Raw genomic sequence first — 104208 nt, 5'->3', positions numbered from 1 at the left:
TTTACTGTATCAGAAACTCTGGGATTTGCGTTCTCACAAACCCTCCAGGTGATGCTGATGCAGACATCATACTTGAGGCCCCCAGATGAGAGGGACACACTGAGAAAGCTATGTATGCCTGGATGTGACCCTTCTTCAAGTCCCCCGAATTGGCAATCAAGCCTACTACATTTGTGAATTTGCTTCTTGTGAATGGATGTTTTATGCAAGCTAGCAAAGTTGCTGGATTTTACATCCAAATTGATGCGGGGCATACAGACTGCAGAAGAATAGAGGGATCAGAGCATGAACCAACTCCCAGGAATTAGCAAAATTTGCAAGGGGGGCTTGGACTTTCACAGTCCATGGAATTGGCAGGGAACTGAGCTGTTTATACATTGCTGTCAAAGAGGCAAGAAGGCAGCAGATGGTATTTGGGTCACAACACATTTACATTTAAGTGACTTAAGAGGAGAAGGGAAATGAATATTGTTGAAACCAACTGCGTGAGGCACAGTGATGTGCACTTTATGCAAATGCTCTCTTTTAGCTTGCACACCAGCCCTTTGACGTAGGTAGCTTTACATCCTGTTATGCATGAGGAAACTGTGACTCCAAATAGCAGAATAATTTTTTTTTTTTTTTTTTTTTTGAGACAGAGTCTCACTCTGTCACCCAGGTTGGAGTTCAGTGGCATGATCTCAGCTCACTCCAACCTCTGCCTTCCGGTTTCCAGCGATTCTCCTGCCTCAGCCTCCCAAGTAGCTGGGATTACAGGTGTTCACCACCATACCTGGCTAATTTTGTATTTTTAGTAGAGACGGGGTTTCACTATGTTGGCCAGGCTGATCTCAAACTCCTGACCTCAGGTGATCCACCCGTCTCAGCCTCCCAAAGTGCTGGGATTACAGGCATGAGCCACTGCACCCCACCCAAATAGCAGAATAATTTGCCCAAGGTAAATGACAAAACCAGAACTAGCTGCCAGTTCAGTCTGACTAAAAAACCTCCACTTTCACTACTGTGCTTGGGGTATGAATGGGCCTCCCTGTGAAGAACCAGCCCTGGTGCCTGTGTCTCAAAGGCATCATGCCAGAGCAGCCTCTGCCAACTCTCCAACATGCCTCCGCAACCATTCGCCCCCTCCTCTGCTCTGGGTAGCAGGACGTGCAGGTTCCTGAATGCCCCAAGAGAGCCCAGGAGAAGGTTGTAGGTGCCAGGCAGCTCGTGGTCACGTGATGAGGGGGCAGCAAAGTCACAGGCGCTCAGCTTTCTCCAAATGTGTCCTAAGTACCAAGTAAGAGCCAGGTCTCTGCAGACAGGTCAGGCACTAGCTGTGCGACCTCAGGCAACTGACTGAACCTCTCTTTGCCTGAGTTTCCTCATCTACAAAATAAGGGTTGTCATTGTAGCTACTTTGTAGGTTGTTGTAAGGATCAGATCAATTGAAATGTGAAAAGTGTCTGAGGCATAGTAAGTACTACATAATAATGTATTAAATTTAAATAAATGAATGAATCACTTTACACTTTCCCCTCTGCTGTCTACCCAAATGTTCTTCCAGACTCAAAACCCTCCTTCGAAAATCCTCCCCATCCTTCAAAGCAGGCTCAAATTCATTTCTCATAATCCCCTTGGCCCATAGGGCTGTCTCTCTTGAGAGCGTTTCTCAATCTTCTTGCTCCTCCAGCAGGGACTTGTCTGATATTGCAAGAATTTTCTCCTGTATCTGGCCAGGCTGCAAACCTGTGGAGGGCAGGGCCAGTACTTCATGCCTCTTGTACCTTTGTGGCCCCCAGTCCTGTGCCTCACACATGGTGTGTGGGGGTCCATAAATACATGTTGACTGATCTTTGGGACCCAGCGGTCCCTGCAGGGTAACCAGATCCCATTTGTATTCAAGCTGTCTGCATTACTGTATTTATTACCCAGCTAGTGGTTTAGTCCGTGGAGTACTGGCTTTGGGGCGCGGAGGGGGCAGGGAATATTTCCCATCCTAAAAGCAAGTTTACCAGGTTCCAGGTGGCTGGATGTAAGGGCCAGTGATGAGTGTTGAGAGCTGGGGTTCACACTACAGCCCCATTAATTAACTTTCCCCAAGTCCCCTAAGTGCTCTTGTCTCCCGTTAAAGCCCAGCAACCCACCCTCATTCATCAGAAAGGACAGTCCATCCTTCACTTCCCTCCCTCCCGCTCCTTCCAGCTCCAGCCTGGCTGTTAGGACACAGCATGACCCTCAACTCACCCGACAACCCATGTGGCAGAAGAGGATAAGGCTGGATGTCCAAGGGCCTGGGTTTGTCCCAAGAGAGAATGACCCCAGGACAGGACTCAGCCAACGTCCTTTCCACAAGGCCCACAGCACCAGTCCCCGTGGACGTGGATGCAGTTACCTCCCTGGGGTCATTTTACTCCAAGATATGGAGCCTGACTCCCAAGCTTAGAGCTTATTCCAGGCCATAGGCATTCGGGGTTCCTTCATTCTCAACGCTGACAACACCCCTCCTCAGGGAAGGATGGTCTGGTGAAGACCAACATCACTGCAGTCAGCCCTGAGGCCCAGAGGAACTGACGTCTTCCATCCTTCTCCCTATCAAGTCCCAGCAACAATCTCCATGAAAAGCAAAAAACACACAGAAAATCTTTCCTTCCAAATCACTGCATCAACCTCTTTCCCAAGTTTTCTGCAGGGCGTGCCCTGGCGTGGCTGGCGTGGGTGAGGCTGCCAGTTGACTGCGGGGGACGTGCACAGGGCCCACCCAGGGCCCCAGGAGAGCCCCCAGTCCCCTCTCAGTTATGTGCCTGTGGTTCAGACCCATGGAATGTCAGGGCTGGAGTGAGCCCAGGTCCACTCCCCTTGTCTTACAGATTCCACACATCAAGCGCTAAATCCAAAACTGGCTCCCACAGCGCACAGCAAATGTACCACCCCACCTTCCACATGAGCTAATGCGTCCTCAGAGAAAGCAGACTCACATTTCAAATGACAGCCACCAGACCGCATCCGAAAGAGCTGAGGGCTTTTCTGGGAGGAAAAAATACACAAACTTAGAAATAGACTCATTCCAAAGCCAAAGAGCAATCATTTGGGATTTTCAGCTGCCCCAGACCCTCCACAGCCCCCTATCCTCCTATGAAAGCAGGCAGCTGGGGCTGTGGCCAGTTGGGGAAAGTTTAAGGCAAGCACAGGCAGGAAGGTAAATCTCAGGCAGCTCATCCCATGCTAAGCTGAGGAATATGTAGGTGTGACTTTGGTTCCCAGAAGCAGGCAGACTCCAGACCAGGGCCTCTATGCCCCCTTTCCTCCCCCTCCCTAACCCCGACGTGCACCTCCTTCCATTTCCCATTCTCCAGCCCCTCCTCAGAGCCCTCAGACCACTCTCGCAGGTCCATCAGTGGCTTTTCAGTGAGCCCCCAGCTTTCATCCTATTAGTGAGCCCGGGAGTAATTACGACTTCATTAGCCAAATAGGTTCTTGGTTCAGAGACTCCCTCCTACAAAACAAAACACACACCCGCTCCCCTCCATCTGAAGTCTGTCCCCAGAGGCCTGCAGCTAACAATGCAGCGGCTTCAGGGAAAGCCAGCAGGAAAGGGGGTAGGAGAGAGGGGAGGCCGGCCATGGGGAGGAGGCCCCCCCGCTCTCCTCCAGGGCGCATCTGTCAGCTGGCCCAGGAGAGACCTGTGACAGGGAGAGGGATGACACTCCAGCAAATGAGGCCATGAACCCTCCGAGCTGTCTGCTGTCCCCTGCCCTCTGGCCTTGCTCACCCTTCCAGTTATGGGCTTAACCCATAGCCAGTGCACTTTGCAGATGGGCAGGCGGCCTCCTCAGCTGAAGGCTCTCTGGGCTAATGCCCAGGGCCTCCAGAGGGCAGGGTAGTCCCGGCTTCCCCGCCCCATCTCCCACCCCATACTTCAGCTGCTGCAGCTCCAGGAGCAAGGAAGCTCTGGGTCTGCCAGAAAGGACAAAGCTGTGCCCCCAACGCCCCTGGCCAGGGGAATTTTAGGCAGCCCGTGGCCACCAGACCTGGCAGGCAGATCCTGGGAAAGATGCCACAACCCCCGGCCTCCTATCTGTCATCCCACATCTCAGCATTAGAAAGAGTTTTCTTTGAGTCTATATGAGTTCTGCATTGCAATTAAAACCATCCACAAGGGCAATCGCATATCCTCCTTCTCTTTTCCTATTCTTTTAATGGATTTTAGGAGCATGGAGTCTAATCCTCCTGCCTCTAAGTGGGACCCAGCTAGCCTAGTCTATGCCAAGTCTTCCTAAGTTTCTCTAGCCACACAATGCTAATCACAATGTCCCGCCTCTCCTCCAGGTCATTCAGGATGAGGCCACACCACTTTCATCAATTTTTTTTTTTTTTTTTTTTTTTTTGAGATGGAGTCTCGCTCTGTTGCCCAGGCTGGAGTGCAATGGCATGATCTCAGCTCTCTGCAAGCTCCACCTCCTGGATTCACGACATTCTCCTGCCTCAGCGTCCCGGGTAGCTGGGACTACAGGCGGCTGCCACCACGCCCGGCTAATTTTTTGTATTTTTTAGTAGAGACGGGGTTTCACCGTGTTAGCCAGGATGGTCTCGATCTCCTGACCTCGTGATCCACCCGCCTCAGCCTCCCAAAGTGCTTGGATTACAGGCGTGAGCCACTGTGCCCGGCCCCCATCACTCTCACTGCCCACTCTCCACTAGGAGAAGGGGCAGGCTCCCTGCAGAAGCCTCCCGCACGTGCCTCTTTGTCCATGCAGCTTCCAAAGAGAACTGTCTGCTTCTTCTGGGGGCTTTGCATGTAACAGCTGACGAATTCTCATTCCTGCTGAGGGCCCCTCTGCTTGGGTCCTCCACCGGCAAGATGCCATCTGCTGAGGCTGGACCCAGAGGCAGAGGGATAGATGAGATTACCTCCAGACAGCCTTGCCATTTACGAGACTCCAAGCTATGTGCAGCCTTGGGCCTGGCTCTGGCTCTAACTTGACCCCATTCTGTCCCCAGGCCCGATGACTCGGACTCCATCCTCCCTCCCCACCACCCCAATCTAAACCAGCCCAAAGGCCAGGCAAGAGGACCCCTGCTCCTTGCCCTTCAAGGAAAAGGAGTCCTCAGAGGCCAGCCCAGCTGTACACACTGCACCCCTGCTTGTGTTCCCTGAAAGCAACTGTCCTTTTGTTAATTCTGCCATTTCCCAAAGTACCAGGAGCATCTCATCTGACAGTCACAGCATCTGTTCTTCTTACTCTCCAGAAGGTTGGGTGGGAGCCGTGCCAGCTTTTCCTCAAGGCTCTCCCAGCCTCACGCTCCTTCCACCTGAGTTGGACACCCTGCTCACCTGGTCCCCTAGGGGCACCTCCAGTTCCCTCTCTGCATCCCTGGCTCCTGGCACCCCTTCCTATGACCACGGTTGGCAGCCTCGATAACCATCTCCCCTCCCGGGGTCAAGCTCACCTGGCCAAGCAGATGGACACCTATCCTGTACCTTAGGAGACTGCAGGGAAAGTGGCTGTTTTCCATTTGAGGCCTGCCCAGGGCCCCTAGCAGGTATAGGAACCACAAGGTGCCAAGGAAGGGAGAAGACTCATGCTTGGTCCTTCCCAGGGCCCCCTCCCTCAGTGCACACACAGTCTTTGGAGCGCTCAATTAATTCCAAAGCAGTGAAGTTCTGGCTGGTCCCCCAGCCCATAAGACCCACTGGGAGTCCGGCCTGGCCCTACCCTAAGTTTTAGCATGGGGATCCTTCGGGCTGGGTAATTCTTAGGTGGTGGGGGTTTTCTTGGGCGCTGCAGGATGCTTAGGAGCGTCCTCACCTCTACCCACTAGACATCAACAACACACCTTCTACCCCACACACACTCCTATTGTGACAACTACAAATGCCTCCAGACCTTGCCAAATGGCTCCCTGGTCGACAACCACTGAGCTAAGGCAAAAAAGAAACCCAACACCTAAGTGTCAGTGACTGGCATCCCCCTGGTTTCTGATTCCTAGGCTGCAGGTGACAGAGGGATGGCTTAAACCAGGGATCAGCAAACATTTTCTGTAGAGAGCCAGATAGTAAATATCTTCAGCTTTGCTGAATGAATATCTTCATACAGCCTCTGTTGCAACTACTCAACTGCAGGTGTGGCATAAAAGCAGCCACAGACAACACATAAATGAATGAGCGTGGCTGTGTTCCAATTAATCTTTATTTATGAACACTGAAATTTGAATTTCATATGATTTTCATGTGTCACGACATCTTCTGATTTTTTCAACCATTTAAAAATGTAAAATGCATTCTTAGCACACTGTATGCCGCTGGCTTACAGGATCTCAGAGGGATCGAAACACCTGGGGCCCTGTTGACCGGCTCCTAGGAGATTAAGAAAGCCAAGGGCAGGGTTTGAAGTTGCGAATGGAGGACTGGTCCTCTAGGACAGGGAGGAGGATCATTCTTTGGCCCAGTAACTCCAGGTACTATTTTCAGTGGGGCAACCCCACTGACCTCAGCAGGACCAGCAACATAACCTGCAGTGTCCAGTGCAAAGTGAGAATACTAGGCCTCTTGTTCAAAAGTTATTGTAAATTCCAAGACAGCGGCAGAAGAGCATTAAACCAAGCATGGGACCCTTCTGAGCACAGACCACACACACCCTGGGGATCCAGAAAGGTGGACCTGGACCTCAGTCTACCTCCCAGGGAGGTCTGCACCCACCTCATAGCCTCTGCCAGCTCGGGCTCATCCTCTGACCCTGGTGGACAGCTTCTCCAATGGGCCCTGCATGATGACACCTGGCTGAGGCGGTGAATAAAGAGTGAAACCTGGCTCATGCTCCCCTCTCCATGCTGTGTGCCCTGGTGCAATTCTGCATCTGCTTGGGATAATTGGTTCTACTTAGGTTGGTACTGCTCCTGCTTCCAGGGCACCCAGGGTGGAGACAGAAGTAGCCAATTGTGCCCCAACATGGACCTGTCTACCTCCATTGTGAACCCCCAGAGAGGAACAGAATGACCCACTCATCCATTCATTTAACAAATATGTATTAGTGGGTGGGGTATAGTGGCTCATACCTATAATCCCAGCACTTTGGGAGGCTGAGATGGGTGGATCGCTTGAGCGCAGGAGTTTGAGACCAGCCTGGGAAACATGGTGAAACCCTGTCTTCACAAAAAACAAATTTCTTTACAAAAAACAAATAATCAGCCAGGTATGGTGGTGCATGCCTGTAGTCCCAGCTACCTGAGAGGTAGGAGGATGGTTTGAACCCAGGAGGCAGAGGTTGTAGTGAGCTGAGATCGAGCCACTGCACTCCAGCCTGGGCAACACAGCCAGACCCTGTCTCAAAAAACCAACAGAAAAAAACCCCAAATATATATCGGGCCTTTGACACTTTGCTCAGGGTACAAAGATATAAGATGCAGTGGTGGAGACACTCCATCTGCATAGAGATTAGTAAGCAGGATGCCTAGGAAAGGATAAGGGCACTACAGAGGGTCACTTACCATCTACAGGAAGAGCCGAGAGTGTGTCTGGAGACAGACTGCTGGCCTACATCTTGAGAGCCAGGGGAATTTAATCAGGTATACATAAGACAGAAGAGTGCTATTACAAGCAAGGAACAGCACAAAGAGCGTGAAATGAGAGAGTCCAGCCCCTTCCAGAAATGGCAAGTGGGTCAATCAGGCTGGAGTAAGTCAGGAGAAGACAAGAGAAGAAGGTAGACTGAGGAAGGATCAAACTACACTATCCCAATGAGCCCTGTGTGGCATGGGAAGGAGCCTGGAATCTTACCTGGAGGCAAGAGATGCTGGAGAATTTTTAGCAGGAGAGTAACTCAATCTGATTTGCATTTTTGGTAGCTCATTCTGACTGCAGATCTGGAAAGTGAATGGGAGGGGTGAGACTGAAAGGCCTCGTGAGGACATAAGAATGCAGGTGAAAACTAGGGAGAGCCAGAGCTAAGACTGGGAGGAAGGCTGGGAAGGCAGAGGATGCATAGGAGAGGCCTTTCAGGAGCAACAGAGTCAGCAGGCCTGAGTGGTTGGCAGGACTTGGGGGTGGGGTTGAGGAGAGATCGGAGCCACAGAAGATGGAAAAGTCTGGAGGGTGCCACTCATGGAGGCAGGTGTCCCCCCCAAAATAATATGTTAAAACCTAAACCCCTAATGTGATACCATTAGGAGGCAGGGCCTTTAGCAGGTAATTAGGTTGTGAGGGTGGAGCTCCTGTGAATGGGATCAGTGCCCTTATAAGAAGACACAAGAGAGCTTGCTCTGTTGCTCTCTGCCATGTGATGATCCAATGAGAAGACGGCCATCTGCACACCAGGAAGGGAGCCCTCACCAGACACTGTCTGCTGATGCCTTGATCCTGGACTTTTCGGCCTCCAGAACTGTGAGCAATACAATTCCATTGTTTCAGCCACCCAGTCTATGGTATTCTGTTAGCAGCCCAAGTTACTAAGACAGCAAGGAACCCAGGAGGAGCAGATAGAGAGGGTGAAAGTGTGTATCAATCAGGGTTTATGATTGGGCTTATGAAGTTTATTTCAAGAATTTGACTTACAATTTGGGGTCTGGCAAGTCAGTTTTCTGTAGGGCAAGCCAGCAGCCTGGAAACTCTCAGGCATGAACTGATGCTGCTGGCTTGGGGCAGAACTGCTTATGTCTCAGGGAAACCTCTGTGCTCCTTAGGCCTTTCAACTGATTGGATGAAGACTACCCCCATTATTGAGAATAATCTTACTTAAAGCCAACTGACTGAAGATGTTAACCATGTCTACTAAATGCCTTCACAGCGACACCTAGATTCATGTTTGATTAAATGACCATGTACTATATATAGACTTGCCACGTTGACCCATAAAACTGACCATCACAGGTGGGAGTTCGAATATCCTGTGGTGACATGAGAGGCCCATGGGCATCCAAGTGAAGACCTGTGGCTGGCCAGCACAGGTCTGAGCTCCATGTCGAAGGACCCCTCCAGGTCTCTGTCACCTCATCTACCACCTGCTGCAATGCCTGACTCGTCAGGCTTCCCACTTCCAGGTAGGTGTCTGCTCTGTGCACTCCACCTCCCTGCCACCCCACAGTAGACTCTTCAAAGCACAAGTCTCAGCCTTGCAGGTGTTGCTTACATCCTCAGATCCTTCCAACAGTTCCCCATTGAGCTTAATAAAGGCCCCAAGGGCTTATAATGCTCATCATGGACTGGCCCCAGCCTACCACTCCAGCCTCAGCCCTTCCTTGCACCCTCAACACCAGGCATGCTGACCAACTCCCTTTCAAATCTGCCACGCTGTCGTCACCTTTGCACAAGCTGTTGCTTCTTCCTGGCACCATCTCTTCCCTGTCTCCTCCAGCTCGTACCACAAACACCTGGTCTACCTGATAAACTCAGAGTCTTCCTTCAAGACACAGTTAAAATGTTTTCTCACTCCCAAGCCTCCCTAGGCCAAGGCTGATGCCCCTCCATGATACTTCGTGCCAACTTGGGTTAGAGTATTCACAGGATTGGATTCTGATTATTTGTACACATCAGTCCCACCATTAAACTGTGAGCTCCTCACGAGTACTCACTGTGCCTTATTCTCCTCTGTATCCCCAGCACTTGGTGCAATATCTGATACAAGGTATCAGGATGGATGAATACAATATTTTCTAACAATTTCTGGTTATCATTTATTGAGCACATCTTTTGTGTCAAACACTGTGCTAGAAGCTTTCGGTCCTGAATCAGTCTAGGTTCTCAGTTGCAGGCAGCATAAATAGACTTTGGCCATTGTAAACAGAAATGGAATTCACCAGAAATCTATCAAGTCAATCATAGAATCAATGGAAAGACTAAAGAAGTCGACTGAGAAATTGGCAGGAGCCAACACAGACCAACCAGCAGAGACAGGCTGAGGTCACAACTGGGCAACGTCCAGCCAGGACGCCACTGCTGGCATCACCCACACTGGACACTCCCTCCACTGATGCCAGAACCTTGAAATGCCCGCTCCCTCCTCCACTACTGTCCAACATGTATGTGTACCCCGCCATGGCTGATCCACACAGCCTTTTGAAGCAGAGCCTCTCCTCTACTTTACAGACGATGAAATTGAGTCTTAGAAGCCTATGGTCACACAGCCAATCAATAAGGTGGATGGAATTGGAATCAAGATCTGTCTGACTCCAAGGCCTTCCAACCGCTCTGCACTGTCTCCTTCCTGGGGGCACCATTGACATTGCTCTTCATGGAGGAGCCCCTTGTGTAACGCTATACAGCAGCCCCGAGATTCCACACTGACGTGGGCTGATTGAAACTACTTCCAAGAGGTTGTACATCAGACACCCAGAGATCCTGGAAAATAGGGGTCTGGACTAAGGCTCAGGGAGGCCTGCAGAATCTAGTAAAGGACTCCAGTGTCCCCGCCTACCCTTTCCACCTCCCATGTTCCATGGCTCCCTATTAGCCACCCTGGGCAGGCTTAGTAAAGGACAGACAGAGCCAAAGGTTATCTGCTCTTCAGCCCAGCCCACTTCCAGGGTCACAGGTGCCCCCAAGACTGTTCTCTCATATCCTCTGGATGGCATGGCTCTTACCAGGTCCAAAAGATGCCCCCACCAGGAACATCCTCCTTAAACCCAGATGACCTGGGGGAGTCAAGGACAGAGCTCCAGGCAAGGAACCCACAGACCCAGTCCTAGCCCAGCTCCACTCCCACTGCTCTGTGCCCTTGGCCCAATCATTTCACCCTTCTGGCTTTGGTTTCTTTGTGACTCAGTCCCTCTCTACTGCCCTGCCCTCCTGCCCTCCCACCTTCCACACTAGCCAAATTGTTTCATAAAAAAAAGAACTCAAGGTTCTTTGAGCTCTTTGGAGAGACCACATAAATGCAGGGCATTATTAGCATCATTACTATTAAATATTAATAATGACATTAGCATCATCTATTATAAGCCTGAAAAAGGAACTGCAAGAGCTCCGGGTTGAAATGGCAAAGAGAATAATTAGGCCCCTCCGGGCCACAGACCCCTCCGGGCCCGCATGTGAAATTAGGAAGGCAAATGCAGACAGGGCATTGAGATCTTCCTTCCAGCACTGCTGCTAGGTCAACTGGGCTCCTCCAGGCATTACACAAATCATGCTCTTCCCAGGCCCCACTTCTTGGCTCCTGCCACACCACATGCCCCTATGCCAGAAACGTATTCCCCACCTCCTCTCTGTCCATCCAGGCTCAATTCAAGATGCACCCACCCACCCCCACTGAAACCTTCACCCACATCCTACCTCCCTCTCTCCTCATCCTCTGAATGTTTACTATAGCTATTCTCTTTCATTCATTCACCCAGTCAACAAATATCTATTGAGTCTCCATTATGCACCAGGCACAGTGCTAAGCAGGAGGGTGGGGGACTGGGAGAATACGGAGTGATGAGATAATCCCGACTTTCTGAATTGCATAGCTGAGGGAATGACCATCAGTATTTGATATGGCACCTTGTAATTCAAAGTGCTTTTAAAAACCATTATGTTTAATTCACATATCCTCACTACGATCCTAGATAGGAGTAGGGTCATTCCTATTTTACTGATGAAGAAATGGATTCTCTGGGCAATTAAGTGTCATTCTGTTACCTGCCCAGTGTCATCCAGGTAGGAGTGACAGAGCTGGGACACAGTCCAGTTCTCTTGACTACAAATTCAGAGCCACCCCAACTACTTGCAGCCCTTCCTGTTCTGCCTCATATCCTTGTTTTACAGGAGGGGGAGGCTAAATCCCACAAGGGAGATCCTGGCATTTTCCGAGCACCTGCTGTGCTAGATACTTCACGTGTAATTCAGCACTCACATCAGCTCAGTGAGGTGTGTGTCTTCATCCCCACATTCTGGGTGAAGAGGTATGCGGCTCGCCCATGGCCTCACAGCTCCTCGGTAGCAGGACTGGTGTCAAACGGGTCTGTCTGCAGAGCTTTGCCTCACGGCCATATCAGTCTTCCCCAGAGCTGTGGATGGACGGTCCTCTTACCACTGTCACACTGCTTCCAAAAAGGTCACCGGCACTTTGAAGACTGCATCCCCTGGCCCTTGGATCCCTACATTCCAGGCAGAGGAGCTGCTCCATAAATACATGGCCTCCCGGGAAAAGGGTCTGGGCAAAGATGCTGGTGGCTGGTCAGGAGAGGAGAGGTGAGGCGGGGACTGGTGAGGAAAGAGACAGCAAAGCTGCAGCATCCTGGGGCCATGGCAGGGTCTCATCTCCTTCCCACTTGTCCCCAGGAACAGGGCCTAAAAGTCCTTTCTTGATCGGTTAGAGAGACCCACTGGACTCCATTACTATCAATCTTGTGCGGCTACAGTAGGAAGAAGCAGATGGTCGGGGCAGGGTTGGGTGGCCCTCAAAATGCCTTCTGACCCCCACCCACCACCACCAAGGGAACACCACATGTTTGCAGACAAATTTATAAGCCATTTGATTAATCACCTGATTATCTTCAGCAGGCCCTTTCTTGCCCTCCTTAAAAGTCTGTGGGGACTCAACTTTGAGATATGGGGTCCCAGTACGACGTAGAGTCATACTGATTGGCCACAGAAAGGAGAGGCGGCCCTTATGGTCAGCTGCACTGAAGATTCTAGGCTTTGGCTGTCATCAAAGAAGAAGAAACTGTTCTGCCCCCTATTTTGCCCACCTCAAAAGAACAGACAGTAGGTAGCTGGAGTCCACAGCATGGTGGCTAAGCCAGGATGCTGGAGGCCGATCCCAGCCTTCACTTTGTCATCTAGGCTGGAGTGCAGTGGCACGATCACAGTTCACTGCAGGCTCACCCTCCCAGGCTCAGGTGATCTTCCTATCTCAGCCTCCTAGGTAGCTGGGACTATAGGTGTGTGCCACCACACTGGCTACTTTTTGTGTGTTTTTTGTTGAGATGGGGTTTCGCCACATTGCCCAGGCTTCCACTTGTTTACTGTTTCCTTTGAGTAAGTTCCTTACTCTTACTGAGCAGCATCTGAAAAATGAGTATAATAAGAACATGGACCTCTTGGGCGAGTAATTCAGATAACGCATTTAGCACAGCTCCTGGCATATGGGAGGCATTCAAAACAGATATTATTTCTGTTATTATCAAGCTAATGGGCCCCACGAGCAAACCTCAGCCTGCACCCCCAAATGCCCACCCCACTCTCTCCTCAGGAACAGGAGCACCTCAAGGCCTGGTGGTGCAGATCCCCCTAATCCCCCCAGACTCATTCATACCAGACTTCACCGAGAGCTTCAGACAAGTGAGAAGATGAGACTTTGGGAACTGTCTCCCCATCCAAGTCTAGGCTTGGCAAATGTTCTTGTTTTCACTTATTGTGTCTGCCAGCGTCCACATGGAGCATGCTGGTTGCATTGAGATCTGAGTCTTTGAGACCCAAGTCACCTGTGCTAATGACCCTCCCCAGAGAGCCAGCTCCTACCACAGGGTAGCAGCTGTCCTAAAATAGAGTCACAAAGACAGCTGTCTCCGTCTAGAGCAATCCTTGCAAGCATTTTCAGACAGTTGGTTCCTGGGCCAGCCAATTTCCTGGCCCGTCAGTCCCCTGCAGCAGACATAGCATCCTTTTCTTGGCAAGGACCTGTTCCTGCCGGTTTCTGCTGGGAGAGAACTTGCAGAGCCTCTCTTTGGAGCCCAGGCGAACTTGAGTGGTGTCAAAGAGCAAGGTTCACCTCAGGAGCTCAGAGCCAATGTACCAGCCCTCAGACATACAGACAGGCGAGGACAGTGTGGGCAGGGGCAGGAAGGGACAGATGTCCTGGCAAGGGGTTGATGTGTCTATCTACATAACATTCAACGTTATTTAAGAAACATCATTAGCAAAATTCAAGTCCTCCCCATCAGGAACAAAGAAGACTGTCTCTCAAGTTGGGCAAGACCTTTGGAGGGGCTCAGAAGGAAGGGAGGGGAGCGTATGTGGGGACTGGGCAGGCATTCCAGCCTTGGGGGCTGAACAGCAGAACCTCCCCGACTCCTTCTCCTTTTCCAGATCCTCTCATTCTGGCCCAGATCCCCAGGACCTTCTCCACTCAGGGAGACATGGAGCCATGATCCAGGCTTGACAGGTATAGCCATTTAAAACTGGGAGGCTGGCCTGGCCCTGCCAGCTGTTGCAGCAGCTGGACTGCTCACCGATCTTGCCTGTGCAAGCTGGACAGCAGGCAGATCAGAAGGGGGTGAGACAACAGTGACAGCCTGACAGGGCCGACTGGTGCTGCAGATGGCTGGTCCCTCCGCCTCCGGGCCACAGCCTTCCTGGGCACTCCCTCACGTGACAGGAGCAGGGCAGGAGAAATGCATCGCTGACAAGGGTGAGCACTTAGAATCTCAGAGCTGGCGGGACTGTTTCCATTTTTAATCCCTTCAGGTACCAGTGAGGCTCAGAGAGGGCAGGGCACTCAGCCAAGCACACACAGCCAGTTGGTTGCGGAGCCCAGAGAATACTTCAGACACCCAGACCCCTAATCCAGGGAATTTTTCATGACATTGCACTGCTGGTTGCTTAAAAATGGGATTGGATCCAAACCTACTGATGCACAAAAGTGTCCAAGATCAGTTACACAGTGAAAAGTGTTTTGCCAGTCCTACTGTTTTATGTCATCACTTTTGTGTGAAATAACCCTAATAACCCATGTAATTGTATACATGAAAATCATAAACCTGGGGGCATGTGCTTAAATGTATTAAGAGCAGTGGTTGAGGGACTTTCACTATGTATTTTTAAATGTCCTCTAACATTTAGATATTTTGACAAAAAGCTCAAACTACTTTTGAAGAAGGGAAACAATAAAGAGGAACATGGGGTGGACCGGGAAACAGAGACAGCCCCTCCCTCCCACTTGCCCCACAGAGCAAGCTGGGGTTTCTGGTTTGGATCTCTTCTTCTGATAGAGGATTTCTGGGGAAACAAGGAGGTTTGGCTCCATGGGTCTCCAGGATTTGAGGGGTAAGAGCCACTTTCTTTTCCCTCCTCACCCCGCCCCTCTCCTGCCCCTTCGGCCCTGGGCACTAGAAGTGTGGCTGGGCAGGATCGGGAGGACAGGCGGGCCAGACAGCGCCCCGCGGCCTGTCCAAGAGCCGCCCATGCATTATGGAAGACGCGCGCTGGGCTCGCTCCCTGGTCCTTAAATGACAGCAAATGAGGTAAAGCCAGGAGGGTGGGGACGGAAGGGGGGTGGGAGGGGGGCAGAAGGAAGCCATCTCCAGGGCCCCCGAGCGTTGGCTGAGGACCGGAGCCAGCCAGTGAGCGGAGCTTGGGAGAGGGAGGAGCACATCTTGATGCAGAGATGCTGCAGTGGCTCCGGGCGCGCTCACACACACGCGCCCTCACCCGCCACCGCCGCCGCGGCCGCCGCCGCACCCGGACAGCGAGTGGCTGAGGCCGCCAGGGCCCAGAGGAGGGCGGCCCAGGGGCTGGCGGCCCGGCCGGCCCTGGCTCACCGACTCGGGCAGCGTCCACCTGCCCCAGCCAACACCCTTCTCTCGCCCCAGGTAGGTGCCAAACGCTTTTGTCTTCTCCAACCCAGGGGCTTCCCCGCGCGTTGTCATGGGCCAGGGCTTCCGGCTCAGTTCCTGTAAATATCCCCCTTGTAACTTGGGAGGGAACAGGGACAGGAACGCTAGCAGGTTGGGGCCATTCTGACTTCTCCCCTCAGCCCCTGTCTACCTCAGGGTGGGTGCTGGGGCTCCCCTCCGCCCTGTCTATGTGGGCGGCATCCCGCAGGGCTCTATCAGGCCGAGCTTGGCGGAAAAGCTGGACCCCAGGAGGATGTCCAGGAATTCGAGTTGGCCAGCGGGCAGTGGCAGCTGCCTGTGGAGAGGGCAGTTTCTCCTGGGCCGGCCCTGGGCACCCGGTCCAGGACAGGACCAGTCCATTCAGCCAGGCCCTGGGCCCTGGCCTGTCCCAGAAGTCCCTGCATGGAATTGAGCCGGAGTCCTCAGATTTGAGGTTACCCAGCGTCTACCTCTGCAGGGTGACCTCTTTGCAAAGTCTTGCTTCAGTTGGACGGAGGGGGAGGCTGTGGAAGAGAGAGGGGAGAGTGGAGCACAAGTTTGGGCAAAGGCCTGTCCAGGAACTGGGACTCGGGGAGGAGAGTCCTGAGGCCAGTCACATCCCAAAAGGCGAGAGGCTGGGGCCACCAGGCTGAAATTCCTTTCCTTCCCTTCCCCCTCCCAACCTTAGCTTCTCCTCAAATCCCTCCCCTCTGTCCTCACTGGTGGGAGGGAAGCATTTGCGCAAAGTTTGGCTTTCCAGTAAGGAAAGGGGCTGGGGCCAGAGTGGTGTGGGGAGGGGAGGGGGCAGAGCTGGGGGGTTCTGGAAAGAGAGGGAAGTCCTTCTGCCCAGCACTATGGGGCTTACGTAATGGGCTAGAGGTGGGGGGCAGCCCCAGCCGGTACGTGTCCGGAGCTGAATCCTGTCACCTTCTCCAAGAGGGTCTCTCAGGTCTGGGAAGCAGCGGGACATGGAGGAGGCAGTGCCTACGGAAGGGGAGAGTCCTGCTGCTACTTGGAGACGGAGTCGGGCACCCTCTAGCCCCAGACCACTGGGGGCTGAGCCTGTGTCCTAGGGGTGGGGGGATCCAGTGAGATCAGGAGGGAGTGGGGTTGTGCATGCCATGGCCCCAGCCCTGGAGAAAGGTGGGTTTCAGCATCTTTTCCCTCTGCTCAGAAAGAGGTGGGAGGAGGAACAGCCCAAGAAACCCAGTGCACAGGTGATGTTCTGGTCTCGTCTGGGCAACAGTTTCAGCCTCCTCTTCCAACTCTCTGGCCAAAGACCCCTCAGCTCACTTAGGCTCCAAGTCTCTCTACCTCCTGGTCCCGCTCAGAGGGGCCGAATGAGCCACTGGAGATCGAGTGCAGCAAAAGGTGGGCCACCTGTGGGAGAGGCTGCTGTGACAGCACCTCCCGGGGGTGGGGCAGGGAGATGGCCTGGAGGTCACAACAGGTGCCCTCACTCCTGGCCTTGGGAGAAGGGAGCTCTCCCCTTAAAGACAGCAGCATCCAAGCCCCTCCCCAGGGTGCCCACCAGTTAACCCCTTTCTAGCCAAGCTGCAGAACCACAGACAGGGCTTTTGCCACAAGGTCGAAGTCCTTCCTAATCGCCTGTGGGAGTCCTCAGCCAGTAAGAGGGAGGCAGGAGGTGAGACAGACAGGAAAGGGCCCCTGAGCCAATGATGTCAAAGTCACCCAAGGTCCACCTGCCTCACGGGTGCAGAGACCGCGGTGCTGACACCATGAGCAGTGAGGGAAGCAGAGGCACACTGCTCATGGAGATGAGTGCCCCAGACTCCGGGAGCCTGCTCTCATTCCCGGCTCTCTCTCTCTTACTCTCCTTCCTTCCTCTACTCCTTCTTTCCTCGCACTCCCTTCTCTGGTCGCATGTACTCCACCGGCTTCGGCCCTAGGCCTCCCCCCCGCCCACCATTTCCCCTGCCAGATTTCACTCCTTATGCAACTCCATTCCAGCACCTTCTCTGCCAGCAGTTGTTCAAATAGAGGCACATGTGGGATGGACCTCCAAGGAATTGTGCTCAACGGGGTGGTTGCACATCTCGTCTCTGGCTGACCAAACTTACGCCTTAGGAGCATGTACATAGACAGAGGACCCCAAGGCAGCCTTTCTGCCTCTAAAGCCACCAGGGAAGCAATGCGTTTGGGGTGGTTTGGAGGATGCGTAGTCCCCTCTTCAGAAACCTCCTCGAGCCAAACGTTGGTGAGAAAGCGTATTTCAAAGACAATCTCTAAGCCTGGGTGTGGGTGGTATTTGTATTTTTGGAGGGATTCCTAGGGCAGAACCAGGGGGTTGGAGAAGAGGTGGTTGATACGCAGGGGAGGAAGAACCACAGCAAAGAAAATGCCAGGGAAGCCAGAGGGACTTAAGTTAGACTGCAGGAGATACTTCGTGGCTAGAAGGGTGAGCCATGAAGAGGTGGGGCAGTCTCCTTTCAGATGACTCTAAGGATGGTGTGGAGAACTGGGGTCTGGTCCAAGGTTAGAGAGTCCTGCCTAGAGGCAAAGGTTGGGCTGGTTGACCCTGTAAGTTTCTTCCAACTTCCAGTAATCCTGTTTCAAATGGTAAAAGGTGGATGTGACTCAGGAATCCATAAGAAGGCAGACATCCTTTCATTCCCTCATGCATGCTGGCCACCCCTTCATCCCTCAGGACCACAACGCCAATCTAGACCAACCCCCCAGAGGCTGTTGCTAACCTGGAACGTTTATGGGAGTTTCTGTGGGCTCTGTGTCCTGATGGTAATCATCCTGGAGTAAGTGCTTTCTTCAGTTTGATGATTCCTTGCTACAAGATTAGCCCATGTTTCTTTGTTTACCAAAGAGGATGCAAACAAAAGCAAGGTGTGTAATGTTCTCACCCGAAACCCGAACACCTTCCATCCCAGGACACATTCAGGCCCAAACACATCTCATTCCCGGCTCTCTCTCTCTTACTCTCCTTCCTTCCTCTACTCCTTCTTTCCTTGCACTCCCTTCTCTGGTCGCATGTACTCCACCATTGGGTCCTTCTTACCCAATGAGCCATTAAGTTCCCTACTTAGATGGGGAAGTCAACGCCAGCCTCTCACACACACCCATTTAGTCAAACCTGCTGGGTTTCCTCCAGCCCAAACCCACATCTTCTCAGTGCCTGCCACCCTCAAGGACCAAGGGGTTCTCCCACCCTGTGCCTGGCTGGAGGGCAGCCTTCCTGCAGTGCTGCCCAAGAGGTGAAGCTAATCTGGACCCCAAATCCAAAGGAAACTAGCTTGAGAGGAGGAGCAGTTTGGACCCCACCTCCACCAGGCTTAAGTGCTGAACCACTTTGGAGGAAGCTGTCTAGGAACTGGGGGGAGCCTCCTTGCAGCAGAGTTGCGGGGACATGCAGAAATTGCTCTGCTAATGCAGGAGGAAATTTTCTTCCTGATTTGCTTCTTCAGAAACAAGTTGAAACCATTGTTCTTATGCCTGGCATCTCAAAAAGGGATCCTTCTGAAGTGCTCATTCACTGCTTTACACCACACACAGAGCAGGGCAGGCAAGTAGGAACACCTATGGTCTGGGGATGGCTGGCTCCTGATCCTGAGCTTCCCAGGAGGACGGAAGCCTCTCCTCTTCTGTCCACTCCCTACTTTATAGGGTCTCTTTGTTAGAGTAGGTCTCTCTTGCAGGGGCAAAGACTCTAGGCTCAGATCAAGGGCCAGACTCCCCCCTGCCCAATGCTAGAAGCTCAAACAAACCCATGAGCCTGGGAGCCACAGCTGTCCCCAGAGGGCACATCAGCACGAGGGCTGGGCCTCAGGGAAGCAGCTGCAGTCACAAAGAGCCTGCAGACAGAGCTGAGCAGCACACAGAGGGGGCTAAGGAAGGACAGGGCTGCATATCTCCCCTAAGGATGTCTGCAGCTCAGGGTACCACAGAGACCCCTGAATCACAATCCTTCACCCCGCACCTTCCAGCTGCTGCCTGGCCCGGCACGCTGAGATCCTAGCAGCCCCCACCCATGCCACCACAGGGCCCTGTACTGACCAGAGGCACATGGGGATGGTTCAGACCTTCCTGGAGGATGATGGTGCTTGCCTCCTGGGCAATTCTTGTCTTAGGCAAAGGAAAGGGTACTGATCTTAGATCCCACCAGGCAGGAGGTGAGGGCGGTTGAGAAGGAGTACCTGTCTTGGCCGCGTGAGCCCCTGAGCACATTGTACCAGGTATAACTCTGTCATGGGGGCTGTGTCCTTGTGCCCTAGTCTGGGGTGGTGTGCTAGTGCTTACCTATGACCGTTGCACCTGTGGGGTGTAAGAGGAGGGAGGCACCTGCCCAGGAGATTGTGGGTTTGTCAGTCTCCTAAATACATATGAGTGCCACCTGGATGTTGTGACTGTATAGAAGTAAGCCAGACAGTTACAGTGGCTGTGGACACAGGGCTGTGAGATTTCTCAGTTTTAAGATCTGATCTTTCCTGAGCACTCACTATGAGCCTGTGACGGTGCTGACCTCACAGCAGTCCCATGAAGCAGGTCCTACCCTTCTCATCCCACTCTTGCAGATGGGAGAGTAAGGCTGGGACTGGTTAAGAAATGACTGTGATAACCAGGATTATACTAGTTGGTTGTATTAGGGGTATGCTAGCTAGACAGCACCAGGCAGGTTGACCCAATAGCCTGCCCTGTTAACCAGTGTGCTGTTTTATAGGATAGAGGTCAAGCGGGGACCTGAAGGGCTCCTCGAGTACCTTGTAGGCTGATAATAAATCACTTAGTCTCTGCCCACAGCTGGGCTCCAAACTCTCCTTTCCTACCACCATCCATCGGAAGTTGCCAAATCTCTCATTGCTCTCCAATCTCCATTACTGGGGAGAAGAGGAGAGAAATTCAGGACCAGGAGCTGGGCGTCCCAATAGGCAGCACTCTGGGGTGGAGGGTGTACCTTTTATTTTCTGACTGGCTCCGTGCAGGGGGCCTTACCACAGAAAACCCTGTCGTGTGTTGGAGCCCCACTCACAGCCTCCTGTCCCCCAGCTGTCCCCCAGGCCCTTTGTTTCCTGGGCCCGACAATTCAGCCAGCTCCCCCTGGTGCCCTGAACCCCCCAGCAGTCCACTCCCCCATGTGCTGGTGCCTCGCAGGACCAGCCCCTGCTGATGACAGCCTGTGCTCGCCTGTGCCAGTCTGCGCCTGCACCCCTGCACCAGGGCAGCTGGCCTGGGCGAGACTTGGCTGGCTTAGGGCTCACAGGGCCAGCTCTGGGCCTGGCATAGCTCCACTCCAGCCTTGCTCCTGACGAAAAGGCCTCCTCCATCCTGGGCATTCTAGAACGCATAATAGGGCAGATGGTATGGGGAGATGACTGATCGGTGAACTCATGAGCACATCCTAGGCTGCACTCAGGTGGTCAGGGAGCTCTGTAGAGGCAGTAACTTTATTACTGTCTCCCTGTGCTTAGCACAATGCCTGGCACATAGTCAGTAAATACTGTGATGGAAATGAATGCAGGGCAGGACTGGATGCCAGCTGCCTCACCTTTAGGGAGGCAACGAGCTCCAACCTTTAGTCCAGACTCTGCGTGTGTGTGTGTGTTTTCACCCAAGGCTGTGGCACACAATGGAGCTCAATATATATCTGATCAGGCTGATGGGTCTCCGGCGCTCCCCGAGGGCAAGCCCTGGTGCTCCTGGATCCCGGCCCCTCCCCCGCAGTCTCCTCTAAGGCTGTACATCTTGATCCCTGGAGGGTACCCAGGATCCTTGGGCTGGATTATTCGTGATTACCCACGGTAATTACTTATGGTAATAGAGATAACAGACAATCGTGACTACTGGAGGTGGAGGCGAAGGATCTATGATGCAAACCTCCTGGTGGGTTGCAGGGAAACAAGGCAAGGGGCTGAGTCCTCACACCCGAGACACACACACACACACACACACACACACACACACACACACACAAAGACCAGACATCATCATACACAGACACATGCATACATGCAGACACAAAACTCAGATCACACATATACACAGAGACATATAGACACAACAGACAGACATCCACAAGCATTATATCCATGCACACTGGGACATAAACACGCACACACACCCAGCTCTCCCCAGCACTGCTGTGGGAGCTAGGGACTCCAGGTAGGAATCTGCCCAGAGGCTATCCCGGAGTCTCTAGCCCCTGGTTGTCTGTCTCTGCCTTGCTCTGGCACATTCAGTACAAGTGCCTGGAGCCCAGGCTCCTCCCCAGGCCGGCACCCTGCCCCCAGTGAGCTCCCGGGCCTGGCAGGCTGGCACAGAGCAGGGAGCAAACGATGATTGAGCACCTTCTCCGTGCCAGGCATCAGGACTCAGCACACCAGTGCCAACGGGGTGATTTTCCAACTTTTTGGAGCCATGAAGTCCTTTGTTTAAAGGGAACTTCATAGGAAAGTCCTGTATATAAAGCAGATACAAGTGGAGCTGCTCTGGCTGGAGCGGGGAAGGAGTCTGGAGCCCCATGCTCTCTCCCTAGTCTCCCATGGTGGCCCTGAGACAGGTGCAAACAGCTCCAAGACTTCAGAGCAGTTTGAAAACCACTGCAAGGCACTCTAGCACCTCATGGAACCCTCCAAAGAACTCTGTAAAGTGCATGTGATGATCTCCACTTTGCAGATGAGAAAATTGAGTCTTCACAAGGGGCATTAACCTGTCCAAGCTCACGAAGCTGTTCAGAGATGAAGTCAATATTAACAACTCCTGTTCATCAGATTCAAATCCTGGAAGGTCCCAACACCTCTCTATTCTGAGGATGACTCCCTGCATTTGTATAGCATCCAGGGACATATGTCTGTGATTTCCCCTGACCAGATACCGCGCTGACCCTAGAGCTCTGAGTGTGTGTGTGTATGAGAGAGAGACAGAGAGAGAGAGAGAGAGAGAGAGAGAGAGAAAGAGAAAGGGAGAGTTTGCCTTGGGGTTGCCCCCAGAAAGCACAGAAGACCTGTCAGCCCTGTCAAGTATATATAGACTATCCCTGACTTATAGTGACTTGACTTACAATTTTTCAAATTTACGATGGTGCAAAAGCAATACACATTCAATGGAAACCATACTTCGAGTATCCAACAACTATTCTGTTTTCCACTTTTAGTACAGTATTCAATACATTACATGAGATACTTAACATGCTATTGTAAAATAGGCCTTGTATTTGGTGACTTTGTCCAACTGCAGGGGAATGTAAGTGTTCTGAGTACATTTTTTTTTTTTTTTTTTTTTGAGATGGAGTTTTGCTCTTGTGGCCCAGGCTGCAGTGCAATGGCTCACTGCAACCTCCGCCTCCCGAATTCGAGCGAGTCTCATGCCTCAGCCTCCCGAGTAGCTGGGATTACAGGGATCTGCCACCATGCCCAGCTAATTTTTGTATTTTTAGTAGAGATGGGGTTTCACCATGTTGGCCAGGCTGATCTCGAACTTCTGACCTCAGGTGATCCAGCCGTCTCAGCCTCGCAAACTGCTGGGATTACAGGCGTGAGCCATGGTGCCCGGCCTTCTGAGTACATTTAAGGTGGGTTAGGCTAAGCTATGATGTTCAGTAGATTAGGTGTATTAAATGAATTTTCGACTTACGATATTTTCAACTTTTGGTGAGTTTATCGGGATGTAACCCCATCGTAAGTCAAGGAGCATCTGCATGAGCCCCATCACGTGTGCTCACGCATGTGTTCACTGGCTCCTGGAGGCATATAATCACAGTTGTTCTTGACCAGTTAAATGCAACATACAAGTAACAACTATGATGTGCCAGGTACTTTGCTAGGCATAGGTAATACCAAAATGAACACAACACAATCACTCCCCTGGGCAGCTCAGAACCTTCTAATGGAGACGGACACAGGTCCACAGGCAGGGTACCAAAGGTGTAGTCAAGAACAGAGTGAACTGAATTCTTTGTGCAGACAGGGGCATCTTAGGCACTTCCTGGCAGGGATGAGACATGGACAGGGCCTTGCAGGAGAGACTGCCTTGCCCAGGAAGGGCGTTACGGGAGAATGGAGATAGATGGGCTGGGGGAATGTCAGAGGGGTTGCAAGTGCAGAATGTCTTCAGTTCAAGTCTGGAACTGAGAGTGGCAAGGACAGGGAGGAACAGGTATTCAGGGAGAATTGGCACCTGGGCACCCTGCCTGTCAATGGGAAGTGGATATGAGGCTGCAGTCGGGGTGGAGGAGAGAGTGCCATCTGCTCCAACGCCCTGCCCTCTGCAAAACACCCAGCTTCTTGGCTTCCTTACCCATATCCTTCCTGACAGGCCCTGGGGCCACCTCTCCCTTCTCTTCCCCCAGGCTCCTTTGGGTGCCAGCTGTGGCTGTGAAAGAGGCAGGAAATGGTTGTGGGGTGATCAGCTGTGGAGGGTTAAAGGGGTTCGGGAGCTCTCTTCCTGAGGGACTAGAGTGTGATGTGAGACAGGGCAGACCCTGAGCTTGCACTGGCCTTCAGCCCCTGCACAGGCCCAAGGAGCAATCTTAGGTCCTCTGCAGCCTTCCTTCTCCACCCGGGTCCCCATCCAGGGGACAGCATTCCCAGGCCCTTGGCCACTCTGCATTCTAGGGGCATCACCAGAGGCGGAACGCTGAGATCCAGAGATGGGAGGGGTCTTGTTGGCAGTTTGCAAAAGGGCCCCCAGCCAGGCTCCCTCCCCAAGCCCTGACCCCCTCCTGCTGCTCTTAGTTTTCTGCAAAGAGGGCAGGCAGAGCAGAGCAGCAGAATCTGCAGCCGGGCTCACTGATCCCTGTGGAGGCTCTGAGCCCAGTGACCCAGGTTCACTCTGATAACCAGTAACTGGAAAGCAGGCCCCTGACATTCCACACTCCCCTCTGAACTAGGAAAGTCCTCCCAGGGACTGGGAGTGAACGGGGAGGCTGGCTCTGCCCCTGCCCTCACCTCCCAAGAGGAGGCCCCATCTCTCAGACTGATGGGACAGGTGTCTGACTTGCTCTCAGCATCTACAGGGAACAGGTTCTTCTCCAGAGCTCAAGGATTGAACCAAGCCTCAGCTCATCTCTGTGAAAGAGGGAGGCTCCTCTGGGAGCTGCGTTAACTCTTTTGACCCAGAAAGCCTGCTGGGCCCCTTCACCCATCTGGTTGGGGGCATTGCTAATGGGGCCAAGGTCATGACTCCGCTGGTAAGAGGGTGTGGACAAATCAGTGAGACCCCTCCTCACTGCTAGGAAAACAAGACCGGGAGACTTAAGGCAGCTCCCAGAGGGGTTTATTAGCCCCCACCCAGACAGCTGAGGGGAATAGGCAGGGGGAAAGTCGGCCCCAAGCCTGCCTGCCAGAGGAAGACTTTACTGACTTCCAACCCAGGCAAGGGTCCTGTTCTCTTCCAACCTCGCCTCAAGAGCTGACGGGCGGGCGAGAGGGCAGGTGGGTTCTTACCTCCCAATTAATCTCTGCTTTCACTTCTTAAGCGGCACCCCGCTGGCTGGAGTGGGGGCAGGTGGGGGTATAGGGCTGAGCCAGACTCCCAGGGGACCAGTAGGAGGCACTCAGCCCCAGGAAGAGCTTCTTGGTAATAGCCAAGCCCCTTCCTCTGGGACCCTGGGGAGAATTAGTGCTTGGGCAATTCCGGCAGCTCCCCAGGCGGAGGGAAAAGCTTTAGAGACCCAGATGTGCCTGGAGCTGGGAGGGGCGCTCCTCAGCTCAGAGCCCTCCTGTCTGTCTGCCTCCTCAGGTCCTTCTCAGCCTCCAGCTGGGCTGTCCCCAAGCTGAGCTGAGGCCCTTCTCCTCCGATCCCCACCTCTGCCCGGACATCCACCATGGGGACAGCCACCAGGAGGAAGCCACACCTGCTGCTGGTAGCTGCTGTGGCCCTTGTCTCCTCTTCAGGTAAGAGGGTTCATCTGGGCTTTGAAGCCTAGCAGGCATGATTATAGCATTATATCCTTGCTATGATTTGGGTGACAATTACAGAAATCATTGACTGCATTGTAGGAGCAGCTAGATTTCTGAGGCCATTTCCTTGCTAAAATTTCCCATTTGTAGATCTTACCTTTCCTTTGAGTTTAGGAGGAAAGGGAATATGTCTTTGCCGTGTTATAGATGAAGGAAGAATGACCCAGAGAGGGTGAGTGGCTTGCCCTGGGTCACACAGCAAGACGATGGCATGCCCAGATCTCCATAATATCACCCGGAGTTGCAGCCTCAAAGGCTGCACTGTCCAATATGGAAGGTAATAGCCACATGGGACTACTACAACTCAGATTCAATTCCACTTTAAAAATAATTTCCTCAGGTGCACTAGCCACATTCGAATGTTCAGTAGCCGTATTGGATAGCACAGAGCACAGAACATTTCCATCATTGCAGGACGTTCTCCCAGACAGGGCTCTGTAGTCCCCTGATATGAGCAGACGGCGGTCAATCCCAGTAAACGCTGGAAGGGTTTATTAAGGCAATGCTGCATCCCAGCAAATTGATCAAGTATAGAACAGGATCTGGAAAGAGATGTGGCAGAAGAGGGAGCTCAGGTTCTCCTCCCAGGGGTGCTCCCAGCTTGGAGGAGAGGCAGAGGGACACTGGCAGGAGGGGAAGGAGAGGGTGAAGAGGGCAGGCTGAGAGTCACAGGCCAGCTGGACTCTGGCGAGCATGTCAGGCCTGAGGAGCCAGGCAGCTGGTCTGTCCTAGGGCAAGAGGGAGGTCCCCAGCCACCTCCTGCTCTAAGGGGTCTGCTGGACCCACTGCTTGGCCTCTACCCTAACCGTCAGCCCAGATCAATAGATGCTTCTTTTCTCCTTAAACATCCCCATGGGAGTCTCCATGGTCCTGGAGTTCTAAGCACCTCAGACTCCACCTCCCCCACCCCACACCCCCTGGAAGGCTACAGCCTGTGCATTTCAGTTCCTTTGTCTCACCAGGGAAGGACTCCACTGGCATACTTTCAGATGTTCTCATTCTGTCCTCACTGCTTCCCAGTCCTGCGGCTCAGTCAGTGAGGCTGCTGGGAAACAGGGCTGACTCAGAGTGTGGGGGGAGCCACCTAGCCCCCCAGGCCTCGCTACCTGTCCCAGGGTCCACCAGACTGGGAAGAGCTACAGGGATGGGGAGCCTCAACTGCACAGAGCAGGAGAGGCCAACCCCAGAAGGAGCAGAGGGGAGGCACCTGGGCTTCTAGCATCCCCTCCCTCAGGGACGCCTCAGTGCTGGATCCACACCATCTAAGGAAAGGGGTACGGACAGCCTCCAAGGTCCTCAGACCCAGAGACACACGAAGCCAATGGCCAAGGGGCTGGGATCTGTTTTGCCACCTCCCAGGGCTCCAGAGAGAGACAGGAGTGGCAAATCCCATCGCTGGCCGCCACCCCTCCTGGGAAGGTGCCTCAGCTCTGGGCTTTTCTTGCTGCCCTGTCCTCGGGATATAGCTGTGGATTCCTGGCACTCCAGTGCAAGGGGGAGTATCAAGGATCCCCCTCCACCTTCTCATCTCTCTAACTCCCTTCCTCTGCAAGGTTTCTGATGCCTGTGTTTGGGGGAACAGTTACCATGACAGGGCATCAGAAAAGAATCAGAGAGGATGCGGAACAAGAATAAGGAAGGGCTGGCCTTGCCTGGGAGAGTGTGTGTTGTTGTTGTTGTTGTTGTTGTTTGGGTTTTGTTTTTGAGATGGAGTCTCACTCTGTCACCCAGGCTGGAGTGCAGTGGTGTGATCTCGGCTCACTGCAACCTCTGACTCCTGGGTTCAAGTGATTCTCCTGCCTCAGCCTCCCGAGTAGCTGGGATTACAGACACCCGCCACCACACCTGGCTAATTTTTGTATTTTTAGTAGAGATGGGGTTTCACCATGTTGGCCAGGCTGGTCTTGAACTCTCGACCTCAGGTGATCCTGCCACCTCCACCTCTCAAAGTGCTGGGATTACAGGCAGAGAGTGTGTTTTTGTGTGTGCATGTGTAAGCACACACACAGGAAGGCTCATGTGTGGGTGGGTGTGTATGTAGCTGAAGAGGTAAGTGTGGGTGTGTGAGGGTGTCTGTAGATATGGATGGCTGAGAGGCTGGAGGTATGAGTGAGGTGTCTGCATGGAGGTGGTGCTATGCTGGGGATAATGAATGTGTCCAGAAAGTCTCACAGCACAGTGTGACCAGCTCTCATACCCCAGCCTCCCTGCAGAATGCCCAGGGGCATTTTCTAAGACTTGGACTCCCAAGCCTCACTCCAAGAGATTCTGACTCCTTATCTGTGAGATGGAGCAGGGCCTCTGGTGGTTCTGATGGGAAACAGAGGTCAAGAGTCAGGGACACTGGGGTTAAGAATGCTGGTGGTGGGGTCAGCCTGGCCAAGGTCCAAACCCCCAGATCTGCTCCTTCAAGCTGTGGGATCTGGAGCAAGTTATTAAAGCTTTCTAACTCACAGCTTCCACATCAGGAAAATAAGAAAATGGCAATACCTATCTTGTAAAGAGGTTATGAGAAGGAAATATGGAGCATGGTATGGGATAAATAGTAAGCACTCCATCGATAGCACCTATTTTTATTATTATTTTTATTATTATGAATGCATGGATTATATATAAAAGTCTCCATGGCCATCTATAGCTGTGTGTCAGGGGGAAATGGATGTGTGTGTAAATGTGTGTATCTGGCCATTTGAGCAGCTTAGGGAGGTGCATATATACGAATTTATGTATGATATGAGTGTGCATATAAGAAAATGTGTGGAGGTGAGAGATGTAGAGGGGCGTGTATGTGAATATTTGGGCGAGTGGACGGCTGAGAGCAGAGGAGAAAGGTTTCTCAGGAAGAAAGAGTCTGAATGTATCAACGTGACCCAAGCCCACTCAGCCACGCCATCACCCAGAGTTCCTGGAAGCTGCTATTGTACGAGGTGGTTCCCAGCAGCCCGGCTGCCTCCCAGCCCCTCCTTTGCCCCCCCTCCCAGCAGTGCCAGCTGGGGCAGGGTTCCTACCCTACACCACCATCATTAACTTGGGATTAAGCTGGGTTCTCCAGCCGAGATGATGCCGTCACCGCCCGCCGCCTCCGCCTCTGAGGCCTGGGGCGGCAGTGAGGGAGAATGGCACAAGGGATGCCTGCACCGGGCCATTTCTGGGAGCCCTGCCTCCTACCTCATTCTGAGAGCTGCTTAGCAGCTGCCCTCACTCCCAGGGGGCCAGGACTGGGCCTCAGCTGCAGCATGGGGCCACCCCCTACCCCACCCCTGGAAGAGGACTGATGGCTGGATGCGCCGGGAAAGGAGCTAATTGGTTAATGGGGATCCCTTTCCCCATGACCCACCAAGGAAGGCCTGAAATCAGCTGTGTTAAGAGGTAGAAGCCAATTAGGGATAGGCTCCCGCCTGACACGGCAGAGGCAAAACGGACTGGCCTCACCGGTCAGCAGAGAGCCCACCCCAGCCCTGTCGAAAGGCAGGTGCGATGTCCGGCCAATCTGTGGCTCTTCATCCCCTGCCCTGCCCTGCAGCAGGACAATGATGCATGAAGAGAGGGGTCTGCCCCATTTGCCTGTGTGGTACTCATTGGTCCACCAAGCTCAGGAGGAATTGATCTGTCTGTGCCACAGACCTGCTGGGTGACCATGGGCAAGTCACTCCCTTTCTGAACATTTCTTGAATTGTGATACTGGAATTGTATAAAACTGCCTCCAAAGCAAACTGCCCACCCTCCACCCACCAAAGCAAACTGCCCACCCTCCACCCATCAAAGCAAACTGCCCACCCTCCACCCATCTTCTCTTCCAAGTCCCCACCCAACACGTGGCTCCAGCAGACATCTGCTTGCCCGCCACCTTCCAAGGGTTTGTCTGGCTGAATCCTCAAGCAGACCCTGGGAGGTGAATTCATATTCTTTTCATATCACAGGTGAAGACATTGAGGCTCAGAAGGGTTCCATAACTTTCCCAAGGTCCCACGGCTAGTAGAGGGCCAGTCTAGTCCCCAGGCCCAGGCTTCGGGTCCACACTGCCCTGGTAAGGGTATTAGGCTCCAGGGACACACATCCTCTCTGCATGTTTGTGGCTGGCAATGTCTCATGCACCTCATACCCCACAGATCAGTTCTTCTGGAAGGCTCCCTTGAAAGCCCCCTGAGAGGTAGAACTGCTTCCATTCTGAGGCCCCAGCACCTTGAACTTTATGGCATTTGCCACCTTGCACTGCCAATTTCCTGTTTCCCTCCTTGGACCACAAGCCCCTTGAAGAAGAGGGACTGTGTCTTAATCATTTTTACAAGCCAGTCTCTAGCCCAGTGCTGGGTATAGAGCGGGTGCTCAATACCTGAGTGTAGGATGGGTGATTGACTGAACTGATATGGCCAGATGGGGCCTGCCCAGCCTATTTAAATTGAAATTTAAATGAATTAAATAAAATGTAAAATGTCATCCCTCAGTAGCAATAGCCACATGTCACGTGCTCAATAGCCCCACGTGGCTAGTGGTTACCACATTGAACAGTGCAGAAAATGGAACATTCCCATCATCAGAGAAAGTTTTACTGGACAGCGCAGCCCAAGAGGCCAGGCTTTGGCCAGGCCCAGGCTCTGAGGCCTCTGGTGGTGTCATCACCTGCAGCTTGGAGTTCAGCCCTGGGATCCCCAACCACCTTTGGGCCTGTCTTTGAAGACCAACCCCTCAGTGTGCTATTCCCAGAGGAGTCCACGGAGGAGCAGGTGTTGCTGGCATGCCGTGCCCGGGCCAGCCCTCCAGCCACCTACCGGTAAGGCCTCTGCAGTGGGTGCTGGGAGGCCCTGGGCAGCCATTGAACCTTCCCTCTCATCAGCCCTGCCACCAGGCAGGACTCAGAGGTCCCCTTCCTCCATCCCCTGCTGCAGGTGGAAGATGAATGGCACCGAGATGAAGCTGGAGCCAGGTTCCCGTCACCAGCTAGTGGGGGGCAACCTGGTCATCATGAACCCCACCAAGGCACAGGATGCCGGGGTCTACCAGTGCCTGGCCTCCAACCCAGTGGGCACCGTTGTCAGCAGGGAGGCCATCCTCCGCTTCGGCTGTGAGACCCGCATGGGACCAAGACACTTTGCGGGAGGGGGAGAGGGGGCTAGGAGAAAGTGCCCAGAAAGGACAAGTGACACCCTCAAGCCAGGCCTTCCTGACCTCACATGACATGCCTTAGTGAACTGCTGCTTCTCCGTGAAGGATGAGTCAGGGAGGGGCTCACAGGCCAGGAGGACAGTGCCTGAGCCCCTGGTCTCTGCCTCCAGTTCTGCAGGAATTCTCCAAGGAGGAGCGAGACCCAGTGAAAACTCATGAAGGCTGGGGGGTGATGTTGCCCTGTAACCCACCTGCCCACTACCCAGGTGAGTCCAGACCTTGGGCCACGGTGAGAGAGGGCACAAGAAGGGCTACCAGAAATTTGGCAGAAGGAGGATGGAATAAAAGGTGACCCCTGGAAATGACCCTTAGAAGCACCCATCCCTGGGACCCTAATTTTAAATGATCTGTGTTTTCTTTACGGGTCTGTCATTTTCCATCTCTGTGCCCTGCTTCCACCTTCAAACTGGGTGGTCCCTGAGGGCTGTGATCCCTGACAGACTTAGTGCTCTCTAAGGGCAGGAATAGTCACTTCTTCCCTCTAGGTCTCCCCTTAGCCCCAGTTCAGAGCATGGTGGCTGTCAGGACAGGGCTTGCAGAACCCCACCAGCATGCTGGGGTCCCACCCAGAGTGGTCCTGTTAGCCCGGTACCCCCCTGGTTTCCTCAAACTCCTCACATCCTAGGCTTGTCCTACCGCTGGCTCCTCAACGAGTTCCCCAACTTCATCCCGACGGACGGGCGTCACTTCGTGTCCCAGACCACAGGGAATCTGTACATTGCCCGAACCAATGCCTCAGACCTGGGCAACTACTCCTGTTTGGCCACCAGCCACATGGACTTCTCCACCAAGAGCGTCTTCAGCAAATTTGCTCAGCTCAACCTGGCTGCTGAAGGTCAGGCTCGGCCAGGCATGGCGGGAGGGAGGGAACTGGAAGGGTCAGCGGGCATTGGGAAAAGGGTTTTTCCTTTGGAGATTGGAAGATTGGCTTGCAGGGCACTGATTCCAGGCCCTGGACCCCCAGATCCTCCTGCTTCAAATCCTCAGGCCCTTGCCCTAGGCCTCAGGGAGATTCCACACAGCTGCCAAGACATAGTTGGCTCTGAAAGGTGCTGAGATCCCAAGCACGGTAGCACCTGACCTGGAGTCATCTGCATCTGATTTGTAAAATTCTCTCTCCCCAGATACCCGGCTCTTTGCACCCAGCATCAAGGCCCGGTTCCCAGCAGAGACCTATGCACTGGTGGGGCAGCAGGTCACCCTGGAGTGCTTTGCCTTTGGGAAGTGAGTGTGAAAAGGGAGGGGTACCAGGGCAGTCTCTTGGGGGCACAGGTGACCCCAGGGTGAGGGCAGGCAGAGTCAGGGCTGTCATCTTGGTGTCCCTCACAGGGTCTAGCAAAGTACTGGGCACACAGTGGGCATTGACCACCACTCACTGGACACTAACTCTCTGGGTGAGGCATTGCATGTGCCAGGGGCCTTCCACGGCCAGAATCACTTGGTCCTCCAGCAGCGCATGGCAGGCTCAGACAGCTTGAGTAACACCCAAGGCTGGAGGCAGGCAGCACAGTGTACAGACTCCAACCCCGTCTGCCTCGTTCAGATCCCAGCTCTGCCACCCGCAGACCTTGGGTAAACTGCCTAACCTCTCTGTGCCTCAGTTTCTTTATGGTGGTGTTAATAGTACCCACCTCATAGGGTTGTCATGAGGATTAAATCAGTTCATACATGTGAGGTGCTGAGAACAGTGCCTGGAATTTAGGAAAGTGTTCCGTGAACGTTAACAGTGATCTATTTGAGAGTCACAACAGAAAGCGTTCTCTTTCTTGCACTCCTAGAAGAAGGATTCACTGGAACAGGGCTAAGCAAACAGCAGGTGCTCAATAAATGTTTGTAGAATGAAAGAAAGAATGTGATTTGTACTTTGGCCCCCTCCTCCCTCAACTATCTCCTGTGGTTACCTGGGATAATCTTTGCCTTGTGGGAAGTTTTGGGCTTCCAGAAAATCCACATGAAAAGTATGTGGAACGGGGGCCAGGTACAGTGGTTCACATCTGTAATCCCAGCACTTTGGGCAGATCACGAGGTCAGGAGATTGAGACCATCCTGGCTAACACAGTGAAATCCCATCTTTACTGAAAATACAAAAAAATTAGCCGGGCGTGATGGTGGACACCTGTAGTTCCAGCTACTCTGGAGGCTGAGACAGGAGAATGGCGTGAACCCGGGAGGCGGAGCTTGCAGTGAGCTGAGATTGCGCCACAGCACTCCAGCCTGGGCGAGAGAGCGAGACTCCATCTGAAAAAAAAAAAAAAAAAGAAAAGAAAAAAAAGAAAAGCATGTGGAAGAGGAATATATTAACCCATTAAAACTGATACCTCAGTCCGTTTTAGTGCACAGATAACTAATAGCTAAAGTCCCTTTGAAAAGTAGGGGCAAGGCCTGCCCTGTAGAGGCAACGGAAAAGAGAACCCATAAAGACCCAGGTCACAGGCCACTGTGGCGGAGGGCAGACCCAGCTTCAGAGTGCAGACCCCGCAGAAGCCCAGCTTCACTGGCTCGAGGGTGTTGCAGGAGGGATGGGTAGAGGAGCCCTGCCTCTTGCCCCTTCCCTGCGTGTGCTCCGAGCCTACCTGGGAGAAGAGAGTGAGAATCAGCCAGAAGGCACCCTCTCTCCCTCTGTTCCTCCCAGGCCCAGCATCTCAGGAGGGCCTGAGAGTCTGGGTATGAGGAGCTGTGGGCACTGGAGGGGTAGGCCCAGCTTAGCCCACACCCTCTGGCTTTGTCTCTCCTGCCAGCCCTGTACCCCGGATCAAGTGGCGCAAAGTGGACGGCTCCTTGTCCCCACAGTGGACCACAGCTGAGCCCACCCTGCAGATCCCCAGCGTCAGCTTTGAGGATGAGGGCACCTACGAGTGTGAGGCGGAGAACTCCAAGGGCCGAGACACCGTGCAGGGCCGCATCATCGTGCAGGGTACAGAGCCAGGGACACCTTCTCCGCCCCTCCCGACCCCCCTTCCTGCCTTCACCCTTGTCCCCAAGGAAACAGACCCAAAAGTCAGGGAGGAGACTGGGAGGCCCCCTGCATGAGCCTGCTTGCCCTAGGACGGCACTGAGTCTGGGACCAGAAGAAGCTAGTGCTGTGGTCAGCTCAGAGCTTCAGTCAGGGGTGCAGAAAGCACACAGGAGGCTCCAGAACGATTTAAGTTGTGAAAGCAGCCACTGGCACAACCACAGAGTGCCAGCTTTCTTGTGCCTCCTTCTTCCTGCCCCCTCCTCCTTGTCCTCTCCGTCCCAGAATGCTGATGGCACCCTCTGCTGTCTGGCACAGGTACTGCTGCCCTGATTTTCTGTTCCTTTTAATGAGCTGGAAGCTCCTCCTAGCTCATGCCAGGTTTTCTTTTCCGGGCTCCCACAGCTCAGCCTGAGTGGCTGAAAGTGATCTCGGACACAGAGGCTGACATTGGCTCCAACCTGCGTTGGGGCTGTGCAGCCGCCGGCAAGCCCCGGCCTACAGTGCGCTGGCTACGGAACGGGGAGCCTCTGGCCTCCCAGGTAGGAGACGTGGGATTCCTCCCACACATAACTGTCCTCTGCTCACTTGGTTCCCTCACCCCCCAGAACTTCCCCTGCACCACTAGTAGCCCTCTGGGCTAATTAGGGTGCCAAAGGGTGGTCCTAGGACCACCTGAGGACTTCTTCCCATCCCAGTCCCATGGCCACAGGCTGGGCCTGGATCCAGGCACAATTCAGCCACAAAAGAAGTGATGTGGTCCTGACTGGATCACCTCACCCTTCCAGCTTTGGGGAGGCCTGGGTAATCTGCATCCTGAGGTTCCAGGTGGCCCTGAGGTAGGACTGGACATACGAGCCATATCCTCTAGGGATTATCAGCCTAGAGTCTCCACTGCCCCCACCCCTGCCAACCCCTCCTCCCTGTGGCTCCAGTGGTCCTGATCCCCCTGGGCTCTGGGCTCTTCTGCACAGAACCGGGTGGAGGTGTTGGCCGGGGACCTGCGGTTCTCCAAGCTGAGCCTGGAGGACTCGGGCATGTACCAGTGTGTGGCAGAGAATAAGCACGGTACCATCTACGCCAGTGCCGAGCTAGCCGTGCAAGGTAAGGGGCCCAGGGAGGCAGGGGACATCCCAAGGACGTGCATATGGTGGCTTTCAGAGCTCTGAGTTTAGGTGTTTCCAAACACACACGCACATACCCTGTAGCAATTTTCCTTGGTTTTCCAAGTGTCTAAGTAGGAGAACTCAGAGATTTAAGAAAGGAGATGAGACACAGGGTTGAGAGCTGCCAGAGGGCAGGGTCTCTGACTTGTCCCATGTCTGGCACACAGTAAATATTTGCTGCACTGAAAAAAAACGGAAACCAAATCAATCAGATCTGTGTAACCCAACCCTTTCAGCTATGTGAGCTTTGGCAAGTTACTTAGTGTTTCTGTGATTCAGTTTCTTGATTATAAAATGTAGGCAATAATAGTCCTGCCCTCCTGGGCTGCTGTAGGGAACAAGTGAGATGAAAGAGGTACAGCATAAAAGGCCTGCCCATTTCATGCTGGTGCCTGGGAAATGCCAGCCAGTGCTAATATTTAGTTGTGTGACTTGAGCTCACTGAGCCTCAGTTTCCTCATCCATAAAATGGACACAGTGATACCCACCACATCAAGTTTTAGTGAAGCTTTGCTAAGAAGCATTCATTCGTTCCTTCATCCATTCAACCAATACTTACTCAACACCTTACAGAGGATGAATACGAAAGATACAGTCTCTGCCTTTAAGTAGCTTACAATCCAGTAGAGGGAAAGGGACAAATAAACCCCAAATCAAACAATTAAACAATTTCAGCTAGCCATCAAATATAGTATAAAGAAAATCCAGGCAGGGTGCAGCGGCTCATGCCTGTAATCCCAGCACTTTGGGAGGCAGGGGTGGGTGGATCGCCTCGAGCTCAGAAGTTCGAGACCAGCCTTGGCAACATGGTGAAACCCCATGTCTATGAAAAATACAAAAATTAGCCAGGCATGGTAGCACACACGTGTAGTCCCAGCTACACAGGAGGCTGAGGCAGGAGAATCAATTGAGCCCTGGAGGCAGAGGCTGCAGTGAGCTGAGATTGTGCCATTGCACTCCAGCCTGGGCAACAGAGCAAGACTTGTCTTAAAAGAAAATAAAAGAAAAAGAAAAGAAAATCCAGTAGAGTGATGGGCGTGAGATGGGCCTGTTAGATGGGGTGGTCAGAGAAGTCTTCTATGAAGAAGTCCCATTTAGGCTGTGACCTGAATGTTAAGGAGCCAGCCGCGTGAAGATCTGGGGAATTTCCAGGCAAGATATACAGCAAGTGCAAAGGTCTGGAGGCAGGAAAAGACTTCACAACTTCAAAAGAGAGAGGGGAAAAAAAAAAAGGCTAGGTGATTGGAACATAATGAGTGGGAGAGAGAGTGGAGCAAGATGTGATTGGAAAGATGGAGACTTATTTGTGAAGAGCCGGGCTCCACTGAGTGTGAGTTGAAAAAGCTGTTCATTCCTCGCTGGGTGGAGAAAAGATTGTAGGAGGAACGCGCAGAAGCAGGAAGACTGAAGTGGGGTGGCGGCGGCGGGGGGTTGAGGGGCGGGGGGCTGGGGAGGGCGGTGTTGTCAATAGTCCAGGCAGGAGATTTGATAGCTTAGGCCAGAGAAAAAAGGGCTTGGTTCTGAAAGAATTCTGGAAGAGGTGCTGGTAGGAGTCACTCATGAGGTGGCCTCAAAGGGCAGGCCAAGTAACGTCTTTATCAAGGGTGACAGTACTTTTCTCTGTGGCTCTCCCCTTTCCTTCCAGCACTCGCCCCTGACTTCAGGCTGAATCCTGTGAGGCGTCTGATCCCTGCAGCCCGTGGGGGAGAGATCGTTATCCCCTGCCAGCCCCGGGCAGCTCCAAAGGCCGTGGTGCTTTGGAGCAAAGGCACGGAGATTTTGGTCAACAGCAGCAGGTACCACCCACACCCCACCCTGCACAGTTCCTGCTCCTCCTCGTTAGAAGGCTAATTCCCCTCCTGTGACAACCGTCCCTGAGTTGGGCACATCTGCTTTGTCCTTGCCACAGAGTGACTGTAACTCCAGATGGCACCTTGATCATAAGAAACATCAGTCGGTCAGATGAAGGCAAATACACCTGCTTTGCTGAGAACTTCATGGGCAAAGCCAACAGCACTGGAATCCTGTCTGTGCGAGGTGAGGGCTGCCATGTGGGTAGGCCGGGGGCTCAGCCTCCTCAGGGTACTGTCCTCCCCGTCATCCTGCTCCTGTGTCCCACATTGCTCCTAGTTTGGTGTCAAGGCCACCCTCGGATTCAGTTTCACTTGGGACCACCCCCTGGCCACCATCGAGACTCCGGTCATGCCTCCCTGCCTGCCACACACTCATGCAGCCCTGGGCAGTTGGGACATGTGGGTCACACCGCCTCTTCTTTTTGCTGGGCCTTAGGACAGAGCCTCTCAGCCTGCCCTGCGGACCCTGCCTGTGCCCATTTCCTCCCCCATCCACCCAGGGACCTTGTTTTACTTGGCAGATGCAACCAAGATCACCCTAGCCCCCTCGAGTGCCGACATCAACTTGGGTGACAACCTGACCCTACAGTGCCATGCCTCCCACGACCCCACCATGGACCTCACCTTCACCTGGACCCTGGACGACTTCCCCATCGACTTTGATAAGCCCGGAGGGCACTACCGGAGAACCAATGTGGTGAGGCCTACGGCCAGAGCCCCATGGCTTCTCCCTCTTTCCAGAGAGACAGGGGCCCCAGGATGTCCTTAGCCATCCCCACCTTTAAGTCCCCCATAGCCTAAGCGTCCCCCATTCCCTCAGGCCCACGCATGGCAAACTCATCCTTGGATGAATAGCTGTCCTTCCTGGATTCCACCCAGGGACCATGCATATAGGAGAGGGTTAGGGACAAACCTGGAATTGTGGGCAGCCACCAAGACACTCCCACTACTGTTCTTGTTAGCCTGCCCCCTAGGGCAAATGACATTATTAATGTGGACAGTCATTGACTGTCTCCTGAAACAAACTTTGCTGTTTGGTCCCCAGTGGTTCTAAGTGATGAGTCGTGATTCCTCCCATTGAACAGAGAGGAAAACTGAGATCCAGCGGGGTCCACGGATGTCACGGAGTAGGGGACTCCCAAGCTCTGCCTCATGTCTCATAGCCTGCTGCACTGGTCAGAGCCGGTGCTCTGACCTGCCGCCCCTAACTGTCCCCATGTGCAGAAGGAGACCATTGGGGATCTGACCATCCTGAATGCCCAGCTGCGCCATGGGGGGAAGTACACGTGCATGGCCCAGACGGTGGTGGACAGCGCATCCAAGGAGGCCACAGTCCTGGTCCGAGGTGAGGGGTTTCCCACCTCTACCCCTACCCCAACTCCCTTAAAGCCCAGCTGGGCTGTTCTGACCTGCTCGCCCCATCTCCCCTCCCCTCCCTCAAAGCTGTGGGGAAGGGCTTCTGGCGGAACTCCTGTGAGCTGGATATATCCTGCGGTTCTTCACAGGACCTAAATGATCAGGACATTTTTCTTCCAAGGCCAAAGTTTAAAAAATCCACTCCTAAACACATCCCAAGATAGGAGTGCTTTACTGAGCCCTGAAGTTTTCAAAGCCTAGTGCTGGGAAATCTATGCACCTCTCCACGTGACAGCCTCTGTGAGCCCCCCAGCCTTGAGACACATCCCTCCACCCTCCAACTGGCACCCGCCCCAACTGCCCACATCCCTTGCCGGCGCTCCCTCCTGGGTGTGTGTTCACTGCGCCCTCTGCTGACCTGTCTCGGTACTGTACCAGCTCAAGCCTGGCTGGGAGGAGGTTGGCTCAAATTGGAAGCTGCCCAATTCTGACCCACTGTGCTCTGACCTCTTGGTGCAGGTCCGCCGGGTCCCCCAGGAGGCGTGGTGGTGAGGGACATTGGCGACACCACCATCCAGCTCAGCTGGAGCCGTGGCTTCGACAACCACAGTCCCATCGCTAAGTACACCCTGCAAGCTCGCACTCCACCTGCAGGGAAGTGGAAGCAGGTTCGGACCAGTAAGTGTGACCCCACCCGGGTCAGTGCTGATAAGGCTTGGCTGGGTGTAGGAGGTAGAAAGGGTCAAGGGTTGGGGATCAGGGGTCTGAGGGCCAGGGCTGAGCCTGGAGCTTCCAAGAGGGACAAGCTTTGCCCTCTGCCAGCAGAGAGCATGCAGGCAGGCAGCAAGACAGTCACATAGGGAGTAGGACAGTCGGGAAAGAGTTAGAAGAGGAGGCGCTTGGTCTATGCCCTTGAAGAATTGGTAGGATTGTTACTGGAGCAATGAAAACATTCGTAGGGGCGTGGGGGTGCACACAGCAGTAGCAGAGGTACCAAGATAGGGAAATTGAGTAGTTTTTCCATAATTTCTGAAAAAGGTACTGAGTGCTTAGTATATGGCAAGTACCGAAGTGAGGGCTGGGTAGATAAGTGGTGATTCAGGCCAGTGCCTGCCCTCTGCATCCAGATGAATAAGCAAATGCTGGAACATGGACTCCCTGGTGCCTTGCAGATCCTGCAAACATCGAGGGCAATGCCGAGACTGCACAGGTGCTGGGCCTCACCCCCTGGATGGACTATGAGTTCCGGGTCATAGCCAGCAACATTCTGGGCACTGGGGAGCCTAGTGGGCCCTCCAGCAAAATCCGGACCAAGGAAGCAGGTGAGAGTCCTGTGTGTCCCAGAGAACTATCATCAGGACAGAGACCCTGGCACCACTTATAGGAAGTGCCACGCCAGCCGCAGTTATGCTGAGTTCCAGCCCTGCTCACCGGCTTCAGACTCTCACAAAACAGACAAGGACAGAACACCAAGTTGGGACCAGGCCCACTGTATGGACAAATCATCTAGTCTAAACTCCTCATTTAAAAACTGATCAACCTTACAACTGCATGCGCATCTATAATTTTTTTAAGTTTAATTTTTTAAAGTGGAAAAACCAAAGTTCGGAGAAGGAAAGAGTCACATTGACATAGCTTGGACTTGAACCCAGGACCACGGGGTGGTAGACAGATGTCCTCCTGGAAACATCTGTCAGATGTCAGGCACTACAGAAATCAGTTAATGCTGGCCGGGCAAGGTAGTTCACGCTTGTAATCCCAGCACTTTGGGAGGCGGAGGAGGGCAGATCACCTGAGGTCAGGAGTTCGAGACCAGCCTGGCCAACATGGTGAAACTCCATCTCTACTAAAAATACAAAAATTAGCCAGGCGTGGTGACACACACCTGTAAATCCCAGCTACTCGAGAGGCTGAAGCAGGAGAATGGCTTGAACCCGGGAGGTGGAGGTTGCAGTGAGCCAAGATCGTGCCACTGCACTCCAGCCTGGGCGACAGAGCGATACTCCATCTCAAAAAAAAAAAAGAAAGAAAGAAAAAAGAAATCAGATGATGTGAAAGATGTGTGTGTGTGTGTGTGTGTGTGTGTGTGTGTGTTCTGTGCAGGGGGCTAGGGAAGCAGCCAGTGTCTCCAAGCCCTTTAGATGATTTCTTAGGGAGCAGATGGAATGAATAACCTGCCCACAACCCTCAGCAAAAAGCATGTGGGTGTCTTGAGTGGGGAAGGAGGGGGAGAAGAGAATCCAGGAGAGAGTAGGGGAGGCACAGGCTCCAGTCAGCATCTGCTGAGAGGCTCCCGCCCATCTCCAAGCCATTCGCAGGGGATGGCCTGGAATTAGAGCCCTGGGATCCTGGGACCAGGGGCATAGATTCAGGACCCTGCCTTCCCTCCTCTCACCTGCCCAGACCTGTTGCACTGGATGTGTAGTGAGGGTCCATCTTCTTGTCTCCCTGAAACATGTTCTCCTACATGCCCCAAACTAACTCTCCAGGCCCTTTTTCCAGAAACACTCAACATTTTTAGCTGGTACCTCTCCTGAGTAAGAAATTCCAAAGGGAACACTTTCTTTGATTGATCCTGAACTTCTTGGAGGGTCACATGTGGAGAAGTGATTACTTCTCAAATTGTGAATCACTTCTAAAGTGATTACATTATCAAATGTGGATACTATTAATAGTATCCCAGGAGCCGAGGAGCGCAAAGACAGCTGTGAGGCAAAGGAAACATGACAGGCTTTAAAATCAGAAGGACTGAGATCAGATTCCACCTGTGTCATATATTAGCAGTGTGACCTTAGGCAAGTTGATTAACTACTCTGGGCCTCAGTCTTTCCACCCTGAAAAGGGCAATAATAACACCCACCTCACAGGATCAAACGGCCAATGTGTTTAAGCGCCTCTTGCAAATTACAGGCCCTAAACTATTGTCATCAGAAGCAAGTGGAAAATCTCCAGCTGCTGGTTTCTCTGCGAAAATATTTTGACCCCCAGCCAAGTTACTCTCTGCTAAGCTACAGGAGCTGATGAAATAAATTCTTGTTTTAATATCAGCCTTGTTTAATACTCGAGACAATTAGGAGATTAAATCTGCAATAAAAAGAAAAATAGTAATATATCACCCTGGAGCCCTAAAGTAGCTTGTTTTGTTTGTTTGTTTGCATTAACTGCAGTTTTGGGTTATTTATTCCCCTTATTTTAAAGCAAACGAGAGTTGGTCTCTGTGATTTAGTTTAAGTTGATGGAGTAAGGAGGACAATGATCGTGTGTGCATCATCCGCTCTATGCTAACCATCGTCCTGTTTAATTTCATTCTCATTACGGCCTCTGAGAGAAACATGATTATCTCCATGGAGAAGAGAATCAGAGGCGCAGAAAGGTTAAGTAACTTGCCCAGGGAAACACAGCTAGTCATGGCAGAGGTGGGATTTGACTGCCTGACTCCAGAGCCTATGTTCAGAGGGACCATTGGAGGACAAACCCAGGGTCCAGTTGAAGGGGTTCCCCATCTTACGATGCTCTACAGGCACAGGCTCAGGGCTTTCCTTTTTTCCTTGCTCATTAACAAGCCGTATCCGTGTCTCTTGGCGCTTGACAGCCCCCTCGGTGGCACCCTCAGGACTCAGCGGAGGAGGTGGAGCCCCCGGAGAGCTCATCGTCAGCTGGACGGTAAGCTGGAAGAGTCAGATGTCCTCCTCCTCCCCGACTCCTCTCCTGCTTGAGCAGTTGCAGAAAGGACCACTGCACAGCTCTGACTCAAACGCGGACAACTTCCTGTCCCCCTCCCACGCACCCGCTGCCCCTCACGCAAATCCACGCTGCAGGCGCAGGCGTCCAGGGCCGCCACTCTTGGCAAAGGTTGGGTGGGGCCAGGGAACGGGCAGGGACACGTGCCGCGGATCCTCGCCCATGCCACGCTCTTGCCCCTCAGCCCATGTCACGGGAGTACCAGAACGGAGACGGCTTCGGCTACCTGCTGTCCTTCCGCAGGCAGGGCAGCACTCACTGGCAGACAGCCCGGGTGCCTGGCGCCGATGCCCAGTACTTCGTCTACAGCAACGAGAGCGTCCGGCCCTACACACCCTTTGAGGTCAAGATCCGCAGCTACAACCGCCGCGGGGAGGGGCCGGAGAGCCTCACTGCACTCGTGTACTCCGCCGAGGAAGGTGGGCTGCCCCGGGCCCACTGCTCGTCCCTACCCCAGCCACTTGTCCACAGGAGTGTGGGGTGGGAGGACGCTACTCATCCCTCGGCTCAGTTCCATAGGAGAAGGTTGAGAGGACACTTGGGTTCCACACCCCTGGCCTCACTTCCAGCTCTTGCTACCTTGTCTCCCTTCGGGGTTAGGAAAAGGGAGGCTCTCTGGGAAGAGAAGTGGGCCCTGGAGCATTGCTTGGGGGGCTCCCACTTGGCCTTCATCCTGAGCCCTGGGCTTTCCTCCAAAATCTTAAGCAAAGGCAATCCTGGTTGGGGGGTGCCCCAGGGGGGGTCCTGGGAATCCAAACCCATTCTGTATCGGTCCCCAGAGCCCAGGGTGGCCCCTACCAAGGTCTGGGCCAAAGGGGTCTCATCCTCAGAGATGAACGTGACCTGGGAACCCGTGCAGCAGGACATGAATGGTATCCTCCTGGGGTATGAGGTGAGCACCAACCTGGGGCATGGGAGAGGAAGGGGTGCTGGGGCTTCAAAGCCAGGTGGGAACAACTCACAGCTTACTAATCATTCCTCCTGGCATCCCTGGTTCACTGACATGGCAAACTGAGCATTCAGTCTATGCAGCACTGTGGATGCAAATTTCACTAAGACCCCGTGGCAGGCCAGGCGCCGTGGCTCGTGCCTGTAATCCCAGCACTTTGGGAGGCTGAGGCAGTGGATCTCCTGATGTCAGGAGTTTGAGAACAGTCTGGCCAACATGGTGAAACCCTGCCTCTACTAAAAATACAAAAAAATTAGCTGGGTGTGGTGGCCCATGCCTGTAATCCCAGCTACTCAGGAGGCTGAGGCAGGAGAATCGCTTGAGTTCAGGAGGCAGAGGTTGCAGTGAGCTGAGATTGCGCCACTGCACTCCAGCCTGGGTGACAGAGTGAGACTCCATCTAAAAAATAAATAAATAAATAAATAAAATTTTAAAAACCATGGCTTATGCCCATTGGGGAAGACAGACCCTGGAGGCAGCCTTAAAGTAAATGCTTGGCTAGAGCCAGCTCTGGAAGCTGGGAGGGTAGAGGGAATGGGTTCTGGGAAGGGGCATGGCCTGCCCCTTTCATGCCAGAGCCCATTCAGACTGCCCTATCCAGGGCTGCACAGAGAACAGCCTGAGCCACACTATGGACCATTGAACATCCTATCCCAGGGGAACTTGGGGCCCAGCAGTCTGGCCTGAGTACTGGGTCCACTGAGAACTCCACATAGGGGTACCTGTGGAGCAGATGGAAAGTGAGAGGAAGAAAGAGGGAGAGAAAGAAGGAAAAGCAAGAAAGAATCATCAGGCTGGGCCCACTAGTGATAGCACAAGTTCATTCCAGTAGAGTACTCTAGATTTCAGCACAATAGCTTAGGCAAGCTACAGTGTGGAGATAAGTCCAAATTCTGCCCTTGATTTGAAAGTATGTTTAGCAGGTCTTCATGCTGTGATTACCATGAAAATGGGTTTGCATGTATTAGGCAGCCTTCAGAAGCTTGCTTGGGGCCGGGGGACTACTTTGTAGTACAAATAAGCATTTTTCTATCCCTTAGTAGAATGCCCTCAGTGGCCTCCCCAAGTTGTTGAAATGAGATGGGTTCCAGCAGGCCATTGCTGGGTTGAGCCTGTGCCACTGGCTCCCTCCCTGGCTGACGTCTTGAGCACCTTCCTTGAACTAGGCACCAACAGACAGCAGGGACTCACACCCACATGGCCCTGCTCTCTGGGTGCTCATGATCTAGTGTCCAGGTTCTGAGGCCTGAGTCTGGGTCACAAGGACCAGGATGAGCAAGAGAGGAACAGAATATGGGGGGCCGGGGCAGCCCTGAGATCCTGGGCTTGACTATTACCCCTTGGGTACCCCCGCCTCCTTCAGATCCGCTACTGGAAAGCTGGGGACAAAGAAGCAGCTGCGGACCGAGTGAGGACAGCAGGGCTGGACACCAGTGCCCGAGTCAGCGGCCTGCACCCCAACACCAAGTACCATGTGACTGTGAGGGCCTACAACCGGGCTGGCACTGGGCCTGCCAGCCCTTCTGCCAATGCCACAACCATGAAACCCCGTGAGTCTCTCTGCCTGGGGTGGGGGTAGGGGAATATGTTGGAGGGTGGGTGCCTCTGGGATCACTCTTTCCCCAATAGTAAGACAAATGCTCTAGCCCACCAGCTCTGGGCTGGACAGAAATTAGACAGCGAGCCTAATGGAAATAAGAGAATGGAATTCATGACCTCTGAAGCATCTCACACTTCTCCAACCTTTGGATTTTCATGGGCTTTGTTTCGTGGGCATGGGTGACAGAATGTGCTGGGTGTAACTGCTAGAGGCAAACATCCAGAGAAGGGCTGGCTAAAGGTGAGAGGGTGCGGGGTGCCAGGGAAATGTTTGGACATCTCTCCAATTCTTCCTCTGTGGCAGCTCCGCGGCGACCTCCTGACAACATCTCCTGGACTTTCTCAAGCTCCAGTCTTAGCATTAAGTGGGACCCTGTGGTTCCTTTCCGAAATGAGTCTGCAGTCACCGGCTATAAGGTGAGGAAGGGATCAGCTAGGCCCAGAATGGGAAGGAACAGCTCCTCTGTGTTTCCAGTGAACATAAGAAGCAACAATTTATAACAAGAGGCATCTGAGTGAGACATAAGCAAAGGGTTTGTGACTGTGAGAATGAAATTCATGAACGATTCTCTCGGTAACTTGCAGTAGGAACTATAAAAACAGGGGCAGATGGTGTCACTGCAGAAAGGCAGAGTTCACAGGGGCAGTGATGGACTATGGGGATGGAGTATGGGGGTTCTCCTAGCTTCAGGAGTCTACAGAAACAGTTCAGTGGCCTGCAAGCTTTCCTCCCACCAATGAGGAGCTTTGTCAATGGGGAGGAGGGGTGAGGAGGCTGGACCGCAAGGGCCCAGAACCACCGGGGCTCCTCTTAGTACCTAAAGCTGGGGAGGACTAAACGATCAGCCCTGGTGTCAGGAAACTCCACCTGGAAACCTCCTTCCCACAGATGCTGTACCAGAATGACTTACACCTGACTCCCACACTCCACCTCACCAGCAAGAACTGGATAGAAATCCCAGTGCCTGAAGACATTGGCCATGCCCTGGTACAAATTCGGACCACAGGGCCTGGAGGGGATGGGATCCCTGCAGAAGTCCACATCGTGAGGAATGGAGGTGCTGCCCCTGCCCTGCCCTTATCCCCTCGAGAGGATCAGGGTCCACCCAGATGCCTGAGGGGATCATTCCCACCCAGGCCAACTCCAATCTCGACCCGCAAGGGAAAGTGGAAGGCAGGGAGGAACCAAGTGCAAAGTAGTCATAGAATTGCTCGCCACCACCTTTCTACCCACCCTGCAAACCATCCCCGAGGGCCAGGGAAGGGAGCAGGGTGCAGGGGGAGGCTGAAAACCAATCAGCAAAAGCAAAGGGTCTACAAAACACTGTAGGAGTTGGGCTGAGAAGAACACCCAGCCGTCCGCTCCCAGGCCTGCAGCTGGCCCTGTGAGTCTCCTTAGGAAAGGTCTCAATCTTGCCACAAGGGTGGGGCTAGGGTAGTCCCTGGCCCAGCTGACTCAGCTTGTGCTGGTTTCAGGCACAAGCATGATGGTGGAGAACCTGGCAGTCCGCCCAGCACCACACCCTGGCGCCATCGTTTCCCACTCCGTGGCGATGCTCATCCTCATAGGCTCCCTGGAGCTCTGATCCTGGCACCCCTCCCTCTGCACCGCAGCTGGACGCCACCTCCGATGGACACAGCCAGCCGGCCCCTTCCTGCTGCCAAGGTGGCCTGACACTGTGCCAGAGAGTGGCTGGTTTTGAATACCTACTTTAAAACAGTGCCCTTTTTGTAGGAGGTAGGATATTTTATATTCTGCCGCAGGACAGAGCCCACGCAAGGATTTTCTTTAAATCGAGAGGCACCAGGCAGTAACTTCCATGATGACACTGATGCCTATACCTGAGCTCTAGGCTGCCCGGAGGGAAGGAACAGGCCCATGGGAAGAAGGGGGTTTAAAAACGTGTCTTCAACTCAGCAGAGATGGCACTCTGGGACCCTATATGGACTCCGCCACTTGAGAGCAGTCCTAGGCCCAGCGGGAACACCAGACATGAACAGGCTGAAGAACTGGGGCGAAGTGCACACCTCACCGTCCTTCAGTCTAAGGAGAAGGGCAAGCCCTGGGACCAAGAACTCTCCTACCTTCTCCCTTGAGCAGCAGCAAGGACCCTGACGCTGTCCCTGATGATTCCCTAGGGGCTCCCACCTGCCCAAGCGGCTGAGAACCAGCGCCCCGATGCCTGAGGCTGGGAGCCTGAGCCCCTTCAGCTTTGAGGGGGTGATACTGCTTGGGGTGGGAGCTAAAAAGAGTTGAGAGGCCCTTGGTGGAAAGGGGCACCAGCCTTGGTCTGAGATAGTCACAACCCAGGTGACATTGCCTTCTCAGCCAACACTGCCAACCTGACCCTGTCATCCCCAGATTGACAGCGCCACTTCAGGTGGCTGGGTGACTAAAGGGCTTGTCTTGGTGGGGTCTCCCACCCCTCCAAGACCCATCCTGCACAGTCCCTCCAGGGTTGGGGCAGGAGACGGCCAATCATGCGCCCACCTCTCCCTCTAGCGCTGCCTGCAGTCAGCTCGGCTTCCCGACCTGCAGCCCCAGACTCTGCTCTCCCAGAACTGACTCACTCCTGCCTGGGAGGGGAATGCAGCATTCATGCTATGTGTCCTGGAATTGGGAGGTTTCTGGGAAGGGCAGAGGATAAATGTGGCCCTGCCTGCTCCCAGGTATACCTAGGACCACCTGGCCAGATCCGCTCCCAGACGGCCTTGGACTGCTTGCATTTCCCCAGAGGAAAAGGGGTTAATAAATGGGCCATCCTTTCCTGAGCTCTGGGTATACTACCAGTCATGGAACATCGGAGCTGGAAGAGGCCTTAGAGCTCAGCTTCTTCAAGTCCCTCACTTTACAGATGAGGAAATGGAGGTGGTTCAGAGAGGGTCTGGGATTCCCAAGGTCACACAGCCCGGAAGAGATGGGGCTGGGTTAAGAACTCGAGTCTCCCACCTTTCTGTTCAAGACTGTTTGTCTACCCAGAGGAAGGAGGCACTCCTGAATGGCTATGGCCTGGCTAAGAAGGTGGTTAGAGTCAGTAGGGTATGAAAATTCTTCAAGGGGTTCGGATTGGTGATCATGGGGACTGGCATGGCTGGGTTCCAGTCCAAGGTGTGGGCAGAGCTTCTACTGAACATGCCGTGCTGACTTGAAGCTCCCTGTCCACCTCGCTCTTGCCCCAAGAAAAGAGGCCAAAGCAAAAGCAGATTCCCTAGGCAAGAGCAGCAGCACAACCAGGAAACCCCAAAGCCCGTTCTCCAACAGGTGGCCCTTCACAGGGGGCAGCAGGACAGGCATCTTGAAGGGCATATGTCCTCGGAAGCTCCGAGCCTGTTTTCTGTAGTTTACAGTTAGAGCTCTATTTTGTTATGGTTTTTTAAACTTTTAAGTCCTGCTCTATTTTCCTGGGCAGGTTTATGTTGATGTTTACCCACTACAATTTTTTAAAAATACAAGGTCACATGCCTTTTCCCTGCCAGACCAAACCCCCACTGCACCCTACCCACCCACCCCCCCGCCCAGGGCAGCTTTCCTGGAGCTGGCTAATCAAAGCCTCCTCACCTCTTCCCAACCCTTACAAGCAAGGGTGCTAGGAGCTCAGCTGTATGACCATTCTCCCTGACAGGGAGTCCAAACTTGGCCTAGCATCCCTCCTGGCCCCCCTCTGGCCATGACTTGGCCTGTGCCTGGTTCTCTATCAGAAAGCGGATGCTGAACAAAACCTCCTTCTAAGTTTTATCCAATTCCTTCCTCATTGCCTCGGGCTGCGTCAGGGGAAGCAGGGGATAGGTGTCCAGTTGCTGGGCCGAGGGAGGAGCTGGTTTGGCACAGGACCTAACCAGTGAAGCTGGAGGCTACAGCCCCTAAACTTGCTTGAGGCCAATGATACTTACTCACAACTAAGTACCTTAATGCTAATGAGGTCCAGACCTCCTGGGAGACCCACGAAGGGTTTTTAACCAGGGAAAACTGAGCCCCAGGAAAACCTAACCACTGTGCAGGCAGAATTTGTTTGGGGGATAGAACCGACAATAAAATAGATGTTCCTGCAGCCTGAGATTTCAGGTAGAGGACTAAGGTTTAATAAGACAATAGGTGACCTGAGGACATGCAAGCTTGTAAAATGCAACAGCCTCCTGCTAGAGTGACTTGTACATGAGCTTGCTTGCAGAAGACTAGATTAGATGCTTCTCAGAGTCCCCTCCTGCCCAGGGGTTCTCTGATTTTCATGTTCTCTGCCCAGATGGGCTGGGGGAGTTGACAATGTGCTTATTTTCACTGTGATCATGAGACCACGGTTCTGGGTTATCTCCTTTCACACATCAAGCCCCAGAGGCGGCGGCAAGAGGAACAGCCACAAACAAGTACTTTACCCCACAGCTTAGTGGCCAGTAAACACCTTGGGGACTAGGGACAGGAACAACCTATAGGCACCTCTTCAGGGCCCAGGGAGACAAGTGCCCTCTATTCTGCATACATTTGGGCTCCCCTTACAGAGCCCTTTGCCCTGGCTCCGTGGTCCTTGTTGCTCTAACAGTCCAGATGAACACCCAGCCTCAGGGGGAAGGCAGCTCTCTCCAGACGGAGTCTCAGGGGCCAGCAAGGTCAGGTTATCTGCTTTCATTCAGGGCAGCAAATGATACAGATGGTGCCAGGGAGTGGCAAGGCCATGGGGGTAGGTGGGGGGTGTCTTCTTCTTTTCATAAAGTAACAACAGATGAGACTGAGGTTAGACATCAGAAAAAAAACCTCTGGAATGACCTTCCTCATTCCAGGAGGCCCTGCAATAAGGAAGACGCTTCTTTTTGAGGGACCTTTGAGGAATTCTGGCAGCTGTTGACATGGGGTCTAGGATAAGGTGAAGCTGTGACTGGAGGGGTAGGAGATGCTCCAAGTGTCCATCCAGAGATGAGACTCTTAGAATCAAAGTGTTCGGCCCAGGAAGTCTTGGAGATCCCACCTGCTGTGGCCCCGCACCTTAGGGGAAGCCATTAAGGGGGCTCATCCAGGTATTCTGGTTATAGCCCAGTGCTTACCCAGCCTCTTTAGGGCAGCCCCCAGGGCCAGCCAGCCTGTACTCTGGGCAAGAGCCCAAAATAGCTAAGAATGTTTGACTCCCTTAATCTCTTCCCCAGCTACACAGGAATCTTTTCTCTGCCGGTCTCAGAATGGGACTGCCAACCGGCTCGTCGGAGACGCAGTATCCTCAAACCTGTGGCCACTGGCAGGACAGTGGTGCTCTATCTCCCTGGGTGAGACCTACCCTAGGCTTCCTCCTGGATGCAATGGGGGCTGCCAGAGAGGCTCTTAGCATAAAAGGGATTAGAAGGGCATTTTTCTATGTGCCTCCAAAAAGCTCCATGGAAACAGGCACCTGGTAGCTGTGGGACACCGTGGACTTGTGTATATGGTCACAGGCTTTGGGAAGATAGGACATAAAGGAAAATGAGAGAAACAAAATGGGTCAGATAGCTTTGGCCAGAGCCCCAGGCAGCCTTTGGGGCCTATGACACTTAGTGCCCTTAGATGGGATACATCTTGCCTCAGCCCCAAGATTCCTCCAACTTACCCATCCCATCCAGGGCCTGCACAGCTTAGAGAGGCTCAGCTTGGCAAATGCTAAGGCTTCATCTGAAGGACCACTGACTTGACTCAGTGTTTGTTAAAATTGAACCACTCCCACTGGCCTACTATTTCTCTCTTGTATTTCTTGTAATAGTAGTTATTTATTGATTCTGGTAGCAGGCAGTTCTTAAATAAAGATGGTTTCTCAACCTGTTGGGGCAGCTGGCACGAGCTGTGGGTGTTTTTATCATCAGGCTAAAGCATACCTCCTTGTCCTGTTCTGTCACTCCAGAGGCTTTTATCCGAGAATTTCTTTCACCCCTCACACAGTGAAATATAACGAAGTTACAACATACAGTCTATATTGCTTCATTCAGTCCCAGGAGGGGGGAAAAATTAGGCCAAGATCTCAAGGCAGGTCCAAGCAGAGCACAAGCAGGCATTTGGCTAGAATCAGTCGGCTTTACCTAATACAGTGGCAGTGAACAATGCTTATGAGATGGTACTGCTTCAAGGTTCCCTCACTTTTAAGACATCTCTGAGGTGTTGACTCAATGGGCCCAAAGGAAAGTCTCCCTGCAGAGACGTTAATGATACATCTGGTGAGAACGAGGTTGCTGCCTCTACTCTTGGCTCACAGGAGCCACAAGGGTTTGAATTACTAGTCACTTTCCAGCCACACTTTCTCACACATTCAATAACCATTTATCAAACTTTTTTTTTTTTTTTTTTTTTTTAGACGGAGTTTCACTCTCGTTACCCAGGCTGGAGTGCAATGGCATAATCTCAGCTTACTACCACCTCTACCTCCTGGGTTCAAGTGATTCTCCTGCTTCAGCCTCCTGAGTAGCTGGGATTATAGACACATGCCAGCAAGCCTAGCTAATTTTTTTTAGTAGAGACAGGGTTTCACCATGTTGGCCAAGCTGGTCTTGAACTCCTGACCTCAGGTGATCCACCCACTTCAGCCTCCCAAAGTGCTGGGATTACAGGTGCCTGGCCTATCAAACTTTTATTACAGATGAAGATGTGTGTGAAGATACACTTGCACGGCTCTGTGTTTTGAGCCTTTCAGTGCAAAGCAGGTAGGGTTCCATGCTGACTATGCCCCCAGCTTTTTTCAGGGAAGAGGGAGATAGTGAGTGCAGGCCCCAGTACTCATTAGCTGTGTGCCCGGAAGCCCAGGCTGACAGCAAGCCTCCAGAAGGGGCCTGTACAGACACCAGTATGGTATCACAAAAGGGTCATCTCTTCCACTTTGCCCCCGAAGGGGATGTGGGAACACCAGCCACTCTAAATCCCAAATATTAGTCCAGTCAGCATCTCCTTGAGCCTGCAATGGTAGATTACCTGCACAGAATTCAACAGCTTTTGCTTTACTAATAACACAACTGGGCATCTTTTATTCTCTTCTCTGCTCAATCCCTTCACATCCTTGGAGTCAAAGCTCAAGAGCCCAATGCAGAGGGTTATAATGCCAGAGCTGTGCAAGAGTCCATCTCATACTTGACTACTGGCTGCAACAGAGGACTGGAAAAGTTATTTAGCTCTTCTTGGGTCTCAGTCTCTCCATCTGGAAAATGGGACTACCCATTAGTCCTCCTCCCTCCTCAGCGATGTCATGCTGAGTTCATTACGTATAAAGTAGGATATTGTTTCATGGTCTTCTAGTGTCAAGACTGCTTGCTTAAAGTACAGCAAGCTATCTCCTGAATGTCTCAGCAAGTTGTCCCGTACTGAATGCTTAATCAATAATATTCCTGAACTCATGTCCAGTACTTCAGTTTACCTCACAGGATCTCACTGGATCCTCACAATCACCTATTTCAAAGATGATGTCTGGTAGCTCACTCCATTACACCATCAATAGCAGAACCAGGACCAGAACCCAGGTCTTCTGAAATCCATCCCCTCTGAAGTAGACAGAATGGGGGTAAGGGTGTGTGTAAAACGTTAAGATCTTTTTTAAAATAAGAGCAATAGTAAAATGACTCCCTATGCCTGGGCCTCAGTCAGTGGTTCTCAACCTTAGCTATACATCAGAACCACCTAACAACCTTAACAAAGATGCTCTGAACTCACGATACACATCTAGGACACTGAGACAGCCTAGGAGCAGACTCCCCAACAGCAATGAGCACACCCAACACACAAACTTTGGTTTCTCAGTGCTACTCCCCACACTAAGAGGAACCAGGGTTCCTTGGGCAAAGAGGACCAGATTCAGGTTTGGGGCAAGGAGAGTCCAAATGTGAACCTGATACCATGTTGAACTAGAAGCAAAAAAATGCTCAATGTCAAATAAAACCTCAGCAAAAGGGCAAAAGAGCTTGCCTGAGGGTACTTCTACTGGCCAAAATTGGGGACAATTTGAACATCAAGAAAACCAAACCCCCATTAACTGCAGTTTACTTATGCAACAATCCTGCACATGTACCCCTAAACCTAAAAAGTTAAAAGATAAAATGATAATGGATTATATACAGTTCACTGAATAAGAAGAATCTATTGAGACCTCAAAAATAAAAAGAGGGTAAAAAGAGTAAGCTCTTCTTTACAGAGAAATGCAGGCTAATATAGGTAAGATGAATGTAAAGAATTGCCAGTTTAGGCCGGGCACGGTGGCTCAAGCCTGTAATCCCAGCACTTTGGGAGGCCGAGACGGGCGGATCACAAGGTCAGGAGATCGAGACCATCCTGGCTAACACGGTGAAACCCCGTCTCTACTAAAAAATACAAAAAACTAGCCGGGCGCAGTGGCGGGCGCCTGTAGTCCCAGCTACTCGGGAGGCTGAGGCAGGAGAATGGCGTGAACCCGGGAGGCGGAGCTTGCAGTGAGCTGAGATCCGGCCACTGCACTCCAGCCTGGGCGGCAGAGCGAGACTCCGTCTCAAAAAAAAAAAAAAAAAAAAAGAATTGCCAGTTTGCAGTCCCCAATGTGTAATGATGAACAAGGCAAAAACAATGGATGCCAAAATATGTGAACAGTTTTGGAAAGCCATATAATCATAAAGTATTACCCCACAGACTATGAATTACAAAGGGGAAAAACACACACACACCCCCCCCACACATCTGTGGTGAGATCTGGCCATCCACCACCTTAACCAAATGATCAAGCTTACTATCAATAGTGGGTCAACCTTGGCTGGGAGCAGTGGCTCACGCTTGTAATCCCAACATTTTGAGAGGCCAAGGCAGGCAGATCACCTGAGGTCAGGAGTTCGAGACCAGACTGGCCAACATGGGGAAACCCCATCTCTACTAAAAATACAAAAAAACTTGCCATTCTCCTGCCTCAGTCTTCCAAGTAGCTGGGACTACAGGCGCCCGCCACCACACCCAGCTAAATTTTTGTACTTTTAGTAGAGACAGGATTTCACCGCGTAAGACAGAATGGTCTCGATCTTCTGACCTCGTGATCTGCCTGCCTCGGCCTCCCAAAGTGCTGGGATTACAGGCCTGAGCCACCCCATGCCCGGCCAGAAATTAATTTTCTTAGTGTGATAAAGATACTGTGGTTACAGAGGAGAACATCCTTACTAGGAGATGCATACATGGTTTAAGAGTAAAGAGTTGCAATGTCTGTGACTAGCTTTCAAATGGTTTAGCAAAATCAATCTATATTGAGAAAGATAATTGTGACAAAATGTTACTACCTGGTGAATTTTGGTAAAAGGTCTATGGATGGTCATCAAACATTTCTTTCAGCTTTTCTATGGGTTTGAAATTTTTACAAGTTAAAAGTAAAAGAAATAATAGAGATCCTCTGACCATAATTTAAACTGAGTTAGCAATGTCTGGATTAGAGCTCAAGAAACTTTATTTTTCACAAGATCATCCAGATGATTCTGACACATGTCTAGAGAATCACTGGTCTTTGGTTTCTGCTACCTCCTGTAGCCAGAGAAAAGTGAGAGGAAGAAAAAAGAAGTAGCTTAGCTGGTGGCCAAGAGCCTTTCCCTGATGGTTCCACAAGCCAATTATCTCAGACATGGTCCAAATGGCCTTGGAGTCTTAAGACTGGATTTCCTATGGAGGAATCAAAGTACTAATCCTCCCTTGGGGGCCTTGGCTGCTGTAAGAAACCAATACTTGACCTTCCCAGGAATACAAGCTTCAGGGCACTGAAAGAGCTAAAAGGACTGGAGCGGAGGCAAGCCAAGGTGCTGTCTGAATAAGGGGAAACCCACCAGGTGAAGAATCTAGTGTTTTGCCAAGAAATTCAATTTAATACCAAACAGGGGATTTACCTGGGCAGAACAGGCAATTTGTTAATATTCAGTGACTGTTACACACCTGAGCCGGATGTCATTACTAACAACCCCTGTCATAGGCTTAAGCACTGCACCCCCTGCCCCCAAAAGCAGACAATTTGTTTAATGTCTATTCTAAGAAACCTGAGGAAAATGAAGCCAGACTGATTATGGGACAATTTAAATAAATACAAGAAACTAAAGAGCAGAAAAGAAAAAGTTAGGTCTCCATACAGCTACCGTGAATTACTTTTATTGAAGAAAAAAATGTTCATTAGAAAATCTAAATACATCCCTCTACATGAATACACAACTCAGAAGAGGGGAAATGGAGGCGGGGAGGCATCCAGGTTATAAAGGGTAGAAAATGAATGCAAGCTTCTTTGAACTCTTGGGAACACAGGCAATGCTTGCAGTTTCCTGGGCACCCAATGGGCAGGGAAGATCAGGAAGAGATCCATGGGACATAAGGAAGTTAGATTACTGCCCATAGCTCCCAGGAGGTTGTCCCCTCCATTTCTTCCACTCATTCTTTTGGCTATGGGAGCCTTCCCTCTAAGCTGATCCACTACCAGCAGCCAGAACACTCCCCTAAAAAGCTAGCTTGGCTTCCTGGGCAGCCAGATCTTCAGGAGCAAGGCTGTCAAGTTCTTGAGGCTATCACTGCTGCAGGCCCCCCCTCAGCACACAGAGGACAATCCTCACCAACACACCACCAACCACTCCACTGGCAATTCCTATCCCCAAGGCTGACGCCACCTTCTTTTTCCACTTTGGGTGGTGAGGCTTGGAGTAGCTGTCCAGATTAACTTCCAATCCCTCATCTACTAACTTCTGATCTTCAGTAAGTGACTGATGGAAATTCAGGTTCACCAAGTTAGGAGGGAGAACCCTCAGCCCAAAATAGAGCCTCTTGACAAGTCTCAAGTTTTTTAACAGCTGCACATCACATCGGTATGTCCCAGAGTCATACTCCTGAGCATATTTAAACTTCACGAAGTGAGAGTTGGCTCGGAAGGGTTTGAAGACCTCGTCGTCAGTGGAGATGATACCTCGAGCAAGTCTCCAGGTGAACCGGAAAGCTTCCTGTCCAATCTCCAGGACGTCTGAACTCAGACAGCTAAGCTCAAATTCCTTGCCAATGAGAATGGTGAAATGGAGCATCCCACAGATCCAGTTGGTTAGACATTCCAAGCGCTGAGTCTGACATTTCCTTCTCACTCCATCAGGGCCCACCTCACAGACGGTCTCCTCCTTATAGCCAAGGCCACAGGTGACCGTACAGGTTGTAGCACTGATGATAACTTTCCCCACAGCTTCCTGCAGCTTCTCAGGGATGGCCAGTGTTTTAGGTGTAGTCACCACCAAAGGCAGGTAGAAGGCCAACCCCAGGCTCCCAAGAGCAAAACTAGTGGCCAAAATCTTCATGTCTCAGCAGGCATTTTGCCACCCTTAGCCAGCACCCACAAGCTATTCCAGCTGAATCCTCTACAAATCATAACTTGATTCCTTTGACATGAGATATCCTTCAAAGTCAAAAGATATGATGCATGTATTGTCAATAAAACAACACAACTTAATAAATAAAAGTCCAGTCCTTATAAACAGGTGAGGCCACAAGGCAGGAAAAAAACATAATGGTGTTGCTTTACTATCCATCGTTGTTAATAAAATAACCACCTTACCAGTCTTCATTCTTTTCATTGCTTTTTTTTTTTTTTTTTTTTTTTTTTTTTTTTGAGACAGGGCCTCACTCTGTCAACCCAGGCTGGAGTGCAGTGACATGATCACAGCTCACAGCAGCCTCAACCTCCTAGGCTCAAGTGATCCTGCCACCTCAGCCTCCTAGGTAGCTGGGATTACAGGTGCAGGCTACCACACCTGGCTAATTTTTCTATTTTTTGTAGATACGGGGTTTCACCATGTTGTCAACGCTTGTCTCCAACTCCTGAGCTCAAGCAATTCACCCACCTCAGCCCCGCAAAGTGCTGGGATTACAGGCGTGAGCCACCGCACTGGCCATTTTCGTGTTCTTTTAATGACTTTAAATCCACCTCTTGGGAAGACAAAGAAGAAAAGACTTCAGAAACTGAAGTAAATTTCCAAATTACCTCAAATGCATAGTGAAGTTATGCTCTTCCTCACACTTACCCTTACCCTCTATAAACCAGGATGTAAATTAAGGGTTTCAAAAGCCCCAGTTAAATGTCACCAAATAAAAACAAATACTAAAGTCTAAAAAAAGGAAGATTAACTTGAATTATTTCAATGCTCCTAAACCTCCTATAAAAAGGATTAAGAACTCTGGACTGGGAGGCAAGTAACTTACCCTTCCTGAATTTCTGTTTCTTCCTTTGTAACTTCAGACCTCCTTGCCTATCTGAGGAAGGTCACTTAGAGCATCGAATGATATACTGTACATGAGAACACTTTGTAAAGTGTGAAACACTGTTCAATGTGTAAGGAATTTTAAATAGAAATGGAAGTTCATAAAGACAAGGGCCAAGATGACCATTTCAAATCAGAATGTTTAACGTTATGTTAAAGGCAGCTCCTCTCCCCTTTTTAGGCACTCTTCCTTCCCAAGGATACCGAAGATATATTTTGAGTGAGAAGATGCATGATGCTCCCTGACTCTTGGCCTACTCCCTTTACCCTACAGAACAGCGCTCATCATTCACTTAGGTCAAGGTTGCTATGAAACAGCTATGATGTCAAAGATGGAGTTCTCAATCACATAAAAGATTAATAAGTAGACCCTCAAATTTGACATTAAAATCAAAGACTTACATAGACTTTGTGAAACATCTTTAGGAGACAATGAGCATTTAATTTTAAAGCTACTTCATTCCAAAAAAAAAAAAGGTTAATAAGAATTTAACCGTACTTACGTAGACTTGAAGAAAGATCCTTGGAAGGCAGGAACTTCCTAGCACGCATTTTTGTAACCTCCAGAATGCCTAGTCCTACGGCCTCTTCAGAGTAATTACAAAACTATACTGAGTTAAGTAATTGGAAGAGAGATCATTACTAGATGATCTTTTTGATCAACAACTTTTCTGCTTGCATCATTTATTTATAATCTCATCTAGAGGCAGAAATCTAGGCTACCTGTCCACTCCCTACCCCATCCAGATCTATCTTTCCACACCGAAAGATCTAGTATCAACAAAGGAAACCACATTTTCCTTTGTACTAAAGCAAAGTGGCCAGAAAGTTCCAGAAGTGAGCAGTATTTACAAATAAACATCTACACCTGTTCTTTAATAAACATCCAATTTTATTTACAAAGCATTAAAGCTTCAGCAAGAAGTACCCAAGGCTAAGTCTCATCTTGTACAAAACTACAGAATTTTTTTTTTTTTTTTTTTTTGAGATGGAGTCTTGCTCTGTCACCCAGGCTAGAATGCAGTGGTGCAATCTCGGCTCACTGCAACCTCCGCCTCCTGGATTCAAGCAATTCTCCTGCCTCAGCCTCCCGAGTAGCTGGGATTACAGGTGCCCGCCACCACGCCCAGCTAATTTTTCTATTTTTAGTAGAGACGGGGTTTCACCATGTTGGCCAGGCTGGTCTCAAACACCTGACCTCAGATGATCCAACAGCCTCGGCCTCCCCAAGTGCTGGGATTACAGGTGTGAGCCACCACGCCCAGCCCAGAATATTTTTAAAAACAAAATTTTGGGGGTGGCATGGCAGGGATGACAAAAAGGAAGAGAATATACATATATTGTACAAATCAAATAATTCAAATTGAAATGGATAGAAGGTATTAAAAGTTGAAAAAAAAATTCCAAAACATAAATAATTATTAGGAGCTACCGCCAGAGACAATCTGACAGGGCTGAAGATGATTTTCTCAGTAGCCAGTTTAGGAGGTGGACATAGCACAAACATCCAGATGCACAAGCAGAGGAAACCAAGCTACTTCACACATGGAAATATGGCAGAAACCCTCTAAGTCCCATACTTTGCACACTGCTGCAGTGTATAGTGCAGAGGACTGGAATGGATATAACGTCTGCAAAACAAAAACATGTCTAGTGAGCCACCTACTCATCTCAACCACTGGTCTAACTCATGACAGTCTCAAAACGAGTAAGAAAAAAGTAGCGGCATCTAAAAATATAGACATTTTGCAACTGACTCAGGGAGAGCTCTTTCTTCGACTACTGAATATACTGGTTCCAAATGATGGAGTGAGACAAAGAGGCTCTTACTGACGTGCTCTACTTTGATTTCTATCCTAAAATCTAAAAGGTAATCAATGTGTTTGGCTACCTATAGGAGCATCCACCAACTGATATATCAGATTCTTTTTTTTTTTTTTTGAGATGGAGTCTCATTCTGTCATCCCGGCTAGAGGGCATTGGTGCGATCTCCACTCACTGCAACCTCTGCCTCCCAGGTTCAAGTGATTCTCCTGACTCAGCCTCCGGTGTAGCTGGGATTATAGGTATGCGCCACCACACCCAGCTAATTTTTGTCTTTTAATAGATACAGGCTTTCACCATGCTGGCCAGGCTGGTCTCGAACTCCTGACCTCAGGTGATCCACCCGCCTCAGCCTCCCAAAGTGCTGGGATTACAGGCGTGACCCACCACGCCCGGCTCACCAACTGATATATTTCACAGTAAGCACAGTATTTAAATTCTCCTTTTAAAATACTGATAAAAAAAGACAATCCAGGTTAAGCACTTCCAGTCAGCTAAAAACGCCATTCAGAGAAGCTACTGAGCCCTTTTCACACCTGGTTTCCTAATGGGATTTTCAGAGAATTTCAAACATCAAATGTACACATCTATCCAATCTGCTATTTTTATATAAAGAACAACAAATGTCAAAAAAAAAAAAAAAAAAGCTAAGCAACCTTTCACAGAAAGGAAGTGACTGAAAACACAGTAAGAAAAAGGAGCACAGGTACAGGAAGGGAAAAACGCAATGACTGATGAGGCTAGATTTCCACAGGCAGTGATACAAAAAATTCACCTTGATCTTTGATTTGAACTATGTGGTTTGCTGCTTTGATTCGGATGGTTTTACTTTACTCCTTGCATAGATTCCCCCAACCCAGTAAAAAAGTAGCTTGTTGAGAGACACCTGGGTTTGCTTCCATCTCTGGAAGCCAGCACAGGTAAAGCAATATAAACTATTGATGATTCATTGCTGGAGATGGATAAAACTAGCTATCTTCAAAAACCATGATTAATGACAATGAACCAAGATTGGAGGGAAACATGCAATGAGAGGAAAACAAGGGAAAACCCTGAATTGTTACAGCCCAGCTTCTTGGGCAAAATGTGGTATGGGAGGAAGAGAGGGCCTTCATTGTTCCCTTTCTGAAAATTTGAAATCTTTCAAGCACTTTCTTTTCTGCCCATCCTTTGCACACAATATGGAAATATAGGAGGTATTAGGGGAGAGGAGAAGTTTAAAATGAGAGTATGCAACAAAAGTTTTCCTAGGATACCAGTAGCAAAATTTCAGATAAGAAGTCACTCGAGGACATGCATTGAGGACAGAAGGCAAATGGGAGATAGGAAATGACAGGTCAAAATGACGCTGGGTACAATAAAGTTAGATGAGCAAAACACAGGTATTTTTTCTCCAGCAACATAACTAGGCATCAAAGTTTAAATGAGTCAAAATTCCTATCTGATGTCTTCACAAATCTTCATTCCTGAGAGTCTATTTGGACTTATGCTTGAAAGGGAAGGGAAGGTCGTATACTCTTCTTCCATAATTCACTTCTTCATTTAAACATAAAATTCACCCTCCCACCTCCTGGGTGGGAGGCACACGCCTTCGTTTTAAATTAAAGTCAATTTTCAAATGACTGACCACAGTGTCCAGAGGCCACATGATGGCAAAGTGGGAAAGAATGAAGGACTTCAAAGGTCTTCATAACAGTTCTGAGATTGCTCCTCCTGCTAAAGAGATTAGACACAAAAAGATTTCTTTTAGCTTCAATTTAGACCAGTTACTTGTAAGAACAGAAATATTGAATGCTGGATGATGCATTACAAGCACACATGGACCAAGAAATTTCCCCTTTTTAAGAAAAGTCATAACCAACTCCAACTCCCAATTACTCTTTATTGAACAAAACAATCCAAATCCAAAACCCCCCACCCCAATACTTTCCTCAGTACTATCCCAAAGGGTAGGGGGAAAAGCAAAATGATCAGAGTTCTACATTTTTTCTAAGCTGCTAACCATGCTCTAAGGTGCTAACAAATAACGTTTAACATTCCAAAAAGTGCAGTAAGTAGAGGAGAAGAAATTTTAGGGTACCACACCTTTCAACCCTTCATATATTTAAAGATTGATTAGTCACTAAATGATTAACAAGTGAACAGGAAACCCTTCTCCCAGCACCACAGTTCCTTAAGTGACATTCTTATCACCTTAGAATCCCAAATACAGTGAAATGTTCATGAGAGCTACTGTCCACATTGCTACACACCAACGATTGATAAATAATATCCTGAATAGTAAAATGAAATGAACACTTCCCTGATTATTCCAAGAAGCTGCTCAACCTCTGAGAGACATCCTTAAATAAGCTGCTGTGAAATATTAACTAGGAAGTGTAAAAAGACAAGAAGGTGAAAAAAATCCTCCCAGGTGTCATTTGGAATGGCAGAGAGCACCTGAAGGTAAAATGGTTAAAAAATAATTGCTCAAATTATGAAACAAAAGTACCCATTTATATAACTTTGATTTTTAAAGTTCCTGCACAAATAAAAACTGGCAATAAAAATATATTCACATGTGCCTGAGAACATACTGAAGTTACAATGAGATACAAACTTTCTACTGAATGTTATGCTGTTAAAAATCAAATTTAAACTTTTCATAGTTCAGTCAGATTAAAAGCTTACTTAGCACCGGTTTTTCAGATCTCTCTCAACATAAATCACAATGAATTCCTTGCATTGTTTTTTTTTTTTTAGACAGAGTTTCACTCTTGTTGCCCAGGCTGGATTGCAATGGCGTGATCTTGGCTCACTGCAACCTCCACCTCCTGGGTTCCAACGATTCTCCTGCCTCAGCCTCCTGAGTAGCTGGGATTATAGGCGCCCACCACCATGCCTGGCTAATTGTTTTGTATTTTTAGTAGAGATGGGGTTTCACCATGTTGGCCAGGCTGGTCTTGAACTCTTGTCCTCAAGTGATCCGCCCACCTCAGCCTCCCAAAGTGCTGGGATTACAAGCGTGAGCCACTGCACCCGGCCGCATTGATCTTTAAAAAACCTCCTGAGATAGAAAAATCCACTCCACAAGACTCAATATCATGCCTTAACCACTTTAAGGCAATTTTTAGCAACTATTCCCACAGGTACCCTGACCAATTTAGTTGTAATCGTTTAAAAATGAATACAACATTGCCATTTTAAACAAACCTAAATCATAATAGGAGAAAGTGGTTTGATCACTAATCAACAGCATTAGTAATGGGCACTCAGGATGACTAATGAGCTGCCTTACACTGGTTAGCTGAGGGCAGCTCATGTTTCCATACCATCCTTGTTCTTCTGAATACACAAAATAAATAAATAAAAACCAAACAAAACAAAAGCTTGTTGAGGCATCAGGCAACAAATCAAAACCAGAGCAAGCAGTACTATGAGCAAGGTAAGATACACAGAAATAGCAATACAGAAGACTCCAGCCAATTTAAAGACCTGACGCAGCAACTGCCCCCAAGGAAACATATTATTTAGCTGCAACATAAAGGAAATCTCCAGGAATGTAATAGGTAGGAAAATTCAGCTCAAAATGACCAGCTATTATTGGTACTTTCCAGTAGCAGCCCAATCAAGGTCGGCCTAAGAGAACACTGAATCAAGATTTCAAACCCTACCTTGGTTAGCTAATAACATCCCATTGAGTGAGAAAGACTACCCCGATTCTAGACTAATTCATAAATTAGTCTTCACAAGGAAAGGAAGAAAAAGAAGGAAAGGAGGGAGGGGAGAGAAAAAGAAGAAAAAGAGAAAAAAGGAAAACAAAACTACCAAGCATTAAAAAAAAAAAATCCAGATTCAGTAAGTGACTTGGAGGTGGTTCAGAGCCCTGGGGTGATGGGCTGGCACCAGGGCAGTGGTGTAGCGCAGCCCAAGACAGGGAAATCTGCATGGTGCCTGTCCACTCCCAGAAGTGTCGCCTCTGCTCACTTTGGCCCTTGCCATCTCCAACAGACCCAGGTGTGCACCAACCCCTTCAAGTCTACCATCCCATGAGGCTTTCAGAACATGTATGTAACCGACCACACCTTTGTCCCACTTTACTACTGATGTTTACTGCCAAGGAGCCCTAGTTCTTGGGCAATCCCTGAGCAATCACAGACAACTAGGAAACTGGTGATTCTGCTCACATCTCAAGTTTCTGGTCTCAGGACTGTCCTCTGGAGAGTATTTAAAGTAACTAAGAAGCATTTGATAGATAGTGCAGACTATGTTAGCCTGGTCCTTCCAAAAAGTCCCAAGCTCAGGGTTACCCTCACCAAGCTTCACTTTGGGTCCTCACTCACACAGAAAAATGTTCGCATGAATGTGGGCCCTCTAATGCTAGCCAACACTGACAAGCTATTTGACAGGAAAGAATTTTCTATAGCCGCAGATTCCAGATGGCCAGATTATCTCTAGAGTGGTCTGTCTGCCAATTTTCCCTTGAAATGCATATTCTCCTGTTAAAACAGACAACAGACTATGGTAGCTTTGTTAGGGCTAATCAGTTTAAGGAACAGTTTCTACAATAACTGGTCAACTACAGATATTAACAAACAGTTGTCATTCATCTAACTTGGGTAGTAACACAGCCTACGACTATAATCTTGCCTTCGAATGATTTGGCTCAAATGCAGAAGTTGTCCATGGGGCAGGGGGCCAAAACCTTGAATCTACACATGCAACCATCAAACTGGAGTGATTTTTGAAGATGGTTTGGCCTCAGAAGTTTTGGATCAGATTTCCTTTCTTAATACCTGGTGGGAAATCTACAATGACTATATAGTGGCTTTTACTGAAAATCTCCAAGGTATGGAAGAATATGAGCTCCAAATGCCAGAGTTTCCCTCGGTGGTCGTGATAGGCCACATGCAAATCAGCAGCAGGTACCAATCTAACTCAGCCTGCTCAGGGCCCTCCAAGACGACTACGTTACTGGATGAAGCCCTTCCCGCACCCAAACAATCCCATATAAAAACATAATAAGTTGCCCTAAAACAGACTTTTAATGGAATGATCTGTGATATCCAATTTCATCACTCTCCCCAAAATTTTCAGCCTTCACAAAGATCCAAACCACACTGCAGCTGGTCAATAAAGGCAGACGTAATCCTTCTGTGGAAGTCTTGGAACTATACCTCAATGCCCCTTTGAGGTTTTTGGGTTTTTTTTTTATTTTTTTCTTTTGTAGAGACAGGGTCTCACTATGTTGCCCAGGCTTGTCTGGAATTCCTGGGCTCAAGCATTCTGACCGCCTCAGCCTCCCAAAGTGCTGGGATTACAGGCACGAGTCATTGCACCTGGCTGATTTTATTTTTGTTTGAGACAGTGTCTCCCTCTGTTGCCCAGGCTGGAGTGCGGCGACGTGATCACAGCTCACTGCAATATCAAACTCCTGGGCTCAAGCGATCCTCCTGCCTCAGCTTCCTATGTTACTAAGTGGGCCACAGGTGTGCACCACCACGCCTGGCTAATTTTTTTATTATTTTGTTCCCAGGCGGGTCTCAAACTCCTGGGCTCAAGCAATCCTCCTGTCTTGGCCTCTCAAAGTGCTGGCATTACAGGCATGAGCCACTGCACCCAGCTCAAGGTTTTTTCTTGTTTGTTTGGTTGCCTTTTACATAGATGGGGTCTCACCATGTTGCCCAGGCTAGTCTTGAACTCCTGGGCTCAAGAAATCCTCCCGCCTCAACCTCCCAAACTGCTAGAATTACAGGTGTGAGCTTTATTTACCATACATTTCCTTCTGAAAAGCACATGATTAGGGATAGACAGGTTTTAAGAAGCTAGAAGACTGTCCTGAAGTGTGTGGTTGTTTTTTTTTTTTTTTTTTTTTTGAGACGGAGTCTCGCTCTGTTGCCCAGGCTGGAGTGCAGTGGCCAGATCTCAGCTCACTGCAAGCTCCGCCTCCCGGGTTCACGCCATTCTCCTGCCTCAGCCTCCCGAGTAGCTGGGACCACAGGCGCCGCGACCTCGCCCGGCTAATTTTTTGTGTTTTTAGTAGAGACGGGGTTTCGCCGTGTTAGCCAGGATGGTCTCGATCTCCTGACCTTGTGATCCGCCCGTCTCGGCCTCCCAAAGTGCTGGGATTACAGGCTTGAGCCACCGCACCCGGCCCGCTAAAGTGTTTTAATTAATTATGTTTGGCCACATTTTAAATCACCCTTAAAACATTTTAGCTCTCCGGGCCAGGGAAATCTATTTAAACTTTAAATTGCGTTTCTTTTGTAGTGGCATCAGTGTGTGCAAGAAGTGGGCTTGGAAGGACTGTTTTTACTTACATCTAGTCAGTCTGCAATCTTTGTTGGCAATGCCCACATGACTGCTCCAGGCTACTTTACAATATATACAAACATGCCGGGAGTGATGGCTCACGCCTGTAATCGCAATACTCTGGGAGGCCGAGGTGGGTGGATCACGTGAGGTCAGGAGTTCAAGATCAGCCTGACCAACATAGTGAAACACCATCTCTACTAAAAAAAAATACAAAATTAGCCGAGCATGGTGGCACACACCTGTAATCCCAGCTACTCAGGAAGCTGAGGCAAGAGAATCACTTGAACCCGGAGGCAGAGGTTGCAGTGAGCTGAGATCGCACCACTGCAATTCAGCCTGGGGACAAGAGTGAAACTCCGTCTCAAAAAAAAAAAAATACACACACACAGCATTACATGTATATATACACAAACACAGCCTTAGGTGGGTTGAATGTGGAGGTGGTAACCATCAGTGCACCACCATAAATATTGTCGGAAAAAAAATATTGGTACTCAGTGGTATGGTGTTGGGCTATCAAAAACTAAAGTCTAAAATCTAGTAAACTTGAGGTAGAATACTCAAAATGATGAATAACAGTCTATTTCAGCTTCTCTGTAAGAGAATTCATGTTTACAGACAACGATTAAATCATGTAAGTTATAAATTAAACAAAGAATTCTGTTTTGCACTCTAGTCCTTATCACATTTGAACACATTTAGATTAAAATTTTAAAGTCAGGGGGAGCCTGAACACAACCACTGACACGTTATCAATCCACCTTTGAGTCTACCAACTAGCCACAAAAAAATTGAGAATACTGTATTAACTAAAGCAGTGCTTCTATATAAAGCAAAAAAAGAAAAAAAATTCCAAAGCCCAATGTTTACACAGAAATGGATTCTAATTTGATTAACATTTTCTAAACAAGAGACCAATTAGCCTAGGCTCACAAATGTTTGGTAAGAAACAGAAATTGTTTACTGTCCCCCAATAAAAATCCCTCAGTAATATAAAAGTGAGAAAACTCAAATATTATGTATCAAAAGGCTTAGGTGTTAAGATGCTACACAGATACTGTAGTTTCTGTCTTTTTGGTCATTTCCTCCTGTTTTCAGATACTGGAAAAAAATTAAAAACCAAAACAAACCCCATCTTCTTCCTTAACATGATGGTACTACTAACAATTTCATTATTGCTTCTGGACTACTAAGAGAGAGAAAGCACTACCTGTGGGATTTGAACAATCTGAAGAGGGAGAGAAAAGATGCTACAGTGAACCAGTCAAAGACTATATAAAACAAGCTTGTATTTCTGGCTACTTGTCTGGCTCTTTTATTTGAGACAAAACAAACAAAAAACCTAAGAGCAAATAGGGATGAAGAAATGAATTAAGCCAGGGGTTCTTACCCTTTTTTGGGTCATGAATTCCTACAGGAATCTGATGAAAGCTATGGACATCTTCCCCAGAAAAATATTCACATAATATTTTGCATATAACATCAGGGGAATGTATACACTTCTTGAAAACTATTTACAGACCCAAGGTTAAGAGCCACTGAATTAAATCCGGTTTAGCCTGCCCTTAGCAGCAGCTTAAAATTAGAGATTATCTGCTGCTGGGAAAAAGGTAGGAAGGGAGGGGGAAAAATGTTGCAGTTAAATATAGTCAAGGGCTATACAAAGCAAGGCCACGAAGCAAGCCAGACAGTGCTCCCAATGTGTCCTTACCTGTCAAGGGCTGGCTGAGTTCCGCCTGCACTTTACCCTTCGCTGATCCTTCCAGAGGTAAACCTCTGTCCCCTTTGTAGAGTTTCGGTTTAAATGGAGAATCTTTCTCTTTACCTTTTGATCCTTTAGGCCGGCCTGCTTGCTTCTTCTTGGATTTGCCATCCCCCTTCACACCCAGTAGTGGATGGACTTCTGTAGGACAGACAGGCATGGAAAGGAATCCACATGACACCAGTCCCATCACCCCAACCACAACTTTGTTGAGCAAAGAATGTTGCTTTGCGTCCCGGATCAATTAATAATTATAAAGAGAAAAGTCTGTCTTATTTGTATGACTACAAAACAGTGGCCATTAAATGAGAGATAGTTGCTTGGTCAAAAGGCACACATGGCTTATATCAAGTTTGTGCAACCTGTGGCCCACAGGCTACCTGCGGCCCAGGACAGCTTTGAACGTAGCCCAACGCAAATTCATAAATTTTCTTAAAACATTATGAGTTTTTTTGCAATTTTAAAAATCTCATCAGCTATCATTACTGTTAGTATATTTTATATGTGGCCCAAGACAATTATTCTTCCAATGTGGCCCAGGGAAGTCAACAGATTGGACACCCCTGGCTTACATGTTCATGCCAAGTCATGGTAACTCTAAATTGAACAAGTAGCTGAAAGATGCACTGATACTATCAAACCAAGCCAGAAGAAGGAACACACATACACGCACACACACATACACAGAGAGGTGTGTGAGAGCAGAAAGAGAATGGGCTTTGGAATTAGAGAGACTAGAATGAGAATCCTGACTCCACCACTTCCTGTGAAACTTTAGGCAAGTTACAGAACCTCTTACACGTAACCTCAGCCTAAATTTTCTCCTTTAAAAAGCAGGTAAAACAACTTGCAGGGTTGATGTAAAAGTCAGCAATGGTATATATACCAAAGAGTGTCTGAAACAGAGTAGACACAGAAATCAATAACATCAGGAAAATATGTAGTTGCAAAATGTGATCTGCAGTTAGCTAAAAGAGAAGAGGAAGGGCTGGGTGCGGTGGTTCACACCTGTAATCCCAGCACTTTGGGAGGCCGAGGCGGGCGGATCACTTGAGGTCCGGAGTTTGAGACCAGCCTGGCCAAAACGGCAAAACCCCATCTCTACTAAAAATATGAAAATTAGCCAGGCATGGTGGTGCATGCCTGTAGTCCCAGCTACTCGGAAGGCTGAGGCAGAAGAATTGATTGAACCTGGGAGGCGGAGGTTTCAGTGAACCAAGATCACGCCACTGCGCTGCAGCCTGGGCAACAGAGCAAGACCCTGTCTCTAAAAAAAAAAAAAAAAAAAAAAATAGAAGAGGAAGGAGGATGCTCAATAGTAAACGCATACCCCCATCCACCCCTACCTATCCCAAGACATGATAATAAAGGATTCCCAAGTCAGACTATAAAAGGTGGCAGGAAGGATGAAATGATTGTCCAAGTCTAACTAGTACTTTATATCTAATAAAACCACTCTATGGGGAAAAATTTGAAAGAAGAATGGTATAATAAACTCTGAGCCGGCTGTCAGAAGAATTAAAGTGCAGCATTTTAGGCAAAGTACTGAAGGGCAGAATTTCTCCATTTTAAGAGAGAAGTGAACACAGATGCAATCATTATAAAGTTGTAAAGCACTATAAAATAGACTCATGGGAAAATTCCTCTAAGGTAAAATCGCTGAAACAGGAAATTACCAGATTGAGCTGGGGAGCAGAGAGCGGCATCTGTCAGGCCAGAGGGAGAAGATGCAGCTCTTACCATCATTTGGTACTCCTTGAAGTTCTATATTGGTTGTTTTGGGCTTCTTCTTAGGTGGCTGGGACCCATCTGCTGAGGACTGCCTCTTCTTCTCTGAACTAGCCCCTTCATCCATCAAGGAGGTTTGGACTGCATCCGGTGGGGGGCCGTAAGGATTTTCTTCTGGGTCTTCTACCTCAGGGGCAATGGGTAAATACAATAGAGCCTTTGAATCTTCCAGCTCTTCATCACTATTTGGAGCAGGATCAGACAAGGGATTGGAAAAAAGAGGAGATAGTTGCTTAAACCATGAGCCCTTCCTCTATCACCTATATTAAGCATAAGCAACAGGTATGGATCTAGAACTTTAAGAAAGCCAAGATGAATAAAAGAGAATCAGACAATGTAATTGATAAAATTGGTGATAAAGATAAAAAGGATAAATAAATTATTGTGGTTCCTTAAAATTCTCTATCAGGGAGAAGTGAAGGGAAAATAGGACTAGAGAAGAAAGGCTACATTGGATTTCTTGTACACCAAACGAGTGATCTCTTTTAGCTAATAAGCAGACGGGACTGAAGGGATAGCCCGGGGAACTGTGGAGTGCTCCCCCAGAGACCAGGAGCAGCAGTAGCCAAGGTGCCCAGCCTTTCGGGCCGGCTCACCTGCTACAGAAGGCAGCGATAGGGTCCACACTGGTGACATCCACTTCCTCATCTTCCGCAGCATCAGCCCCTGACAGGACAGAAACACAGGAGATGTTTGAGAAGTGAAAAACTGCTTTTTATTTGCAGCTTCAAGGTTTTCATAAGCTGAAATTCCAGAGAAAGGAGGAAAACCAAACAGTTCACTTCACTTAATCATTTAACAAATACGTGCTGAATTTCCACCCTATGCTAGGCACTGAAAATAGTGCAATGACCCAGAAACAGTTGGGAACAGCTCTTCAGTAAAAGGTTCAGAGTCTAACTGGGAAGACAGATGGACAGTTTCCATTTAATACAGTAATGGTATGTGTAATGTGCTCAGGATATGGGAAGGAGGAACAATTTATGTGGAAATCTGGGAAAGTTTGACAGAAGGTAACCCTAGAATCTAGAACATTCTGCTTCCCTGGAGGTCCTCCTAAAACACATTAGGCATGCAAGTTATCTAATATCACAAAAGTGAGGACCAGCACTTTCAAACTAGAGAACCAACCTCATTCCCAATCCCCTGATTCCTGGCACCATCAAGTGTCTCAGGAGTCAATAATCTGTGGCATTAATTACTCACTGGCAGTGCCAATTGAGCATCCTAAGCATTCACCCACACAAACCTTACTATTTTATAAAGCCCTGTGTTAGACACCATGGGGATAAAACGTCAAATCTTTATTCTTAAGGAGCTCCTATCTAGAAATTCAGAAGAGATAAAATCAGTCATAATCGTAATGGAAATTAACATCTTAGTGCTTATTATGGCCTAGGCATATACTAAGTGCTTTACATAAATTATTTCACTTACTCCCCACAACCCTAAAAAGCAGGTACTATTATTATCCCTATTTTACAGATGAGGAAATTCAGTTTAAGTAGTATTTTGCCCAAGGCAGTCTGACTTCAGAGCCCAGGCTCTTGACCCATCTCTTACTGACAAAGGAGTGATGTTGTTGGAAGTCAGGGACCCTGAACGGAGGGACTGGCTGAAGCCGAGGCAGAACATAAATTGTGAAGATTTCATGGACATTTATTAGTTCCCCAAATTAATACTTCTATAATTTCTTACACCTGTCTTTACTGTAATCTCTGAACATAAATTGTGAAGATTTCATGGACACTTATCACTTCCCCAATGAATATCCTTGTGATTTCCTATACCTGTCTTTACTTTAATCTCTAAATCCCGTCATCTTCTTTGTAAGCTGAGGAGGATGAATGTCGCCTCAGGACCCTGTGATTGTATCAACTGCACAAATTGTTTGTAGAGTGTGTGTGTTTGAACAATATGAAATCTGGGCATCTTAAAAAAAGAACAGGATAACAGCAATGTTCAGGTAACAAGAGAGGTAACTTTGAACTGGCCACCGGTGAGCCGGACGGAACAGAGCTATATTTCTCCTCTTTCATGAGCAAATAGGAGAAATATCGCTAAATTCTTTTTCTCAGCAAGGAACATCCCTGAGAAAGAGAATGCACCCTGAAGGTAGGCCTATAGACGGCCCCTTTTAAGGCGTCCAGTCCACATCTTTTATGGTCGAAGCCAAAGGGATGAAATAAGCCCCGGTCTCCTATAGCGCTCCCAGGCTTATTAGGACGAGGAAAATTCCCACCTAACAAAATGTGGTCAGACAGGTTATCTGCTCTCAAACCCTGTTTCCTGATAAGACGTTATCAATGACAATGCCTGCCAGAAACTTCATTAGCAATTTTAATTTCACCTCAATTTCACCTCATCCGGTGGTCCTGTGATCTCGCCCTGCCTCCGTTTGCTTTGTGGTATTTTATTACCTTGTGAAGTATGTGATCTCTGTGACCCACACCCCATTCATGCACTCCCTCCCCTTTTGAAAACTGCTAATAAAAACTTGCTGGTTTTATGGCTCGGGGGACATCACGGATCCTGCCGACATGTGATGTCTCCCCTGGATACCCAGCTTTAAATTTCTCTCTTTTGTGCTCTTTCCCTTTATTTCTCAACCCAGCCGAGACACTTAGGAAATAGAAAAGAACCCACGTTAAACATCGGGAGCGGGTTCTCCCGATAGAGTGACAGAATGCACGGGAAAAGCTGAGCACTCTTAGCATGGTGAGTTCTTTGCTAGGTGCTGCATGTATGTCCTCAGTCATCTGCAATTAATCAGGAAATACACAATGATATGTTAAGAGAGCTGCTTGAGCCCTGGGAATACCCAAATAAGCCCTTAGTTAACACCTTATAAATTAGGGCTCTCCAAATACCGTGGAGATTGTGTAAGCTTAAAGGAAAAAGAGGGCCAGGTTCATAGGCCAGGCACAGTGGCTCATGTCTGTAATGCCAGCACTTTGGGAGGCCAAGGCGGGTGGATCACCTGAGGTCAGGAGTTCCAGACCAGCCTGGTCAACATGGTGAAACTCCGTCTCTACTAAAAATACAAAAAATTCGCCGGGCATGGTGGCAAGCACCTGTAATCCCAGCTACTCGGGAGGATGAGGCAGGAGAATCGCTTGAACCCAGGAGGCGGAGGTTGCAGTCAGCCAAGATAACACCATTGCATCCAGCCTGGGCGACAAGAGCGAAACTCTGTCTCAAAAAAAAAAAAAGTGGGGTGGAAAGGGGACATTTTAGATGAAGTGCTGAAATAAATTTACAACACAAATGAAGAATATTAAGTAAAGCAATCATTTTCCCTATAGGAAATCCTGTCTGCAATTGAGAAATATTACCTGTCTGCTCAGGCTCACTCTTATCTTCATCTTCAATATCAAACTCTGATTCCCTTTCTTCATATTCTACATTTTCATCCAATTCTTTGAAGTCTGGTGCAAATGCACTCCAGTTTTCCTATACAACAAAATATACTACTTAACTATACGTGAAAGCAATAATCTGTAATCTACACATTAATGATAAAATGAAAGATCTGAGCATGAAAGGAATTCACAATTCTTAGATTAAATTTCGCAGATAAGGAAAAAAACGGGTATCTATAAGTTTTACTAGCTTAGGTATTTTCTATCTTAAACGTTCTAAGTTATTAACTGTAGCTCTTTTGAGTCACTGCCTTCTTTGCTCATTTTAGGAATTTTGAGATAAAATGTTAAATTTTCTTGTAAGTACACTGATTACAAATGTAATTTAAAGGTGTTCAAAGTAAAATTAAGATATAAAACAGAAACTGACCTGAAAGTAAGAAAAGCAAAAGAAAAATGTATCTCAAATAAATAATAGAAAAAAGCAACAGAAAGTTCACTAGAGCTTCTCCCTGAAAAGAGTCAGAAAACCAACTTGGGACCAAGACCTTCCCACCAAAATAAAGTGCAACTAGATGCACTGAACCTATGTAATTTAGGTTGCGAGAATCATACGCAAAAGAAAATAAATAAGGTAATTTTTAGCTTCCTATGTATAAGGTTCTTTGATAAAAAGAAGGGTATCCAGTTTCAAAGCAAGTAAAATAGAATACTTACTACTTGATTCTGTGCCCAGATAGATACCACTCCACTGGAGATGGATGCTATAATGGGTCGAACAGGATGCCACTAAGTTTTAGTGAAGGAAAGAAAAATAGATTGTTAAGAACAGATTCCAGATTTTTTAGATTATGTGACTAACAAGAGCAATGTCCTAATGTACTCACAGCTACATCCAAGAGGAGTTCTCCTCTCGTCCCATGGAGAATTTTCACCAGGTTGCCAATGCTCTTCTCCCAGATGTACAGGGCGTGCTGCCGCGCAGAACCTGCCACGATGTATTCCCCATCCCCAGAGAAACAACATTTCTTCCATGGGGTCCTAAAGGACAAGGAAAGTACCAAGGAGAGCTGGAACTCAAGCCCAGGTCATGAATGATCACATATTCTTCTAGGCTGTGATACATACCTATTCACCAAATCCTGCAATTTCTGCATAGGTTCAGGCTCTCCATCTCTTCCACATGTTAAGATTTCTCTGCCATCATAAACTCTGATTATTCGATCTGCTGTGTTAATTAAAAAGCAACTACAGGAAGGATAAAAATATCAACACCAGAGGTCAGAAATCTGTTCCTTAGTACTACAAGACGACTAATAAACTGGTGAAGAATTGAGGGAAAATCTAAGTAACAGACTAGAATATTTATGTATCTACTTGTCATCTCCCAAACCAAAATATAATTTGAAGTAGGAGTATGTTTTATACTTCCTGTGTATCCCTAAACCCAAAATATACAAACTGTCAATATTAACTAAGTTCCAAGACCTCTCTACTGAAACCAGCTTGCTAAATTCACAAGTTTACAGTGAAATGGATATAAATACTTCATTCCTCTGGCCCGTTTTACATATAATCTTCTAAATGAGGTAATAAACTAAATATGTCATTTTAAAATGTCATTTTTACTGTAATGACATTGAAAATCTTAGAAATCTGTATAAAATATTAGTTATTTCATCACTTTCTTACAGACTTCACTGACTGTAACCTTTTCTTAATTCAACAGAATTTTTAACATTAATATCCTCTAAGTCAGCTGTCTCCAACGTTTTTGGCACCAGTAACTGGTTTTGTGGAAGACAATTTTTCCATGGACCAGGCTGGCAGGAGGGTTATGGTTTCAGGATGAAACTGTTCCACCTCAGATCATCAGGCATTAGATTCTCATAAGGAGCGTACAACCTAGATCCCTCACATGTGCAGTTCAAAATAGGGTCCGTGCTCCTGTGAGAATCTAATGCTGCTGCTGATCTGACAGGAGGCAGAGCTCAGGTGGTAATGTTCACCTCCAGCTGTGCGGCACGGTTCCTAACAGGCCAATACTGGTCCGTGGTCCAGGGGTTGGGGACCCCTGCTCTAAGTCATGTATGGGTGTTCCTAAACAAAATAGGAGGACTATTACCTCTTACTGACAACCTATTTCCTATTTCTGTTGATATCTTCTACGACTTCTAACTAGGTAACCAACCTTATCAGAATAACATCCAAAATTAAAAGGGTAAATAGGCTATATTCAGTTACAATGTGAATTTGATGACATCAGTTCTGATGATAATAATAGTTATCATATACCCAGTGCTTACTATACGCCAGGCATTTTGGTTCTAAGCACTGACCATTTACTTATTTTTCTGTAAAGTAACTGCCTGACAACCTCCAAATAAGGAAGATGTAACTACTGCAGGAAACTTTATGAACTCAAAAACCAGAGAAGTTTCTAAAAACCTTAAGTACATTTTTTAAGGAAGTTTAATATACATGAAAACTGCAAATTTCCATGTATTTTTGCATTCTACTCACTCTTTTTTTTTTTTTTTTTTGAGACGGAGTCTCGCTCTGTCCCCCAGGCTGGAGTGCAGTGGCCGGATCTCAGCTCACTGCAAGCTCCGCCTCCCGGGTTCACGCCATTCTCCTGCCTCAGCCTCCAGAGTAGCTGGGACTACAGGCGCCCGCCACCTCGCCCGGCTAGTTTTTTTTTTTTTTTTGTATTTTTTAGTAGAGACGGGGTTTCACCGGGTTAGCCAGGATGGTCTCGATCTCCTGACCTTGTGATCCGCCCGTCTCGGCCTCCCAAAGTGCTGGGATTACAGGCTTGAGCCACCGCGCCCGGCCACATTCTACTCACTCTTAAAACTGTCCCTAAAAAGGTAAGATCTCACTCACCTCCCCTTCCGGGCAAACTCAATTGACTTAATGGCCGTGGTATTGCTTGTTCCAGTTGTTACTCTGAAGGAAGCAACAAGATCCTGAGAATCCGTTTTTAGGACCAAAATCTAAAGTTTAAAGGAGGGGGAGAAAAGTAAGTGTTTCGATAACTAACAGTAATTAGATTTGGCTTGTTTCTAATACTGCATAAAGACTGGGTAAAAATGTAAATGTCTCTATTCCATATATTTAACCTGATTAACTGATATTGCTGTTCTGCCTCCTTAAATAAGACAAGGTTTTAATCTATTCTTTTTTTTTCTTTTTTTTTTTTTGAGACAGAGTTTCACTCTTGTTGCCCAGGCTAGAGTGCAATGGTGCGATCTGAGCTCACCACAACCTCTGCCTCCTGGGTTCAAGCGATTCTCCCGCCTCAGCCTCCTGAGTATCTGGGATTACAGGCATGTGCCACCATGCCCGGCTAATTTTGTATTTTTAGTAGAGACGGGGTTTATCCATGTTCGTCAGGCTGGTCTCAAACTCCCAACCTCAGGTGATCTGCCTACCTTGGCCTCCCGAAGTGCTGGGATTACAGGCATGAGCCACCATGCCTGGCCAATTTATTCTTAAAATATTATGTTTAGCATTATTCACAATAGCCAAAATACAGAAGCCACCCAAGTATCCACTGACAGATAAGCCATATAAACAAAAGTGGTATATACATAAAATGGAGTATTATTGAGACTTGAAAAGGAGGAAAATTCTGACACATGCTACAACATGGATGAAATTGAGGACATTAAACTAAGTGAAATAAGCCAGTCACAAAAGGGCAAATACTATATGATTCCCCTTATATGAGGTACCTGGAGTAGTCAAATTCTTAAAGAGAGAAGGTCAAAGGGTGTTTTTAGGGGCTGGCAGAGAGCAGGGAATGGGAAATTATGATTCAATAGGTACAGAATTCCAGTTTTACAAGATGAAAGATTTCTTTTTTTTTTTTTTGAGACAGAGTCTCGCTCTGCCGCCCAGGCTGGAGTGCAGTGGCGTGATCTTGGCTCACTGCAAGCTCCGCCTCCCGGGTTCATGCCATTCTCCTGCCTCAGCCTCCCGAGTAGCTGGGACTACAGGCGCCCGCCACCTCGCCCGGCTAGTTTTTTTGTATTTTTTAGTAGAGACGGGGTTTCACCGTGTCAGCCAGGATGGTCTCGATCTCCTGACCTCGTGATCCGCCCGTCTTGGCCTCCCAAAGTGCTGGGATTACAGGCTTGAGCCACCGCGCCCGGCCAAGATGAAAGATTTCTAAAGATGGATGGTGATCACTGCACAACAGAGTGAATGTACATTAATACCACTGAACTGTACAGTTAAATATGGCTGAAATGGTAAAATTTACGCTGTGTGTATTTTATCACAATTTCTTAAAAATCACCTTTCTAGGTCGGGAGCGGTGGCTTACACCTATAATCCCAGCACTTTAGGAGGCCAAGGCAAGCGGATCACCTGAGGTTGGGAGTTTAAGACCAGCCTGATCAACATGGAGAAACCCCAACTCTACTAAAAATACAAAATTAGCCAGGCATGGTGGTGAATGCCTGTAATCCCAGCTACTTGGGAGTCTGAGGCTGAGAATCGCTTCAAGCCGGGAGGCAGAGGTTGCGGTGAGCCGAGATCATGCCATTGCACTCCAGCCTGGGCAACAAGAGCGAAACTCTAGCTCAAAAAAAAAAAAAAAAAAAAAAAAAGCCTTTCTAAGGCCGGGTGCAGTGGCTCACACCTATAATCACAGCACTTTGGGAGGCTGAGGTGGACAGATCACTTAAAGTCAGGAGTAATCCCAGCTACTCAAGAGGCTGAGGCAGCAGAATCGCTTGAACCCAGGAGGTGGAGGTTGCAGTGAACTGAGATCACACACTGCACTCCAGCCTGGGCAACAGAGTGAGCCTCCATCTCAGAAAAAAAAAAAAAAAAAGCAAAAAGTGCCTGTCTAAAATAGCCATGAAATTATACTAGCCCATGTGCCCCAGTCAAAAAATAAAAATAAAAATAAATCAAGATGCCCAGTGGAACTACTCTAAGCATGAAAAGAACCTTTAAAGGTCACCTGACCTGACTTCTTATTCCACAGAAGAAACACCTTCTACAATGTATTCCAGAGAAAAGGGCCTACACATTCCAAAAGGCAAGGTCAGAAGTTAACAAAAAGGAAAAAGAAGAATAAGTCTCAGTACTGTAAGTTAAGTTTGTCTGAATTATACAATCTTTTATAAAACCAGATATTAAGACATTTTGATCAGCAGTGTTCCAGTTGATAACATGACATTGAAGTTTTATAATTTCATAATGGCCCTTCATTACTAGCATTCAGTAAAGGTCCTTCCACGCTTTTCTAGGTCAAATAATCTCTATCACTCTAAATCCAAAGATCAAAAATTATTGTTAAGCAATGGAGGAAAATTAGACTACATTTGCTGCAGGCAGGAACTGTGCTTAGTCCAAGAATAAAAAAATTTTCAAAGGAAACAAAACAAGTAAACATTAAATGAGCCAGTGTACAAGATGCCTGATTTGCCAGCTTTTAGGCTTACCTTGCCTTTTGCGTTTCCTGTATAAATATATTCCCCTCGCCTATCAAAAGATGCCACAACGTTCAAATCGGAGTCATCATCCACCGGCAGAACAACATGTTTGGAATCTGAAAGGGTCAACATGACAGGAGCAGATTTCATGGGACACACGAGAACCTTGTTCCTGTTTAAAAATACGAACAGTACATTGGCTGTTGCTTTGGTATCAGCAAGCTGATTCCCTGTTCTTTTCCCTGATCCCTGTCCATACCCTCATCAACTTGCCCAGCCCAAGCAAATTTGAAACAGTGAAAAAGCATAAAATCCACAAGTCTAATAACAGGGAAAATTCTGAGTAAAATTAGTCTTGATGAAATAACACATAATCATTTAAAAAAAATAAGAAACCGGGCGCAGTGGCTCGCACCTGTAATCCCAGCACTTTGGGAGGCTGAGGTGGGCAGATCACTTGAGGTCAGGAGTTTGAGACCAGCCTGGCCAACACGGTGAAACCGCATCTCTACTAAAAATACAAAAACTTACCCAGATGTGGTGCCTATGCCTGTAATCCCAGCTACTTGGGAGGCTGAGGCAGGAGAATCGCTTGAAAATAGGAGGAGGGTGCAGTAAGCTGGGACTGCGCCATTGCACTCCAGCCGGGGCATCGCAGCAAGACTCCATCGCAAAAAAATAAAAATTAAAATTAAAAAAAAAAAATTTAAATTAAAAAAAAAGTATTCAGGGCCAGGTGCACTGGCTCACGCCTGTAATCCCAGCACTTTGGGAGGCCGGCGTGTGCAGATCACGAGGTTAGGAGTTCGAGCCCAACCTGGCCAACATGGGGAAACTCCGTCTCTACTAAAAATACAAAAATTAGCTGGGCATGGTGGCATGCGCCTGCAGCCCCAGCTACTCGAGAGGCTGAGGCAGGAGAATCTTGAACCCGGGAGGCAGAGGTTGCAGTGAGCCAAGATTGCGCCACTGCACTCCAACCTGGGTGACAGAGCAGGACCCTGTCTCAAAAAAAAAAAAAGAAAAAGAAAAAGAAAGAAAGAAAGAAATGTATTCAGTAGAGCCAACCTAGATAGAAAGATTATTTTATGTAGAAGTTTTGAAGAGATGCGTATTTGCCTTCTAAAACCATAACTAAAATTATCATGAGCCCATTCCATATAATCCACATAGAATTAGACCCCACCCCAGGAGAGAAATAGCTTAGACATACTGATCTCGCGGATGATACTGGACTTTTAAGATGGGTGAAGGGAATCGAAACCTCTGGTCACAGTCGCCTGAAAGAACATCCCACTGTGACACTATGTTATCAGTGGAGGCACTCACGAGCTTATGGCCGTCTCGGCTCCAGCTGAGGAAAAACAGGGGTAATTTAGCACATATTCTAGGTATACCGTACCACTCTCAGGAATAAACTGTGTAAGTCACACACACTACTGCAACTGTACAGGTCAACAATGTTTCTGGTTTTGTTCTACTTATACTCAAATCCACAAGCTTTTCCAACTAGGCAATAAATAAGAATGTTTTCATGACATTTTATTATCTAGTAATGGAAGCTCATAATATTTCAAGATAAAACTATAAAGTGACTCAGTGAAATAAGAGATTAAAAACATCTTAGAAGAGTCTAAAAATCAGCTGGCCTTTAAGGTTGATATATTTGAACTTTCTGAAGTTATCTCAGAAGTTGCACCATCATGGTATAAACAAAACAAAAAAAAAATGGTAAGTATCTGTTATTTAAAATAATTTTAAAAGAAACTGAGAAAGAATTAATTCCTCCTGCTAAGTACAGATAAACACACTGGACATCACATATAAAAGAGACAAAAAGGGTTCTGAAAGGTAGACAAAGGACAGACAAGCCAGAGACTGCAGAATCTTAAGGATGACACAACAGTGAAATCCCGGAATTTTCTTTCTGCCTCATGTTCTCCGTTCTGGGTGAAGGAAAAGCCAACAACCTGGTAATGCTAGTGGACACACACAAAAATCCCCAAGAAGAGTCTACTTTCCCCAGCTAAGGGACCAGAAAAGGACAGCCTGGCAAGACAGAAAACTTCAAGACAATAACCAATCTACTGCAGCCAAACATCACAGAAAAGAACTACAAATCCCCCTCTTAGCAAGGTTCAAGCGGATAGCCTAGACTTCACCTTTATCCAGCTATAACAAGGCACCCTCCCCACCTCACTGGGGTGGTGTCCAAGAAGGCTCAGTAGGGAATCAGATTTGCATTACCACCAGCAGTAATGAGGTTGCACCACCATGGTGTCAGAGGACACACAGAGAGAAGGAACAAGGAACTCCTATCCTTCCCAGACAGGATGTTATCAGCAGAGACCTAGTAGAGAGCCTAAACTTTCAATCCCCCCCAGCAGTAACGAGGCCAAGTAAGAAGAAACCTGGACTTTCACCCACCTCTGGCAATAACAAGATGGCACACTCCATTACCCTGTGCAGTATCAGAGGAGGCCTGCTAAACTAGAAGATTTAAATAAGATCTATAGGCCGGGCGCAATGGCTCACACCTGTAATCCCAGCACTTTGGGAGACCGAGGCAGGCAAATCACTTGAGGCCAAAAGTTTGAGACCAGCCTGGCCATATGGTGAAACCCCATTGTCTACTAAAAATACAAAAAATTAGCCAGGCATGGTGGTATGCGCCTGTAGTCCCAGATACTCGGGAAGCTGAGGCAGGAGAATTGCTTTAACCTGGGAGGCGGAGGTTACAGTGAGCCAAGATGGCACCACTGAGCTCCAGCGTGGGCAACAGAGTGAGACGACTGTCTCAAGAAAAAATAAAAAATAAATAAGATCTACAGTCTCATAATACCCAAAATGCCCAGGTTTCAAATGAAAATCACTTGTCAACTCAAGAACAAAGAAAATCTCAACTTGAGTAAGAAAAGACAATCAACAGACACTAATACAGAGATGACATAAATGTTAGAATTATCTGACAAGGATTATGATGTAGCCATCATAAAAATGCTTCAACAAACTATTATGAACATGCCTGAAACAGATGGGGGAAAAAACCCAGAAAATCTTAGCAAAGAAATAGAAGATACAGAGAAGAATCAAATGGGAATTTTAGAACTGAAAAATATAGTAACAGAAATAAACTCAATAGATGAATTCAGCAGCCAATGGAGGAAAAAAAGGGAAAGAATCAGCAAACTGGAAGATGGAATAAAAACTACCCAATCTCAATAGAGAGAAAACAGACATATATATATGATGTGTCTGTGTGTATATACATGTGTATACATATATATGTGTGTGTGTGTATATATAGATACACATACACAGAGCCTCAGAACTGTAACAAAAGATCTAATATTCATGTCATCAGAATCCTGGAAGGAGAGAACACAGACGTGGATGTTAAGGTATTTGAAGATATAATGGCTGAAATTTTCCTAAATCTGGCAAGAGATATAAAACCTACAGATTCAAGAACATCAACTAGGATGAGCCTAAAGAAATCCACTCCAAGAAATACAAACTTCTGAAAACTAAAGACAACGAAAAACTCTCAAAAGCTGCAAGAGAAAAATGATGCCTTATCTATAGAGGAACAACAACGTGAATGAAAAGGGATTTCTCATCAGAAACCACGGAGGCCAGAAGGAAGTGGCACGTTTTTCAAGCGCTAAAGAAAAGAACCGTCATCCCAGGAATACACAGGTAAACTGAGACATTTGTTGCTAGCAGACATACTCTAAAGTTGGCTACCTAATGTTCAGAAAAGATTAAATGAAGGGTTTAGAAGGAAGAATGAACAATGAAGACTATAAATATATGGGTAGATAAAATTACTTTTTCTCAGCCAGGTGTGGTGGCTCACACCTATAATCCAAGCACTTTGGGAGGCCAAGGCAGGCAGATCACCTGAGGTCAGGAGTTCGAGATCAACCTGGCCAACATGGTGAAAACTCATCTCTACTAAAAATACAAAAATTAGCCAGGCATGGTAGCACATGCCTGTAATCCCAGCTACTTGGGAGCCTGAGGCCATAGAATTGCTTGAAATCAGGAGGCAGAGATTGCAGTGAGCCGAGATCACGCCATTGCACTCCAGCCTGGGTAACAAGAACGAAACTCTGTCTCCGAAAAAAAAAAAAAAAGGGCGGGTGCGGTGGCTCACGCCTGTAATCCCAGCCTTTGGGAGGCCAAGGCAGGGGGATCATGAGGTCAAGAGATCGAGACCATCCTGGCCAACATGGTGAAACCCCATCTCTACTAAAAATACAAAAATTAGCTGGGCATAGTAGTGTACGCCTATAGTCCCAGCAACTCGGGAGGCTGAGGTCAGAGAATCACTTGAACCTGGGAGGCAGAGGTTGCAGTGAGCCGAGATCATGGCACTGCACTCCAGCCTGGGTGACAGAGCAAGAATCCATCTCAAAAAAAAAAAATTACTTTTTCTCTTTTTGAGTTTTGATGTTTGAAACACATATTTTAACACTGTCTTATGTGGGTCTCAATGTACGTAAAGCAAATATTTAAGACAATTATATTATATACAAGAAAGGACAAGGGGACAACAGGAAGGTAAGGTTTCTACGCTTCACTTGAACTGGTAAAATGTTCACCAATACAACTTATCACCAGTAGACTGTGGTAAGTTATAAATGTATGATGTAAAACCTAGCAACCACTAAAGCTACACAAGGGTATACACTCAAAAACACTACAGATAAAGCAAAATGGAATTCTAAAAACTTGTCCAAGTAGCCCATAGGAAGGCAGGAAACAAAAACAAAAAGAAAATGGAACAAGTAAAAAAGTCACCCAAAACCTGTACTTTATCCAGGTTTTGAAATCAAGAGGAGATGCTATTGAGAAACTCAGCAGGCAATATAATCTCCATGGTTAAGAACATGGCTCAAAAGTCAGACTTCTGCTCAAGCCTAGACATTACCACCTCCTAGCTGTGTGATCTTAGGCAAGTTACTTAAGTTTTATGGGTTTCAATTTCCTCATCTATAACACATGAATAAAAATGGTATCTACCTGCAGAAGGCTGTTGAGATAATTTAAATTAATACATAAAAAACTTTTAGCCTGGCACATAATAAGTACTCAATGCCTGGTACATAATAAGTGCTCAAAAAAAATATTTATATCAGAGACAAAATAAATATATTCCCAGACTCAGGACTCAGGACTCAGGAACAGAGGAAGGCAGGGGTAAGCTAAGGTTATAAATATAGAGGGATTAAGTTAAAGACTGCACACAAAAGGACTCTGGTGTCTCTCTTCTACTGGCTCTAGAATATCTATAGCCAGGCAATTAGTGAGTCCTTCTAGAGAACGTCAACTCTGAAGAGGCCTAAAGGTGTTAAAATGCAAAGGTGCACAAAAAAAAGCCAATAGCTGGATGGATGATGATGATGATGGGAGGGTAAAAGGGTGGATGATGGGAGGGTAAAGGGTAAGTTAAAATTCAAATACACTGTAACAGGAAACTCAATTTCTGAAATTAACGAAAAAGCAATACACATTATATTAGAAATACGAAGCTAAACAGCAGAAGAAATAGCCCCCAAAAATAGAAGTCTACTGGGAATGGCACAAGACTGAGAGTGAGGAGAAAAAAGGAACAGGTTTTGTTGCTATTCTTATAGGCCTGTTAGCACAAATAGACTATAGAACAAAATGTTAGCTATGATTCCGTTTTCCCTCTAAACTCTTCTGTACTAGGGGGTGGGTGAGTTACAAAAAAAAAAACCTACTGCTACTGCACTATAATTTTTGTTTTCTTTCACAGCAAGCTTGTATTTCTGTCATAATGGAGGGAAATCTAACTAAAAATTAAGTTATAAAGAAAAGTAAAAACTAAAAAAATAATTTATTCTTCAATTCCAAATTCTATAAGCTCAAGAATTAGGAATTATCATATTTTCTCACAGCTTCTTTCCCAAAGACAGATGGGTCTTTACTGATTCTAATGTGCTAAAGTCTACCTATGGCCCCCATCCAGTGCTTGAATTTCTTCTGCAGCATCCTAAAAACGGGGGTGGCAAGCTCAGGCAAGAACAGCTCTCGGATAGCTCTCTCCTGGGCAGTTAATCCCATCTACAGCACCTCTGCTTGGGAGCTCCTCTCTACTTGGAGTTAACTTTTGTTTCCCTATACCTAACTTCTGTTCACTACCTACTAATTCTGTTTTGTTTTTTGGGGTTTTTTTTTTCTAGACAGGGTCTCACTCTGTAGCCCAGGTAGATCTCAGCTCACTTCAACCTCCGCATGCCGGGTTCAAGCGATTCTCCTGCTTCAGCCCCCCAAGTAGCTGGGATTACAGGCGCACGTCACCATGCCTGGCTAATTTTTGTATTTTTAGTAGAGACGGGGTTTCACCATGTTGTAGGGGCTGGTCTCGAACTCCTGACCTCAAGTGATTGGTGAGCCTCAGCCTCCGAAAGTGCTGGGATTACAGGCATGAGCCACTGTGCCCAGCCAGTACCTACCAGTTCTGCTTCTACATCCTGGGCCATTTTTTTCTCTCTTTCATATATCAACTTTACTAATAGTTGAAGTTAGCTATCAGGCCTACTCAAAACTTCTCTTGGTAAAATCTGTTCCCTAATATGCTCAAATAAGGAACAGTTAAATCTATTATGCATGTATACTATGCAATACTCTATAGACACAACTATTTAAAATAATGAGACACAGAGAAATATCCACTATATGGTAAGTGGAAAAGCAAGCTACAGAACAAAATATATTTATTTTTGTTTAAAAACATATTATGTGGATATACGTATTTTTTCCACATATGTAGATATCTTATAGACAGGATATATTCCACACTCTTTAATAGTGGTTACCCCAAGAAGTAGACAAAGGGCTTTCATTTTGTACTTTGCGTATTAATATTTTTAACGGCCAGGTGCAGTGGCTCACGCCTGTAATCTCAGCACTTTGGGAGGCCAAGGAGGGCAGATTACCTGAGATCAGGAGGTCGAGACCAGCCTGGCTAACATGGTGAAATCCCATCTCTACTAAAAATACAAAACTTAGCCGGGCGTGGTGGCATGCTTCTGTAATCCCAGCTACTCAGGAGGCTGAGGTAGGAGAATCACTTGAAACTGGGAGGCGTAGGTTGCAGTGAGCCAAGATTGCGCCACTGCACTCCAGCACAGGCAACAGAGCAAGACTCTGTCTCAAAAAAAAAAAAAAAAAAAAAAAACTTTTAAATTATCAAGTATAGGTTTTGTGATTTTAAAATGTTAAAAATGTTGGAGGGAGCGGTTGAAAAATCTCTCACTTTATATCCTTTGTCTGACTAATAACACACTTCTGGAAGTCTACTGTAATGAGAAATCATAGACCAAATGCCCATTGGGCATCTCAGATGCTTTTTGGGACTAATCATCAAGAATTTCTCATTTGTTTTTGTGTCCCCAGAGCCCAACACAGCACCTGGTACATAACTCATGGTCAACACCTACTGAATGAATGAATGAATATATAAGAAAAACTATGGCACAAAGACATTCACTAAACATTATGTAATCGAGGAAAAAAAAACAGAAAATGGTTAAGTAAATTATGGTTTATCAGACAATACACAGTCATTTAAAAAGTTGTTAAAGGCTACTCAAGCAGAAAAATGTCTAGACAGTATTAGGAGGGAAAAGCAAAATATAGAACATAGCACAATTACAAACTATGCTTAAAAAAATTATCTAGAAACTGAGCAGACATGGTGGCTCACAACTGTAATCCCAGCACTTTGGGAGGCTGAGGTGGGAGGATCGATTGAAGCCAGGAGTTCAAGACAAGCCTAAGCAACATAGCAAGACCTTGTCTCTATAAAAAAAATTTTTTTAATTAGCCAGGCATGGTGGCACACATCTATAGACCTAGTTACTCAGGAGGATCACTTGAGCCTGGGATTTCAAGGTTGCAGTGAACTGTGATCATGCCTGTGACTAGCCACTGCACTCCTGCCTGGGCCACAGAGCAAGACCCTGTCTCAGAAACAACAACAAAAATCTATACATACAAAGTAGTAGTATCTGGTTAGGAGGTCTACAGAAAATATTAGTTATTTGTTTTATTTTCCATGATTTTCTAGAATAAGTATATATTGCTATATAATAAAAACACACATATTTTTAATAGGTAAGAGTTCTTTTTTTTTTTTTTTTTAAAGAGACAAGGTTTATTGTTACCCAGACACTGGAGTGCAGTGGCACAATCATGGCTCATTACAGCCTAGAACTCCTGGGCTCAAGTGATTCTCCCACTTCAGTCTCCTAAGTAGCCAGGACTACAGATGTGCACCACACATGCAGCTAATTTTTTTACTTTTTGTAGAGATAAGGTCTCACTGTGTTGGTCTCCTGGGCTCAAGGAATCCTCTCATCTCAGCCTCCCAAAGCTCTGGGATTACAGGCATGAGCCAATGCATCTAGCCAGTTCTAAAATTACATTATGATGATGGTTGCACAACTCTGAATATATAAAAACCTGTGAATTGTACACTCTAAATTTTATATTATGTGAAACACATACACACACACACCCACCCACCCCTACCTCTTAAAACTGTTAAAAATATGTGTATCTATTTAAATCTTTTTTTTTTTTTTTGAAACAGAGTCTTACTCTGTCACCCAGTCTGGAGTGCAGTGGATCTCAGCTCATTGCAACCTCTGCCTCCGGGGTTCAAGCAATTCTCCTGCCTCCGTCTCCCAAGTGGCTGGGATTACAGGCACCCGCCACTATGCCTGGCTAATTTTTTTATTTTTAGTAGAGATGAGGTTTCACCATGTTGGTCAGGCCAGTCTCGAACTCCAGACCTCAAGTCACCTACCTGCCTCAGCCTCCCAAAGTGCTCAGATTACAGGCATGAGCCACCATGCCTGTATCTTTATTGCAAGAATACAACAAAAAAGAAACAGAAAGGCAGTGGAAGGAACCTAAGAGATCCGGGCCAGTGCTTCCTGGATTATTAGATACAAGAGAAAAGTTTTGGCCCAAGTCACCAGTACATTACTGGCCAAACTTTACTGTGATTCAAGCCTCCTCCCAATCCAATGCTTTATAATACCATTTAGACAAAAGGAGATAGACTTAACTTTGATCAGATTAGGTCCTTTTTTTTGGCCCCAAGTTCATTTAAAAAAAATGCTGCCCCAAAATAAAATTTTCTGAAGCAAATAGTTTCAGAGTAAGAGTGAAATCAATGGGAATTCATGTAACAGCAGATTTCAATTGTTTTTACATTTGCTATAAAACCTTAATAACTATATTTCATTGAAGGAATAGTCACACTTGTGATCACTAAAATTACTGAAATTCAATAACCTGGACAAAATTGGACTCGATGACTTCCAAGCTTCTGTCCTAACCGAGATTTTTTATTCTAACACAATTATACTACAATTACAATCTGAAAATATCTCATTTCAGTATTGAGATATTCTCAGCACCTGACACAGATCCATAATACAATGAATTTCTTCCAAGAAAGGTGCTTCAAGGATAGCATGGACTCAGGATCTACATAAACCATGATAAACTGTATTACTAATGGCTGAATATTTTAAAATCTAAGTATTAAAATATCCACAATGAGATTTGCAAATATGTAGTCATCATTCATTCTCCTAACTCATATTTAAATATTAATTTTAAAATGTCTTACCATAAAGAACACACTGGATGGATGTGTGCACTAATTATTTTAGCAATGCCTCTTGTCAAGAAATCCCAGATGACAATTCGGCCATCATTACAGCCAACTGCAAGCAGTGTGCCCCACCTGTTAAAGGTGCAAGTCAAAGCCATGCTGATACAATCCAAAGTTCCATCAGCTTCCTAAAAATTGAAACAAATACAAGAATAGAGACAACAATAGCCAGGTATCCAAATTATTTCCTAAAGGTTCTTTATCACTTGTGATACTTTTATTGAATATAAATTACACTGTATACCAAAATAATCTCTCTGTGTCTTCTCATATCTACTAAAATAGCCAAAATGAAGAAACGTTTATTAAAGCTAACCACAGATTCTGGAAACAGATGTGATCAATCCCTTACATCACTACTATAACTTTGTATAAACTTTCTGGAGGGCAAATGGGCAAAATATAACAGAAGTATTTAAAAAGTCATATCTATTGATGCAGTCATCATAATTCTGGGAATTTATTCCAAGAATTTAAAACAAAAAGAATTTAAAAGAATTTTTTTAAGAATTAAAAAAAAAAACCCTGGAATAGCCTACAAAGCGTAACATTAGAGAAGTCAAATTATTTCACATCAATACCAAGCTATTTAAAATAACCACAATGTCTATCCTCAAACATTCAAGTGTTACAAAATAGTTTTACACTTAAAAAAGCAAACCACATGTATAGCATACATTTTGCTTCACTACGTAAAAACATTGATCAAAACAAGAAAAGCACACAAAAAAACCTACGATGGTGTTGTTTGTGAAAAATCCTTCAATGAAAGTTTTTCTTTTATTTAAAGGAAAATGAACTGTAAGATTACAACATCATGATAAGATTTCTAGCCCACACTGCCTATTTCCTCCCTGATCAAAATTATACACTAGTTCCTTATCATAGCAAAAGATATATTATCACACTTAATGCTTCTTTGTCAAAACACAAGGATCAAAAAGTATGTTCTGTTCTAACATAAACATCCACAAGTTACTATGTTCCTAAAATCACGGCAATACTATACTCTTACCTCTGGATAGTTCTGCCCAAAGGACTCTGCAACAAAGCAAAGAAAGAATTGATGGAACATGTACCACATAGCAAGGATCATACAACTCATGAACAGTGTATAGTAGTGGCTGACAAAACGAAAATGAAATGGGGATATGACGCCCTTTCAGGCATTCCATGAGGCCACATGGATTTTCAAGATTCTGCTAAGATGACTTGTTTACTCAAAAGTATACAGATGAGCTTTCCTGAGACTATATGACCTGGGATGTTGCAACAGAGTGAAGGCAGGAGCAGATATGAGAAGTCCCCCAACTTCTATTCAGGCAAACATTCAAGACAGTTGTAAAAATGTCACAACAGTGGCATTTTCCTCACTAAATACTTTGTTTTTGAAAACAAAGTAACTACTTACATAAACATGTAATGGATTTATTACGGTTATTTCTAAATAATGTGCTTTAAAAATACTATCTCAGTTTTCACTTCTAAATTGGTAAACACTGGTAGGTAGATATCACCTACATAAACAAAAACTCCTTGGCGGTCCTCTACTTTTTAAAAGTATAATGGGATCCCGATACTAAAAAGTTTGACAACTGCTGACATATCCAAGTTAGCAATAGTCTTTCTCCATCATACCCTTTGGGCATTTCACAATTTATTTCCATATTTACTAACATAAGAGCAAGGAGCCGGGCTCGGTTGTTCATGCGTGTAATCTCAGCACTTTGGGAGGCCAAGGCGGGCAGATCACAAGGGAGTTCGAGACCGGCCTAGCCAACATGGTGAAATCCCGTCTCTACTAAAAATACAAAAATTAGCCGGGTGTGGTGGTGTGCACCTGTAATCTCAGCTACTCAGGAGGCTGAGGCAGGAGAATCACTTGAACCTGGGAGGCGGAGGTGGCAGTGAGCTGAGATCATGCCACTGCACTCCAACCTGGCTGACAGAACAAGACTCCGTTTCAAAAAAAAAAAAAAGAGCAAGGAAGGGCAAGAGTCAATTCATATCAGTCAAATTATCACAATTACTCTTTGAAACCTTGAAACCTTTACTAAAAGCAGCGATCACACCCCTTCCTAATAACAGCATTTAGGTTGTGACAGCAAATAGTAGTTGATTAAACATGAAATTCTCTTTATTTCTTTCAGTTTTTGGGGGGGTACTTTTGTTTTTTTTTTCTTGACTAGCTTGGTTTTTTTTGTTTGTTTTTTTGAGACAGAGTCTCGCTCTGTCACCCAGGCTGGAGTGCAGTGGCACGATCTTGGCTCACCACAGCAGCTGCTTCCCAGGTTCAAGTGCTTCTCCTGCCCCAGCCTCCCGAGCAGCATCTGGGATTACAGGCACATGGCACCATGCCCGGCTAGCTAATTTTGTATTTTTAGTAGAGATGTGGTTTGGCCATGTTGGCCAGGCTGGTCTCAAACTTCTGACCTCAGGGTATCCACCTGCCTCAGCCTCCCAAAGTGCTAGGATTACCGGCGTGAGCCACCACGCCCGGCCTAGTCCTTACAAATTTATGTGTAAAAAGCCCATGTGGTGGCTCACGCTTGTAATCCCAGCACTTTCGGAGGCCGAGGCGGGTGGATCACCTGAGGTCGGGAGTTCAAAATCAGTCAGACCAACATGGAGAAACCCTGTCTCTACTAAAAATACAAAATTAGCCAGGCGTGGTGGCACATGCCTGTAATCCCAGCTACTCCGGAGGCTGAGGCAGGGGAACCTCTTGGACCTGGGAGGCAGAGGTTGCAGTGAGCTGAGATCGTACCATTGCATTCCAGCCTGGATAACAAGAGGGAAACTCTTGTCTCAAAAAAAATAATAATAAAAGTAAACAAATTTATGTGTAAATGTGTTTATATGAGCAAAGAAAAAGGTATAAAAGGATAAACCCCACTTAAAATTTGGGATGGGGAGACTTTTTTCTGTATGTGTGTGTGTATATATCCATATATATATCCATATAGATATCCATATATATATCCATATATGTATTTATTTGAGACAGAGTTCGCTCTTGTCCCCCATGTTGTAATGCAATGATGTCGGCTCCCCTCAACCTCTGTCTCGCAGGTTCAAGTGATTCTCCTGCCTCAGCCTCCTGAGTAGCTGGGATTACAGGCACGGGCTGCCATGCACGGCTAATTTTTGTATTTTTAGTAGAGATAGGGTTTCACTATCTTGGACAGGCTGGTCTTGAAATCCTGACCTCAGGTGATCCACCCGCTTTGGCTTCCCAAAGTGCTGGGATTACAGGCGTGAGCCACTGCACCTGGCCTCAACTGCTTGTAATTGCTTTTAGCTGGATTCCCATAGCTCATTCATTTATTGTGGTTCTATATGATACACAGTTACTTGTTTGTCTCTCCTCTTAGCTCTATTTACCAGGGCAAAACTGGTATCTTATTTCAATGTTTCAATGTTTTTCAAACAGTAGGACTCAACCCACCATAAATGGATACATTAATTTAGTGAGTTGGAACAAGTGTTTCAATAGATTAGAAAATATCAGCCAGGTGCAGTGGCTCACCCCTGTAATCCCAGCACTTTGGGAGGCCAAGGCGGGCAGATCACGAGCTCAGGAGTTTGAGACCAGCTGAGGCAACATGGTGAAACTCCGTCTCTACTAAAAACACACATTAAAAAAATTAGCCGGGCATGGTGGCACATGCCTGTAATCCCAGCTACTCGGGAGGCTGAGGCAGGAGAATTGCTTGAACCCAGGAGGCGGACGTTGCAGTGAGCCAAGATCACGCCATTGCACTCCAGCCTGGGCGACAGAAGCAAGACTCCGTCTAAAGGGGGGAAAAAAAAGAAAAGAAAGTATCAGAGGACACTGAACATAACAAGGATTAAGTATAATCCTAAGAAATTTAGTTACACGTGTGTGTGTATGTACATATAGTGAACTGTGATAGAATATATATTTCTTACTGTGATTTGTGGTAAAAATAAGTTTGACAAATGATCTTATTTAACTGTATCTCCAGTGCACACAGCAGGGGCTCAAAAAGTGGTTGCAGAAGTAAAACTAGTGTCTACCTATGAGCCACTTGAGTAACCACCTTAAAAATACATTGTCATTCATTTCTTTCATCTGGCCAGATGTCCTTCAATATGCTTCCACAATCACATTACTTCTGTTCCTTTCATCTGTAGTCATTAACTTTCTCACTTTAAAATACAGTCATTTTTCAGAGATTGTTATCTCTCAGACCCAGGCTTCTTTAATTTGTCTAACCTTCCAATGCTAAATATTCCTTCCTGGCTGGGCACGGTGGCTCACACCTGTAATCCCAGCACTTTCGAAGGCCAAGGTGGGCAAATCACTTGAGATCGGGAGTTCCTGACCAGCCTGGCCAACATGGTGAAACCCAGTCTCTACTAAAACTACAAAAAAATACAGCCAAGTGTGGCGTTAGGTGCCTGTAATCCCAGCTACTCAGGTGGGCTGCGGTAGGAGAATCGGTTGAACCTGGGAAGCGCAAGTTGCGGTCAGTCGATTGTGCCACTGCACGCCAGCCTGGGCAACAGAGCAAGACTCCGTCTCAAAAGATAAATAAAAATAAATATTCCTTCCTAAGTTTTATCCTAATGAATCTTCTGTATCATTCAAGAAAAGCCTTTTGCAAGTCCCTGCTACTCTTTCAAAGTGCTAGTGTCATCACCTTTCTTCCATCCTTAAGTTTTTAAAAATAAGGGTCAACCTTTTGCCCTTGTCTCCCACACCATTCTAAAATCACTGTAATCTGGCTTCTGTTCCAAGCTGCCAAAGGACTAATCAGAGCAACCCATTCTAAGCCCTCAGACTCAGCTGCTCTGATTGGCTTCTATGAAGACACCACACCAATCTGTACTCTCTTCTTCCTCTACATAGATTAATACATGGAAGGCACTTGAAAATCTGCCTAGCTCAGAGAAAGTACTTTATAACTGTTAGTTAACTTGTTATCTTCATTTATTCCTCCTCTTAACCCCTAACTACAGATTGTGTGCTTGGCAATTTTCTTTTCTCCCCCTCCCACTTTTTCCCTTAATCATGCCTCGATCTATTCACAAGGTTTCAATGAGCCCATCTGTAAGATTACAAATCTCTCCCATAAATCCAAACCTGTCTCCTGACCCCTCGACCACATTCAACATCTCCAAAGCTGTCTTTTTCCAATGTCCTTACACTTTATCAATAGCATCATTATTTGCTCTCACCATTTTTCACGTAACTCTCTTATTCATCACCACTACATGCAATCTATTTGTCATCCCTACCTCCTTAACGTCTTTTCTATTTCCTAGCTCAGGCCTTCCTTATCACTCATGTAATCTACCCCTCCAAACTGGTTTTACACTCCTCCAAAACTGAACTCCACATCGCTGTCAGACAAACCTTACAGACTCACAGCTCTGACTGAGTTACTAAGTCAAAACTCTTCAATAGATCTACCCTATCTTCCCTAAAAACTCCAAACTTTTCAGCTGGGCATTCGAGAACCAACACAAAATAGATGGCACCAATCCCATCCCTTGGCATTCTCTTTATCCACAACCTGGCCAAGCAGGAAAATTCATCCCTCCCATATCTTCATACTTCAGCCTGTTGATATTTTACCAACCTTAAAAATCCACTTAAGGCGGGACACTTTGGGAGGCTGAGGTGGATGGATTGCTTGGGGCCAGGAGTTTGAGACCAGCCTGGCCAACGCAGTGAAACCCCATCGCTACTAAAAATACAAAAATTAGGCCGGGCGCGGTGGCTCAAGCCTGTAATCCCAGCACTTTGGGAGGCCGAGGCGGGTGGATCACGAGGTCAGGAGATCGAGACTATCCTGGCTAACATGGTGAAACCCCGTCTCTACTAAAAATACAAAAAACTAGCCGGGCGTGGTGGCGGGCGCCTGTAGTCTCAGCTACTTGGGAGGCTGAGGCGGGAGAATGGCGTGAACCCGGGAGGCGGAGCTTGCAGTGAGGAGATCACGCCACTGCACTCCAGCCTGGGAGACACAGCGAGACTCCGTCTCAAAAAAAAAAAAAAAAAAAAAATACAAAAATTAGCCAGGCATGGCAGTGCGCACCTGTAGTACCAGCTACTCAGGAGGCTGAAGCATGAGAATCACTTGAACCCAGGAGATGGAGGTTGCAGTGAGCCAAGACTATGCCACTGCCCTCCAGCCTGGGCGACAGCGCGAGACTGTCTTAAAAACAACAACAACAACAAAAAACTTAAAACTCCAACTCCTCCACAGGTTTGGGGGGTTTGTTTTTCCTGGTTGACTTCTTCTCTTGCCCCAAAGACATTCACTCTCTGTTCCAAACATTCTTAGCAACTGGTAATGGCTCTTTCAGGCCTGCCTACATTCTGCAATATCCTACGGCTATTTTACATAATCACCTTAAACTCCCTGCTTAATGAAAAGCTCTTTAAGGGCAAAGACCATTTTTTATGTATCTTTGTAGCCCTTTTGACAACACATCTTCTGATTTTCTTTAAAGAGAAACCTAACCATTAGGAACAGCAAGTCGGGCAGAAGTCCTTGAAAACCTCAGTTACCCCTAGGATACCATGCTAAACGTCACCTAATGAAAGTCCAGGAGAAAGGACCTACAGTTTTTAAATAATCTGGATAGGAGGTAAGGAGGAAATGACTCTAAGTGAGGATGACAAAAGACAACTTCCTCCATATTTCACACTTCAGTGTTTTACACACCGTCCCTAGTAAAGGACCTTAAACAGAAAGTTAGGATAATTGGATTCCAGTGCCAACTATGCCATTTACTTGCTTAGTGCCTAGCCATTACCCTCTGAGCCTTTATTCATCCATTCAATGAGAGGCTTCTACCAGAAGATCTCCAAGTCCCCTCCTTGGACATCTCGTTTCTACAAAAAGATTAACCTGTCCAGGAACCCAATTCCCTGACAAGTCTTCAAAGCTTCATCCCAAGCCTCACTTCTTCAAATTCCATCTCCAACAACTCTGGTCCTGGCTGCTCTGGGCTACTTCAACACCTGTGATCCTTATACTCAAACCTAAGTTACAAACTGTCTGTCCCCATCGCTCCATAATTGATACGAAAGTGGCCTCGGGAGGGGCAATGCAATCTACTCGGGCAGAAGGTGCGCTTCTTCCTCCTGCTGCTGCTCCACATCAGGTGTGCCCAATGATCCATAGCAGACCAGTGTCCCTAAGATTGCAGCCTGACTCCCCTCCCGCCTGGGTTCCCTCCTTTCCAGTACTCAACGCTTCTCCATAACGCAACCACAGCCCTTCTCACCCAGCAACTCGAGGTTCATCCCTGCGGACTGTGACCGCCCGGTCTCAGCTCCGGCAACAACGCCTTCTCCCCGGCCGGCTTCAGCAACTTGCGTCTAAGGGGTGGACGCCGCGAAGAGCCTGGCGCAAGCTCCGGAGACTTTCGGACTTAGAAGGCCCCGCGGCTTCCGCTTTCTTCCCCCGCCTTCCTTGTTCGTTTCAGGTGGGCTGCCCAAATATATGCCTGACCAAAATCAAGCATAAACTTCTTCGGAAACAATTAATTATGATCTTTGCTGAGGTACAACAAAGTTATCGTCACTAGGGACTTTAAATAGCGAGAGAATTTAAGGCTATTTGCTCCGGGAACATGTAGATGAGCTAGAAATTACAGGCATACAGTTAACCTACTAGTTCTTGGCCTGTTGTGTTCAGCAGAGTTGTCCGGGCGGGCTACCTCAGATTTCGCAGGAAAAGTTCCGGGCAAGTCCTACTAATGCAGGAAAGCAGAGAAGGTCGTCCCCTAGTGCTCAGGTGTCTAGCGTCTCTGACCTCACCGACGCGCGTACTTACCCTGAATGTAGGCGGCGTTGCAGGCTGTTTCAGTCTCGTGAAAAGTATTTCTCATTTGTAAAGATATGCCATTAATCCTACAGAAAGGTACGACAACATATGTTAGGCCTGTTTATGTTAGGATAATAAAAACCTTACTATCTAAGATTTTACCGTTTACCCAGTGTTAACTGGGACGCTGTGAAAAAGTATTGGAATGAGGGGTGGACTGAGTTTCCCGGAGCTCAATCATACAGAACTCCAACGCAATTAGAGAAGGCCAGTTACTGGTATCTAGCGAAGGAGCAAATTTTATGTGAATAAATTCCTACTATAAATGCTGTGGCTCATCAGAAAAAGGAAAGAACGTCAAAGGCTCGCTACAGAAAATAGTACTCGGGCTAGGTCTCCGACAATGGAAAAGTACACATACACAAGGTTATTAATTGCCGTATTGTCTGCAATTGCAAACTTTTGGAAACAATAATGAAACTTTTGAATTAGGGATCCCAGCATTTTCATTTTTGCACAGGGCCCTGCAAAATTATATAGCTAGTCCAGTCCGCCTCTGCTTGACAAATTTGCAGAAAAGAAGCCTCATTCACACAGTGCACCCTGTCCCCGGGTCCCAGTTGATTGATCTTTCAGTAAGCTCCTGACCTAAGCTCAACCCAATTAAATTCCTTTCCCAAGAATTTGGAATGGGAATTAAGTGGCCCCCACAGTCTGACACATCGATTGAAGAGAGTAAGTGTGAATTAAGAATTAAGGAGCTACTTAAGGCTCCTAATAATAGATGGACACCATGGTAATTGGCTGCAGGTTGCAGAATGAAGCAGAGGTCCAGAAACAAGTCAAAGATAAAATACTTTGTGTATCTAATTAGTTCCCGAGAACATGTTACATTAATGTCTTCTATTTCCATTATCCTTGGACCTTTATAAAGTATGCCTTTTGCAGCCGGGCGCGGTGGCTCACGCCTGTAATCCCAGCACTTTGGGAGGCCGAGGCGGGCGGATCACCTGAGGTCAGGAGTTCGAGACCAGCCTGATAAACATGGAGAAACCCCGTCTCTACTAAAAATACAAAATTAGTTGGGCGTGGTGGCTCAGCTACTCAGGAGGCTGAGGCAGGAGAATCGTTTGAACCCGGGAGGGGGAGGTTTCGGTGAGCCAACATCGCACCATTGCACTCCAGCCTGGGTAACAGAGTTAGACTCCGTCTCAAAAAAAAAAAAAAAAAATCCACAGTTTTTCTACTCTCCAAAGATCAAGGAAAACTTTGCATAAAGGCAAAAGCAACAAAGAAAAATATTATGTGAAAACAACAGCCTAGTTTCCTCTAAATTCTCTGACTCTCAAATCCAAAGTAATCATATCTATGTATTTAGAGATATGGTCTCACTCCGTCGCCCAGGCTGGAATGCAATGAAGAAACCATAGCTCACTACTGTAACCTTAAATTCCTGGGCACAAGTGATCCTCCTGCCTCAGCCTCCCAAAACGCAGGGATTACACTACCATGCCTGATTCCAATGTAATAATTTTTATAGATCGGATGCTAATATAGCTGATGAAGTTAAAATTAAAGCTGTTAAAAATAGGCCAGGCGCAGTGGCTCACGCCTGTAATCTCAGCACTTTGGGAGGTGGAGGCCAGGCGTATCACGAGGTCAGGAGTTCTAGACCAGCCTGACCAACATGGTGAAACCCCGTCTCTACTAAAAATACAAAAATTAGCCGGGCATGGTGGCACATGCCTGTAATCCCAGCTACTAGGGAAGCTGAGGCAGGAGGATCACTTGAACCTGGGAGGTAGAGGTTTCGTTGAGCCAAAGTCATGCCATTGCACTCCAGCCTGGGTGACAGCAAGACTTCATCTCAAAATAAATAAATAAATAAATAAATAAATAAATAAATAAAATGAAGATAAAAATAGTGTTAGAAAAACCCTGAGGAATTTTCTCTTTTTTTTGAGAAGGAGTCTTGCTCTTGTCACCCAGGCTGGAGTGCAATGGTGCAATCTCAACTCAGCGCCTGGCCCACTGAGGGATTTTCAATACACCTTTTTCCTAACACTTACCTCTTTTTCCCCTTCTACCCCTCAGTCCTGTTTGAACTTTCTTTTTTTTTTTTTCCTTTTTCTTTTTTTTTTTTTTTTTTTTTTGAGACAGAGTCTCACTCTGTCATCCAGGCTGGAGTGCAGTGGCATAATCACAGCTCACTGCAGCTCAACCTCCAGGCTCAAGTGATTTTCTCACCTCAGTCCCCCCAAGTAGCTTGGACTATAGGCAGGTACCAACATGCCCAGCTAATTTTTGTATTTTTTGTAAAGACGGGGATTCGCCATGTTGCCCAGGCTGGACTCGAACCCCTGGGCTCAAGCTATCTGCCCACATCAGCCCTGCAAAGTGCTGCTATTGCAGGTGGTGAGTCACCATACCTGGCCTTTTATCACCCTCCTTGGCCTCCTAAAGTGCTAGGATTACAGACGTGAGCCACCGCGCCCAGCTATTATGCCTTTATGCCCATTTTAAGTTGTTTCCATGGTTAATTGCTTAATTCTGATGCAGTTTCTGAAAACTCCGCAAGCAAAATCCTAGAGTGTTGTGTCTTCAGTTCTGGCCAGGTGCAGTGGCTCATGTCTGTAATCCCAGCACTTTGGGAGGCTAAGGCTGGTGGATCGCTTGAGGTTAGGAGTTCGAGACCAACCTAGCCCACATGGTGAAACCCCGTCTCTACTAAAAGTACAAAAATTAGCTGGGCATGGTGGCATGTGCCTGTAATCCCAGCTATTGGGGGGCTGAGACAGGAGGATCGCTTGAATCTGGGAGGCGGAGGTTGCAGTGAGCCGAGATCATACCACTGCACTCTAGCCTGGGCAACAGAGCGAGACTCTGTCTCAAAAAAAAAATACAGATTTCTCATAACTTTAGGATCATATCGTTTGGACTAGGTAAGAGTTCTCAGAACTCTAATAAAAGGAATGACTGGTTTATAAAACTGCTAACCCAAACAGGACAAGAATTAATTGAAGGCTGGGGCAGTGCCTTGTGCCTGTAAATCCCAGCACTTTGGGAGGCCAAGGCAGGCGGATCCCTTGAGCCCAAGAGTTTGAGGCCTGCCTAGGCAACATAAGGAAACTCTGTCTCTACAAAAAATACAAAAATTAGCAGGACATAGTGGTGTGTGTCTGTAGTCCCAGCTACTTGGGAGGCTGAGGTGGAAGGATTGCTTAAGCCTGGGAGGGGGAGGTTGCAGTGAGCTGAGACTGCACCACTGCACTTCAGCCTAGGCAACAGAGTGAGACCCTGTCTCAAATATATAAATAAATAATTGAATACCAAGAAAATACTTTGCCAAATTGTCATACTAAATCAGCCAGTGTGGAAATTGTTAAGATGTGCAATTTGAATAAATTCCATGGTCCAACTCAAATTACCTATGCTAACCCATCTAATAAACCATACTATGCACCTAAATTAGAGAAACAAAGCTGATATTAAAATATAAGTCCAATATTAGGCACAGACTCATGGAGAACCCTGATGGCTGCCTGGCCCTTCCTGAGGCCTTAAAGCCTCCATTATTAAGCTTTCCATGATTCATCACGAAGAGATAAAATGTTCCAAATTAAATGTGTGTGTGTGTGTGTGAGAGTGGGTGTGTGTGATGACTGTTCTAAATTGCTAAAATAGTTTATGACCAACGTTTGGTTGTTAAACCCATAATTCTGGGAAGATGAACACAACTTCAAGTACATTTCTGCTACCTGATAGGTCATTTAAACCTTTATAGAGGAATTTTATTCAATTTTCATTTTCAGTACATGTTTTCTGGTTGTAGTGATAGAAGTACTAATACTTGTTTCATTGGACAAGTTGTAAAAACAGTTTTATTTATTTATTTTGTTTTTTTATTTTAATTTTTTTTGAGACGGAGTTTCACTCTGGTTGCCCAGGCTGGAGTGCAATGGCACAGTCTCGGCTCACTGCAACCTCTGTCTCCCACCTCCTGGGTTCAAGCAATTCTACTGCCTCAGCCTCCCTAGTAGCTGGGATTACAGGCGCCTGCCACCACGCCCAGCTAATTTTTTCTATTTTTAGTAGAGACGGGGTTTCACCATCTTGGCCAGGCTGGTCTTGAACTCCTGACCTCAGGTGATGCGCCCACCTTGGCCTACCAAAGTGCTGGGATTACAGGCATGACTCACCGTGCCCGGCCTATTTATTTATTTACTTATTTATTTTTCAGACAGAGTTTCACTCTTGTTGCCCAGGCTGGAGTGTAATGGTACAGTCTTGACTCACTGCAACCTCTGCCTCCCAGATCCAAGTGATTCTCCTGCCTCAGCCTCTCAAGTAGCTGGGATTACAGGCATGTGCCACCACACCCAGCTAATTTTGTATTTTTAGTAGAGATGGTGTTTCATTATGTTGGCCAGGCTGGCCTTGAACTCCAGACCTCAGGTGATCCACCCTCCTTGGCCTCCCAAAGTGTTGGGATTATAGGCGTGAGCCACGGCATCCGGTCATAAAACAGTTTTTTGTTTTTTTGTGTTTTTTTTGAGATAGAATGTCCCTCTGTTGCCCAGGCTGGAGTGCAATGGCGTGATCTCGGCTCACTGCAACCTCCGCCTCCCAGATGCAAGCGATTCTCCTGCCTCAGCTTCCTGAGTTGCTGGGATTACAGACGCCTGCCACCATGCCCGGCTAATATTTGTATTTTTAGTAGAGATGGGGTTTCACCATGTTGGCCAGGCTGGTCTCAAACTCCTGACCTCAGGCGATCCTCCTGCCTTGGCATCCCAAAGTGTTGGGATTACAGGCGTGAGCCACCGAGGCCGGCCAGTTTTTTAAAAAGGATTACAGATACAATAACATTAGGCAAAGCTAACTGAATTGACTAGATGGCCTTCGTCAAAGGTATTATAGATTGATGACAATCAGATCCACTTCCAGTAGAAGATGGAAGTTGACCCCTTATGAAATAAATAGTCACTGGAAAGGCCTATGCACCTAATAATAGAATGTCATGTATCTTCTGCTACTAAATACTGATATGATTAAATGCTACAAGGTTTTAATGCATTATGTCAAAGTGTATTTTCACCAGGTTAAAAAAAACTTTCATGGGCCGGGTGCGGTGGCTCAAGCCTGTAATCCCAGCACTTTGGGAGGCCAAGACGGGCGGATCACGAGGTCAGGAGATTGAGACCATCCTGGCTAACACGGTGAAACCCCGTCTCTACTAAAAAATACAAAAAACTAGCCAGGCGAGGTGGCGGGCGCCTGTAGTCCCAGCTACTCGGGAGGCTGAGGCAGGAGAATGGCATAAACCCGGGAGGCGGAGCTTGCAGTGAGCTAAGATCCGGCCACTGAGCTCCAGCCTGGGCGACAGAGCGAGACTCCGTTTAAAAAAAAAAAAAAAACTTTCATGGTCCACTGACTGAGGACAAGCAAACATTTCACAATCTAGAACCTAGAGATTGATTGGGTCTTCTGAGGGCAACATCACAGAAAAACTTGCACCAACAATGCAGCAAAACTTTGAGATCCTGAACCTTGGTCTCATAATCTCACAACTCAGAAGGGCCCCCTCCAGACTCTTGGAACTGTATACTGATTGGAAACCTTAAGGTAAAGCTAAACAGGGAAGTTTCTTTCCAGAAGCAGATGGCATCCCAGATGTGGACAGCTTTTTCTCAAGATCATGGATCAAGATTGTACTATCATGAGACTCTTACCTCTCAAATTTTTCTTGCTTGTGCCTGTATGAACAATAGAACTGAAAAAGGGATCTCATGTGTGCACTCATGGGGTATACTTTTATTTGTAGAGGATTTTGCAGCCATTCTTATACATGGACAATCTTACACTTTGATGGAAGATAAAAGGCCTGTGTCAGGGGAAAAATAAAGAAACTTCTCAGAAGCACTTTATTAAGCACTTAATTTATCCTTTTTTTTTTTTTTTTTTCTTTTCTGAGACAGTGTCTTACTCTGTCACCCAGGCTGGAGTGCAGTGGTGCCATCATGGCTCACTACAGCCTCTACCTCCTGGGCTCTGGTGATCATCCCACCTCAGCCTTCCAAGCAGCTGAGACTACAGGCATGTGCCACCATGCCTGGCTAATTTTTGTATCTTTTGTACAGACGGGGTTTCACCATGCTGCCTAGGCTAGTCTCAAACTCCTGGACTCAAGCAATCTGCCCATCTCAGCCTTCCAGAGTGCTAGGATTACAGGGATGAGCCACTGTGCCTGGCCTTAATTTGTCTTTAAGCACCAGGATACACTAAACTTTCTGGAGCTAGGAAACAAAAGACAATTAGCTAGAAAAGAAAGGAAAATGGGAATATAGTGAACTTCTCTCCAGTTCATTAATATCTTAAGGGAATGCCTAATCAATTCTTTGAACATAAGCTTCTTGAAGGCAAGCAGCCTACTCTGTTTTGTTTCCAAGTGTCTAGATTAGTGCTTGGCACACTGTACATGCTCAATAAATAATTGTTGATCAATAAACAACCACAGGAACAATTTATGAACTATAATTCTCATCCTAGGCTTTTTTTTTTATTACTTTATGTTATTATCTAAAAAGAGTACACAACTTTGAAACTAACTCACTGTACATTTTATAAGTGATAAAGACAAAATACCTAGCATATTCAAAGCCACGTGTTAGCTTATATTAATTGCAATCCAAATTTGCACACTGAGTTCAGCTCACCAATCCAATTAATCAAAATGGATCAAAAGCTGATCAGGGAAAGGCAGAGGAAAATGAAATGCAGACAGGTCCTATCTTTATTTTAAACTTTTATCTTATTTTTTTCATCATGGCCTCTTTTTGGCATTAACTCTGACTTTTCAAAATATTGAGTTTTGGAGTGCCCCCTTAAATTCTGCACACCAAACAAGTGCCCCACTTGTCCCACAGCAGAGGCCTCAGACAAGTCCACAATAAGCACCAGAGGAGGAATGGTCCTTCCGAGTCATACCAAATGAAGGTCAGAGGGCCAGGCCATTGTACCCGTGAATGACCAGCCATTGAACGCAGACTGGTTTTGCCAAGGAGGCAACACCTTGTGAGAGCCAACTCTTGCCTGCTGAAGGCAATTTGTGGAGAGGAACTTGGCTGTGAGCTATCAGCATCCAACACCCCTTCCAGCTGGGAGACATTCCTGACAGCTTGTTTCTCAAGGGGCAATATGGGAGGCACAATAACTTTTTAGTTCTGCTATTATTATTATTATTATTTTTGAGACAGAGTCTTGCTCTGTTGCCCAGGCTGGAGTGCAATGGCGCGATCTCGGCTCACTGCAACCTCCTCCTCCTGGGTTCAAGCAATTCTCCTGCCTCAGCCTCCTGAGTAGCTGGGATTATAGGCATGAGCCCCCTCACCCAGCTAATTTTTGTATTTTTAGTAGAGAGGGGTTTCACCATGTTGTCCAGGCTGGTCTCGAACTCCTGACCTCAGGTGATCCACTTGCCTTGGCCTCCCAAAGTGCTGGGATTACAGGCATGAGCCACTGCACCTGGCCAACTTTAGACATTTCTCTATTGTTAAATTACTACAAGTGTATTAGCTTTGTAATTCAACTCATTAACATATTGAGTCTTTAAACAACAACAAAGACTGGGATATGAGGTCCTGTGGACCACAGTTTTACATCCTACTGAGGTTGGAGATGACCCTTCTGAAACCCCAATCCAGCCATTTATTCCAGCTTCTATCCTATAAAAGGCCTCTCCCACCCTACAGACTGATGAGCCTATCCCAGGGAACACAGAGCTTAGACTGCAGATTGTGAGGGTAAGCGCCCCTCCCTCAGGTCTCTTAGGCAAAAGAGGAGTTGGTATTTAGGGTCAGTGAGAGTAAAGGGCTGTTGATGAGTGTAGAAGGGTGGCTCAGATATCTCAGTTTAGAACCCTGGGCTGACTGGTTCTCATTCTTACCCTTTCTCCCTTTCCTGGGCAGATCCTCAGATCCTTGACCCCCTAGGTGAAGTGGAGACAGCCCAAGGGCAGCACCCTCTGGCTGGCATGCCTCCCAAGTGCTGCCATGTCATCTGCACCAAGAAGGGTATGTGGGGATCCAGACCGTGGGGAAAGGGGTCTTAAGTCAGCTCTGCTGCCACAACACAATACCATATAGTGGCTGACTTAAACAACAGAAATTCTCTCTCACAGTTCTGGAGTCTGGAAGTCCAGGATCATGGTGTTGATAGTTCAGTGTCTGGTGTGGGCCTACCTCCTGGTTTACAGATGGCCTCCTCCCTGCTGTATCCACCTGATCCATCTGCTTCTCAGTCTACATCTTGCCTGAGGTCTTCTTGAGGGTCTAGGACAGAAAGCAAGGGCCTGAGGGACCTGCTCTGCTCTAGTGTTCCAGGAAGAATGGAGTCCGGCTGTTCTCACAGTCCAATAACAAGATGCAGATAGACTGGGAAAGAAGGGAGTTTATTATTTTTATTTATTTATTTATTTATTTATTTTTTGAGACAGCGTCTTGCACTATTGCCTGGGCTGGAGTGCAGTAGCACAATCTTGGCTCACTGCAACCTCCACCTCCTGGGTTCAAGCGATTATCCTGCCTCAGCCTCCCGAGTAGCTGGGATTACAGGTGCCCACCACCATGCCCAGCTAATTTTTTGTATTTTTAGTAGAGACGGGGTTTCACTATGTTGGCCAGGCTAGTCTCGAACTCCTGACCTCGTGATCTGCCCACCTCGGCCTCCCAAAGTGCTGGGATTACAGGCATGAGCCACCGCACCCAGCTAATTATGTCTATAGCTTAGCAGAATCCAGAGTCCTCTCATTATTCTAACCTTGTAGGCTTTCATTAGTTTTACAAAGGCAGTTTAGTTCTGGGAGGGGCTACTATTATTATTGCTTTAAGGTTAAACTATAAACTAAATTTCTCCCAAAGTTGGCTTGGAATGACCAAGGACAGCTTGGATGTTAGAAGCAAGATGGAATCAACTATATCAGATTTTTCTTACAGTCATAGTTTTGGAAAGGTGGTTTTATCTGAAGGTAATCAGTATCTTTACCCTTCTCTGAAAATATAGGACTCTTACAATATTTCAAAAGTTCACCCCCTCATCTGAGCCCCAGAGTTCAAGGCTGCAGTGAGGTGTGATCACGCCACTGCACTCAGGTTTGGTCAACAGAGCAGAACCCCATCTCTAAAAAAAGGAAAAAAAACTCTTGGGGGAGAATCTTTTGCCTCAGAAGTTAGATATCATCATACATATTGCTTTATTTATTTGTTTATTTATTTTCTCAAGACAGAGTCTCACTCTATTGCCCAGGCTGGAGTGCAGTGGCACAGTCTTGGCTCACTGCAGCCTCTGCCTCCCAAGTTCAAGTGATCCTTGCCTCAGCCTCCTGAGTAGCGGAGATTACAGGCATGCGCCTCCACGCTTGGCTAATTTTTTTTGTATTTTTAGTAAAGACAGGTTTTCACCATGTTGGTCAGGCTGGTCTTGAACTCCTGACCTCAAGGGATCCTCCCGCCTCAGCCTCTCAAAGTGCTGGGATTACAGGCCCATTACATGCCTGACCCGATGTCATTATATGTATTTTTTTATATATATAACCAATGTGTGTTTAGATTTAGCCATCCATTTACTGTTTTCTCTGCTTACCATTCATTCCTGCATATCAGGCCTTTCTAGGCTCATGGTTTCCTTTTTCCTAAAATACATCTTTTACTTGAGTATTAGTGAAAATCAGTTTGTAAATTATTTCAACTTTTGATTTTTAGAAAATGTTTTAATTTTTATCCTAATTCTTGGAGTATACATCAGCT

General features: G+C 47.5%; 3 protein-coding genes across 7 annotated transcripts; 1 reads left to right on the top strand and 2 right to left on the bottom strand.

The window, feature by feature from the left end:
• Window positions 1-15211: 15211 nt before the first annotated feature.
• On the top strand, window positions 15212-49983 carry CNTN2 (contactin 2). Of its 2 annotated transcripts, none has more exons than XM_003893237.5 (23): window positions 15212-15480; window positions 25189-25343; window positions 30036-30180; window positions 30296-30471; window positions 30683-30778; window positions 31198-31407; window positions 31697-31796; window positions 33311-33486; window positions 33931-34067; window positions 34500-34629; window positions 36337-36487; window positions 36601-36728; window positions 37066-37241; window positions 37769-37889; window positions 38420-38578; window positions 39073-39222; window positions 41493-41563; window positions 41826-42060; window positions 42421-42533; window positions 43954-44140; window positions 44494-44606; window positions 45079-45247; window positions 45666-49983. In XM_003893237.5, exons 2-23 carry the CDS (start codon window positions 25274-25276, stop codon window positions 45773-45775), a joined length of 3123 nt encoding a protein of 1040 aa, XP_003893286.1. In that variant the 5' UTR covers window positions 15212-15480; window positions 25189-25273; the 3' UTR covers window positions 45776-49983. The 2 variants fall into 2 exon arrangements, with proteins under 2 accessions (XP_003893286.1, XP_009187301.1); XM_009189037.4 differs by lacking the exon at window positions 15212-15480 and adding an exon at window positions 16612-16854.
• A 4262-nt stretch (window positions 49984-54245) lies between these two features.
• TMEM81 (transmembrane protein 81) lies at window positions 54246-55739 on the bottom strand. The gene has a single exon (XM_017950282.2). The coding sequence runs from the start codon at window positions 55434-55436 to the stop codon at window positions 54669-54671; it is 768 nt and encodes a 255-aa protein (XP_017805771.1). The 5' UTR covers window positions 55437-55739; the 3' UTR covers window positions 54246-54668.
• Window positions 55740-57270: 1531 nt separating this feature from the next.
• RBBP5 (RB binding protein 5, histone lysine methyltransferase complex subunit) lies at window positions 57271-94088 on the bottom strand. Of its 4 annotated transcripts, none has more exons than XM_009189014.4 (14): window positions 93864-94088; window positions 87613-87638; window positions 86553-86725; window positions 78090-78230; window positions 76886-77048; window positions 74313-74422; window positions 72555-72674; window positions 72314-72467; window positions 72144-72215; window positions 71400-71517; window positions 68661-68730; window positions 68017-68246; window positions 66226-66417; window positions 57271-59933 (listed from the first exon to the last, which is right to left on the bottom strand). In XM_009189014.4, exons 1-14 carry the CDS (start codon window positions 93880-93882, stop codon window positions 59908-59910), a joined length of 1614 nt encoding a protein of 537 aa, XP_009187278.1. In that variant the 5' UTR covers window positions 93883-94088; the 3' UTR covers window positions 57271-59907. The 4 variants fall into 4 exon arrangements, with proteins under 4 accessions (XP_009187278.1, XP_009187282.1, XP_003893284.1 ...); XM_009189018.4 differs by having other exon boundaries at window positions 66340-66417; window positions 93864-94086; XM_003893235.5 differs by having other exon boundaries at window positions 57271-59936; window positions 66340-66417; window positions 93864-94085.
• Between the last annotated feature and the right edge of the window lie 10120 nt (window positions 94089-104208).

The sequence above is a fragment of the Papio anubis genome, chromosome 1 (genome assembly GCF_008728515.1).
Source record: "Papio anubis isolate 15944 chromosome 1, Panubis1.0, whole genome shotgun sequence".
Lineage (NCBI taxonomy): Eukaryota > Metazoa > Chordata > Mammalia > Primates > Cercopithecidae > Papio > Papio anubis.
Note: the sequence above shows the minus strand (reverse complement) of the source record. Positions and strands in the feature narration are given on the sequence as shown.

Coding starts and splice junctions, on each gene's coding strand:
- CNTN2 (XM_003893237.5), top strand. CDS start 25,274: ATGGGGACAGCCACCAGGAGGAAGCCACACCTGCTGCTGGTAGCTGCT. Junction 36,729..37,065: donor TGGAATCCTGTCTGTGCGAG/GTGAGGGCTGCC, acceptor TTTACTTGGCAG/ATGCAACCAAGATCACCCTA. Junction 41,564..41,825: donor AGCTCATCGTCAGCTGGACG/GTAAGCTGGAAG, acceptor CTTGCCCCTCAG/CCCATGTCACGGGAGTACCA.
- TMEM81 (XM_017950282.2), bottom strand. CDS start 55,436: ATGAAGATTTTGGCCACTAGTTTTGCTCTTGGGAGCCTGGGGTTGGCC.
- RBBP5 (XM_003893234.5), bottom strand. Junction 78,231..86,552: donor CATCCAGTGTGTTCTTTATG/GTAAGACATTTT, acceptor GTTTTTCCTCAG/CTGGAGCCGAGACGGCCATA. Junction 77,049..78,089: donor CAGTATCATCCGCGAGATCA/GTATGTCTAAGC, acceptor ATTTTTAAACAG/GAACAAGGTTCTCGTGTGTC.